We start from the raw sequence: 144,179 nt of genomic DNA, 5'->3' as shown, positions 1-144,179 counted from the left end.
TAATCTGACTGTATTTTAGCAGCAATCTGGCTCTATTTTAGCAGCAATCTGACTCTATTTTAGCAGCAATCTGACTCTCTTTTAGCAGTAATCTGACTATATTTTATCACTAATCTCACTATATTTTAACAGTAATCTGACTCTATTTTAACAGAAATCTCACTCTATTTTAGCAGTTAATCTGACTCTATTTTAACAGTAATCTGACTCTATTTTAACAGTAATCTGACTATATTTTAACAGTAATCTGACTATATTTTAACAGTAATCTGACTATATTTTAACAGTAATCTGACTATATTTTAACAGTAATACGCCTCTGTTTAAGTAGTTATCTGATTACATTTTAGAAGTTATCAATCTAGTAATTGCAGTTATCTTACTCTATTTAAACAGTGTTCTATGTTTTAGTAGTAATATAAGACTATATAAGTAAACAGAATACCCGTCTGCTAGAATGTTTCAGTTTAGTACCATACAATGATAGAGTACTGCAAAAACTTCCTTTTAACGTTTATAAGACGAGTTAAAGAATTATTCGTTGAGACGAGTCAGCGACCATATATTCAATCACACTCTTATCACATTGTAAAAATCATGAAACGAATTATCAGCTAAATTCACCATACTGTATCTATTTTAACATCTTTGTTCACTAGTTTGATTTCCTTCAGTCGCTTCCTATGTTTAAAAAACTTCTTACATGACAGACGAGTGTGCCGGGACAACGAATCAGCTGTATGATACAGTTTAAATAAGCATTTGGCTATATTGTGTCTAATTGTAAATTTAAAACCAGAGATGCTTTTCACTTTTATTTGATTTGTACAACCCATCTCTTATGTTTTCTCTATTTGAAATTTGTTAAATTCAGTAGAATAGAGTGATATGTTCACAGCAAGATCGTCGACGTATAATGGTTGTCATCAACAACGAAATCAACTCAAATTTCCTGAACATTTTATTAAAAAAAAAAAAAAAAAATACAAAAAAAATTTGTCATAACCTTAACGAATTTTAAAAATCACAAAATATTCACATAATATTTTTAGGTTATGATTTAACACATAATTAAAAGTACATATATTTTTAAAACAAAAACTGTAAAGCTGGTAATTTCACGGGTCAAAATTATTTTCGCGATTTCTTTTTCAAACGATCGAATTATATTGTAATGAATAAAAATTTCGTGACCTTGATGTAAAAGGACATCTTTACACATGTGTCTCATTATTTCACGGATTATATTTTCGCGATCGCGTTAATTTACAGCGAAATAGAGAAAACATCATCCCCGCGACAAAAATTAACGGCTTTACAGTATGACATGTTTTATACAAAATGACATATATATGTTGTATCACAGCGGAAAAGAAACTTTGATAATTAATATATATATATATATATATATATATATATATATATATATATATAATATATACATAAAAAGCTAAGGGAAAAATAATATATATTAAATATTGCAAGATTGCAGTGGAAGTTAGCAAAGCAGTTTTTTTTTAATTTCTTGAAATAAGCCGCACGTTTGAAAGTGATTCGAACTAAACTTCAAAATGTCAGAATTTAAAGAAGGTGTGATTTACTTTTTCTCGTATCGAATTTCGAATTTGACTACAGCCTTTCTTGAAACAGACAAGATAAGCAATTTTTTATGTTGAAGTTCTTGGCACGATTAGTCACGAGACCAGGATTCTCTAACTTACAGAGAAATATGTGCAAAATTTCTCGAAAGCATTTACTTTAATTGATTGTTTCCTAATATCGTTCTGGATTCCTTTCTAAAGATAATCATAATGACAATGTTACAATAAAGATGTTTGAGCGATTAAGTCTTGTTAAGAAAAAAAAGTATAAAAATTACTAATTATGGAGTTTCCTTATAACAAATGACACCTGTCGATATCAAAACGTTAGGTATTTTATTTATAGAATTACATATGTTTTCAATATTTGGAAAATCCGGTATGGAATTTGCTTACTTCCGTGTTGTAAATCAGGACGACCTATAACCTTAAATTTTCGACAGAGTAATCATTGGCTGTTTAGATACGAAAATAAACAAATCAATAAGATACCAGCTCTATCTCTTCCGCTGTCACGTACACCAACTCTGGGCAGAGGTAAAATCAACACTTCATTTTCCTGATAAAAGATTATTTATCAACAGCATGTCTGATAATTCCTTGATAACAAAGTCTTAGATGACATGGCAACATTTTTCTATCAAATACCGACATAAAGCATTTCTAATGTTGAAAATTAGATGATTTTAAATGTTTCTACAATTGCAGTTTGTTTATAACCCATATAAGCTAGTTATATATCATCTTCTACATACATACATACATACATACATACATACATACATACATTCATACATACAGTGCACAAAAAGACTCAGAAATAGGATATTGCTGTCCTCTGAACACCTACACATGTACCAAACGATTGATTATATACAAATAATTAATTTACATTTATGATATATTCTGTACATTTCATATATATATATATATACACCACAAATATGTACATTACTTATAAACGTGATTTAACTGGCCTGTTCTACCATGTGAAAGATATACTATAATGCTGTCGTGAGGTCATCGATTTTTTTCTTTTTTTTTTTGCGGATCCGGGGCATAGTTTTTCTGTGCCGTCTGTTTTTATTTTGCCAACTTTAAACCTGCCCATAACTATTACACCGTATATTTCATATTTGGCATGTGTGTTTCTGGTGACAAGATCTTCCGGTGGTACCAAAATTTTTTACCCTTTGACCTTAACCGTGACTTTTGACCTACATTTGAAAGTTTAAAAAAATCTTTACCACACTGAAGACAAGTGTTTCACAAAGAGTGTATGCAATTAGTACATGCCCTACACAGTACAGTTTTAATGTCCCACCTCAGAATTTTGTTGGGGTATTGTGATTTCATAGATACGTCTTGTTTTTTTATGACTTTATTGTCGCCTAAAGCCTTTAAAAAGAATGGTGGTAGTTACGAATACCTGGCATGAAAAACAATAATCTAATCATAACTTTGGAATTTATTTATTTTACAACAACTGTAAAACACATTAATCACTTTTTTTGGACAAGACAGGAAAGCGCAAAGGTTGTTACTGAGGTTGGGTCCAGGACAAGCTGGAGGAAACCCCACAGGAGCCATCAAATGACACCATCCTTTAATTTCCAATCGGGGAATTGAACCCCGGTCACCTTAGTTAAATCCATATCTGTGACAATGATACTTTCTGTAATCACGACTCAGTAAATTGAAGTGAGATTAGTAAAAGCTTTCTTCGTTACTCTATCATCGCGATTTGTCTTGATTTCACGGCAGTGCCAAGATTCATGATCAAAATCATAACAAGATATGAGTCACCATGCTTATAAAGCACTGGCAACTCTTTCGAAGACAACAATGTTTGATGGATTCTCTACACAGTACACACTTTCTATAGATTAAAAAGATGAAAAGTTGACAAGTTTAACAATATATATTACATCACTATATTTTGTTGAACATGATGAGAACGTTAATATGTCATGTTACATTTTGGTGATGTATAACTTCATCAATATTCCCATGTTTGCTAGACAATATAAGTACATATATATTTCAAATCGCTTATATGTTCTTTCAGTGTTAGTTTGTGATGTTTAAATAGCACTTCCGGTTTCGCTCAGATATTTCAGTTTAGCACTGAATGATTACAAGTTCTGTACAAGTATTCAGCAATACCCCACAGCCTTATTATAAAGTTGGAAATGTGTGGTTGGAGTGAGTGGAAAGTTATATCAAGAATGGGTTGTGTAGGTCCGTAGGCCAAACATCCCCAGTGAAAATGGTGATGACCGGTGATGTAGTTTTTGACCCTTTCGGGCTGTGGGGTAAAAACTGTTTATCGCTGTTGCAGTTAGATGTCATTATTCTCACGAATCATCTCTTCTTTTGAAATTCTGATGGGTAGTTCCGATACTTGCACTGCTGATTTGATCTGTTGTAGGCATTTCGTGCAGTGTTGAGCTGAAACAAATTTAACGTGTATTAAAATCCGCTTTGTGACACGCTGTTGTAAACTAGTCTGGCATGTCGTGTCGTAAATCACTTTAGAAGTAGAGGCTTGTCCGCGGCGTATACCAACGGTTGGTTATTTCTTACACCGCCGCATTGGCCAATCAAACGTGACGTAACAATATGACGTCTTTTTGATATCTTTTTATTTCTCACACAGCCGCATTGGCCAATCAAGCATGACGATATCAGTTGACGTCTATTTCGATGCTACGTAATGATAATTAAAAAATGGCGATTGGAAATGCTTGCTTCGTGAAGGATTGAATTATCTACAGTGTATTGATTAATTACCTGGTATATTCGGAGTCTTCCCCTCATTACAATCAAAAACAGTTCAAAGAGGTCATTATAAATCTGTGAAGGCATGAGGTGTTACAGATACAAAACACAATGTAGAAGCTGTAATATTACAAACTACAAAACCTTTGAGCTAGTAAAAATTATTATCTTAAAAGCCCTGTATCTAGGCCGCAATAAGGGCATCTGCATACCACTGGAGTAACTTCCGTGTTAAAATATCCGTTGATCTACACAAACTACAACCAAATAGATTTTTCCAGTCATTCAACTGTTGGTAACCACATCAAATGGACTCCTGTCTTCAGATTTAAAAAAAAAAAAAGAACAAGTTCAATAGACTTCAACGCTTGAGTAGTTCGGTATTTTCAGAATAATAACTTCAAATAATATCAAACGTCATATATATATAAACATAAGTTAATTATATTACCCGTGGCTGGCAAATCATTTTCTTCAACATATAAAGCGTGTCTTCTCTCTGAAACACAGAAACGGATATATGTTAATTACAACCCATAAATACACGTATGTATGTATGTATGTATATATGTATGTGTGTGTGTGTGTGTGTGTGTGTGTGTGTGTGTGTGTGTGTGTATGTATGTATGTATGTATGTATGTATGTATGTATGTATGTATGTATGTATGTATGTATGTATGTTTGTGTGTGTGTGTGTGTGTGTGTGTGTGTGTGTGTGTGTGTGTGTGTGTGTGATTGGTGTGTGTGTGTGTGAGATTGTTGTGTGTGTGTGTGATGTATGTGTGTTTGTGTGTTTGTGTGTGTGTGTGTGTGAGGGTGTGTGTGTGTGTATGTATGTATGTATGTATGTATGTATGTATGTAGAGGTGTGTGTGTGTGTGTGAGGGTGTGTGTGTGTGTGTGTGGATGTGTGTGTGGATGTGTGTTTGTGTGTGTGTATGTATGTATGTATGTATGTATGTATGTATGTAACATTTGTATGTATGTATGTAAATATATGTGTGTTTGTGTGTGTGTGATGTGTGTGTGTATTTGTATGTATGTATGTATGTATGTATGTATGTATGTTTTGTAATGTTTGTATGTGTGTGTTAATGTGTGTGTGTGTGTGTGTGTGTGTGTGTGTGTGTGTGTGTATGTATGTCTGTATGTGTGTTTGTGTTTATGTATGTATGTATATATGTATGTATGTGCGTATGTGTGTGAATGTATGTATGTATGTATGTATGTATGTATGTATGTATGTATGTATGTATGTATGTATGTATGTATGTATGTATGTATGTGCGTTTGTGTGTGAATGTATGTATGTATGATTTTGATATATAAATAACTTCATACCTGAAGACGTTGAATGGTAGGCACTATCATCGTTTGTTGAGGTACATTCTGTAACAAAAACAACATTTTACGGAAAATATACCTGATATTTGTAACATCCAAGATAATTCAGCTGTTTAGCCACATTTTTGTGACAGGGAAATCAACCATATTCATTAAAATGAAACGATATGTTCTTTTATCACAGAAACATCTTCATAGACAAAAATACTCAGAAATTGACGTCATTCTCCAAAATGCAAATTAATCATTCTTATATAATTAAGCATTGCTGGTAGTTGGACCGTTATTCTATCTTACATACATGCGAGAAAAGTATGAACAAATGACATGAAAACTTGCCTCTTCCTTTCGGTCTCCTGACAGTTGCGTCTGTGACTTTTAAGAGAAGTCGATCCAGATTACTTTTCACCAATTCTATCTTATCCGATTTTGCTGATAATTTTTCTCGAAAATCAGGTTTGTTTCGGTGATCACTGTAACACAGTTCATTATCCACGATTTCAATCTGAGTTTTAAGACTCTCCATTAATTCACACAACTTGGTGATAGAGCTGGTTTCTTCCGACATATTTCTTGTTTTCTTCAGTTCATCACCTCGTCATGCGGAAGTCTTTTTACGGTATTTTCCCAGACCTGGGATATTAATGGGAAAAAAACTTGTAAATACTAAATTTAAAGTTATACTTTGCCACTAAGCATGCGTTGTTTGTATTTGAACGAAGAGTAATTGGGTATACTGATTAATGAAAGGAAGAAAACATCACCGACAGAAAGTTTAACACACAAAACTCTACATCAGTTCAAGGAGAGTAATACTACGTGTTTTGATTGTGTTGATAATATGAAAACACCAGGCAACGAGCATCGCAACAAGGAAATATGGTATCCTGATGAAAACCTGGTAATGACTAATTCATAACATTATTAAGAATTCTTTCCGGTTTTTAGTCAAGTTTAGTCAAGTCATGGAACACACATTTCAATTGGTGACACATTATGACCCCGTCATGACCTTTATTTTATAGATTTTACGTTATATGGATGGAAAAGCAATCACAGCTCACAAGTTATCCACCAAATACAAAATAAAAAATGAAAATAAATGGTGTTACGTTAATGGAAATCCCATATCTAAACTTCCTGGTACAATATTAACCTGTTTAAAATTAAATGGAAATAAAGTTAAAACAAAAACAAAAACAAACAAAAAAAAAAAAAAAAAAAAGATTTCATTAGGGTTAAAATCTATGTACAGAATTCACAGGATTTCTTAACCCTTCTTGAAAGATAATATTGATAGGAATCATTTCAATCTCAATGCTCTCTGTTTCCACAATGAATAATATTCAAATAAGCAAAACGTGTTTACGTGATCTGAATATAAATATATAAACACATATTCACCTTTGTTTACAACATGAATGATGATTTTATACGGTTTAAAGCAATCATTTCAAATGGTTAAATGTTATTTTGATAAGATATTTATAATGGCTTGTTTGCTCTATTTTTTTCTGAACAAAAATCAACAAAGAATGTATTTTCTTTGGTTTTGTTAGATATTTTGTAAATTTGATTAATGACTCCAAAGAATATTGTCATTCATATTTCATCTTACATGGTACGTAATCTCTATAACAAAGTGTGTCTGTTTTCTGTAGTCAGAGCATAAAGAATGATATTTTATATTATACAAAACAAGCCAAAAAAGATTCACACGGCTACGATTACACAGAAACAGCACAAGTGAACATAGCCAATTAAGAAATTTAATTGTGTCAGAAATTGCCACACACCTGTTGCGCATATCTAAGATTTGGTAGCAACGTTGGGGACATAACCTGCTGCAAGTGAGGTGGATACAAATGTAATCGGTATCACTGCAATCGGTGTCAAAATATTGGGGAGGGCGGGTGGTGGTTGTGCACATATAATAAAATTCAAAACCGTAACGTTGATGAATTTCAACAAAAGATCATTTCTTCTAAAGAAGAAATATGTTTTTAAAATAGATGGAACATTAAACGACAATCTAGAATTAATTAGATAAAAGTATTATGAGTGCATGAACCATTCATTATCGGAAAGACAGTGTCTCTATAGGTAAGCAAACTAGAGGTCATCCAGAATATCCTTAACAACTTGAAAAAATACTTTTAATTCATTAATGACACTACACATGTTTATGTTGAGTGTTAAACAACAAATTGGGTATAGAATGCTCCAGTATTTGGTGAATAAATGCATATTGTTTCAGCGAAAACCTCTTTTAAAAATTGCTATAATGAATTTACTGGCTCGTTTTGATAGAGAGAATGATGGTTTTCACCAAAATCAGGTTTATTAGTAGAGTAAACAGAAAATGCGTCTCAATGAAACGCACACACACACACATAAGGATGGTATGTAGGTGAAAGGCAACCAGGAAGATGACAAAATGTCTCAAAACAAGATTCATAAATGTTTGCTAGAAAGATTCACTGATATAGTAGAATATATCAACTTTAACTTATATCAACAACCAATTTTAAATGTTTATAAAGTTGTTTTTTGAGTCTGACGACCTATTCAGTACTCACCCCGTACAGCCGTGGAAGTCATATGTGCGGTCCGTTTATCGCTGTATATAAATAGAACATATGTCATTGTAAACAATCCGACACTACACATATTGTTAACTTTCGGTCAAATAAGATATAAATTTGTTATCTAAATTTTTTTTTAAATATTTTGAAAATTTTAGAAAATGAATCAAATAGAGCTGTCCGGATAATTTTGTTTTAGTTATTATTCAGCAAAACGGGTTCTAGATCAGTGGTTGTCGTGTCTTAAAATAACATTGTTTTATTCCGTATGTGGTATCGTCCATAGAAACAGGTGTAAAATTAAATTCATTAAAGGTGATCAAATCAGAATAACAAGCAATATACCAAAAATTGTTATTACACGACAACAACAAAATAATGGGAATCATGTAAACTGCGCTGGGTTGTCAATTTTCAGATATTTTACCCGTCCTTGTCGGTAAGTTTTTAAGTGTTTGTCATTGTTAACCTTCAGGTTTTTCCTGTATATTTCAAACTTCTAAAAACAATTGTCCTTCATAGTGGAAAAAGTGACTTAATCAGACTATAGGAGTGTTTTAACGAATAAATTTCCATAACAATATGCACCTTGCTGGTAACATTAATTAGCATTGTTAAAATTAAGAACTTTGTCAAGTTTGAACACTCTAAAGCAACGTTCTAGTCGTTTTTTATCTATCATGGTCAAGGCTTCAAGGTCATTAAAGTATTGATGTTGTTTTAGCAAATATGCCAATATGGTGATTACTGGTGCCGGAAGTGACGTTGCTATATACCGGAAAGAGTAGCACTTATTCTTTATAATCTCAAAAAATGTTTATGCCAACTTTTCTCTACTGTTAGAACAATCTTAAACCATAACAACAACAACGATGTCAGGATGACAAGGAAGAAATTCAATTCGCACAAACGTTGACACCATCTGGACTTGGATCCAGAAAAAAAGTAATGATGGTTGACAAGGAACTCATGATGTTACATACATCCTTCAGAAGACAGTGACTGGAACAGAAAGATCGTCATATTTTTCCAAAATTACAACACGACTGAATAAGGTCATTTATCAAGATTTTAAAACAATGGATGTTTCTACCTGTCAGCAAGTGTCACGTAAATCATTTAGACACCTTTTACATGAGACAATGTTCGCATTGTAGATTTTGTGATTCATTTTGTCATCCACTGCCTTACTCCAAACGGCATTGTCACTGATAAATGTTCTTAGTATGTTTTATAATGGATTTATATTTAATTTTAAAATATGGGGCGAAATCAACCTCTTTATCTGTTTTTGATACTTCTTTCATCAACTTCGTCCTAGGCATCAGGGTGTATTCCATTAGCAATACTGATGGAATGTAATGAATTTTGATTCCTTATTTTGCTATACTCTGTCTACCTGTAAATTCATACTGAGAGGTGCTAATCATTTGTGTGTTTATTGTACAAAGTTTTAGTGTGCTTCATTTAAAAGATCTATCAAAGAATTTCATAAAGGGGAACAACTTCTTATAAAAATACAGACATAACCTACAGTCACCATTCGACATCGTAATGTAAATTACCTTATTTTGCTTTCTTCAATGATAAACAGGGTGGCTTTCAAGTAAAGGAGATATCTTTAGGTCGGCAAAGAAACAGGAAGGCAAAGACAACGTCCGTGAAAGAAATCTCTAACACGATGTTGTGTATTTATTCGGTTGAATCATGTTTATAGTAATCTTTAGTAGATTGTAGTATGATTTTCTCTCTTTTTGTGTGACTAGTTACAGGTATGACAACATCCTTCCTTTTTGATAAGAGCTCGGTAGAGCGGCCATGACACTGTCTTAATCCCTGTACAGTCTATTTGTTGACACCAAACAAGACATGCCGTACCGCAGGTAAACATTATACATGCAAGTACAAATGTCTTTAGGTTTTTAAATACAGGATACACCTTTGAAGGGCATATCTAAACAGTTTTATGCTCGTTAGATTACATGTTGGTTCCGTTGTTGCATACCTTGTTCTGATTTAAGTACGTTTTTTTTTTAGTTTAAACATATTTTATTGACAATGACATTGACAATAGGATTAGTCAGTAAGTTTTACCAACTTATGAATGACTTCTCCTACAACATACACATAAACATTTACATAAATATGGTCACGTGGTGACATGAAACTATTATAATAGTCATTTTTATGTAAAATGTATAAGTGGACAAAGAATAAAGAAAGAGACAGAGAAATAAGAACAGGGTATGGCATAGGGAAAGAGAAATAGAAAGAGGGATGTAGAATGGGAGAGAGAGAAAAAAAAAAAAAAAAAAAGGGGGGGGGGGGGGGGGGGGAGAGAGAGAGAGAGAGGAGAGAGAATTTAAGTGAATCTTCCTGACCTTCCTAGGAATGTTTGGACCGATTTGGCCATTCTAAGGTTATCATCCACAGAGATATTAGAGTCACCATTGCAAAGAATATTTACATTAACAATACCGTCATACCATATTAATTCTTGGTATAGTGCTCTACGTTGATCAGCATATAAAGGACAATTAAAAAATAGATGATAAGAATCTTCACAGGGGTGCCCACATTGACACTCTGGTGAATTTACAAGATTAGCCCTAAAAAGATCATAATTGAGTGGACTTGCACGGTTTCGGAGACGACAGTGGATGATATTTAATTTTCTGGAGCCATAACTAATAAATTGCTTGTGGAGAGTACTATTCACAGACATAGATTTTTGAAGATTTAGCTTGAAAGAATTTAAAGTGGGTGAATTTCTAATATCGTTGTTCAGGTTGTTCCAAAGATTAGTTGCAGAAGGAAAAAAAGAATTATGAGATATTTGTAAACGGAATTGTTGATCTCTCATTAAATGGGCTCGTCTTAAATTATAGGGGACTAAGTTACCAACAATATCAGGTAATAAATCAATAAGGAAATCAGGTGCCAAGTTGTTAACTATCGAGTAAAAGAGGGAGAGCTTCCTGGCTTCTCTTCTTTTTGAAAGAGGTAACCATCCTGTTTCTCTATATAGAAAATCTATTTTTGTGTAAATAGGTAAACCTGTGACTATTCTGGCAGCTTCTAATTGGATTTTTTCTAATGACAGGGAATTTGTTTCACTACAGTTGCCCCATACCTCACATGCATATTCAAGAAGTGGTCGGATATAAGTTAAGAATAATTTCGTCCACATTTGCCAACTCGGATACAATATCATGGTAAGGGATTATACAGAATGCATCAACTTTCAATCAAGCTGGCGGTAATGAGAATTTTTTTTCAAAAAAAAAATAGAAAAAAATCATGCAGATAATGAAAAAAGGGCGCAATTTATGAAAAATATCGTGGGGGAAATATATTAACTTAGAAATTGGAAATTAAATGATTTTTTCCATAGTGATTTTTGTCAAGTTATTGAGAATATTTGAAAAGAAATACATATTACTTATTAACCAAGAGGCCCAAAGGGCTTGTATTGCTACAGGTACTGTATGTTTTGGCAAACGTCCATACAATGGACTTCCTGACCAAATATCATGACCCAAGGTCTTTTTGGTTATCAGAAGATGTTATTTAAGGGTTTATCCATGACCTTGAATATAATGTCAAAGTAATATTTCATTATCTGCGTGATTTTTTTCTTATTTTTTTTTTGAAAAAAAAAATCTCATTACCGCCAGCTTGATTGAAAGTTGATGCATTCTGTATAATCCCTTACCATGATATTGTATCCGAGTTGGCAAATGTGGACTTTTTTGCCCAGCCATTATTTTTCCATCCCCGCAAATGTATTTGTAGAAATAAAAATATCTATTTTGAAGTTACGCGCGTAATGACATCGGAACCTTTCTTACCTGTTCACTGTTATAGTGCTATCCGGAACTCCTCTCCCAAAAAGTCGGAGTGACCGCCCTTGAAATGGCATGTTACTTCCGTCAAAGATAATTACATGGACGATAAAATCTCCGGTTATTGAGATGTTAATCTCGTGTACGTATTGTGAATTTCTCGTTGCCTGTAATGTTATGCACCAAATAAAAGGTAAATATACACACTACCTACGGATACATATTGTTTTACAAGGAACTTATCATAACTACTTTTTTTGAGCCAGTTTCCAAGCGAGGGGTCGATTTTTTAAAATCTGGAGTTGCTTGCCTTGTGTATTTTTAATGACCGTGGACCTCGGATTTGTCAACCGGCACATAAACTTGAATTCTGCTGATATTTCGTTTAAATAACGTCAGTCATGAGTGCTAAAACAAAAATCAATGTTTAAAAAATAATATCCTGGCCTCGAGTGCCTGTGATTAACACCTAAATTTCGGTCACTGATAACCGATCATTTCATGTGCTGAATGCGTTTTTCCCCCACGGAATATATAAAAGTGATGTCAATGTTAAATCGTCATTTATATATCGAACACTGGATTCGATAAACATACTGTTGCCTAAGCATTTGTAAAGTATTCGAAGCATTTGACCTACTGTACAACTTCGTCACCCATGACAGCACTTCGGTGTGTCAGTTCATGCGATTTTCATTGGCGGATATTCTCTACTGACCTCAGCTGATGCAGTTTCAACCAATCAGATTGTTAGGTCACACACACACACACATACTTGTGTTGCCTCATGAGGACAATAATACATTGAGTCTGTGAAATGTGTTTTGACAAATTTTAAGGGGCGTGATTAGATAAAAATTACTTCCTATTTATGTACAAGGTACATAATGGTCTTATCTGAATAAAATGGTGAGCGTGTTTTTACAATCCAATTTGTTGTTGCTGAACTCGCTTGGGCCGACTGCAACGGAGACTGGGATGTTACACATCTCAATCCCGTTCCATTTTTTGAACGCAAGTGCCAAATGAAAAATATGACTTACCACAACCGACTTCGTCAGCGTGAGTTTCTTGACAGTCATACGTTCCGTCGCATTTCCACTCATTTGAAATACAAATGTTGTTGCCACAGTGAAATCGGTCGTCGGGACATGGATTGCCTGTTAAAAGAACATTATATATATATATCACTGAGCTACATCAAACCTTAAATACAATCCAAAATGATCAATAGAAACTTGAAAATAGAACAGAAATCAGATTTGAAATCTTCAAGAAACATGATCCGACAACATGCCGCACCGGCCGGCGTGTAGCCACATTTACACACAACATGTTTCGTGGTTTATGTGAACTTACCGTTCTCTTGGGCGAATGTTATTCTTGAAATAACAAGGAAAAAGGTTAATAGTCCAACTCGCCAACAGAAATACTTCATTTTGTCACACTTTCAGAGTAATAGCTTATTTTCTAGCGAACCGGTTTCTGAATACACTGGCTCCCTGCTCACACAGTCGGTCACTCCCTTGTCGGATGTGTAGTAACAATTGATGGAATGGCAACGATGTGGGGTGATCTAGAAACTTAATGCGCTGTTGTATCAATTGAACACACCGTTTTCAAAATAGCTACGATCTGGAATTTTCTGTTTATCAGTATCCTTTGGAGTGAAACATCTTTCAAACGTATAAATATAAAATCGCCAATCTTAGCTTACACTCAACCTTCCTTGTCGACTGTTAGCTTTGCTCTATTGGTACAAAACATGGGAAGGTTACCAACTCAGCACCCTCATGAATATTCATTACCTTGGTCAGGCCATACGATGTCACGCAATATCATAGGCTGAGCTGTTACATACGCAAGAGAGGTTCTCATGGGCTGTTAAATTCTATTTTAAGATGCACGGATTTCGAAACATAGAATTTCTGAATGATCGTTTGTTTATTCGTCACAATCCTCAGTTGAAATAAGCACGTGCCAGATGTTTCGGTGGTCATGTTACGTTGGACATCTCGAGTGTCTGTTGCCGGATATCGGTGGTCCTGCATGTCTCCAAGGGTGGGTTCAAGGAGTACATTAAAAAGGGTGACTTGAAAACAACGATGTAACAGTGTTTAACAAAGTAACGGTTCGATTTCTGATAATGTTAGGGACATTTTAAAGCCGATCATTGAGACAGTGCTGCTGAATAGAGATAAGAATATAAAATTATCGAAACTGGTTTTTTAAATACCGAAAACTTTTATTAAATTGTCCTGATCGACTCGTTATGAATATCGGATAAGAATAAGTTTTCTTTAAATGTATATGATGAAAATATCGGTCTCGAAGCGATATCTAATTTGCTCTATACACCTATGGCGAAATTTGTCGGGGTTCCTAAACAAATCAATGAGCAATACGTTTTAAAAGTATACTACATACTTACTTAAATCTGTGTACAATCATGGATTCTAGAGACGAATCTAAAGATCGTTTTCCTTTATTTTTTCACTTTTGTCATTTGCGATTAACTTTATTTCCTTTCTTGTCAGGGTTAAGAAAATAGGATATTTGTATAACTTTCCAATTTTGAAGCACGTTGATATCTACCGCTTGAGCGAAATGGAAGAATGGAACGTTGGGAATTATGACATTACTATGTCAACTAATGCACAATTGATGAAGACTTGTCAAAAAATTTCATGGGAAAGTATATTTAGGTTTATTAACAATGTGGTTTGATAATACAATTGTCAAATCAAAGACATTGCTCTTTTTAACACAAATTCAATATAGATCAATTAGTGATTAAATTTACAGGTACAAATAAAGTAAGTGATAAATGTTTCACATCATTCGTATTTTCAGTGTGTGTGTGTGGTTCTATCTTCAAAATTAACGACTTATGATAATGCGTCCCTGTTGAATTGTTAAATATCTGGCTTTATCAGAAAATACTAAATGAAATCAGAATACATTAGAAGTCTAATAGACTCTATACAATACTTCGTGGCAGGACTATCTGTTAGATGTCATGAATATACGTATCTTGTTTAAACAATATATTTATTCAATATTCAACATTATAGTTGAATCTTAAATTTAAAAAAATGATAAAGCTATTTTAACTATATTTTAGTGGACACATATTTCATGTGATTAAACTTTAAATGAGTAATTATTTTTTAGATACAACAGGATATCAAAAGTAAAAAGAAAGAAAGGAAGAAAGAAAAAAAACTCTTTACCGTAAACACGTAGATAATTATTTTTAGAAGACACAAAAGTAATAATAATGGTTATAAACTTTTTGATCCGATAAATTTCTAACTTTGAAACTGTTTTACTTCACGATTTGATCGTATGTAAATGCATATTTATCAATTTGATGTGCATTTGATAAATTCCTCTTCTGCATACAAAATCGGTGCTTTGTTGTTATTCAAAGCAGTTGTTGCAGGAAAAAAGGAATTTAACCAAAATTTTCACTGTATTCTGTATGGAATGTTGTTACCTAATGTTTGATTTTATTTTATATTCATGCATTATCAGTTACTTTATACACAGTAATTCACCGAAGAAAATCAATCATGCGATTTAATAACAAAAAAAATGTTCCGTGCGAAATTATCGTTATCGTAATAAACGTTTTTAGAAAATACATAATTAACTTAGATCTAACAAAGAAGACAATAAATAAAATATGCTTTTATTCATTTTTATTTTATTCTTTAAAGGGAGTTTCGAACTTTGCGTTATTTATCTAAAAGTCTACCCTGACACCACGTTCTGAAGCATAAGGCACCTGAGAAAAAGGTATTTGACTAATTTGCTTATGACGTTAAATCTTAACCCAGCCCGCCATCTGATGATGGTGGGCTGTCCGAATCGCCCCTCGTCCGTGGTTTACGGACAGTCTGTCCATAAACAATTATTTTCACTATTTCTTGGGATCTGCTGGACGGATATTTTTCAAACTTCATATGTACATTTCCCGCTGTCCCTAGTATGGCCCTTTTCTTTTTGAGTCTGAGCAGTGAAACAAAAAACAACATGCGGCCATCTTGTATTTTGTCAATAAAAGTTCGCGATCGCTATTTCAAGAAAAGTGAAAGGATATTTCACAAAGCTGATGTATATGGTCCCCATGATCACTAATTGTGCAGTCTAAATTTGAGACTCATCGGTGAAGCAAAGTGGCTCACATAAAGCCATATTGGATTTTAACAATGGAAGTTTCTAATCGCAATATCTTGAAAAAGTATGTTCCCTTGGTTCCAAGTGAATATAAACCGATTATATCTTAAAGCTACGAGTTTCTAAGCATATTGCGGATACTTACAGTTCTGAAAATTGCTTAGTAATATTTAAAACTTGCGACACTACAACATCACGATGAGAATTACGAGCACATAACGAGCCACTTTATCAGCTGGAATGTTTAGTCCCAGCAGCCTGCATATCAAGTACAAATGACGTTCTTTTGAAATGATTCATTATTGAAAATTATGAAATTTATTATATTTTGGGGTGTGATCTCCCTGTCTCGTTTTTAACATTTATCTTGGCCGATTTGGATTTTCACCATTTGACTCTTAAGTCTCGATAATTTAAGCCCGTAGCATCACCGACCAGTCATTGGAGGACGAAACAGCTGCTCGGATACTGGCACAGTTCAGACTGGACACAACGAGTCTTGACGACATTAGTGGACGTTGATTGCCGGACCACAATGAAGTCAGAGAAGTTTGGACATCCATTCACTGAGAAAGGGAAAAAGATAAAGAGGTTCATTTTGAATACCAAGTGAAAGGAATACAGTTTACCAGGTATTAAAATGTCGGGGCAAATGCTTCTACTTTACCATTCACGACTGACAAATCATAAAGAACATTGAAGAGCCCCGGCGTATGGAGGTTGGCCTTGCGGAAAAGTTCGAAGCCAGAACCTTCTATTATGGCCCCGACTGACACGGTTTCTTAGCCTCTGTGGAGAAACAATTGTGGCGACTTGTTTTAAAAACTGGAAAATAATTGTCCATTTCATTTCGGGACAATGGCTCGTGATTACCGAGGTTAAAATTTGTTCTAATACCACTAAGAAAGCGAAAGAAGACTGTATAAATGGAATTCAGCAACCTGTGCAATAGAGCAGATGGAAATCAGACACGCATAAAAACATTGAAAGAAACTAGCTTCTGGATAAATGACATAGGAAGCAATCAGAAGAACCTATGTTGGCAATGAACGGATAGCGAAAAGGACAGTGATGGGCTAACAGAAGATCAGAATGGCCGAAGAAAAGTAAGGAAAATTGATCGAAGCACAAGGGTGGCAGAAAGTATGGTTTCAGCAAAGACAAAAGTTTATTGGAATTTTATATGGCGAGTGAAATCATGCCCATTACATTTCCTTTTGAAATTTGTTTACGATCAATTGTCGACAACAGCTATTATCCTGCACGGGGTTTTACAGAGAAACCTATAATCTTGAGTGTCAAGGAATCCAGGAAAAATAAAGCATATTTGGGGTTAACAAATACACCAGGAGCAGTTTGTGGTGTTAGGTGCAGACAGAAAATATCCAAGACATCGAAAATTGTACGCTGGAAGACGACAGGTAGTTCTCTGTACATGCTGTCTTCGTATTGTTACAAACGAGAGAAGAGTGCTCTCTCACATTGTCCTGGATGCAAAGAGACATTGTAATAACGAAAACGATGCGAAGCGCTGAAAGCACGGAGAGGATCAGCAAATATTCCAGAGCCTTCACTCTAAATGTTTATTGTCTTGGATTTCCTGTATGGTGAGTGTCGACAGCACTGGGAATAAGAAATGACAACAGGTGAAAGACATTTAAAAGTTTGTCTGACTTAGATCAGAAGCTACCATCCTCGTTGCGACGGAAAACATTGAAGTGATAGATATATGGTGAATCTTGAATTTGGATATCGAGTTCGTTACTATTAGTGATAAGTCATGTCTTTATTTAGGGTCACAATGAAAAATCAGAACAGATCAGAGCAGATGATTTCAGAAAGTTAAAAAACGCCAGTGTATACTACAAATATCATTTCCAACTTGATTGATGTACATTGAGTTTAAGCATTCTGGAGGATATTGGTGTTATTTGAAGCATTTGAAAAAAAAAATCTTTCACATCTTGAAACATGGTTAATATCCGTTACTGTACAGAACTTATTATCCACTTGGATACATCAGCTATTGAGATAATATCTTTTGTTCTGGATCTTTTAAACGTGACATCATAGAAAATCATGGATGTTTATTCCAACGCATTCGATAATTCTTTTGGAGACGGAACAGGGGTTATGATAATACAGGACATGCATGGTCAAGGTCGGGGGTGCTGTACAAGGACATGTGGTGTCAGAGGGGCTACTGTAAAAACGTGGAGACAAATACAATTTGATATATCATAATTAAACTGTAAATTGAAATCACTTATTGAAAAATTGACAGTTTGTCTACTGAAGTTGCCTGCGGTATTCGGCAGTTAATCCATTTAATTGTCAAAGAAATATTGATATAGTGTTAATGCAGAAATAGTGGTGTTGAACTTCCTGGCATACTCATTTCATCCCATTTGCTAAACAATAGGTCAAAGTCCCATTTGCTAAACGACAGGTCATGAAATAGTGCTTCGAGTGATGGTTATAGAAGGCAAACGAGCATTAAAGAAGTCCAACAGGCCACGACATGCACTATAGAGGATCATGATATCACTAGGTCGACGAGCATGACGACCTAGTCGTGCAATTGTCGCTGATTTATGGTGATTTAACACCATGCTTTCTCACAAAATGGTCAGCAAGGTTTAGGTTAAGGTCATTCTTCCGTTTTATAAATAGTTGATTACTGCACAATAACTTCAAAATTTATTAAACGTGTAAGCCCAGCTTGTGCCTCGTTTGTATTGTTTTTATCCTTAAAGACAACTGTTAATGCCACTGTTTCTATAAATAGAAAACTGCAACCGCAAATCAATTTCATTACTTTCGGTTGAGCAAGCTTATTTTACATTTTATTTCGGATAGCACTTCAAAGTTTGTTAGATTCGGAAAGACTCCTGCATGGTTACTAACTGGGAATCTAAAAATGTATTTTCAATGTGTAACTAGACACATTTGTTAAATCCAGATGAGACGCAGTACTTTCACAAGGTTAAGTGGCCTACGCAGTTTTGTCTACCTATCGATTTTTTTATTCGTCTTGTTGGCGCTCATGTGTATAAACATCTACAGTCCCTCTAATATCACGACTTGTTATTATGGTTCCACTCAATCCGTTTTATATGTTGAGAAATATTGTCTTTCCTTCATGACAAGCACTGTCCTTTCTACGCTAAAAAACGTAATACCCGGCGAAAAAACAATCTCTAACGAAACTACGAACACACGCGTTCACACCCTGTCGCATGTTTTGAGACAAAACGAAGAAAGCTATTATTTTGTAATCGATGGAATAGTTATGATAATCCTGGCAATATTCGATGTTAAACTGAGTATTGTGCCCAAGAAGATGTTCAAGGTAAACAATTAAATACAGACTCTGCACAGTTAACGTTCGCACTCAAACGGAAACGAAACGGAAAACGATCGGGCAAACGATTATAAACGCAAAGGCAAAACGGCCAAGGATAAATGGAAAACGCAAATTAAACGTTAAACAATCGATGGTAAATGCAAACGCAAAACGGAAAACGAAAACGTAAAACAAAATGCGTTAGACCGGAAATAGATAAATTTATGTGTATAAATATGAGCTCGTTATAAAGTAATCCCATCCTTATCCGATGTCTTTATTTATCACGAATCTTAACAGACACTGAAGCATAGACTTCAATAGATTTTTAAAGAAATTCCATCGATTTCAACGTAAATTAAACATCAATTCGTCCTTTTTGGCAATATGATTGCTCATACTTTGTAATAAGATATTCAATTAATGTTCCGTAGGGAATAAAACCTGATAAGATCGGGATACAACACGCATGTCTATCATACACCAGGAGAAACACAATGTGGCAAAAAACATCTACGACCTCAATGCAGCAGCCTGCATACGGATATCTCCAAATGAGAATACGTGGCCTTCAGTTTCTAAATTACAATTAGTTGACATTGGAAATATATAATGAACATGAGATTTTGGCAATTGTTATTATCATATGAATGTGGTAACACAAGTGACGAAGAAAGACAATTCTGGTTTTAATTCGTGTTTCTCCGGGCCTCGAACTCACTATCTACGGCACCAAATCGCTTAGCCAAGAAATTTGATAACTGCCTAACCAACCACATCACCCCGACATCCCAAAAAAAGACTGGTTTGGAAGTTCAAGTGATAGATATCTCAAAATTCTTGAGATGAAAATAGTGGCAAACCATGTATATATAAGATATGTTTTTCCTTCTTTCAAATTTCAAATACACTCTCAATTGTCGATATCATTGGACAATGTTTTTAAATCTAACGGTAATTCTCTTCATTATATAATCGAGGGTTTAGAAATATACAATCTAAGGCACAACTGCTTTTTTCTGTAAATTGCCGATGCTTTGACCCATATAACAGCTTCTAAGTTCATACTCCAAATCTTCATTTCAATTTAATTACATTCTGTTATCATCTTAAGATTTATAATTTATAAGTATGATATAACAGGGACTTTATATGTAAACAGTGTATAAAAACTCAATTCTTGTGTGACACGACGTGTATAAAAAAAATCAAACTGCTGATATATACCAGATTTAACACCAATATTTGAAAAATAAGAAACTGGTTAAAAAACACTGAAACATCGCTAAATTGTTTTGTCCTTTTCATGACCAAGCTTTCGTCCGGCCTGCTCATGCAATGGACAAAGATCGAACTCTGATCATGTTGAGGTTATAAAACTGTTTGTTTAGGCGTGCATACCTATTCGGTGTTTAATAACCTAAACGCAGTTTTTGGATTTAAAAAAATAATTTGAACGTAAAAAGTCGATCTTGAAAATTGGCCCATGTCCATAGAGTAATAGTCGATAAGAAGCCCTTGTGACGTCAATCAGCATCGTTACCGTAAGGTTAGTTATTGCCGTTTTGTGTGTAGACTTGCACATTTGTAGGTACGGATGGCGAGAAATATGAGTTTATTTTCGCGGTTAAAATGATCGAAACTGCACAGATTAGTGTAAGAAATTAAGATAACGTCAGATCCAATCGTATATCATAATTTTACTTCTATTCGATTATGTTGATATCTTCTAAAACTGTTGTAGTACTGTGTAAAATTAAAAATGTACGTTCCGGTCTTAATGGTTCTACAATATTTTTCAAGGCCGCAAAGCCACTCATCATTGATATTCTGGTGGTCTAAGATGGGATATATAATTACTACTGTTTATTATCATATTGTTACATTGTATGATTGGACACAAGCTAGAATTTCTGATTCGTAAAAAACTCACCTCAAGCGACTGAAAGAACGTCAGTTGATTCCAGTTATTGTTACTTTATTTTAATTTTAATTATCTTTTTTTTTTAATAAAACACGACACTTTTCAGTGCAATCAACCGTTTGTTTCCTGAGCAACAAAATGCGTTTCTGCATTCATACGCAAACACAATATGAGTAAAACAGATTTTTATTTTAACAAATGGCTCTGCATTTTGAGCGAAGGGGTTTCCCATCGCAAACTAGCTAGTAACCCCTATTTGTTCGAATTGTTATTGCGATGAAAAAAATATTAAACGGAATGAACTTTAATTTTCTTATCAAATTTAAAATTTCGATTATCTTTTAATGATTCTCTTTAAAACCTAATATACTAATTTATTGTAGATCTAGATGATAAGATCAGAAATTTTGGACTTTTCCAGCTGGTGTATATATCCCCAGACCGATAAGGTGCTGAGTATTATGTCTCGTTTTGTGAATATTGTTGATTTTCTCTTCTGTTAAAGTGATAATACTGATATAACTGAAGCTTATTCGTTTTTCTCGGCGTGAATATTTATTTTTGTTTGAATTTATCCAGACGTTAATTCAATTACAACTTTTCGTGTGCGCTCTCTACATATTTTTCACACATGCATATGGTTCAATACTTGTTTGCTCTTGCACATGCGTATTCATTCTGATATCCCGGTACAGTACATAAATGCAGAGACGTTATATACGTCTCTGATAAATGCAAACGGAAGGAAACGAAATTGGACAGTGATTCTAAACGCAAAAGGGCTTAAACGCGAGCACAAACGGAAAACAATCCGAAGTGTAAATGCAAACGGAAAACAATCGAAGATTCAGAACGCAAACAATGCTAAAAGCATGAAATGCAGACGCATTCGAGACGTTGTTTAGGTCATCTGGCCCGGAGGGTCAAGATGACCTATAGCAATCGCGTTTCGTACGGTGTCGTGAGCCGTTCGCAGTGCGAAAACTTTCCATTTAAACAACTTCTTCTCATACTGGGCGTGTAGCATACTGAGATAAAGAGCTATCAAGTTTGTACAAATGATTGGCATTGACACAATTTCAAGTTCACATGGGTAAGATATGTCAAAATATATAAATGACTTTTTCTCAATAACCAAAATGCCCAGGGTTCTTTTATTAGGCATATTGGGATAAGGAGCTACCAAGTTAGTTAAAATTTACCTTGGCCCACTTTTAAGGTCGTAGGGGTCAGCATCATACGTATACGTATGTATAAGCATGTTGTGTTTATTTTGAACTTTTTGTGTATGTCATCGTGATGGTCAGATGTGGAAGGGCACAAGTTTCAGTGCAACAGACAGCAATCATTTCAGCGCAAAGGTTGTGGCATCTAGATAGTGCGGTCTTCCACATTGTGTATTGATTGCAAAGCGGACACGAGTCTTTGAACCACGTGCACTCATGCGAACTCTTAAATTAGTGTTACGATCGATGTTTGATTGAAAGATTAAAAAAACCCACTGAATATGTGTTTTGATGCGTAGCTTCCCAATAGGAACAATTTCGGTCGAGATTTTAAAAAAAATGTTATTTTGCTGTTTTCAATCCAACATATAGCTTTAGCTTCAATGTTGTTATGCATTTTATATTAAGAAATATTTTGAACGTCTGCCAATAAATGTAAATACTACCCACTAAATCCATTATCGATATTATGTTGGCATATATATAAGTTAAAAGAACGATTTATAAGTGCAGGTCAGTTGACGGTCGTTGTGTATAATGACCGACGTGTCTTCTGATCAGCTTAATTCTAAATACCACGAGGTATAGATAAAATACCTATTTCTGATATTTTATATTAAATATCCACCCTACCTGCTTATATATACAAATGAATAAGTATTTTCTTTACCTCGTAATGTGTTAACGCCCCTACATATAAGATTTATGTTCAACGAACCACTTGTTTTTGTATACGTATCTCACATACATTTACATAAGAATCGTGGAACAGTGACGACACACTTACGTACACAAGCCTGATTCACAGTTGTTTACAAACAAATCATATGTGTCATTACATCATCAACGCCTAGGTCCAAATACACATGAATTATATTTTATGTGTATTATATTATAAGTGTTATGTGTATCCAAATGTGTTCTTTTATTGATAATGTTTGTTGTTTGTTTATACTTTTGTTACCGTGTGTGTTTTGTTACTATGATACTAACGCCCAGATGCTGGTCACATATTGTTACTGTAAACTCCTTGATTTTCACGGAGGATTTTTTTCGTTGATTTCGTTTGTCCACGCAAAGGTAATTTTTTGAAGTGACAATTTATATTTATCTATGAAATTTAGTGTCCACGTCATAGTGTTTTTATTAAAACCACGAAAATTTAACCCTACGAAAAATATTAAACAGTAGCTCGGAAACCAAATTGTGACCGGTATTTATAAATCAACATAAAGACGAGCATAATTTGTGCCAGTAACGAAATATTATATTCTGTTTTTTCATTGTGTTCAGCAGAAAATCGAACCGACATTATTTGAAAGTCGACTTGTCCGTAAAAATTTATTAATCCGGACGCGAATTCACAGAGTAATATATCCGTCGTTTTGTACCTAAAAACCGGTCTTTGAATGTACATTCAGAAATGAATATTCTTGCATTATTTCTATTTTTTATACATATACATCTTCTATGGCAGCAATGTGAATTATAGATAAATTACTCATATTTTTTTCCAACGCCGAGATAATTATACGATTTTTTCTTACCGTTGTTCCGGTCTTCTCGATGTTAATATGCCGTCATTGCTAGCATACTGTATACATATGGTACACATTAATCTCGACATCATACTACACAAGATATTAATAACTTAATGACAACAATGGCGGATCAAGGAACATAAGGAAAATAGGACACCAAGTATACACAGGGAATGGTAGAAATGAGGGGTTGTATCAGTGTGTTAGGCATAGAAGCGACAACATGTTTTTTTTTTTTTTTTTTATAATTTTTTGCATTAGAAAAGAGGGATATGAAAAAAGATTTTAAAAAATAACACTTCTGAGTTCCGCGCAATAAAATTATAGGTAAGATATGTAACATCTATAAGAGAAGGAGTATCGAAAAGAAGGAATATAGATAGTAAGTATAGGAGCCGAGGAACAAAGGAAAATGGGACACCAAGTAAACATAGGTAACGATTGAATTGAGGGATTCATTCTCGGGGGACAATAGATATGGAAGGCGAGTGAAATGTAATGTAGAAGGAGGACAATAAGTATGGAAGGCAAGGGGCATGTAATCTAGACGGAGGGCAATAAGTATGGAAGGCAAGTGAAATGTAATCTAGACGGAGGGCAATAAGTATGGAAGGCGAGTGAAATGTAATCTAGACGGAGGGCAATAAGTATGGAAGGCAAGTGAAATGTAATCTAGACGGAGGGCAATAAGTATGGAAGGCAAGTGAAATGTAATCTAGACGGAGGGCAAATAGTATGGAAGGCGAGGGGCATGTCATCTAGACGGAGGGCAATAAGTATGGAAGGCAAGTGGCATGTAATCTAGACGGAGGGCAATAAGTATGGAAGGCGAGTGAAATATAATCTAGACGGAGGGCAATAAGTATGGAAGGCGAGTGAAATATAATCTAGACGGAGGGCAATACGTATGGAAGGCGAGTGAAATGTAATCTAGACGGAGGGCAATATGTATGGAAGGCAAGTGAAATGTAATCTAAACGGAGGGCAATATGTATGGAAGGCAAGTGAAATGTAATCTAGACGGAGGGCAATACGTATGGAAGACGAGTGAAATGTAATCTGGACGGAGTACAATAAGTATGGAAGGCAAGGGACATATAATTTTCTCGGAGGACGACAAATATAGAAGGCAAGGGACATGTAATATAGACGGAGGACAATAAGTATAGAAGGCAATGGACATATTCTCGGAGGATAACTTGTATAGAAGGCGAGGGCAAAGTGTTATGTTCGGAGGACAATAAGTATAGAATATAATGGACATGTAATCTTCTCGGAGAGCAATAAGTAAACATAGAAAGCGTGGGGCAGCAAGGGCGGTAAAATGTAAGGGGAGGGCAGCGTTTAGGAACCTACGCTGCTTAATTATCCACAGTAGTTTAATCATATGGTCATACATGGTAAACCAGATTCAGATTCTTTATTTGCCGTGAGCCATACGACTCATAGGCACAAAAGCAATACAAATACATAAAAATATGTAATACAATACATATATAAGTACTTCCACTCATTTACACTTACACTCGCACACACCCACACCCACACCCACACACCCACCCTCACACACTGTTTAATTATCCGGAGAAGTTTAATCAGGTGACTCACATACATTACATATATTTTTCTTCGTGAAAACACGCGATACCTTATCAGATACTGTTTTACGGACAAACTTCGCTTGGGTTGAGGTAACACAGAAGGGAGGGAAGGCGATCGTCGAAGTATTGGGTAAAATTGATAAAGGAAGAGAGATCTGATCTGGACGACAAAATTTAGCCAAAACAAGTTTAAATTTAAATGTCGTTTGAAAAGAGGTTTACATCTAAAAAAGAATGGCATAGCAAAGTAAGACATGCTTTGAGCGATATGAAAAGGAATGACACTCCATACAGAATGCTATGGACGCCATTCATGAAATGGAAAACTTGCATTTATTGCAAGTGACAGATTCTAAGATGGGTATATTCTAACATATTTTAGGAACATAAAGTTTCGAAGCATTGAGAAATAAGTTGAGAGAGCATTGAGTTTAGACACTCAGCTTTGAAATAAAAAGTTTTGATATGAGGGAGCATTGAGTTTAGAACTGCATGTCTTTAAAATTAGGATTCATTGAGTTAAGTATTATAGGACATTAGAATGGGCGGGTGTTGAATTTAAAACAGTTAATGTACATAAGAGAGTTTCAAACGTAAATCGTTGTCATCAGAAATAATTTTGTTTAACAATGTAGGGTAGTTACAAGGGGCGTGGTGCTAACTGTGTCTGTTGACATAAAGAGGGCGTTGGGTTTAAGCTCAGATTTATTTACACGAATAAGTATTCGTTGTAGAGAATCTTGCATAAAGAAGAACTGAGCTTAATGCGTTGGTACATGGGGATATTGAGTTGAAAAAAAGAGAGCATTGATTTGAGGGATAACTGATGTTTATAAATCTCTATATATTGCCGTTCTCACTAAAAACTCTCCCCAGTTTAACATCTATACAGCGATGTTACAAGGATTAGGTCTTCCCAATTTAAGCACAATATCATGCCGTTCCTAGTATAAGCTCTTCCAAGTTTAACCTCTGTGTAATGCCGTTTCCAGCATATGTTCTTCCTAAAGTGCCTTAATTATCCAATTAATATATCGGTTTAACATAGGTTACACATGTAGGATTATATATGGGCCTGAATATGTTTTCAAATTCAAATGTGAACAAAGGGGACATGAATGGGAACTCCTGTAGATGCTTCCTGCATATTAATCTGATATTTATTGAAAGGCGAACCGTTCCCTGCTGGCTTATACAGAAATAGAAAGTTGCTGGCACGTTTTCTGCACGGCCTGTTACAAGGACGTAAATACGGCTATTTATATATTTAAGAAAGTGGTGTGATATCGTGTAGGTAGGTGTCTTATATATAAGCATGTATCAAACGTTATCAAACCTCCGATGCCTACATATATATTCTGTATACTGTTCTTTGTTCGTGTTATATTTGTCAGTAAGATGTATTTTACACATAGCCGGGCCTGTTTTACACAAACTCTCAATATACAAAAAATGTGTTAAAGAATTACATCAAATGCAAAATTCATTGTAAACATTACACAGGTATGACTATGTCTGTTCGTATCTAAAAAGTATTCATACTACCCTATAACATAACAATTTGTCCTCTTGGAATAAATCACATGTCTCGGACCTTTGTCTTGGTAATGAGAATATAGCTCTTCATTGCTTGTGCCATTTCGGTATTTTCGTGTCATCAAAAGAACAGGTAAATTCAGAGAGAGATTCGTCACCGTTATTGATATAGAATGTGAATTGAGAGAGTGTTCCTTCCTGTACCTTTGTACACACTGAAATACCAGAGAATGTCTCTACATGTACAGATACCCATTGAGACATCACAGAGTGTTCTTACCTGAAATATCAGAGGGTATCCCTATCAGTAAAGTTACAAATTCAGACATCAGAGAGCGTCCTGCCTTTACAGGTAGACTCTGCGAAATAAAAGAGCGTTCCCATCTGTGCAGGTACATACTTAAATATCAGAGAGTGTCCTTTTCTGTACATGTATACCAGAGTGTTCTTACTGGTAAAGGTACACAAAGATTGTCGTTACAGGTACAAACTAAGGCATCAGATAGTGTCTGACCGTGTGTGAGATATCAGAGTGTTCCCGCCCGTACAGGTACACACGGAGACATCAGAAAATCTCCTGCTTTTACAGGTACACACTGAGACATCAGAAAATTTCCTGCCTTTAAAGGTACACACTGAGACAGCAGATAGTGTTCCCGCCCGTACAGGTACACACTGAGACATCAGAAAACTCCTGCTTTTAAAGGTACACACTGAGACAGCAGATAGTGTTCCAACCTGTACAGGTACACTATGAGACATCAAAGAGTGCCACGCCTTTACAGGTATACACTGAGACATCAGACAGTGCTCTGCCTTAACAGGTAGATATTGATTATTCAGATAGTGTTACCACCTGTACAGGTACATACTGAGATTCAGAGAGTGTTCCATTCTGTACAGGTACATACTGAGATTCAGAGAGTAATCCGTTCTGTACAGGTACATACTTAGAGAATATCTCTACCTGTACAGGTACAAACAGAGACACCACATGGTGTTCCCTTCTCAAAGGTATACATTGAGACATCAGAGAGTGTCCTGGCTTTACAGGAACACATTGAGACATCAGAGAGTGTCCTGTCTTGACGGGTATACATTGAGACATCAGAGAGTGTCCTGTCTTTACGGGTACACATTGAGATATCCGAGAGTGTCCTGTCTTTACGGGTACACATTGAGATATCCGAGAGTGTCCTGTCTTTACAGGTACACATTGAGACATAAGAGAGTGTCCTGTCTTTACAGGTTCATGCTATGGCACCAAATTATTCTTCATATTTCTTAAAGTATAATTAGAAATTTAATATTATGTGAAAAGGAATGGATTTGCTACAGGTGCTCTTTTGAGTGGGTGTTATTTGTGTCGGTCTTTTGACTAATTCTAAATATAATATCTCGTGTTTGTCTGGCTAGTGGTGGTATACACATGATGTGTATATTATAATAGGTGTATAGTTACCTACATTCTGATATAATGTTAACAACTATTCGTGTCCTAGTTGGCACTCATTTGTGTTTTGACAAACCAGCAATGTAAACAACGCTGATGCAACGAAATCACATAAATATGGTACAAGGTTTTGTATTCGTTAAACAAAAAAAAAATAAAATAAAATGAAATGAAAACAAACATGTTTACCCGTTTTGTGTATCAGAATCGCATGTGACTTTCTTTTTCGACATTGATGAATATAGTTACAGTTTACAAAATTGTATATCATGGCCTGGCCTCTCTAAAATATCCATATTATACATACCATTGAGCTTTAAGATTTTTGTATCTTGGGTATGTCCGGTTAAAACTATCAACAGCTTGTGAACAGAACATTTCTACCGGCTATTGTAATTCTAAACGTGCTGTTAATTGCACTATATTGTTCACTTGGGAAAAGGTACGTTACAAATATAATTTTCAAATTATAAATTATTTCATGGACATCTTATTTTGTGGTTTTCGTTTTCACAATGTATCATTGATATATAAAAAAAACATCGAGTATTATGTAATATGCCACGTAACAACCAGGCGTAACATATGGACGCCCACTAAAATATGTTAACGACGGCAAACGTTTATCAAAATTTAACAAAATCATAGTTACTGCTCAGGTTGTTATTTTTGAAGGGGTCTATTTTTTTTAAGATTAAAATCACGGAAATTAGTATGAAAATAAAGTTATCAGAGAAAATCATAGTCCGTTTAATGAATTTCGTAAAACACATAATCTTTTACTTCAATATTTTGGCTGACAACGAAAATTTCAAACATCGAATAAAAATCTTTACCGTATCTTGTCTGAAACACCAAGTTTATCAACATGTGTGTACATGCTAGAAATATCTTGTGAGAGAACAGGTTCGCATAAAAGTTACAAGTGAATCAAAACAAGCTGCAATGTTCATAAGATCAGTTAAAAAAGATTCGTCAGCTTAAATGTTGAATGGTGACAGGTTCACCAGGAAAGGTGTCGAATGGTGACAGGTTCACCAGGAAAGGTGTCGTATGGTGACCGGTTCACCAGGTAAGGTGTCGAATGGTGACCGGTTCACCAGGAAAGGTGTCGTATGGTGACCGGTTCACCAGGTAAGGTGTCGAATGGTGACCGGTTCACCAGGAAAGGTGTCGTATGGTGACAGATTCACCAGGTAAGGTGTCGAATGGTGACCGGTTCACCAGGAAAGGTGTCGTATGGTAACAGTTTCATCAGCAAAGGTATGAAAAGAATGATGACAGGACTCCATTCTATTTTATCAGCAAAAATATTGCCAGCAGTATGGTCAGTTGAGCATCTGTTACTGACCAAAAAAATATGAGCCCCTGTGGCGTCAGTGATGATTGTCAATACCTGCCTATTTCAAAGTTTCTAATACCCAAAATAAACATTCTAAAACAAGGAGAAGAAAAAAAGTCGAATAGAATAGAAGACTATGCCTTAAATCTGATCGAGATACAATTTTATATTATCAAGTAAGCGCGACGAGGGGGTTCCCTTACATAGAAGAAGATAATTGAGCGTGTTCAAATAACTCGGTGCACCGGGCAGCATATATGTCTATAGAAAAGACTTCAATACATTGTCGTTAAAGACTTTATTTCACTGTTCGGGTATTTTTTTTTTTTTTTTGCCTCAAACAGAACTTCTGTTAAGCGTGTATAGATACATGTACATTCTTATGAAAACACACCTTCTTGGCATTATGCCTAGTATATCAAACTTTTTTTTTCTTGAATAGTGTCAAACCAATGTAATTGACGTCATGAAAAGAATTATCGACGAAAAAAATCCCGTTTTGTCCATTTATAATGAAACTGGCACCACACAGAGATCCCAGTATCATACTACAGGACTTTGTACTCATAGTATACACATAATACAAATATTGTAGTATATTCTGCCAGGAAGCTAGCGAGACAGTATGTTTGATCACAGACCGATAACATTATGGGTTTGTGCATTTAATGAACTCATGTACCGAATAATATCGGGCATTGCCTTTTATTTGGTTTTTGTTTTGATTTTTTTCCATTCTATGCCAATTTACCTCGATATTGCATCATACTAATATTGCGCACTTCGTATGCCTTGTATATGTAAACAAATACTGCGTTACATTTTTTTCTTTTTCTTTTCTACCTGTTCTTTCTTCAACATTTTTCATTATGATTAATGATTATCAATCAAACTATTTAATAGGTCAAACTCTTTTCTTTCCTATCCCTTTCCGCTGATAAACTCGAATATCCCATTTCTCTTCTGACCAATACCGAAAAACTACAAAACACGGAAATTTATTGCATTATTAAAGCGACATCACGGTAAAACGATTTTTTATCGGGATTACATAGAAACGTACCCGGATGTGCATAAAACACATGAAATCAGGTTTTATCAAAAATCAATTTTTTACCGTGATATCGCTTAAAGAACAAATAGAAAAACAAACAATAAGTACATAAATAAATATATCGATCACGTTGTCACGGATACAAGCAAACATAAATTTGATGCACATTATCGATAGTGTTTCCTCTGTACTTACATTTAGATGTGTAAATCAGTGACTACATGTAGTGTACTAACATTTAGATGTGTAAATCAGTGACTACAGTTAGTGTACTTACATTTAGATGTGTAAATCAGTAACCACATATAGTGTACTTACATTTAGATGTGTAAATCAGTGACAACAGTTAGTGTACTAACATTTAGATGTGTAAATCAGTGACTACATATAGTGTACTCACATTTAGATATGTAAATCGGTAACTACAGTTAGTGTACTTACATTTAGATGTGTAAATCAGTGACTACATATAGTGTACTTACATTTAGATGTGTAAATCAGTGACTACAGTTAGTGTACTTACATTTAGATGTGTAAATCAGTGACTACAGTTAGTGTACTTACATTTAGATGTGTAAATCAGTAACCACATATAGTGTACTTACATTTAGATGTGTAAATCAGTGACCACATATAGTGTACTTACATTTAGATGTGTAAATCAGTAACTACATGTAGTGTACTTACATTTAGATGTGTAAATCGGTAACTACATATAGTGTACTTACATTTAGATGTGTAAATCAGTAACTACATGTAGTGTACTTACATTTAGATGTGTAAATCAGTGACTACAGTTAGTGTACTTACATTTAGATGTGTAAATCAGTAACCACATATAGTGTACTTACATTTAGATGTGTAAATCAGTAACTACAGTTAGTATACTTACATTTAGATGTGTAAATCAGTAACTACATGTAGTGTACTTACATTTAGATGTGTAAATCAGTAACTACATGTAGTGTACTTACATTTAGATGTGTAAATCAGTGACTACAGTTAGTGTACTTACATTTAGATGTGTAAATCAGTAACCACATATAGTGTACTTACATTTAGATGTGTAAATCAGTAACTACAGTTAGTGTACTTACATTTAGATATGTAAATCAGTAACTACAGTTAGTATACTTACATTTAGATGTGTAAATCAGTGACTACATATAGTGTACTTACATTTAGATGTGTAAATCAGTGACTACAGTTAGTGTACTTACATTTTGATGTGTAAATCAGTGACAACAGTTAGTGTACTCACATTTAGATGTGTAAATCAGTAACCACATATAGTGTACTTACATTTAGATGTGTAAATCAGTGACTACAGTTACTGTACTTACATTTAGATGTGTAAATCAGTGACTACAGTTAGTGTACTTACATTTAGATGTGTAAATCAGTGACTACAGTTAGTGTACTTACATTTAGATGTGTAAATCAGTGACTACAGTTAGTGTACTTACATTTAGATGTGTAAATCAGTGACTACAGTTAGTGTACTAACATTTAGATATGTAAATCGGTAACTACATATAGTATACTTACATTTAGATGTGTAAATCAGTGACAACAGTTACTGTACTTACATTTAGATGTGTAAATCAGTGACTACAGTTAGTGTACTTACATTTAGATGTGTAAATCAGTGACTACAGTTACTGTACTTACATTTAGATGTGTAAATCAGTGACTACATATAGTGTACTTACATTTAGATGTGTAAATCAGTGACTACAGTTACTGTACTTACATTTAGATGTGTAAATCAGTGACAACAGTTAGTGTACTTACATTTAGATGTGTAAATCAGTAACCACATATAGTGTACTTACATTTAGATGTGTAAATCAGTGACTACATATAGTGTACTTACATTTAGATGTGTAAAAGAAATAGAAAACGACTTAATTTCATTTTAATGGTATAATTTCATATTAAATTGAAAAAAAAGATTGATTTTCTTTTGAGAGTTAGAATTCTAAATCTTCAATGTATCTACTATAAACATTGATGCCTTCAATTTGATTGAGTTTGTTAGTCGGCTTAACAAACAAGAAATAGATCAAAATCAGATTGAATTGTGTCTACATAAATTTATAACAATCGTTATTCAAACTTCGAGGTGGAGCACGAGGTCTATGTACCACTAACAGTGGTTAGTGATGTAAAATAATTCACAAAGCAATCTTCCTCTTTGACTTTCAAAACATCCGATAGCCTTCGAGATCTTCAGAAGGTCTGAATGGAAATTTATTTAAAATTGACATAAAACGGCACCTGCTGAATGTTGACCTTGTTGCCTATCACAGGCACTTATTGTACTGATGATTCCACAGGGACGATGAGCAAATCTCTAACCATTTGGTCGAGAATATGCCAGCTGACCCAGTCATCTTTCCGTCAAACTGACCACATATGATGGTAATGGTGTGCTAAATTCTTCAAAATAAAATAACAATTGTGGTATAGTAAAAATGGAGAAAAATATGATAAAATAATAAGATTACCAGTTACTCGTGTTCTCTGTTCACATAAATCTAAACAGTTTAAGAATACGACCAGTCCCTGTTGTGTTCTAACGTCATGGATGAGAACCCACCACCAGCACCAGCACCACCACCGCCACCGCCACCAGCAGCACCACCACCACCGCCACCACCACCACCACCACCATCATCATCATTACCAAAACTAGTATTCTAATTACAGTATGTTAAACATTGCTTATAATTTAATTACCCCACTGTCATTGGATCATGGAGTTAAAACATGTCTTTATGGATTAGAAAGCGTCTCAAATATCACTGATAGCATCGTTCAATCTATGTGAATATGGACCTATCTGGGCCTATCCGAGGCTGTTTAGGTTATTTCATGTAAAAATGACACCATATGCACCCAATTGTTAACCTAACCCTCCAAAACGTGTAATAAACGTAATCCACCTCGACTCTAACTAGTTCTCTGGTCCCTGTGTACACGTAACGTATCTTTAACCGAATATAAACTATTGCCCACTTGTTAAATAGGCAATTGACAACCAAAAAAAAAAAAAAAAAAAAATTAAAACTAGATTTGTCAAATAGAAGGTATATACATCGTCAGATGATGAACGATACTCCGCTATTTTCATATATAAATTATTATCTGTGCATGTTTTCGTATGAGAATGAGAATAAATCATATTTAACTTGTTGGTTTGATCACGATACCACCTCTTAAAACTTTAACGGAAAGGTCACCTTTCTCAGTTTTTGGAAAAAATGTACTTATATGGACACCTATCTGTCATCACATCATCCGACACCTCTCAATGTCACCCGTTGTCACATGACCTTGACATCTGTGTTTTTATTTTTAACACGATCGTGACACCCAATGTTGAATTCGTCTTTAAAAGTCTCTGCACTACAAGTCACGTAATTCAAACCGGTAATGCTAGACTAATGTAAACCCCACTATGTATATTATATTCATGGGACCAAGAATGATCACTCTGATACTCTTTTAACTGTCCCGTTTTCTGACTTCTGGTCCGCCAGTCTGATACCGATCAGCAGAATCGTCTGTAGAGATATTTTTGTAAACAACTAAGTTTTGATGAGAAGTATTAGTCAAACCCATTATCCGTATGTTTTGAGGTATGTATTGGGGACGAGGTGGTTATTTTGTCGAGTTCGGAGTCCTTAATTGTTATTTATGTTGTGTGATAAATGTCGCTTTCTAAGTATACCAAATACAATACAAGCACCTTTTACTGTGTCCAACATTCTGGATATTGGTGCCGAGCGCCATCCACAGGCAATAACCTATATCTAACTTGATTTTTTTCTCTCTATCTCTGTCGATCTTGCGTCTGTGATGAGGTTTAGTCGTACATATTCCAATCACAACTAGTGGTCTAGTTAAGCACGTTACACAATATTTTGGGGAAACACCCAGGGTTTCGCCTCTTTCACCTCGTAAGCAATCACACTGGCCATACAGATACAAAATTGCTGAAATAGCTCTCAATAATTGAGATAACAATTCCTTTTACATAAGTCTGTTATTGATTTTTATCACAAATCTTCAAATAAACAAAAAAAAACCTGTTTAATTCTATTCATTAATCTTGAAACGCCACTTTCCCTTTAATTTTCATTGCTATTGAATGTTAAAAAATGAATGATGATAAAAACTTTATCTCTCTTTCGAAAGAGGAATGTTTGTCTGGTATCTCTCTTAGCTTAGTGACGTAACAGTCTACGCCCATCGCATCCCGGCCACAGTTATTTTTGGAAAGTTTTTGTTGCATGGCAATCGGTAAAAACAACTCGCAAGTTTCCGTTATTTTTATCAGTGACAGTGTTTTGCTGTTTTTCTGAGAATACGTTAAATATTCGAGCGGAATTCCGATTAGTTGAATTGTATCGGGAATTTAATCAAATGGTTAGGTACATACTCGGCAAAAAGGGTCATCGGACTACATGTGCTGTGTCCAATCCTTAAAAAACTTTCTGAATAAGAACTATGCAAACCGGCCTTGAGGATGGAATGATATAATATCATATTTCCACAATGAAACGGGTTGGAATTATCCAGAAATAGTTTATTTGATATACATGTTAAAAAAATATCAATTCAATCTCAAAATCGATGAAATGGGAGCAAAATATGCACAAAACAAATATTAAACAACAAGATCAGGTGTTCTGGAAGGATGAGCACCGACTCCTACACACGGTGACACCAGCCATGTAAATCTTTGTCGGTCCGATTAAGTAAAATGTCACATTCTCAAATGAGATCCAAATTTATACCAACGAAACACCTGTGATACTAACGTACATCGAACACATCTGACTACAAATCGTATTGGGAGATAATTGATCAAATATCGAAAGTAACAGCTAAGCGTACCTCTAAACTACGACTATAACCTAGGACGGGAAAAGATACGGTTTCAAGGTTTACTGTCTTTATATAGAAAAACTGATTTTTCAAAATCGGATTATGAAGCAACTGTTAAATGATCCTGATTAACACGTGTCCGGTACCATGACCTTTGACCTTGTGGGCGATTGACGTCAGCCTGCTCAACGTGGACACTCCGTATTAGCACACAGCTCGTTGAATATATAAAAAGCGATCGAATGCTGTATAAAGCTTCCATATCTCAATCAATTGTCACGACCTTCTGTCGAACAAAAGACTATAAATTTGTTGTCAATTTAGCACTACAACAATAAAACATGTATGTCTTGTTTTCCTGAATGGTTCTATCCATCACTGCTACCTTTCACAGGAATCAACAGCTATATTTGGATATTATTACATGTATATAAAATAGCGATTCAGCAAATATTTTGTTAGTGTGGGTGTAGATATAAAATTATTACTGATGTTTAAAGTAGCAGGGATTTTAAAATTGGGGAAAAATCATTTGTTATTTAACTATACTATAGTACATCTTTGTATTACAATAAACGTAAGTCGATACGTCCATCTGTACACATCCAGAAACTTTCACGTTGGTTCTCGTTGTGATATTAAAGCGTTTCAAATCACGAGGTTCATATAACGGTCTGGAGACAGAAAACAGTACACATTAAGACAAACTATTGTATACGCTGGAAAACCGCCGCCTTCAATAATCGTAAAGGAAGCCAAATTTTTAGTTTGATGTATTCACTGGCAGAGAGAACAACGATCTAAATAAATGGAAGGCGGTATGAAATCTCCCTGTCCAAAAGGCAGCTCAATGATTAATGTACTGAGATCAGTCTCGAGTCTTTCGAGTTAAATGGGGCTCGGTTCGAAACCCACAATGTTATGAAAGAGAGAAGTAGGATCCGATTAAGATGAATTCCCTATATAGAGGCATAGATAGGAAGGGAAATAACTCCGTGCAGTTACTGCAATTTATGAGCTTCGCTTGGGTGCCTCGTCTGAGGAGGCGCCAGGTAGTTCAAGTAGAGAGTAATTCCCACGGGCACCAGAGGTAGTCTCATACAATATGGGGAAGCTGAATATGATTTTTAATTTTTAATTTTTATTAAATTGAATGACGTTTTACTTATGCTGGGCGGATGCGGTCCAACCGACCGTTAGTTACGAGATGAGAAGCTCGTCCATGACTATGGTAAAAGTAATTCACATTTATCTGATTAAAACTACTTGGAATTAAGTTTGGTTTTTATTTTTAGATAGCGGCCTCTCGTTAGTATAATTGTTTGTATGTAATATGGTAATGAAGTACTTATTTACAATTTTAATCTATGCTGGTTTTTCGACTTAGAAATGAAACAAATAAAACAAGACATTTTCATTTATTGACGTACTATTTATCCTGTACAGTACAGCATCAAAATGGAGATAAAGCTCACATAGTATATAATTTTGATTTAAACTATTGATTTTTTAAATGAAAAAAAAATGTATTAAATTGGATTGACACAAGTTTTCCTTGTTGGCTAAAGCCTTTCCCCAACCAATTCTGCAGCAATATATGTTTATATTCATAAAATAGATGGCATGTTAAGATACATTAATTTGAGAGAAACAGAAATGTTCCGTGTGGCGCCACACATACCTGTTAATAACACAATACTAATCGATTTCACACAGGTGAGATGATTCAGACAAAATGCATGGGTGAAATCGATATCACCCATACTTTTTCACATAGTCTCATTGATGATTAAGTGTTCATATCGATCTGTGTAATGAGATACATGACGTAATAGCATTATTGTTTTGTACTGATATCACCAACAACGTTGTCAGTAACCAACACTCAATAACATTTGACTTCAATTAACTCGAACCATATGCGGTTGTGATACAATCTATTAGCATAGAATTTATGAATTTTTCATTACTTCAAATTATTGCTTGTTTTCTAACCAGGTAAAAAAATCGCTCATTCGTAACACGTATATAACAACAGAGGATATATAACACCGATTTTTTTTAGAAAAAGTGTAATGCAACCCGACTATAAAACCCTGGCTGGCCTTCAAAGTGTTAACTTGTAGCCGGGCGATGCACAAAATTCACAATTCAGTACGGGTTGTTGTTTTTAACGATGGATGAATTGATAAAAAGTACACGCGAATTAAAAAGTGGCGGTGTTACAACAAACTGATGGAGAGGAAATAATACACTTCCTGTTAAATTGTGATATTTTTACGAGATTAATGTGTAAACAACGAGGCCATTTCCTCGTCAACATTTAAAAGAATTTGTATAACACAAAAGCGAGGGGAGATAATCTAGTGCTCGCAAAAAGAAGTCGAATGCGGTCTGTGATTATGGGTACTATACTTCATGGTAAATAAAGACAGATTACAAAACCACTTAAAAAATGCTGATCCTTTTTTCAACCCAGACAATGGTTTTATCTTCTTCACATTTGTTTAAATGTCACAGTTACCTTTGTTGTACACTATCCCATTGACGGAAATGCTGACCTTGACATTGCATAAGTTACCCAGAATCCTCACCACACGATACACAACGATGATCGATGTCTTCACGCGCTTTACAAAAGTTCAAGGATGGCACCGCTGCATTCTTGCCACACAAGGTGACGATTGTGTCTGGGGAGTACCCTGTCATAAATTTCAGCAATGACTGTGGACTATCCAAATAGTTATTTTTCTTGCAACTCTTTTTCGATCATCGAACAAAGCAAACTATTAGCATGATGTATATCAATTTTAATGGTTTGAAATGTGGAAAGACATCCTCGATTTGCCTCAGAATCGTCCTTGTTAGATATAAGCTTAATCATATGACATTTTTACTTACATTTCATTTACCGTTTAAGAAACATTATTAATCAAAACGAGAAATGATAAAACAAATGTGAAAATATAATATCAGCTTCTTAAATATTCAAAATTAAAGAGTTGTTTTCAAGAATGAATATTAGGTTCCACTGTAAAAAAGGCTGTATTTAACGATGATGCAAATTTTAGGTAAAAATGTAGCTGATTCGTCAAGTCCTTAGACATGATTAAAGTTGAGTCGGAACAAATGTTTATAAAGTCAACAACAATTAGAGAATTCTTAACTAAACCATGATAGGGTTTTAAAACAGAATCCGTAAACATTTTGAAAAAGTAAGTTTGAATATTTCTAGTATCAAAAATAAATCAATAAACAAATAGAACTAATGTCATTCCGTAGTTTAGACTTGGAAATTAAGTGGTCAAATGCACTTATTTGAAAAAAAAATGTATTTAGAGTTGGGTTGGAGAGTTACACATTTGGAAAATATCAGTTTTGTACCATTTAGTATTTTATACAGGACTTTGAACTCGAAATTCATAGTTCTTTTGAATGTGTATGGAACAAATGTCATTGTCTTTACGTATATATGTAAAGATGTTATCGTTTCTACAAACTAACAAATGATCATTGAATTGTCCAGTATACCTGAATGAACTGTGTACTTTTAAACGGTGTATCCGGATGTTGTCAAATCGTACACCGGATATCAATTAAAATAATACTTGGTATTGTTATCGTTATTCTATGTCAAATTGATAAATGTCATATCAATTAAAATGTTATATCTGCTTCGCTTCTTTCACCTGACAAATACTGGCATTTCAAGACTTTTAAACGATGTTTCGTGTTGGTAGTGACATTTAAATAGCAATAGCTAAAAACCACGATATTTCAAATATGAATGAAAAATTCGTCAAAGGAAGTAATTTCTCATGTCGGTGTTTAATTTATCTTATTGTAGATCTAAAAAAACCAGTTTCATTACCTAAGTTTTTTAATCCTTAATGTGGTGAATCAGTACATATGTATATGTAAAGGTTTGTGTTTTTTTTCTTTCCTGTTTTCTTTTTTTAGAAGCGTTCAACACCATCTTACTTGTGCCCATCTCCCATGCATATCATGCGATTTCAATGCAGAAACGTATTTTGCTGCAGTTACCACACAGGGCTGTGTGAACCAGAAACATGTTTTCATTGGATAAAGTGATGTATTTCCAGCTATGTCAAAAAAAACATGTACGACACAAAATTCAAATGTAGAGATGTATAAAATCGATAAATACGTTACAACAAACTCGGTTAAGGGAGATAGGTCGAACTGAAACACGGATGTTATGAACACGTGGAGAAAGCCATTTTTCTAACGGAACCATCATAGTGTGTACATGCTCCGTGTGGTGAGGATTCTGTCCCACGAATCAATGGTTTGATATATAGCAGCGCCTATATTATTAATCTGTATACATATAAAAATGTGTGTGTGTGTGTGTTTGTGGCTGTGTGTGATGGTGTGTGTGTGTTTGTATGTGGTTGTGTGTGATGGTGTGTGTGTGATGGTGTATGAGGGAGTGTGTGTATGTGTGTGTGTTTATGGCTGTGTGTGATGGTGTGTGTGTGTATGTGGTTGTGTGTGATGGTGTGTGTGTGTGTGTGTGTGTGATGGTGTATGAGGGAGTGTGTGTTTGTGTGTGTGTGTGTGACTAGGCCTATATCCTTGATCGTGTCTTTCAAAAGAGTAAGAGATGTCGTTATTATGAATTCATAATACTAGTTGCTGATGCCATCAATTTATTATAGTGATATCTCTATATAAAAATAAGTATTACAAATTCATATTGAATTACTGACAATACCTGTCACACTGTATACATCGTTCATATGTATACTGATCCTACTACAACGAATTGGTGGTTTCACAACAATGAATTGGTGATGTCACTTTAAAAATCGTTTTTATGATATCACTCAAATGGAACAAAGAGTAAAACAGTGCCGCATATTTGGAGTTCTGCTTGAACTCAAATAAATGAATCTGCTGTTCGAGTTCACAGTAACCTGTGATCTACCTAGTTGAATCGTTGCTGATAAACACTGCATACCTTTACAACTAGCCATAAGACAATTGATTTATGCAAATGAGGTGGTCTGACACTGCTGCTGGAACTGGCGCAGACAGCAGCTACATCGTATGATCTTCCGTCTCCCCGATATCGATCGCCTGCTTGTATCGCGCGAGGCTGCACTCGTTATTGTCGATGAACGTGGAGGCGGGAAATATATAATAAGGATGATGTTCCATTTATACAAAGAGGTATTAACATGTGCTAACTATTTAACTGAATTGGCAAAATATAATTTTCTGTAACGAAAGTTTCATGGTATTGATTTTAATTTCACAGAAGTATGAAATAAATCCATCAATATTACAATCTATGTATTTCTCTGCTTTTTATTGTACTCCACATACACATCAAAAGAACGATAACTGCCACGTATAGGCTTTGCTACACCAGATGTGTGTGGTAGAAATCTGGCACGTGCTAATGAAAGTCGCTATCGATCACAGAGAAAATATTTATCAAATAGTTCTACCTTGATTAAAAAATGTACATCACCTTGATGGTGACAGCAAACTTTATTATTTGTTTTAAATTTGTTATCGAAATAATAATTTCCTTAACTTATCGCACAAACGGGAAACCGGCTGGCTGTATTCAATTTTTCGGTTCCGCATGTTTCAGCCCCTTAATCTTTAAAAAATATGCATTACATGTACACATATAAAAAAAACCGGACATCACTGTCATCTTAAGGCGAATCAAAGGACGAAATCTTGCTACAGATATTGCATACATTTAAACACGGAAATCACTTAAGCTTTTCCAACACGCTCTTAAATCAGAATTTCATTGAATTGAAAATAATTGCATAGATCTAGGGATTTTATAAACGACAGGAACATCGTTTAGCCAAATATTGAATAGTAACTGCAGCGTACCTCCAAAGTTATCGTCTTCTTATCATTTCTATTTCGTGTGAAGAAATAATTCGCGTCTGTGTAAAATGTAACAACAATTTAGTAAGAAAACAGGTTTGAATTTCTAGACACATAAAGCTTTAATATTGTACAACAATCTCCCTGTGTGCTGACATGTTTAAAAATCGCTTTCCCTCGACAACAAAGCATGATCATTAAATTTCCAAAACATATTTTTAAAAGTTTTAAACATACTTTTACACGGCACACTAATTTCAATATTAAAAGAAAGCAAAAAAATAATACAAACATCTTATATAACCTTGTTTAGACACGTGTTTGCTTAGTATCACGTTCCCTCCACGGTCGTATGAAAATTTTGTTCACGAATGATGGAAGCACTCCGGGGACATTTTAGAATATCTAAACACGGAAATATCATAACTTTCATGAGATACCATGATGTCCTCACCAGGATTGCTATGTACCTGTATAGTGTGCTCCCTCGAATTGAATATAGGGATTTGATGTCACAGGAACCTTTTTCAAGTTGTACATGTATTAAAAAATATTATCTCACAATATAAAAATATCGCACCTTTTGCCTGTCATGGTCATTTGAGTTGAGGTTACGACTTTATGTCTCCATTACTTACAGTTTATGTCAATATCATCTTATCTGATACATGGCACTGTCGTTTGTGATGAAGTTAAGCTTTTACAACTTTTACCTGTAACGTAAGCCAGATCTATTTGAACTGATACTTGTCACTTAAGTTTGTGTTAGAGTTAAAGTTTTATGTCTTTACAACTTTTACGTGTAGTTCAGGCCACTGTTATCTCACCTGATACCTGACGCCGTTGTTTGTGTTAAAGTTAACTGCAGATTATGCTAGAGTGGTCTTACCTGAAATCACCGTTACACAGAATAAACATAAGATATATATTTTTTCAACAATTAGTTTGGCCATGAAATATGAATATAATTGGACTTTTTGAACGTTAGAAATCTAGTTGTCTAAATTTGTAAATAAAAATTTTGACAAAGAAATTATAATATCATTACAGGAAATTCGTATTTTACAGGCAGCGCAGGTGATTTCACACGTGTTGACACTCCTTATGGTATACAATCTATATTCGTATGTTCAAATGTGTGGGTGCTGCACGGATTCGATTTTTCATAACCCGATAGGACGTGGCTATACATGTGAATGAAATAACTATCATCTATCTTATACTCGTGGTTTAGCCATACAGTAACATCTGGTGTATAGGCCAGGTTATACAAATTTTTTACTATAATACTCAACAAATTACCACAGTGAAATAAAGCAAATTCATATGATGTATTTCCAACACAAATGATGTGACAGAGGAGAAATATACCATTAAGGAAAGATTTTAATTTTACTGTTTAAAAAAGAAACAAACATAAAAACGAAAAGGTAATTGCCTTGTATATTCACAGCTATCATCAAACGTGTACACAATCCCTCAATATTGTAGTAAACCTGTCAAATTTTCAGGACCCTGAGAGTTATTCTGAAAGGATTTTGTTGAAAGCAATAAATGTATATCAAGATATATCAAGTTTGTTTGTACTCATTATGCAAAAAAATATGTTCCAACACCAGGATGATATTGTCGAATGAGTACTATCTTTAGTCAAAGGGGTTGCGATATAGTTAGCATAAGATTTGTAAATCATTTGTCAATCATAATCTGAAAGGAAAATGTTTGAAAAATAAATAAAAATAAAAAATATGAACGAATTCATTTCATTTCATAGGTGACTTTGTCAAACTTACCTACATTTAAAATGACCTCGATTCGTAACTCCAGAATTTAAAATAAGGCTGGAATCGTAGAATTGGCATTACAATTACATTCTTGTATCTTAATAAATGTAGCTGGTGTTCCAACGAAAATGGTTAGGTAGATTTAGCAGTTCTGCTTTACATCCTGATAAAAGACATCAGTTTTCTATACACCAGCTGAAATTCAAGTGATCAAGGGGAGATAACACCTATGAAAATAAACATTTATTGCAAAAAGATTTTCTCTTTCATTCAAACAAACTAACAATAAAAAAAATAATACTAAGCGAAGAAAAAATACAAACTTTAATGTCACAAAATCAAAACCAATATCATCATTTGAATAACACAACAGAATGATATTATTTGTGTAAATATGATCTATATTTAGAGACAATGTTATTGAGTGTCCTTGTCAATACAAGGCTATTCTCAACGATGAATCGGTAATAGCGGTCGATCTGTAAACATTAGTGGGTTTATTTCAGTTGGTAATTAGAAAGATTATATTGTAGAACGCCTCGCTTCCCCTTCATAATTACACCGTTTGGAAATAAGAGCTACCAATATCTATACGTCGAATTTAGCTATATCGGGCGGGGGGTTAAGTTTATGAATGGATACACAAGGGTCTAAACATTTGGTAATTGCGCGGACAGCGAGAAAAGTACTTTCAGAAACATTCATTTGAAAGTCACCAGAATTTGTCTTTCTATATCGGTGCATGGATGGAAAATATTGTTCCGTTTATCTACAAGTTGACGTCAATGTCATGTTTCAAAGTTCAGTGTGCAAACACATAACTATTAAATACATTTTCTGTCAACGAGATCCTGCGAAACCATGTTCTTAAGTAACATTCAGTATTTATTTTCTAAACCGTTAAAATCTTACTTTTTCTTCGCGGCTAGCTAAAGTCATGGTTTAGATCCCCGCCCTTCCACACTCCACACAGACTTTGTCACGATGGGTTTCCTTGCTCAGGAAACCCCTCGCGTTTTTTCCTTCCGGTTAACGATTTAGTGATTGCTGTAAACGAAAGCTTATATGTCTAGTAATTAATACAGTGTTTTGCTGTAAACGAAAGCTTATATGTCTAGTAATTAATACAGTGTTTTGCTGTAAACGAAAGCTTATATGTCTAGTAAATACTACAGTGTTGAGCGCACATATCTGCCCAGATGCCACGAATCATACATTTCTGAGCGGCGCTTTATATAGATTGCAGAGAGAGTATTTGTCTTGGTTGCGAAAAAGTACATAAGAATGTATACACTTCCACTATACACAGTGTCAGATGCTATTTTTCTCAGTACCAAAGGTGAATACAAGTACTAAGATGCGATCGGGATGGTGTGGAGAAAAAAGGAAAAGCCAGAAAAAATTACGGCATTCGCTACCGGTACAGTTGACACAGTATAACGTTTTTAAAAAAGTATGCAACTTAAAGATCTTTGGATTTGACAAGACGATAGAGTGATATTGTGCATCACCGTTACTTGAGGAAAAATGTTTCATGAAATAATTTTAATTCCCTTATAACTTTGAAAAAAATTTACACACAGCCCTCGGAGACCTTTTCTTCGACATGTCCCGTATATCATTAAAAACAAAATAAATCCTATCATATGAAATAACATATGACTATAATCAATGTCAATGTTGCGTATCATATTGATATGTTATGTAAAGATATTAATTCATCTTGAAATATTTGGCATTATTAAACTGTGTGAAAAGTTAACTTTTTGACAGATATTTAATGACTTAAGCGACCTTACACTATGGCGGCTTCCATGCCACGTAAGTTGACATCTCGTCATTCCACTGAAAAAACGGTGTTATTATCGCATTTCTGAAGTGGTTTGTGTCTTACAACTTTACAAACACGATTGAAACTATGAACTCATTATCAGTATAGACAGGTGAAGGTCAGTTGATACAAGCCTGCAAGAAAATCATGTGTCCTTCTGGTCACACCTACATGAAGTCCTGCAAGGCTAGGGAGGTCAGCTCAAAAAATGAACCACCTAGAAAACATTTTAAAACATGTTTTTTGGACAAAACTCAAAGAAAGAGGAATTTTGGTGCAAAAATTTTGGAAATCGGTTGAGCGGTTCAAAAGTTACATCAATTTTTGTACCTCGAAAAGCGACCCTTTTTCTGTTTTTAGCAAATAGTCCCTAAAAGAGGCATGTTTGAGGCCTTATATCTGAAAATGTGGTTATGATATGTATTGTCTGATTGTTGTAGGGTGCCAAGTTCCCCTTAAGCTTCAAAAAGAAACATTTACTTAGTTTAGGTGGGGACAGATAAAAAAAAATTGGCAGCTGAACATGAGGAATTATTCGTTTGGACTTAGTTTTTTTGAGAAATGTGTCGGCACCCCTCTTTGCTAGACTACCACTTTTGAAGAACTTTATCTTAAAAAGTAATCACCCAATTTATCCAAATCTCCTTATTTTTACAGATCACAATGCATTTTCTTGAAAAAAAATTCCAGTTAGGGTTTAAGATCATTATTTTTTTAAATATTTTGATATCAAATACCCTGCGCAGCCCCTTTTTTTTGAGACGAAATCGAAAATTTCAGAAAAAATGACTTTTTTGATGCAGAAAGCTCAAAAAAAATCTGGAATTTTTTTTATATGGTGTTTCTTGTTGATCTTTGTATGTTTTATCAGAAAATATGTAATATTTCCCCTAAAAAATTTTTTTGAAAGCAACAGCTCCAAAATACAGCTGCCAAAGAGGTATATTTTTAGCCCCGAAAAGACGAAAAATAACATTTTTTCAGGACAAAAAGATCTTCAACTACTCCCAGGTGGTAATAAAATGACAATTTATATAAGAATGCTTATTTCTACATACAAATGATCAAGTTTTAACTCAAAACAACAATTTTTTGCAACATTTAAGGTTGTTTTTCTACGTTTTGAAAATTTTGGATAAAACCTGAAATTTGTGTTTAATCATGAAATGCGAGAAGAATATAAACTATTGTATGGTGTATAAGGTATCATTTTAAAGATAGAAATATGTAGAATGCAACTAGCACATATTTGTACCTCTATCTATTAACAGCACCAAGTATTTCTATAAAAACCTAGCCCTACCCCAAAATCAAACATTCTCAGACGGTGAACCCCCCCCCCCCCCCCACAATTTTTTTTTTACTCCTACAAACAATATCATTTGAGAAAAAATGTTCCTGTTGATATTAGTTCACCTTTTATAAGCCTTAAGAGTTGAAACACGGTTATTCTTGTCTTTATAAGTTTATCCTTAAGATTAAGATAAAAGCACAAAAAATAGGTAAATCTGTCATTATCTAGCATAAGTTATTTTTAACATCAATGTTAAAATTTAACGGTCATAAAAATTGTTATCTAATTAATTCATTGATAGTATTGAAAAAAAAGTAAAAACAATCATCACATACTTATCAAACTGCAAATAAAAAAGTGTATTGGATTGTAAATAAAACTTATCACACTTACCAAAAATAAAATGAAAATCAGTATATCGGAGCGTGTAAAAAAACTAAAAAGAAAATGAATCAAAATAATTTTTTTTTTAGAAAAAGATTTATTTAGATTAAAAATTAAATAAAATAAATCACAATTATTATTCTTCCTCTGAAAAATTTGACAACTTAAAAAGAAACCAAAATAAGGTAAAATAAAACTTAAATAAATAAAAGAGATTTTAAAAAGTGTCATAAATTAGCAAAACAATTAAAAATATAAAGAATTTCAACAAAATAAATAAAACAACTTTCTTTCACTTCAACAATACCCCCTTGCATTGATAAAGAAGGGCAGTTCTTACATTCAGAAGGAATTTAACAACCAAGATATAGACCAAAATCAACTTTCTGAGTTAAGAAGAATGGGCTAGTTGAGAGGGAGTATAATCATGATATTTTACAGAGAAAATTGTTTTCTTATCAAATGTTCATTCATTTATTTCATGGAAAATAATTTGTATTTGTGACTTAAAAGATTAAGAAAAGTAAAGTATGGTTCTGTGTTCAGAAAATGTTTTTGTTATACCCCCAAACATATTTTCTTAACCACAGCAACTATTCCCCCCCCCCCCCCCCCGGCGTTTTTTCTTTTGTTCTAAAACATACTTTTATATAAATCCTAAAGAAAATCGAATGTTTCCTTTGATATTTAACATAAAAACCCCAAAATGTTCCGAATGGACATACTGATGTCCCATTGGTCAATTTTGTTTACCGGGTCGGGAGGATTTGCACCCGGCCTGCAGCAGCAGCAAAGTTCGATAACTCATACGAACAAAACATTGTGGCAAAAGTCATTCAAATATCCAATGATTTCCGCTGGCTGCTCTTGTTATTTTGTTGAAACCTTGGTTACCAATCGCTAGATGAAGGTCCAGGCTACCATAATCCGAGTGATCCCTGTTCGCGGCGAAGTGATATCACGGTAAAAAAACACTGTTTTGCAAATTTATATTTTTTACAGTGTGATCCCTATACTTTTTCAAAAGAGATCACTCAGTTTCAAAAACTAGACTATATTTCCTAAATTTTAAGCCATTAATGGTAAAAATTGGTCCAGTAATAGCCAGCGGATTTAATTCTGAACTTGGCACACTTGTTGACACATAAATCAACATGGCGGCCGAATTTTTGGAAACGACTTCACTTCGAACTCCATGCAATGGTAGGAATTTATATCTTATTACAAAATAATTACCAAAATAAGAAAATAGAAGTCTTAAACTTTATTTTGATATATTTCTATCCCCCAACTACGCTTATTTGATATTTTAATTTTAGTGTGAAAAACCCGAAAAAATGGGGTTTTTTGCTCCAACAGAACGTAATAAGCCTGTAAATGACCGTCGCCGACCTCCCTAGCAAGGCTGGAATCGGTCAATCTTTTTTCATAAAATGAAATCATCGTAAACCAGCGTGGAGAGAAACGTTTATTGATATATGTATGATATTACTAAGATAAGATTAATATGTTGGTTGTTGGTGTAACATTACTTGATATACACTTCTGATGACATTCAGACATTAATCTGTTAACACAAATAATATAATCTGGTCAAAGAATTTACAAATGTTTTTTTTCTTTTGCTCTCCGACGATTTAACAACCGAAGGTTAACTGCCATAATCATTCATGTCAGCCCATTGACGATTATTAAATCGGTTGTAAGCCTATGTCTGATGAAGTGATATCCTTGTGCATCAGGAGAGGGATAATGGAAAGAGCAACACCTAGATATTGGTGCAAACCCATGACCAACAGTAAAACTGAAGTACAAATAATACCAAAGTGCACCAGAGTGAAGACAAGACATATGTCTGTCGAAATGTCTTACCACTGTAAAAAGAAACTGTGGTAACCTTATGACAAATGTTTGATGAAGTTCATGCCAACATGTAGTCTGAAGAATTCCGACTATCAGTCCATGATTTAATTTTTTTCTTGGTCACGGCCTAGAAGGGTTTTGACAATCTGTCTGTGATTTTATTTTTTACTTTTGGCCATGACCAAGACAAAAATAAAATAATGGACTTATTGCAACAATTTGTTTGTCTTATTAAGTCTGGGTATTATTTTTTTTATGAGACAATGTAATTTATTATCTTTGTTTTTGTTACTCATACCTTTTTAGGAGTCGTGTCTATTAGAGACACCATTTTAGTCTGTTTTGTAATTATAACTTGGGATACCCACAATCCCATTGTCTGCATACACACTGCTTTAAACATAGGGTTTGCCAATATAGCTGGAAATAAAGGAAAAATGCAACAGACCTAGCTAGACTCAGATATTGAACCCATGATGTCAAAACCACAAACAGACTATCCCCAAGAGAGTTACATGGCAACAGATAATCACCATTTTCTTGTTCAGAATAGTGAAATAAAAAAATCTAGATTTCTTCAAAGCAAGTCATGTATTGCCATGTTAGTCAAATATATGTGAACATGGATTATTTCGTATGTACTGTGACCTCACCTCACAGTCATGCATTCCTGAAACATGATTACTGCTTATGTAATACTCTTATCCCATCATGACATCACATGTATATACTTCATGCTAAACATCAGTTTGAAAAAGGAATACTTCTGATAAATTTCAGCAAGTTCAAAGGCTAATACATGTTTGTATTCTTTTCACATAAACTGATACTATAGATTATTATGTCAGTATACATGTATGTTCATGTCAAGGTCTCCTATTCATATATAAACACTAATTCCTTTTGTTTTGGTTTTCTTCCACAGGAAGTTTTGTGAATCAGTAGATACAAAAGACATTCATAATGTAATGAGCGATATGATATTTCCTGTTTGATATCTGTCTAAGTTATCTGGGACACAAGAGCCCAGAGAAATGCTGAGCAAAACTTCACAAACTATTGCACTATGCTCCTTCGCCAACTTCATCAACTCGGCTGATCGAGTCATAATGCCAATTGCCATTGTCCCAATGACTGATGAGTATCGCTGGGACCTGCACGGCCAGGGCTGGGTACTCAGTTCATTTGCTGTAGGATATATGAGCAGCCAGGTAAAGATTTTTTTGTAATTTTAATTTTTTGTTTGAAATGCATGTATTGCACTGGTTTTCTGTCATCAATAATGTCTCCATTTCAGTTTAATTTTGGTGTAGGTCTTTCTGAAATTAGCCATATATCAATATACTGAGCAATAGGTTAACATGTTGTGAAAAATTTACCAATCAAAGAAGTTTAAAATTAAGTAGACAAATATACATAGAATCACTTAACAGAATGACATTATGCTTGATTAATAGACATTTGTTTCTTCTATTTTCTTGATACTGTCAGAATATATTAAATAAGAAATGATCCATTGATACTGTATACTCAGCTATTCATTGATACTTTATACAGATAGGTCTTTGTATTTAGATTACAGTTATATCAATGATTTATCTATGTTATTCTGTCACAATTTTCTCAAATATTTTAGATTTCAGTAAAGAGTAAAACATCCATATATAATGCCATGATAAATGATCTCTAACCAAACTTTGTATTGCAGACTAAACTTGCATTACTAAGTTTAATTTTTATATTAATTTTGTTAGCCCAAGATACTTCTAGTCTTCAGTAAAACATAGCGTATTTCATTGTAGTAATCATCATTATTCTGTAACCATCATAAATAGTTTGTATGTATTTAAAACATCTTACAAAGTCTCTAATCAAACTTTGTATTGCAAACTAAACTTGCATTACTTAGTTTATTGAATGTTAATTTTGCTAGACCAAGCTACTTCTGGTCTTCAGTAAAAACTAGCTTATTTCATAATTATCCTATAACAATCTAAAATAGTTTTTTTGTATTTAACACATCTTACAAAGTTTGTTAGGTGTCTTTACTGAATTTTCTTCTGAGGTGATGGACTGTACTGTAATATAACCAGGAGATCTTAAACATTTAAAAATTTGTTTTATCTTCTGGATTATTCTTATGGAGTTTGAAATGAAAGAGACTTACATCTGGATTGGGATGACATCTTTTCGCATTATTTCCATTGTTACAGTATCTATTCACAGAAGAATAATGCATCAACACTCAATTCAAACTATTGATTCCACAGATTGCAAAAAGATGAAAAAAATTCATGCTACTGGCATGACTAAACTTTTTAAAAAATATTGGTTTTGAATCAAACTTAGAAGGCTTCTATTGAACAGTAGATGGTTGAATCAATTTCGCTCATAAAAGAGATGATTTTTTAAAAAGAAGAAATTTTAGCATAGGTTATTTAATATACATACATATGAAGTTAAAATGACAGTCACTTGCAGTTCCTCCATAAAGCAAGATCTGAAACATAGATAGCCCTATTTTTCTGGTATTGGATTATGTAATGAATATTAATGAAGATATCTTTGTTTCTATAGTTCTGCATTTCTATGATGTAGTGCAATGTGCTATTGATATTGTTTCATTATGTCTCAGGTGATTGGTGGAAGTGGGGCAAAGAAATATGGTGGAAAAACTGTCCTCACCATCGCTGTCCTCCTTTGGTCTTTCTCGACATTCCTCGTCCCCTTCTTTGCTCATTCTATCAATGCTCTCATCATGTCTCGAGTCTTACTTGGTTTGGGAGAGGGGCTAGGTAAGAGCAACTGTTAACTGCAGTATTTGCTAAATTTCAGTTTTGATGTAAGATTTTTTTTTTTTCATTTTTTTTTAATTGATATTGTAGAGGTTGTTATTTTCAAGAAGTGCTGTTTTTTGCTCTTTGTGAGGATGAAATTTATTAGTAAGCATTTGGTGCCTTGAATTGATATAGAAAGTGAAAAACATCCCTTTTACTACAAAAATATTCATAAAAGCAGGAACATTGCACATCAGAAAAACACCCTTTATAGTAATAGATTGAACCTTGTAACTGAACATATATCAAAAACAGGAAAAATAATCTTTTCAAAATTTGTGATCCAAGTTGCAATCTTTTGCCTTCAAGTCCATACACATACAAGTTAGTTGTATTCTAACTTTCACAGACAATGTACATATTGATTACTTACTCTTTTTTGAACCGTGATCTTAAATATGCTTATTTCTTTTAGGTTTACCAACAATTTTCCACATATTTTCTCATGCAATACCAAGTGAGGAGCGATCAAGAGCTTTTGCTTATCTTGTGGCATTTGGTTCAATTGGCCAGACGATGGCATCTGTTGTAAGTGCAATTAATGTCATTTTTAAAGTAAGTTTTAAAACTGTTTGTAGAAATATCTGGATTTATCTCCATGTTACAGTTCCCATGTCATGGAATTTGGAAAAGCAAAAATAAAAAGATGAAAGTTTTACAAATGAAGACATGAATTATACTAGACTTTGCTATGTTTTCATTTCAAGATATTGACTAGAAAATCAGTGCTCGACATGAATAAGATTCATGCAAAATGTACTGTTGTTGTTGTGTGATCTACTCACTCTGACTTTGTGTCAGTATTTGCATGTCAGTGCCCTTCCTTGGCTTATTACATGATAGATATGAAACTTAAAAAATGAGTCAGAATCCATTTTGAAAGGATGGGGATTTATATTTGAACTTGTCCCCTATTGGAGTGTACTATTATCTTACAAAGTGTTTTTACACCATGTCGGAATCTGCCCCTCTCTCTGTTTGTACTAATGGATTAGGATGTACCATGCATATGATTAATGAAAGGCCAATTAAAAAGTACATTTTTTTTTTCAGATTTGCCCTCACTTGTCATGGCAGTGGATGTTTTACTTGTTTGGCTCCCTGGGGGTGCTATGGGTGATGCTGTGGACAGTAGCATATAAAGAAGTGAGGGGTCCTTTTGAGGAAGAGTTTGTAGAACCACCAAAGGTATACCAAATAAAATTCTACAAGAAACTAACAACCAATAGGTTTTGGGTGAATATTGTAGTTCATCTGCTAGACTTCAGGAGGTTTTGGATAGAATCAAATGTTGTGTATTTTGTTTTTATTTGAAAATTTGTATAAGATTGTGCCAATAGGAACATTGTCTAAGTGGCATTTCCATGCTGATATTTATTACATAAAAAATATAAGTTTGGACTTTATTAAGCTTTATCATGACGAAAAGGTACTGTAAGCAATTTATAAATATTGTTGCATGATACAGACATCATATGACACATCTGTTTCTCATGTAAAGATTTAGGATATAATTTAAATAATGTTAAACTATTCTCAAGAATAGAAAGCTGATTGCAGTTCAGATGAAATAATTTTTAATGCCTTGATTTGATATTCAGGTAAATAATACAAATGTTTCTTGGGGAGCCTTTCTCTGTCACTGGCCGCTCTGGTCCACATACATTGCACACTTCAGCATGAACTGGTCCAACTATATAATCATGCAATGGCTACCTACCTACATGACCCGCAGTCTCGGGGCTGATCAGAGCCATATCATGTTTACCGCTGTGCCTTACTTAATGAACTCTGTGGTAGGAATGGGTAAGTGTTTGTTGCTTAACTACTAAATTCACTTAATCTGTGCAACTGGAAATCATTTTATTTCATATTATAGCAATTTTGTTTTAAACAAATTATTTACAAGTACAAAAACTGGCTGTTTGAACCTTAGTTCACACATTTGGATACGAAATGCTGGATATTTAAATTAATGATCAAATGCTCTAGGGAAATAATATCAAAATATAGGGATTGAATAGTTTTAATGCATTTACAGTGGTACAGTGTAAGTCTTCGTACCTCATGACTTTGACTCAGAAATTGTACGTTGGCCTTCTTAAGCCTGATAAATGACCATATATTTGTTGGCAACTCTAATAGAATCCTATTGACCATTTTTAGAGGAATCAGTTCTATAGGCTTGTAATAGGTTAAAGTGACAGTCGAGCAGCTGAATAAATATCTCAATCTCTTGCAGTGGCTGGCCATTATGCAGATTCATTAATTACACGTCACAAATGGACAACTCTGTCTGTCCGGCGTCTAATGACCAGTGTTGGACTCCTGGGGCCAGGACTATTTATCTTATTTTTCAGTGCTGTCAATAATTTACCTCTTGCAGTTATGTAAGTACTTAATTCATATCAAAAAATACTTTTGTAATTTGGATCTTTAATGTCTATAGTATTCTGATTTGTTCATGTTTCTCACATGGCATTGAAGGTCATCGACTACAATAGTTTGATGATCTTTATATTTTGACATAGATATCACATGGGTAGTGCCCTTAATCAGTTTTCACCTCTCAATGCAGTTGTAGCTGAGTGTGTTCAGCTACAGGTGAGTTTGATTAACTCCATTTATTTACTCGCAATTTGGAACAATACTGGACACCGTTTTGCTACTCAGAGACTCAAACTGTTAAGGTCAAATAACAGTTTTTACCTCTTAGTCATTTATGATGCTGTATGTTTATTTAATTTAATACAGTCAACAGAATGTATACAGTCAACATAAACACTACAAATGATAATGTGCCAATTAGCAGAATTGAAGTAAAAAATTATCAGTCAGTGAGAATCTTTGATTTTCATAAAGGAAATAACTTGATATTTTAACTGTCTCATGTGTTTACAGGTAAAAATAATACAACCTGTACTTTATGCAATACATCAATGAATTTCTTTAATCATTATCTAATGATGTTACGCTTAACTGAAGTTTTGATTTTCATTGATAGCGACCTTTAGATAAATATTTTTTTGATGCAGCCAAATAAGAAAAATTGATAATTGCCATTGAAATTTAAATCATTCAAGATATAATCTTTGTATTATCGTTTTCAGTTGAAAACTCATCTTATCCAAGTGTGAAATGAAACCTTACATTTGTTCTTATTTCATGTGAGATGTATGAAGTCTTTTGTGAATTTGTCATTTAACCTCACTTGGCAGCCAATGTTAATCTGTAAACTCCATTTCAGATTTGTCTCCATATCACTTGGACTGAGTGCTTGTAACTCCTCGGGTCATCTTAGTAACCACGCTGAGATTGCTCCAAACCATGCTGGCATTACATTTGCCATATCAAACACACTAGTAAGTTTAAAAGCTCTAGTTCTACAAAACAGCTATTGAAGAATTGATTAACAAAGTAATTCAGTGACAATTTTTCATACTGGGCTTTAATCTTTGGGATAAACCATTGAGAAAAGATTCAGAAGACCATATCATTCCTGCAGTAAAGCCATAATTGAGGTGGTTTGAGACTAACTCTATAAATTACCTTTGTAGATTTGTAATCTCATACCTTCATTGATTTGTTAGTATAGTTTTGTTTGCAGATTAATGAAATAAAATAATGTAAATTGATATGGGGATAATAGATTCTAGTGATAACCATCATTTGATTAAATTAAACATGTCTAATCACAAAATAATATTGTGTTGTTTTACAGGCGACCATACCTGGCATTCTTTGTGGCCCTCTCACTGCTGAACTTGTGATGCAGAGCCACGGACGCTGGTTCCCTGTCTTTGTCATTGCAGCAGGTGTCAACTTTGTGGGTGCCATCATTTACTTGAGTCAGAGTGCAGCTAGCCAAATATTATAGCCAAAACTTGTGTTGGTATCTTGGACCAGTAATGCACTTTTTTAAAAGGTCATTGGAGTATGTAGTGTAACAGATAAAAGATCATTGCTAGTCATGTTTCGGATATTTTTTGTGGAAATGAAGACTGATAATATATCAATATCAGCTGCTGTATGTGAATAAACAATTTTTGATTCAAGAGTCTGAAGGGTTGGTAAGCTTATGCCAAGGTCACTTGTCCGTCAGTCATTTAAACATTTTTACTTTTGGTTTAGAGGTACCAAAATTATTTTAACAAAATTTGTTGAAGAAAATAGGACTGAACAGTGCATAAACAAAAGATGCTGCCTTCTCCATTCCCTGGGTTAGGGTCTGTGGGAAATTTGATATATGGTACCAGTATTAAGATTCCTGTGATAATTGAGACACAGAATGTTGTATAGCAAAGGAATGTTGATGCAATGGGGTAAAAGGATGAAGTCCATTTAGGAAATAGAGGCTGATATTTTTTACAGTAGCAAAGATTTTTACAAAGGAGCCTAGGATCAAAGGATCCTAACATAAAACAGGGTGTCCAATGAAAGAAAGTGCATTCACGTTTATGTTAAGACATTTAATGTTGTTTTAGTCTGGTCTTACCCTTTTTTGAAATCATACTTTTCAGCCGGTTTCAACATGATACTTTCGATATACATGAACATGCACTGTATTTGACTTGATAAGCAGGTGAGCTGTTCAGGCCCCAAGGGTCTTTTGTCTCTGAACAATGCGGTATCTTTGTAAGCCGATTGAGTTTTGGCTTTGTGATTTTTACTGTTGCTATCTTAACATTTGTTGACATGTTTTCTGTCCACATACATTTTTTGCCCATCGTCATCAGATGGTTGGCAATTCAAATCACCCTATGTCTGTGGTCTGTCGTCCATCCGAAAACAATTTTTGTATATTTTTTGCATATTTTTTGGGAATGTTTGAAAAAACAAAATAGCCCACAGGTGGCCATCTTGAATTTCATGTGTATGTTTTCCTTGATCCCAAGTTGTGCTTGGTTGATTTTTATACTGATCAGAAAAAGAAAATGGCCTACAGACAGCCATCTTGGAAATGGTAGGTACAGATTATTATGGCTATTTATGCAAAGGAATGTTCAAATTTGTTATCAATTAGAGCAAAAACATAGTAGAAAAGAGAAAAGAAGGAAAAAGACCAACTTTCAAAGGGCAAATAAAGATCAAACAACGGTGGGTGCCAAGATCCCTCTGGGATCTCTTGTTATTAGTGTATTTTGAAAAAAATGGTGTAAACTGTGCTGTACTTATAAAACCTGTAAAATAAATAAATGAGGAAATATTAAGAATGTGTACAGTAGATATATAAACTGTTACTTGTATGCCCAAATGACAATTTCTATATCTTGTAAGGAGTTGAAAGATTGAAGACTCTGGAAGTTTACTGAGCATTTGGTATTGGGGAACAGAAATGAAATATACAGCAGAATACTCTGTTATTTGTATTAGAAGGAAATGAAGCATCTGTGATAATCAGCAACAAGGTTGCATTTCTCTGCCATTTGTCCTCTAGATGAAACGTCAATTATATATTTTTTAATCATTGCATGTGTGTGAGCATTTGAGAATTATTTCTCGGTGTATGAGATTCTCATCATATTTATTTTTTAGTTATTGGACTTCTGATATTTACATGTTGTTTTAAAGACTTAAGTGATTACATATGTTGAAACTTGGTTTGCCTTTTAGTGGTAAGTGTTATGTGCGATACTGAGTACCGATTAGCAATGCTTTATGGAATAAGTAAGAATGTAAATGCTTTGAAAAGCATTTGAAGAAGCCATTTCCTGTTCTTTGGTACTGTTTGAAAATGTTTTTAGCATTATTATTAATGTTTTTTGTTTATAAAATTGCTCAGAAGTGTAACTTACGGTTTTAGTGGGCTAATAGAATCCCTATAAAATATACGGGTAGTTTTATTCAGAAAAAAGTTGTAAAACAGAATTTATGGAATCATGCTATAGAAACACAAGAAAGAATACATTTAATTTGATAAAAATTGGCAAGCAGGGTGAACAGAATAATGAATCTTATATCAATTTTAGGGAAATCATATTTCATAATGTTCGGTGAAAGAATAACTACTAGGGAGGCTTATTTTGACTCTTTTTGTGAATTATCACTACATTTTACACACCTCAGGTTTTTACATAAATATAATGAGTTATTGATAATAAGTATGAAACAAAATCAGATGCACTATATTTCTGATAGATTTGAATTTGACATATATGAACATGTTTGTTTTATACAATTGAAAATTCTAGTGATTATTAAACTGTATCTACTAAGTTTCATGATAAAAAAACTAGTGTGGGCCCAAGCAGAAACCAATCTTTTTCGTAAGCTTGCTTCTTCAGAAAAACATTTTGCATTAAGTTTTGTACTGGGCCCAAAATGTGGAACCTTTCTCTTGAATCAATTAGAAATGACTTTCATATGAGAGAGTTTAAACTGAATTTTGAGAATCATACGTATTTTGCTGAGGCACTGTTTTAGATAAGTCGCGGAGATATAAGTGTTGATAAGTTGATTATTTTCTTAATTCTATGTGTATACTGCCTCTTTGACACCACAAACTTGTAATTCAAAATTGTGCTAATAAAAAAAAAGCACAAAAAAATGTTCACTTTTTCCTGTTGAAAAAAGTTTGCTGTTCATTGTATGTCATAAATGATCACATATATCTATTGTGTTTCAAAATTCACTCCACTTTTCTTCTTTAAAGCTAATCTGTTTTTGCCTTAAGTCCTCAGTTATTTTGACTTGACGCCTCTCTATCTATCTATATATTATCTAGTAAATCACTTTTTTTCTGCATTACCTATTATCACAAATAATTATGGCAATAATTCAAATTCTTCAGATATTTTGTTCACATCTAAGATATATCAAAGTTTGTATATAAAGAAATATCAGTTGATTATGTGAAGAGTTCTTTTGTTATCTAGTGTGATGTACTCTGATTTAGTAGTAAAAAAATAAGACATGGTTAATTTGTAAATTTTGTCAATTTTAATTGATTTTATGACAACATTTTGTTAAGCTCTATCATCTTAACATTCTAGATCAGAAATAGAAATATTGTCTTCCACTTTCTTAAGCCATCCCTATAATCTCATTCTGAATTACCATCAGTAGATTGCACCTAGTTTATAGCATATATAGAAAAAAATACAAATGAATTTTGTTCTTATTCTTAATTGACAATATGAAGCCTTAATAGACAACATGACAATATAAAATCATCTTAATTGGTAAATTTCTATTTATGGAGCAAATTGGAAATGAGTCAATTTCACTGACTTTATAAATTTGAAAGGGAAAGAAAGTGAAAAGCACATGTATATTAAAATTGAATTTAACTGAGTAAAGTTACAAGAAACAAATTGTTTTAGTTCAGCATTGATCAATGTACTGTGGAGCAAATGATGTTAAGTTATAATAGAAAGTGTACATCATACGAGTGTCTGTACAGTATCGGTGTGTGAGGAGGGCTCTGTGTGTCATGGTCTGTGTGTAGTGAGTATATACGGCGGGCCTTACAGAGATTTCTGTAACATTTAGGTAGAAGGGTTAATGATTCGGTATGTCGATTTTGTCTTATCGCCAAAAACCCATTGAAAGCCACTGACATTATGACTAGGATTACTGTAAAGGACACCTTACTGTCTCCACTCTCTCATTGTTTGTACTTAAGCTGACCGTGTGTAAATGTTTTTTTTTAATCAGTTCCTGAAGTGTGAGACAATTTTTTGATCGACACATTAATGAGATCATATTCTGTATACAGTGTTAAGCTACCGTGGCTCAAAATTTAAAATAGGCATGCTGTAATGTAAACCTGCATATATTTGCGGTAGTCTTAGTTTAGCGCTGTGACGCACACGGTATAGCGCTTAGATTTGATAGGGCAATTGTTGTTTCTGTATAGCAAATTCATCAATGCAATTTACCCAGAAAAGTGATAATGCTCTAAAATTTGAAGGTGCCAAATTATGTAGGTTTACAGTATTCCGGACAAAGCTAGCACTCCCTTTAAATTTTGTTTAAAAAGCCTGTTAATGGGGCCAACTCATTTTGTGTTATTTGTGAGGATTAACATATTTAATAATATTCATGGAATAAGGTGCTGGCCCATAAAACTATTAACCCCCTGACAGACAATTCGCGTCTATTAAGACATGGTGTCACAAGATAGGTAAAAAATAATTCGATACGCGTGAGTGATAGTTTTGAATCAGTTTGCAGTCACCGTGATGTTGACCCCTGTACTCTAAAACACGAACATCCGAATTGACTGAATCGGATGTTTTATGCAATCGGGAATGTTTGGCACTTTCTTAAACAAGAAACTACAAAAAGTGTTCCCCATTGCTGGCCAAGTCAAGAGAATACCCATATACTTGGATATCACGTTCTTCAGTGTTATTGAAATAAGATGACTTTTTCGCTCACGAGGTGTCACAATAAAAGGATAATTGTAAATTGACCTATCGTCTAGAATGATCAGTACTACTCTGAACGCCTAGTGGTTTATGTTGTGCCAGATTATAATTGTATGCCAAAGAACAAGCTTATTTCATACTTCTATCAGCCGCCTGTATTACCAGTTAAGTGCAGTAATAAATAGTCATGCTACTACCATTGTTTATCGTACATGTATTTATAACACGAAATGCATCATATCATATTTGAAATATGCGAATGAATTTACCTGTTTTTACACTTCAAAGATATTTTACTATGGAAAACGTGACAAATAGTTTGAAAGGCACGTGTTATCGAATAGGTCCATTGAATACTAATTTCATTACATTTCCTGAATTGAAAAAAAACCGTAGTAAAAAATGGCCTATCGCAGAAATTTTGTGTCCAGCATTTTCATTAGCGTTCACATATTGTTTCCTCACAATCAACTTTCGTATCTTTTATAAACCTGATGGCTATTTCATGGGCTAACTGTGATAACAAGTAGTTATAACACCATACAATGTAAATACAATAAAGTAACTTCGGATGAAAAATGTCTATACAAATTTGAACAAATTGTTGCCGACCATTTCAAAATATTTTTGTGAAAATTAGATCATTCCACGTCCAAGATTTTTCCAGATCCGTTAGTGAACTTGGATGATGGTTTACTGAAGACATTTTCGTTAATCTTTTATTCTGATAGTAAGATATACTACATGCAGTTTGATATATAGTCGAGGCTTTATGACAGTCGGCCAAAATTTTGTATAAATCTTTTGTTAGACCTATTTGATTTGTGCATAAGAAATGGAAGGTATATTTCACCTTGCCAGATTGCTCTTTGTACAGGAATTGTTGCCACTGTTTTGATTTTCGCCGAGATTTGCTCAATATATGTCATTTATAGAATGTATGGTAATTTTGAATGAAATAAATAAACACTTTCCTTTAGTTATGTCTTTATTTCTATGTTTTTCTAACATCGATCTATAGATAGTATAGAACAACAAATTTATAAAGTCGAAAAAGAGATTGTGGGATATTATTATTCCAGATTACTGTAAAATTACTAATTTTCTTGGATACTCTAAAACCCCAAATTCATGATCATATGTCAATGAACTGTTAAAATGTAAATATATAGATATTTATTCACCATATCAAATGTCCACGAAAATGTGAAAAACACAAAACTTGAGCCCCATGAAAATATTTGATTTTTCAGTACCAGATTTATGTTTTTGTGCTTCTACTAGGTATGGCGGAATTTTCATAAACAAATAAGTGTGTCTATTAGTCGTTTTAATTGTCGATAAGTAACAGTTATAAAGATAAGTTAATATATTAATATTGATTACTGTAAATAATTTTAGGTGTAATCCTTACTTACTCTTCGCTAGAGGAGACAGTACTAGTTGTATACCGACAATTTTTAGACATAACATCGACCTTGTAAACTAGGGATTAATATTGAAACAGGTTGAATTGATCTGTAGATTTCGACCATAACTAAATCGCTTTTAGTACGTTTTTAAGGTTTCATTTTAAAGATTGAAGAATTTTCGTAAAGTTCAAAACTTTATTGCTTGTAATAATTTCTCTTGAAAATTGTCACATTTTATAACTTTATTTTTCTCGTCAAATATGATGATTATTATTATCATTATTATTATTATTAATACATTCTTAACGGCCCGTCAACACATAAAGGCCATAAAGGGCCATTAAACGGTAAAACACACAGCGATCCAAAAGGAATTAACATTGAACAAACCAAAAGGTAAAAGACAAATGTTACAAATCTTAAATGGGTATGTTAACACAAAATGTTAAAATGGTGCGTCAAAGTCTATTATAAAGACCAACATCTTTCAGGTAATGAAGAAATTTTCAAAGCCCAACAGTTTCAAAAAGGATTTTAGACATGTATTGTTACGATAAAAACGTTCTCGAGTAGACAGAAGGTCACTGCAGACCAATAAAAAATGTTAAACGGTTTAAACTGAACTGAACTGAACGGTGAATGGCTCATCACATCCTATGCACCAAGGATTGTGTAAGGTATGTATGACCCATCCGAAGACGGGCAAGGATCATACATGAAGAAGTTCTAGTCAGTTTGTTTCAGTGTCAGTTAATACATATGTCAAAGTTATGTCGCGACCTGTGACGTTGGCATGAATTTGTCAGTAATTCGTCAGAGAGGTAGTCAGTTTTATCGAATCAGAGTTACGGTACCCCAACTTGTCAAAAGTGATGCATCGAACGGTAACACGAGGTGACACGAAAATGCGCATGCCCGCGGGAAGAAAGGAAATTATCACTTCCGTGTGTATGTTTACACTCTAACAGGGATATATCGGCATCTGTAATCAGACTTTGCTCGTAAAGCTTGTAATACCTTAAGGCGACTAAGAGTACTGGCTCGCCCATTGATAAAATCAAGGTACAACTGTGACAAGAAGTAGCTTTCACGTAACATCAACATACATGAAATTAATATTACCCTATACTAGTAATTGATTAAATATGAGTGCCCGATGAATTGCTTGACGTTCAAAACGCAATGCATATACTGATATATTTCGGAATTTTTCTTTAGTGCACGCTTACTGCTGTATTTTGACATTTTGACGGTTAAGTCGCCTAGCCGATTTCATAATTAAGAGATTAACATCATTCACTCGTAGTATGCAGTATGATTCCTTGTTTGGCTCTACTGTATCTAACTTCAAGTTTCACCGAAAGGTAAAAATCACCTAAAAGTGAAACACACTTGTGTATCTTCATTTTTGTTGTTGAATGTAGAAGTTGTTACACCCCCTCTCCACACACAACGAAAAACAAATTAAAAAATAATAATAATATCGACTTAGGTACATTACTTGACACCGATGGTCCGTAATTTCTTTCCGTACAGATACATTAAGAAGGATGATAAATTGTCAGTAAAGTACATGTACATGTAGACATACTTTTCTTAGCACTGATCCATCAAAGATCAAAAGTTATGACTAAATTCGGACACATGTCCGGAATTCTGGAATGTATTTACTGTACATCTTAGAATCCACAACGATGAGTCTGTCAGTGAGTTTAAAGTCGACTACACAGAGTTAACTACATTGAACAGGTACAGATATGCTTGGCATTGCCCTTTCTTGATAACATACAGATACTTTTTGTATGGAAAAATTGAATGAGAAGTTGTGACATTGTTATCACAAATGGCAACGGTATAAATTTACTTCATGTTAATTAATTGTTTACTTGTCTTAGTGACAAACATCAACATTATGACATACAATGTAATGATAAAACAGATTCATTGAAACAAAACTCGCATAATGAAATCAAAGTATAAAGAACTTGAAGTAAATAATACTTTATACGAAATACTCTACATTCCAAAATCAAAATTCCACGTGGCCCGGAGCGTGGAGTAAAATGCGGAAGCAGTCAACATACTGACACTTCCTACATAACATACATACGTCATACCATAGTGACGGAGATGAAAAAAACATGTGACAAGAACCGACGTTTTTGATTGGCTCATGCAACCTAATGACGGACGATCTTTCCTTGTATTTCATTACTGGGGGATTGATATTTAACGCAGAGAGGACGTTCTAGAACTGGAACCGATTGTATACGAACTATCCAAAGAAAATTGTGATATACGAAAAAAAACTGAAAATGGAACGAAAAACTGTGATTTACTTTTATCTCTGTCTTGTGTTGATATTGAAATATTCAAATGGACAACAGTTTCCGAATCAACAATTTGGACAACAGAATAATGGCCAGTTTGCACCTGTTGCTGCTGGTCAGTTTGTAGGCAATGGACAACCTTTTGCGGGTAACAATCAAGTGCCTACAAATAATAATCAGGGAACGTTAGCAAACAACCAGACGCCACAAGGAGGAACGCAACAAGGAACGTTTCCAAACAATCAACAAGGAACGTTTCAAAACAATCAACAAGGAACGTTTCCAAACAACCAACAAGGAACGTTCCCTAACAACCAACAAGGAACGTTCCAAAACAATCAACAAGGAACGTTCCCTAACAACCAACAAGGAACGTTCCAAAACAATCAACAAGGAACGTTTCCAAACAACCAACAAGGAACGTTCCCTAACAACCAACAAGGACAATTTCCTAATACATTCCAGGGAAACCAGTTCGGACAACCCGGAGGAATTCCTACTTTCGCTGGACCAAATACACAACCACCGTTTAACTTTCAAAGTAATGTAGTAGGTTTTCAAAACCCAATTGGAGGCTTTAACACACTTGGAAATCAGTTTGGAAATCCTTTCATTCCTGGGAATAATTTTGGAATGGGAGGTCCTTTCGGCATTGGACCAGGGGCTCCGGGACCAGTTCAAGGCCCCGAACAAGGTATTTTCTACCAAACTTCGTTAAGGTATTAAATAGTAAAAAAGTATAATCTAAACATAGTTCATCAAAAAGATATAGAAACAAAATTATGTCTCAAAACCAACTAACATAAACTGTTATAATACATTTTTTTTTATAATTTTGATAATTGTTTGATGACATGCAGGTGGTTGGGTGGCACAGTAATAATACTCTCGCCTTTCACCAAGGCGCCCGGGGATCAATTCCGGGCACGGATGTGAAAAGGTAGGGGTCACCTACCCGACCACTTAGGGTTTCCCTGGGTACTCTGATTTCCTCCCATCCTTCTTGGATTGTATACCAACCTGTTCACCCAGGATCTTAAAAGTAAACAAATGAGGAGTTTGAGTAAATCAAGCGAAAACGTTTCATTGTTGCCTTGCTGTTTCATTCAGATAATATTAGGTTAAATCATATGCTGCCCACTAAATGCAACTTATGATATACAAATTTGTATTCAATTTGAAGTAATTTTACAACTTAATCTATAACATTCGTTTTCACATGGAATTAAATAATCGCTAATAAAGTATGCTTTCAGAAAATGACACAAAATAAACATATCAGCGACGGTAAATTAATCAAATTAATACAATCAGTCAACATAGTTTTGGCATTAAAACAATTACTCTAAAAAGCAGAATATAAGCGGTATAAAACCATCAAATGTGGAGGTAATCAATTTATACTTAACTTGGTTACATAATTGTAAGCTGTATTAACAAAAAACACCATGAAAATCACACGGAATAGCTTTCTATTCAATGAGACGTTTCTAGTCTTCATTTCCAAGTTATCCTAGAAATGTAGTTTGAATATCAATGAGATGTGTTTTCACATATTCCGAAAGAGTAATAAAAAAGATAAGAGACGTGGAAGTGTCAGTATAATTTATGAAAATATACATCGATATGTTTCCGGGAGAACGTTTTCATTGAGCTATCAGTTCTCAGTATAAGGTGACCGTGATGGAGTGTAATAAACGATTAACATTAGTCTCAATTATTTTTTCAGGCGGACCTGGTGGTCAGTTTTCTTTGGGAGGTCAGCTGTTTATGAGTTTATCTCAGAACCCTATGAACTACCGATATGCTACATGTCGGTTTAATTCTTCGGAAACTAAAATTGCTGGTAGAGCTGACTTCAGACAATTTGTAAGTACATTTGGATAACCAAAATATAAATGTGAATTATTTTCCCGGCATCCATTTGACTATCCTTATTTATATGATACGATTATTTGACGTTTCTTTTAAAAACTACAATTTGTTGATATGATACGCAGCAATTTCTTTGTCGGTCATGGTGACACCTTTTTTCTTTATATTTCGCCGATTTTGATGATACATTTTCAAACGGAGTATATATATATATATATATTGTAGGTATTTGGAGATTTCCCAGTGGACATCCGTATCCAGGTTTGGGGTTTGCCTACCTCTCCTGTAGACACACAAAGGGGGATCCATATCCATGAATTTGGAGATACTGGAACTAAATGTTCGCGTGTCGGACCTCATCTTAATCCTGCTCAGACAAGGCATGGCGGAAGGAACACCTTCGCCTTGTAAGTTTTCCTTTCTGTCTCCCCCCCCCCCCCCCCCCGATCGATGCCGTTTATGCTAAACTAAGTGATAACCAAACGTTTAATGGTGCATTACCGACATGTCCTTTCGCCGATTCCGTACCAAACAACTAACGTAATTAATTGATAACAATTACATAACATCATTTATTGATACATTTTTTCACGATTTTGAATTACATGAAACGGCAGCAGTCCAAAGAAACAGAACACATTTTAATTTTATCAGTAGATCCAATCAAATACATACCGTAAACAAACTATTTGTTCACAAATTCGATTTGATTTGTTTGATATTTTCTAGCTTGAGACACGTCGGTGATCTTGGAAACATGCTCCAGTCCCCGCAGGGGGTGACGTCCACCCAGTTCCGTGATGGAGTTATTTCCCTTCAGGGACCAACCAGTGTTGTAGGACGTTCTTTAGTGGTAAGTTTAACGACTAATTCTTCATTTAAAACATATATATATAATCTGTTAATGATATTTTTATTAATATGTTATCAACAAGATGTTATATATAATGAAAAGATACGATATGATATGATAAACTATTTGTCAATCGATCTTAGGATACTCTCTAACTTTTCTATTGGTGTTAACAGATTAAATACGAGCGAGATGATGAGGGTTTCGGTACCAATGTGGACAGCCTACAAAATGGTAACGCCAGGACACCCATCGCCTGCTGTACCATCGCACGCTCGGGACCTGCTAACTGGAACAACCCATACACGGAAGCGGAGTTGATGTCGCTGAACGGTGGAGGGGCAGGTCTACAGTCCAATTTTGGCATGTCTAACGGTGCTGCAGGTATGTAATATGCACCAGAGATAATGAAGTTAAGTAATTCTGAACACCTATTGATAGAAGTTTTAGAGTGGTTTCTCCACCATGCTTTTACATTTGCACTCTGACTTAGAGAATGTAAGGCTCCTAATTTAATGATAATTTGCAAAAGTTCTCCAATTTCATTCTGTAACAGAGTGGGTTTCCGGTATTTGTTTTTATTTGTGCTTATGAAACACAACTGTGCAGGTGGTAAATAGATAATTAATCACCTTTTCACAATTGAATTTTCCCCTTGATTATTTTTAGACGAGTGGCTTTCTGGCTTTCGTGTTCAACTTTGTATCAGTTCACAAAAATATAAAGAATCCTTTTTTCTGAATTTTGTAGGTGCCAATACTTTCGGAAACACGGGGAGTCAAGGATCTGGGTTCAACTTTAACTCACAGAGCGACGCAGGTACTCCCGCTCCTTCTCCAAACCCTCAGGGAACGGGTAACAACGCGTTCGGATTCCTCGGAAATAACGGCAAAAAGTAAATACAGAGGCATTCCGAATTGTGGAAAGCGTGCGTTCAACAATATACCACGTACACAGATGTGTTGATTTGTTCATCTTTATGATGTTTCTGTTGTGTGTATATACATGTGACAACTTAGTAACTGAAATGACAAAATCATGTCATTATTTCAACAAATTGCCAGTTGAAAAAAATCTAGATATTGCATATTTTTTTACATGTGGCCTTGTTTATCAGGAAATATCCATGCTTTACACAATGAATTAAACTTACACATTATGTCTCGACTTGAATAAGGATAAAAGTAACGCTATTTCAATTGATTTAATTTATTTAAATCAGAACCCGCCAAATTTTCGGTTTCTCCAGTTAATATCAGCAATATTCAGTTTTTCAGAACTTTCATTTTCGTGCTTATATGTTAGTGTCGCTTTAATTTTGTACTGATGCTGTGTCGGTAAACTTTGTTGCTTTATTATTGTTCATATAGCAGGTATAAAATGTGTGTTTTGGTTAGGGCTGTTAAATGGTTTGGATAGGTAGGTCGTCATTTAAAAACAAACAAACAAAAATAACCTATAAATTTTATGAAGCAAATCGTGTTAACCAGATGGCAAAAAGCATTTTCGTGGCTTTAAAAGTGCTAGTTTGATATAGGCAGGTAAATAATATTTCAATGGTAGGGCGACAAGTTATCCTATAATATCTCACGAGAAACATCTTTAAAATATGAAATGTACATTAAATAAATTAGGAAGATTCTATGCAGGGTCAAATGAAGACTGTCACAAAGCATCTTAAGAAGATACGTCTTAGGGTAGAACTTTTCAGGGTACGTACGTAGATTGAAAGACTTTCAGAGCAATGTAAGAATCAATATTACAAGGTAGAACGAAAGCTTCAATCAGAGGTAAAGCATGGTATTGGTTTCGATATTTTAAAACTCGACTTGTGAAACCGTATTGGAGGCTTTAGATTATACTACATTGTAGTTTGGCACTGCTAGTTACGGTATCGTGTAACGCCTGGACGTTTTAGAATGATAATGCAACTAGCATGTAAACCGCGTTTGTTATGTTTATAAAAAATATATTACATGCTGAGGTATACTGAATTATAACTATGGATTCTGAAATTGTTCACAGTGAACTTTTCATTTTAGTTTACGGATAAAAAAATGATTGTTTAGAATTTACTCATTAAGTACACTATTATCATATCTAATTTTTTTAAATCCTTCAATATTGTTTTCAGCGAGACAGCTGATTCAGAATCATAGTTTTTACATTTTATTATCTCAGTAGCTTGGAAAAAAACACAAAAAATTCTTGACTGTATATGAAGAAAGATTCAATTCCGTTTCATTTAAGATTTATGATTTTGTTAAGTAAGCTCGATTCAAAAGTGAAATCGTTATAGTGTATTCACAATGTACATGTAATAGGAATTGGAAACTTCTAGGCAAAACATTTTATGTATATCATGTTCACCATTGTCCCTATCGTGTCTAACACAATACATCACCTTCATTTTTTATAATAATAATTTGTGTAAACTACGTTGTTTTTGTGTAAACCTATGTGTATACATCGTAAGTGTTCTTGTATCGTTTTTTTTTACAATTCTAAATTCATGTTAATTACAACAGACTGACAAATATTTCGTGCCTTGATGGTCTGCAATTGCATGACTTACTATATCATTATCTATTAATTTCGGTCACTTTGCATTAAATTACTAGATAATAAATGAATAAAATTACATAATTGTTGCAACTTTTCTTTTTACAATATGTCAAATTTTACTCAAGTTGAAACAATCAAATTTAGCCTGTTTCGCATTGATCTGGACATATCAATACGTCCTTTACATATTTAGTGAAGGGAGAGAACCATTACACGTATTTGTTGCTAAGCTTCAGGCTAAATAAATGTAAAACAATTGCTCCAGATTCGCATATCATAGATTGACGAAGAAAAATAATAGCGCTCATAATCATCAATAGACCAGATATGACACTAAGGTAATTTTTTAGCAGAACCGATTTGTTTTCAATGTTTTGATATCTCCACGAGACCTTGCAAATGTTTGCTACAAAATGGCAAGCAGTAACTTTTTTATCCTTCAACTGTCAGAAAATGAGAATCTCGAACAATAGCGCCCACTAGAAGTATCTGCTACAGAACTGTCTGTGGACTTAATTCTTGAAACCATGGGTACATCAGGAGGATAGCAACAATCTCCGTGGCAATTTAGGAAGGTTGCTTCTGCCCAGTTTGAAATGGAGACAACCGAAATGTTAATTCTTCCGCGGTGCTGCCGAAGAATGTTCTTTATTTCTAAAAAATAGTAACAAAATCAATCATTAAAATCTATTTTTTATGATCCTGAAATTCAAAATGTTGGACAATATTTTTGAACTAAATCCATTCGACTTCCACCAGTTCTAGTAACTTCATAACCGAATTTGTTCGTAATATTTAAACAACATGTCTGATGATAAACCGAATTGTTCTTGAGAAAATGAACAGATATCTCAAGAGCAACTCAACTCATACCTCATCAAATCGACCAAAGTCTATACTCGTATGTATGGGGAAGGCCTTTATAGGCTTTTCCAGTTGTCCTTTATGCTAACGTTTCTAACGTTTAGAAAAAGTCGTGTCTATTAATTTTATGATTATATATTTTTGGACTTATCGTCACTTATCCGGCTTCAGTCCTGTCTCCATGATAACCTAGCAAGGATTATAATAGGATTATTATAAATAATTCTTATTTCCAAGAACAAAACAGATATATGTCATTTTTTCTTTTAAAACTATTCTGAAATCTGACACTTTGAATGTATTCATCAGCGGGTGGTCGGGTGGCGAAGCAGTAACGCACTTGCCTTTCATGTAGGTGTCCGCGGTTTGATTCCCAGAACGGACGTGAAAAGCTAGATGGCATAACCACTACATATATTTTGCAGAGGTGACTGGGAAATATTTTGAAATATCAATCAAGCTAAAGAGAAATTCTTTCTGGTCGAGTGGTATATTGCGGCTAGTATTTACCAGGGTTACAAGTGTTTGCAATATATTTTCAACTTCACGGCTTAAACCAGAACAGTATATATAGTGATCGAGGCCTGCAGCTCCTCAGAATAGAAATTTGGAAGGCGAGTCGACTTCAACTGATTTCGTACAAATGGGTCGTAACAATATCAAAACAGCAGAGTGTGTGAACATAGTCATATCTGCGTGTTAAAGATCACAAATAGTGTGTCACCATATTCTCTATTTAAGGGGTTTGTTGGAGATTATAATGTGAAACGGGACGAGATTAAAATTTTTGGATTTGTCACAGGTTTGTTGAATAAAAGGTCCGGAATAAACATTTAAAGTACAACTTTGTCTTAATAAAGAATGCAGTATAAAAATATACCTTCAGGGTAGATTTTTCCAAACTTGATAATATTTTTATATACATGTATGTACAGTTGGGTTGTAAAGTTGTGTTTTCCTTAAACTGAAGCAACGTTATTAGGAGATCGAGATCATCTAATTTTCATTGTTTATAAGTTTGCTCCCGTAGGAGCTAACAAAAATTGCACTTGCGGCCATATTTCAGGCCACAGTGCGGGGTATTGGGTATAGTTTTCAACTAGCAATAACCACGTCTCGGAAAATCCTCATCGACTATGGTACCGCCACTGCGCAAAGCTAAAGATTACAACACAAGGCTGGCCTATATATATCATGTTATATATATCATCATGGGTGTGTAATGATATGTATAATTGTTTTTTGTCATTTCAGTTTGTCAAAGATATAACCTCTGTTTCAGATTTTTGCTGTAGATTAAATCAGTAATTATATATATATCATATTTATCAAATTTCATTTGAACACGTGTTAAATACAACAACGTTTTAGAATTCATTCAAAACTATAGTCTTCACGATACGTTGTTGGTACGTATACAGATAACTCTTTCTGTCAAAATGATCAGCTGATGTCCCTTTAATTGTATATTTTCTATTCATTTCATGATCGAAAACTTTTTAAAAAAATTATTTTTTTTATGTTTTGATTAAAGTGCAAGATATATAAAACACAAACAGGTCATGAGAAATCAAATTAAAAAGATGAAAGGGAGATAATTGGAATGATATTTTTTAATTTCTGAAAATAAGGGCGACGCTCTAAAAAGAACTTCAAATGCAGTAATAGCAGGTGAGTCTCTAGAGTCCGACAATCACCTTGGAGCAGTGAAATCCGTCCGCAAATGTAGCAACCTACTTATATATAAATGCCTTAGATACAGAAAGAAAACATATTTTGATAACCCTATATGTGAGGTGCAAGACATTTTAAGATAGTTTTTTTAATTAACATAAATAGCAGATATATGAACACTGAGGCATTAATTTTCTGCGTAATTCAACTTACTTAACTGTTGTTAAGATTATGTCATTCAAATTTAACGACACTGCAAGTCAATTACCATGTGAAAATGTGAAAAAAATACTCTAAAACACGCCACTGTTTGTAGAGGAAACGATAATAATGTGTGACTAAAAGGAATATATATCTAGTACAGGAATGATGTTTCGTTTCATTTACATATGAGATTTTAAGAAACGAGTTTCATGTTTTGCAACCTGGCGAGCAAACATTTAAAGTTCGTGACTAGTTTCCTAAATTCTCACATCAAAGGAAAACTTATTTACGATTATTCTTATCACATAACTCAGAACGTTAATTTCTTGACATTTTTAAAATTGTGGAGGACATAATCTAACAGAGGTAGCCATTTTGTTGCGTCATTGTCCATATCATAACATCGCCATCAATTTCTGGCCGATGAAAACAGCGTTCTAGTGTTTATTACACTAGTGAGATATACGTAAAATTATTACATTGGCGGGTTAACTAAATATGATATATCCAAAGTAACATATATGCTCTGTTTTCATATCTTATATCATTTTATGATGTAAACTATACTTCAATTGTGCAAGATATTAATTGTACATTGGTAAAAAATGGAATGAAAAAAAACCACTCTTGAATAAATTTTAGTTCTAGAAGCTTCTGTATATAACTTTAATTTTCTATCAAAATGTGCAATTCACTTGTGTGTCTTTTGTACAACCTTCGAGATTGTAGGTGGACTCCTACATGCCACGTTTTAATTCATTCGCATTGTGTCATTGTTCAGAATATACATGATGTACTTGAGTTGTTCTATAATTATCTATTAAATGGAAATATTTTTTTTAAATGGTAGTCAGCTACTGGGCTTTAAAATTTAGGCCCTTAGCATCACTGACGAATAAAAAGACGAAACAGCTGCAGATGCAGTTTAATTCAATCTCTAAGATTGCAAACTGTCAAATTAAAAATAACAATTTCAATGCGAGTTACTTCCCCTACCCCACTGGATCTCGTGCTAACGCCTAATCGAAGAAAAATGATTTGTTCTGTGAGTGGTGTCACTGTCTAATAATGCAAAAGAAATTGGTGAAATAAAAATATATGGGAATTGTTAGTCGATGAATCCTTCCTAGGAGAAGGATTTTGGAGTGTTGAAGTATCATTTATCAGTGCACAAATGTAATTTCAAGAAATTTTGAATGACTTAGTAAGCTTTCAAGGGTCCATATGTATAGAATTAGTTTTTAGTATTAAGAGTACGTCTGCATAGATATTTCTGGCCGTGTCTTTATTTTCATATTTCAAATCTTCATTGAAAAGGTTAGGATTAAAGTAATATACTGAGTAAGGTATCGATATGTATTTCAAACACAAAGTTATTATATATATATTTTTAAAACCAGCATGTTGTGTGGTAAATGTGTTTAAATTGTTTAAAAATGGACCAAGCCAATTGAACTCCGAAAAATTCCAATTCAAAGTGAGATTGATTTTCTTTTAAATCTTCTTTAAATGTATGTAAGCTAAAAATGGCAATTTGAAGCATCTGATCTTGGCTAATTGATTGAACGCAGCCGAAGTCCTTAAAAGTGGAAAAAAAAGCGCGGGATGGTAGATTCAGGATGATGCCATGCAACTAATAGATAAAAAGTAACAAAGGGAAGTAACTATGGGGTCAAAATTGTGCTTTGAAAATCAATCAGAATATGTTCTCAGTCTTTAAATGATTTCTATGCAAGTCGAAAAACATCAAGTCTTGTTGAATCATATAAACTAGTAAGATATATATAGTACATGGTTGTATTGGATGCAAGTGTAAAAATCGCCGGGAGAGATTTGTTACCTTTCTGAAAAGGCAATACGGATTACCCTCATACAACAAGATAACAATTGTTTGTAACTGACACCAGCGGTACATCTTACACCATGGGTTCATAGACCATCGGCCAACTTGTGCCTTCGGTTGATAGCTTTGGTTGTTACATCCAGATATCAACATTAGGCAAAGGCGGAATCATCAATTTTAAAATCGAACTGTCTGACTTTTTCTTCGCAGGCACTTAAATCCTGGATCTCACGAAATATCTATTAATAGGAAATTATTGAAACGAAACGAGTCTTGGATTTTCTCCATTTTCTCTCTTATCTTTTATCTGGCGAGATGTAATGAAAATGAAAAAAAAACCGAGTCAAGTTTCATGTATCTCCTATGAAGTAAAAGGAAAGTAAGATGTTTCTACATGTACCTGATTACACTGATCGATAGATTAGATACCTAGTGATTACACTGATCGATAGATCAGATACCTAGTGATTACACTGATCGATAGATTAGCTACCTAGTGATTACACTGATCGATAGATGAGATACCTAGTGATTACACTGATCGATAGATTAGATACCTAGTGATTACCTAGTGATTACACTGATCGATAGATTAGATACGTAGTGATTACACCGATCGATAGATTAGATACCTAGTGATCACACTGATCGATAGATCAGATACCTAGTGATTACACTGATCAATAGATTAGATACCTAGTGATTACCTAGTGATTACACTGATCGATAGATTAGATGCCTAGTGATTACACTGATCGATAGATTAGATACCTAGTGATTACACTGATCGATAGATTAGATACCTAGTGATTACACTGATCGATAGATTAGATACCTAGTGATTACCTAGTGATTACACTGATCGATAGATTAGATACCCAGTGATTACCTAGTGATTACACTGATCGATAGATAAGATACCTAGTGATTACACTGATCGATAGATTAGATACCTAGTGATCACTCTGATCGATAGATTAGATTCCTAGTGATTACACTGATCGATAGATTAGATACCTAGTGATTACACTGATCGATAGATTAGATACCTAGTGATTACACTAGTGATTACATACACTGATCGATAGATTAGATACCTAGTGATTACACTGGTCGATAGATTAGATACCTAGTGATTACCTAGTGATTACACTGATCGATAGATTAGATACCTAGTGATTACACTGATCGATAGATAAGATACCTAGTGATCACACTGATCGATAGATTAGATACCTAGTGATTACACTGGTGATTACACACTGATCGATAGATTAGATACCTAGTGATTACACTGATCGATAGATTAGATACCTAGTGATTACACTGATCGATAGATTAGATACCTAGTGATTACACTGATCGATAGATTAGATATCTGGTGATTACACCCATCGATAGATTAGATACCTAGTGATTACACTGATCGATAGCTTAGCGACCTAGTGATTACCTAGTGATTACACTGATCGATAGATTAGATACCTAGTGATTACACTGATCGATAGATTAGATACCTAGTGATCACACTGATCGATAGATTAGATACCTAGTGATTACACTGGTCGATAGATTAGATACCTAGTGATTACCTAGTGATTACACTGATCGATAGATTAGATACCTAGTGATTACACTGATCGATAGATTAGATACCTAGTGATTACACTGATCGATAGATTAGATATCTGGTGATTACACCCATCGATAGATTAGATACCTAGTGATTACCTAGTGATTACACTGATCGATAGATGAGATACCTAGTGATTACACTGATCGATAGATTAGATACCTAGTGATTACCTAGTGATTACACTGATCGATAGATTAGATACCTAGTGATTACACTGATCGATAGATGAGATATCTAGTGATTACACCGATCGATAGATTAGATACCTAGTGATTACCTAGTGATTACACTGATCGATAGATTAGATACCTAGTGATTACACTGATCGATAGATTAGATACCTAGTGATTACACTGATCGATAGCTTAGCTACCTAGTGATTACACTGATCGATAGATTAGATACCTAGTGATTACACCGATCGATAGATTAGATACCTAGTGATTACACTGATCGATAGATTAGATACCTAGTGATTACACTGATCGATAGATTAGATACCTAGTGATTACACTGATCGATAGATTAGATACCTAGTGATTACACCGATCGATAGATTAGATACCTAGTGATTACACTGGTCGATAGATAAGATATCTAGTGATTACACTGATCGATAGATAAGATACCAAGTGATTACCTAGTGATTACACCGATCGATAGATTAGATACCTAGTGATTACACCGATCGATAGATTAGATACCTAGTGATTACACTGATCGATAGATTAGATACCTAGTGATTACACTGATCGATAGATTAGATTACACCGATCGATAGATTAGATACCTAGTGATCACACTGATCGATAGATTAGATACCTAGTGATTACACTGATCGATAAATTAGATACCTAGTGATTACACTGATCGATAGATTAGATACCTAGTGATTACACTGATCGATAGATTAGATATCTGGTGATTACACCCATCGATAGATTAGATACCTAGTGATTACCTAGTGATTACACTGATCGATAGATGAGATACCTAGTGATTACACTGATCGATAGATTAGATACCTAGTGATTACACCGATCGATAGATTAGATACCTAGTGATTACCTAGTGATTACACTGATCGATAGATTAGATACCTAGTGATTACACTGATCGATAGATTAGATACCTAGTGATTACACTGATCGATAGATTAGATACCTAGTGATTACACTGATCGATAGATTAGATACCTAGTGATTACACTGATCGATAGATTAGATACCTAGTGATTACACTGATCGATAGATTAGATACCTAGTGATTACATAGTGATTACACTGATCGATAGATTAGATACCTAGTGATTACACTGATCGATAGATTAGATACCTAGTGATTACACTGATCGATAGATTAGATACCTAGTGATTACACTGATCGATAGATTAGATGCCTAGTGATTACACTGATCGATAGATTAGATACCTAGTGATTACACTGATCAATAGATTAGATGCCTAGTGATTACACTGATCGATAGATTAGATACCTAGTGATTACACTGATCGATAGATTAGATGCCTAGTGATTACACTGATCGATAGATTAGATACCTAGTGATTACACTGATCGATAGATTAGATACCTAGTGATTACACTGATCCCTAGTGATTACACTGATCGATAGATTAGATACCTAGTGATTACACTGATCGATAGATTAGATGCCTAGTGATTACACTGATCGATAGATTAGATACCTAGTGATTACACTGATCAATAGATTAGATGCCTAGTGATTACACTGATCGATAGATTAGATACCTAGTGATTACGCTGATCGATAGATTAGATGCCTAGTGATTACACTGATCGATAGATTAGATACCTAGTGATTACACTGATCGATAGATTAGATACCTAGTGATTACACTGATCGATAGATTAGATGCCAAGAGTATTTTCTTATTAAACTGATCGATACAAAATCTGAAAATCTGTTTCTCTCTTTGGCTTTCTTTAATTAAACCACAGTGTCTGTAGCGTCATGAATTGATATAAAGCATTGAGCTGATCACATTCTGATGATGTGATATGCGTCTTATAGTGAACGGGTCATTTCCAGTCCCTTTAATGTGTAAAATTAACTTATTTATATTATTATCTAAAGCATCTAATTTTCATTGTTTATAAGTTTGCTCCCGTAGGAGCTAACAAAAATTGCACTTGCGGCCATTTTCAGGCCACAGTGCGGGGTATTGGGTATAGTTTTCAACTAGCAATAACCACGTCTCGGAAAATCCTCATCGACTATGGTACCGCCACTGCGCAAAGCTAAAGATTACAACACAAGGCTGGTCTATATATATCATGTTATATATATTATCATGGGTGTGTTATTATATGATAAATATTTTTTTTACCAATATTCCTATGTCAAAAATATGGCCAATGTTTCAGTATTTTATCTGTTAATTAAGACTGTAATGATAGCTTTTTAATAATTATCAAATTTATTTTAAACGCGTGCTAAATATAACAATATTTTAGAATTCATTCAAAATTTCAGTTTTCACAATACGTTGTTGGTACGTATACAGATAACTCTTTCCGACAAAATTATCAGCTGATGTCCCTTTAATTGTATACTTTCTATTCAGTTTGTTTTGTCGAAAATTCTATTTTCGATTTTCCACTTTGTTTTGCTAGAAGTGCAAGGTATCTAAAAACAGAAACTGGTCATGAGAAATCAAATCAGGTCTGAATGGGAGATAATTTCATTTTTATTATTAATTCTAAAAATAAATGTGACGGAATTTATAAAAAAATATATTTGAAAAGGACAGTTTCTGTGAAGAAATAAATCGATCACATTGAGAGGAGATGAAACAACTGAAGAATCCCTAAATGGAGACAACAATCACCATGGTCAGTAAAATCCATCAACGAATGCGGTCAAGAACTGCATTGGTTTGGAATGAAAAATACTGTAGATATAGAAAGAAAAATGAGATATTCAATAGCCAATACTTTAGGTGTGTGACTGTTTAATACACGATAAAATAATTTCTATTTTAAACATGGCAATATTTTGGGTTATTTCTCTCATGTAATAGCCGATACTTTGTGACAGCAAACAAACAACCATCTTAAGCAAGAACTGACATAAAGTTGTACATACAGCATCATTAAGATATTTTTAAAAAATATGCTTAAATAAGATATTCTTTTTGAAGTTGTACTGCTAAAGTCAGGGAAGTATTGAAATTTGCTTTGGGGAATGGGTTCCACATTCGTCCAGATGCTGTTGGGATAAAAGGCCTAGAACCATCATGTACAGTAACATCTATACTTTATAAAGAAAAGAATGCAAGAAGGATTTCTTTTGGGGAGTTACAATAAGTGGTATTATTCTTATAAACAGACAGTTGGGTTGTTAATTCGTTCAAGGTTCCAGACGTGAAGAAATTTATTAGGAGATCGAGATCATCTAATTTTCATTGTTTTATGTTTGCTCCCGTGGGAGCTAACAAAAATTGCACTTGCGGCCATATTTCAGGCCACAGTGCGGGGTATTGGGTATAGTTTTCAACTAGCAATAACCACGTCTCGGAAAATCCTCATCGACTATGGTACCGCCACTGCGCAAAGCTAAAGATTACAACACAAGGCTGGTCTATATATATCATGTTATATATATTATCATGGGTGTGTAATGATATGTTTAATTGTTTTCTGTCATTTCAATTTGTCAAAGATATGACCAATGGTTAAGAATATTTTTCTGTAGATTAAATCAGTAATTATATATATTTCATGATTATCAAATTTCATTTGAACACGTGTTAAATACAACAATGTTATAGAATTCATTCAAAACTTTAGTGTTTACAATACGTTGTTAGTACGTATACAGATAACTCTTTCCGACAAAATTATCAGCTGATGTCCCTTTAATTGTATATTTTCTATTCAGTTTGTTTTGGCGAAAATTCTATTTTTCGATTTTCCACTTTGTTTTGCTAGAAGTGCAAGGTATCTAAAACACAAACTGGTCATGAGAAATCAAATCAGGTCTGAAAGGGAGATAATTTCATTTTTATTATTAACTCTAAAAATAAATGTGACGGAATTTATAAAAAAATATATTTGAAAAGGACAGTTTCTGTGAAGAAATAAATCGATCACATTGAGAGGAGATGAAACAACTGACGAATCCCTAAATGGAGACAACAATCACCATGGTCAGTAAAATCAATCAACGAATGCGGTCAAGAACTGCATTGGTTCGGAATGAAAAATACTGTAGATATAGAAAGAAAAATGAGATATTCAATAGCCAATACACAAAGTGTATGACTGTTTAATACACGATAAAATAATTTCTATTTTAGAAATGACAAAATTATTTCTCTCGTGATACTTTGTGACGGCAAATAAACAACAATCTAAACCAAGAACTGAGAACCAAGAACCAAGTTCTTTAAAACGGCGACGTAAGGCTAAGTTCATCTGAAAACTCGCTTTTAGCTAGAGCTGTTAAAAAATTATTAATGCATGTGAACGAGTTAACCGCATTCCCCACCTTTCCTCCTTTGTACTATATACTCCCTTATTCCCTCCTTACCTACCCTCCTTCCTTCTCTTCAGTCATTCCCTTCTGTTTCAATCAAAAATAATTATATATATACATGCATATTGTTACAATGCTTGTTGTTTAAGTATCGGTGCATAAACTATGTAATGGAGAGGGCTTTATAAGTTGGTAAAACTTGTGCCCAACCCTATTGTACTAATTTTCTGCAATACAGTGATTATTAAATCAAAATCAAGAAGTGACTTAAAGTTGTTAAAGTTACATAAAATGATATCATTCTTATAAACAGGCTGTTTAGTTGAAAATTCATTAAGAAACGTACGTGAACACACATGTTTTAGGAGATCGAGATCATCTAATTTTCATTGTTTATAAGTTTGCTCCCGTAGGAGCTAACAAAAATTGCACTTGCGGCCATATTTCAGGCCACAGTGCGGGGTATTGGGTATAGTTTTCAACTAGCAATAACCACGTCTCGGAAAATCCTCATCGACTATGGTACCGCCACTGCGCAAAGCTGAAGACAGTGAATGAGGGCTGGCCTATATATATTAGGTGTGATATATTATAATGGGTGTGTTACAATATGATAAAAGAATTTTAAATCGAAATCACTTTTTTTTTAAAGAATATTTTTATATCAGAATTGTTTCTATTTATTTCATGAATAATTACAAGCATTTGTTTTTGTTACTTATTTAAAGATAAATGCTTTCTGAATGAAATATTGTTTTAGAATTCCAAAACCGGCACATTCACATACGTTTACAATACGTTTATTTGAGTAAGGGTAGATAAATCTTTTCAACATCATTTTCATTGACTTATTTCCCTTTAACTGTCGTTCCAGTAAATAGTTACACGGGTTGCAGTATATACATATCATTAATAATTCTTCCGAAACAAACTTAAGTTGTTGAATTATTAAAGTATAGGTGAATACACCCCTAAATATTTTTTAACATTTCTTTTGATTTACCAATTTAATAATAATAATAATAATACGCGCCTGCTAGATTTAAACAGTTTAGGGAACGAACATCACTGGCGAGTCGTATAACACGCTTAGCTAAAACAAAAACACTACAACCATGTCATTCTAGATTTATATTAAATGTGCTGTATACTCCTGTATCTTTTTCAGAAGCACTTAACAAATATTAGATAAAAGAAATAATGGAATTTAATGATGTGCTGAAGTATTTAACAATACTATTTTTTAAATTCGGACACTCGTGATGGAAACATTAGTTAAAAAAACAATGACGTCTGCAATAGTAACGGATATCTTTATTGGGTCATGTTGCAATATTTCTTAAATTACAGAAATTTACATTAATCCCTTATAATCCATCAGATACTATCGCTGACTTAGATATATCCGTGTTATTACTAAAGATACGAGTCATCACATACACTGTAATTATTTCGTGTAATTCTTAACTTTTATTCTTAGACATTTATTTTTTTCAAATTGTTATTACTATGACCAGCACAATGTTGACTCTAAAAATAACTCAATTGTGAGCTATTTAGAAAATAAAAAACACAAAACATGCCACGCCCACTTTCGAAATACTTTAAAGATACGTAATTAACATATGTAGTTCCTATAATAAATATATTTAATAAACATGTTCTTAATGAATATATATTTCATAGCACTGTTGGTCCAATGCTAAATAATGATCGCATTTATATCTTTGCATTTTATATAAACGGTATCCGAAGGTTGATATAAAGTAGACGCTCACAAAATACGAGTGATGTCATTCCATTAGTACGAGTTACCTCCCCTCTTTTCATTTTAATCTACCTTATATCCACACGACCGAATGTTGCAGTTAAAAAATATATACTCGATATCCCTATGAACACGGGCTAAGTATGTCCTTCTTGTTATCATTCATGACTCGTAGATATGTTTACCGATGAATGACAGCTCTAAATTGACAATTCGTGTACCGGTATACGCAATGAACTTCGATTTCTGACCGATATGTATCCGACATCATTTGCGATTGAGGTAAACCTGTTTGGAAGCCATATTGGCCCGGACACTAATGGCGGTTGAAACTGTAGACAGGTGCTTCATTCTTTCCAGGTTACATTTTTGCCGGGGAAGGTGTTTAAACGTAAAGCAAAGGTCACGTGTAACTTTGCACTAAATTGTGTTCATAGAGAGGGTTACTGTTGTGTTGCAGTAGATACACATATATACGGAAGTGAAAAATTCGTTGGATGTTGACAGTTGAAGTTGTAACCCCATGTCCGAGAGAATTTGGATTGTATAGAGTTTCTAAACCCGATAATTGTTGTGACAACAAGTTAAGCCAGACAAGATCAATTGGAATAGTGAATGTAGAGGTTTAATTAATATGCATCCGTTGAACATTGGATAATGTCGCGATGCGGATAGGACAAAATGACAACTTGGACAGTCAAAATATCAGGGATAAGTTGATTGAATCCTGAATACAAAACCAGGACATCCGGTCAGCATCTCTCGTACACGGACAGGTCAGAGAGATGGCATCGTTTGACCCAGAATATAGAATTAGGCTTCAAAAGGTGGAGGAAAAGCTGGTGGACTCAAATTCCGAGTTAAATGTGAACGGGCTATTGGTAAGTTGTCTGTGGTCACGGTTGGCTAGACGTCAAACCAACATTTTTGTCAAGTTTGTCATCACCATAGACTAATATGCTGATGCTGTCTGGCATAACTGTGACTACTTTATGTATAGTTATTTAATAACAAAATTAGTTGCAACATGTATACATAAAGTACAACAACCTGCTGTATCAATGACCCTTAACATGCATAGCATTTAATTACTATTTTTGTTTGCTGGCATTTGAAATAAAGCTACAGGTTGTACCAACTAATTGTATCACACAATTGTTTTCACCATTTAATTTATCAGTTATGTTATAACAGTTATTAGTCGGTGAAGTCCTTACTATAAATATATTTTCCATAATCCTATATAATGCCACCCCATGCTACTGTAACGTCATCCTCATATGAATTAAGTTATGAAATAACATATAATGCATGCAACAGGAATCTCACATGTGAAAATGTGATCTTTGTCTTCATAGGACCATAAATCTACAAAAAAAAACCAAAAAAAAACTTGACAGTTAATGGGGGCAGAGAATGCTGGATACAGGTTGAATTGAAAAGGTTCAAGCATAAAATATGAAAATGTACCCATCATGATATTAAAGTTTCCTGTCTGAGATTCATGGTTCTCCCTTGCCATGCTTGACTGCAGATTGGACTGTTGGTCCTGTGGTGACATAAACATCAGTTCCTTTTTTTCCCAAGTAATTTTGTTGAAATCAAACTTCTTAAAGACATGTGGTACTGCATTAATAATTGGCCTAGAGTTAGCTGCAGAACCATGGTGGAATTGATAACCTGCAGATAGTATATTTTGAAGTAAGTTATCCTTCATAAAACCAACATCAGATTCTGGATTTTGATGGAGCCAGAAGCCATTCAAATTAAATATACAATTTACATTGTTATTACCAGATATATTAAGGAAATTATATTTTGTTCTTGTTTGAATGTATTATGATGTAAGTCATATTTTGGTTTATTTTTTAATATATTTAACTGAACCTTACACAGAAGTATGTCTTTTTCCTGGAAGCATCAATATCATGGAGTTAAGTCCTACAGTAAATATCTGCAGTGCATATATATCAAACAAAACACAGAAGTTGGCAGTTTTAAATTTTCTGGTTGAGAATTTTAAGATATGAAACATGACTTTTAAAACTAGTGTAGAGGTTCTAGTATTATGGATGGACAAAGTAGAATAGTTAGGATAAAAATATAAAGTAATATAATGAGTCAACAATCCATATTTACACCAGGATTGGTAATATATTGATTTTGGTATGGAGGTTCCTAACATGTGATAATATACAAAACAGTGTGCAGCTTTAATAAGTTTTGGAAGAAGAAAGTAAAATATATATATATCCTTCCATATTTACCTAAGGAAGGAGCAGAAAGAAACCCTTGTGTTTGTTTTAATTAGATTACATATGTAATTATAAAGAATATTAAAAATTACCATTTTTTCTGCAGAAATAAATTCATGGTGGTGAGGAAATATTTCAGTACAAATAAATTTGGTTTATAAGACTGTATCTACTTGAAAATGCCAGATTATTATAAACATCTCTGTCATTTGCCTGTTGAATTATGACCTGGATCTGCCATCTGCCTGTGTAGACCTTTAAACTGAATTACTAAATATAAATATATCCTGGTTCAGATAAGCTATTTATATATCACTGCTTGCTACACTTATGTGCCCTTATGTTTCATATCATCATTACAAGAGGCCTGGTGTGGAATTTAGTAATTCAATAGCTTTATAATTAAGTCATAGTTGATGAACAGCAATTAAATAGTGAATATCAAATTTCCTTTCTTCAAAACATTTTATTTTGGTTTTCAGTGGTACATTGGTGATTCTTTCTGATAACAGATTGTACCTGTTGATGTTCTCAGTTTTTGCATTTAGTATCAAGCTTGCAAGACTTTATACAAAGTGGATTCATTGCTTTAAAAACAAATTCATCTGACCTTCTCTTCATTATTGCATTCTTGAAGTGAATGTATAATGGCCACAGGGAAAAAGTTATGAATTTATTTATAAAACAATACCTACAAGTACCAGCTGTGGTTTAGTCTGAAGGACTGAAGCAGCTTCTGCTCTATAGATGTAAGACAAACCAGTAAACAATAAAGATACTTAACCTACGAAATGTATCTGTTATATATACGTGTGTGGCTGTGTGTTCTGTAGCCTGTACTGGTGTAAGGTTCAAATTCATTGAACATTTTGCCTTAACATTAAAAGTTGTTTAGCATTGAGCCTGAATGAAGGTAAATGCTCATATTGGTTTGAACAATCTTCCTAGTATTTATTATTATAGTTTTTGTAATGTTATCAAATCTGTTGATTACTGTTTACGCAGACAACGTCTGGTTAAGTTATGTCGGAATACAATCAATCCTTATAACGTTTCAAACTTGCGGATTATTATAGTACCTGTACACAAGATGTCTACAGATCAGTGGGGAAGTGTGTTCCATGGGTCAAGTTCTCAAGAGAACCTTATATTAGATAGAGACTGAACTATCATAATGTATGTAGGTCAAGCCAAAGGTCACATTTTAAGTGAACTTAAACACAAGGTCATAATTTATGTAGGTTAAGTCAAGTTAAAAAAAATACTCATGTCTCAGAGGTCAGGTTATAACATACATAGATTAGTTTGATCTCAAGCTCCGAACATGAAGGTAGAGAAACATGTATGTATTTGAAGGTCAAGTCCAAATGAGACCTCAAATAAAGACTAGAGAATTTATGTATGTAGGTAAAGGATCAAGTCCCCAATAGATTTCAGAGAAGTGCTAGAATATGTATTAATTTTTGGCTGCGATCAAGTTATCAAAAGACTTTAGATAGAAACAAGAACATTGTGTAAATTTCTCGGAGGATATTACATACTGGAGCATTATGTATGCAAAACTTAAAATGTTTACAGTTTTCGAATGAATATGAAAAACACTGATGTTTTTCTCGATATCATTTTACCATCAAAAGAAATGCGGTAAACCTGCGGTCAGTTCGAACAGGCAGGTAGTTTGAACATGTGATTTTTTCAATAAAAACAGTAATTTTGTGTCTGGTGATAGTTTGAATCCTTTCTAACAGGGTAGTTCGTTTTACTTATATTTTGAATTGTTAGAATATATCATGAGACTGCATGTATTTCTAATAATAAATGCATTGGCGTCGCAATAATCGCTCTGTGTGGTCACAATACACATCAATGTAAAACACTGTGGGTAGCAGGCTGTAAATGACCATGGTAAGCAGTTGATAGGATAGATTATACACGTACATGTCATTTAATTAGCACTGATTTAGTGTGATTAATTTCACATCTTGCTGTAACATTGTGTGTTCGCCAGCTGACACAACTCGAAGCCCCAATGTTGTATTACAAGCTAAATGATTGGTAAAGGACCATGGGATGTCAGCATGTGTTTTGTCAAAGAACAACATTGTTTCACTTCACATTTTGATAAGACAATCACGTCAAAACTGTCTCAATAATTGTAAGATTCAAAATATTTAACAAACATTAATAATCTGTAGTCATAGTAAGTCTCAATCCTCACTCTGCATACCGATATGTCAACGCTAACATCCGCCAATATACAAACAGAAATGTGCATTTTACAGACTGGATTCTCTGTCACGGTATCCAAAGTTATAAAGATCAAAATGAAACCTGTGATTTCTTTACAGGCGGTTAATATGTATTGCAGTACAGTGTTTAAAGAGATAATAATGTCAAAATTGATCCCCCAGAAATTGTAATTTCCGACCGGTAGTTTCCTGTCCTGCTAGGATGCTTTTAGATGCTTCGTCATAATTTTGGGCAATGTCGACCTTGAGAGTTCAAACTCTAATTCATTTTCATGAGCATAATTTCGTATAAATCGAACAGGTTCAATAATATTTTATTAATTTTGTTCAAACTGACAGAAGGTTTACCATAACTTGTGTCAGATTCGTTCATAAGACAATTTCCTTTAGTAAAACAGTAGATGAAGGACAACCACTTTCGTTGAATCATGGAATATGTTGGCATTTTGTTGTCAGACACTACATAAGTTAAAAGTTAAATCTGTTTGGCAGTCATTAGCACTAGCTGTGGAGGTGGTCTGAGGTTAATAATGTTTGCTAGTCATAATTACCTGAGTGTGTCACTCTGGTGGCGATTAATTGCACACTTACACTGAGATACAGTAAGTTATATACATGTATGACTCATGAATGTTTGTTATATTTCTCAATTAGTGGATATTTGACATGTATGCTTTCTTCATATTTGCTACATGGATTTATGATTATCTTTATTATGGTTATATAATTTATTTTATACTCAGGTTCTGGAAGAAACACATTTTCTATCTTGTGATTATTAATCATACATATTTTGGGGAGTTGATCATCAAAAATAGGCTAGTCTATTTGAGAATGTACAAAATGGAGATATACTTAACCATGATGTCACCTCTAGAAAAGAATAACCTTTCACTCAATAACATTGTGGCAATACCACCCTCGGAAATAGGTTTCTCTTTCCCCTAGCCAAAAAGGTTATTTTTGATGCCCCTCGATTGTAGGATTGGGGACATATTGTTTTTGTGCTGTTCTCAACTTTAACCTTGCCCATTACCATTGCACCGGATTAGTTAGGGCTTTTATATTTGACATGTTTGTTCCTTAGCTTGTGACAAGACCTTTCTGATGGTACGAAATGTTTTGACCCTGTGATCTTGACCGTGACCTCTGACCTACATTTGAAAATTTATAACCTTGGCCATAACCATTGCACCATAGGAGGTAGGGCTTTCATATCTGGCATGTGTTTTCCTTGTGACAAGACCTTTCTAGTGGTATGTGACCTTGTTTGTGACCTTTGCCCTACATTTGAAAGTTGTATGTTTGTACATGTAATTGGACATGCATTACAGTTTTATTGTCCCACTTCAGAATTTTGTTGAGACCAGGGCCCTAGTGTTTCATAAACAGATCCTGTTTTTTCTCAAAATTTAGGAAAAATCAGGAATGAGCAGCTTTCAAATTCTGGTAGAGAAAACACTACATAGTCCAGTCATGATAAGTTTACCTGTACTTGTAAACATTTTAATAACATTTATGGGAAAAGGTGTCTGTTACAATTATGGTCCTCACTTTTTTATCTGGTATCTCATTTTAGGAAGAAATTATTAATGAAGAACTTAAATTTAAACTTTATATTCATTCCCGCTTGGCCTTCAGAAATAGCATTGGTTTTTATTGAAAATTTTGTCTGTAGATGTTTCCAACATTTCATAGAATCAAAAGAAAAGAACAAACAAGATTGAATGTAATGAATAAATCAAATATGAAAATGTCTGCTGTGGTGATATGACAAATATGGATCAAATGTGTGTAAGTTGTCTGTAGGTAGCCTCCAATCTGGCCTTAGAAAACAGATGTAATACATGCGTATGCTGTTAGAGACACTGCAGAGCTGTAGTTGTTAACTGAACATTCCAGTCTTCTCTAGCAGTTTATTTTGAATTCATATAGACAATTATGATATATTCAAAGAAATAACAGTCAAGTTGAATTTTTTCAAAATCACAGAGTGGCCATTGATGTGAAATGTGTGTAGGGATATGAAATGATAATGTATCAGTTATGGTCCTCACTTTAGCCTTGGTTTTTATTGAAAATTTTGTCTGTAGATGTTTCCAACATTTCATTTATGTTAGTCAAAATAATACAGCAGCTGGAAGAAATTTAACAGAACTCTATCAGATTTTTAAAATATGAATTGACAGTCGAACAAAATATTTTAAAATATTTCTGTTACTTGTATTTTTTCAGAGATCTAGATGTAGTTTTCTTTTTCTAATTTCTGCATATTTCTTAACTTCACCTTGTCAGCATGTGTTAGTCCTGGTCTTGATAAAGTGCGTAGTTGTCTGGTGCATCAGAAGTGTTAAGCTAACCAGTCTTGGTACATGAGAACAAATGTTCAGACATTTGGAGACATGCAGGGAGACAGAGAAGCAGGATCACATTCCTGACATTCCACTACCTTGTCAGCCATTCATTTCTTACAAATGTATCGGTCATATGAAATATATCTCTTTTTCTGGGATACAGCTTAATCTTTCAACAGCAGTACATGGAAGTATTGGCCTGTAAAGTCAGGTGAACACAACAGAATTTGCCCAGTTTCCACACAGCTGGTCATCCCCAGCAACACATTAATGCAGCTATACTGTGGTCAGATCTGATAATGGTCATTGATACTGAGCTGGATTGGAGTACTGAATATTTAATTGCTCGAACTCCAGTCTAGTAATTAGGAATATAAACAGAGATCCATGGCTTTAATCAGGCACCCATATTCAAGAATGTTCTAATGTTAGCTCTGGTTGTTGGTTCTGAATTATGGCCAATAATTTGGAAAAATTAATAGATAAAGATATATTATTTTCATATCTAACCGAGTTAAGATTTTCAGAATTACTTTGTATAATGTCAAAATTTAAAAAAGATATAGAGCTGTTAAGTAGGGATTTTTATCAACGTATACTAAACATAGCTTATTAAGGTTCTAGCTGATTTATATGATAGTGTTAATGGATTTTAAGTACAAGGAAATAATTCATATACATTTAAACAATTCAAGAGTGGTTATGTATACACTCAGAAATTAAGAAATAGACACATAGATCATCTGTTATATCAAGTATTCATGCAAAATGAATCATTTATGACAAAATACACTGACACTTGTCCACAGAGGCCACTTGAAACAGCAGAGAGAAGTGGCCTTTATACACAGGTGGTCTTTATGTAAAAGTTCAGTTACTATGAATTACATCTCAAAGGGAACCGAAAAAGTGGCTATTTTATAAAGATGGCCTTTAAAACACAGGTAGCTTTTAAGACAGGTTTGACTGTATATGTAACAAGGGACAATTTGTATCTAGATTTGAAAAGTGAAAAAAAAAACCAGAACCTTTCCCCATCATGTGACAGTAGTATTATATAATTTTACAGTTTAAGCCTATCTATGTATAACTGTTTAGCTATTGTGAGATTCTTTAACTCGGAAAGTATGTGAAATACTCCTGTTTATGTTGAGAATGGTAATAACTGACCACGGAAATGTGTCCATGTTTGGCCGGGTATACAAGTAGATAACACCCAGAGTGATTATACCCAAGTTTTAGCATGGTATGTACGTAGATCTGTTTGACATTTGTGACCCACACCCTGATCTTCTTCCAGAACAAGTGACAGTGTTGTTAGTGTAAATGCCATAAACACCTGAATAGTGATTATCAGCGGAGTGATTATACGCGACTTGAGCACTAAGGGTATACCTGTGGGCCTGGAGTGGTCAGTCCTGATAACACTGGACATCAGCCTGGTGTGTGCCATTACTCAAAGGACGTGGTTAGCTTGGTACCCAATGTGGAACTCTTGTCAAGAATTTTAGATCATGATTATTAGGAGCTGTGATTCATTATTAGGTTGACGGTTCTTCTGACTGTTGACGTTTTTACAGGGTGTTTCCTGAATTTGTCATGCCATTGTTTTCTGTTTACAAATTAAATACCTGGAATGTCATATTTGACAAATTTTCTGAAAAACATTATAGATTTAAAAAAATTGAATTCTTTTCTGAATCTGTCTTCCTTTCCTCCCCTAATAACCATCTTGCATTGAAAGTCATTTGAAAAACAGAAATGAAAATTTGATTTTTTTTAATAGATTTGATATTTTGTTCAACATATATCTTCAGGCATTAATGATTAAAAATGAAAACTTCAAACCAATTTTTGGGAGGGTGTCTATAAAATAATACATTAAGCATGCTTTTGAATTTGAAGTATTGAAAAATTCAAATCATCTGATTTTTACTTCAATTCATGCATGGTTAAAATGCACCTGTAAATGAAATTTCATGTTTCAAATCCATGGTATTTGTGATTTATAAAGACATAGTAGATATATAGAAATAGTGTATATATACATTTCAGATCTGTTAGAAACACAAAACATATGTATGTGTCACCCTCCAGTGAATTCCAACGCCACAGACAGTAACCAAATTTCTCCTATAGCTATACACTCTCACCATATGCATGTTTTTTTTTCTGACTCCTTAAAATTTTACTGCCAGTGTTTATTTTTATGCACATTGATAGATAAAGGAGACTGGGCAGGTATCTCCAGTTTACATCAGACTGCCTGTAAAATTGTGTTGTTCTGGTGGTTGTGTTATAGATTGCCCTGATCTGCATCACTATGATTTTTGCTGTAGCACATTATATACGTACAGATGTTACCAAGTTCTGATTGGATCAGTTGTTTCACACCTGTTTAGGCCTATACCTCTATACCTGTTTGGAGTCTTTTCATCCATATACACCTTCTCACACAAGTGATCATGGGTTAGGAAATTCAATTCATAACGAATAATGATTATACAATCTTTACTGTCTGTGTGTTGTTTCGGTTGGAGGAGGTAAACAAAATTTTTTTTATGGGGAGGATGGGGGTATCATGTGATATACCCTTCTTTAATGTCTTTGCCGGTTTTGTTTACAGGATGGATGGGTGGGGTTTGGGGAAACCTTTTATATGGCTATTCCTGAAATCTACTAACAAATTCTATTTCATTGCCTTGTGTGACAGGAAAGCACATAGTATGACTTTGCCAGTAATCAAACTTTGGATCCCCAGCTTATTAGTCTGCCATTCTACATATTGAGTTAAAGGGTAATTCCTTCAAATATTAAGCTAAAACATGACCACATTCATGTCTACAATCCAAACCTGCTACACCATATAATAAGCCCACCTATCCCCCCTGACATAGAGTAAGAAATGTCAAATGAGATGTTAGCTCCCTTTCTAAATTCAACAAATGTCAACTTTTTCTACAAATTACTATTAGTCATCGACGACTGAGTGGATTTTTACCAAATTTTGCATAAAGCATCCTTTGGGGAAGGGAACATATTTTATACAGATGTTGGGACCCAGTAGGGGAAATGGAGCAATTTATTTAAAATCCTACTCCTCTTGTAGGAATGATTTGATTTTGGCCAAATTCAGTCTGAAGTATTTTTGAGGAAGGGGAATCAATTTTGTATAAATGGTGGGTCTTGGTCCCCTGGGGCAGAAAGGTTGGGTCCCATTGGGGAAAGAGAGTAAATTAGTTAAAATTCTTCTCCTGTAGAAATGAATGGATATTACCAAAATTTGGTCTGAAGTATTCTTAAGTAAAGGGGAACCATTTCTGTATAAACGGTTTATCACAGCACCCTTGAGCGGGAGGGATGGGGGCTCAATTGGGGAAAGGTAAGTTCCTAAAAATTCCTTCTTTCGTACAAAGATATTATCCAACTTTCCTCTGAAGCAATTTTCATTAAGAGTAAATCTGACTTTTGTATGACCACAAGACTGAGACCTAATAGGGAAATTATATCAGAAATTATTGATGATATTTGAATTTTTTTATTGAATGGCTGAATAGCTAAATAAACCCTGTTATTGATGTAGGAACTTGATAGCCTCTTGTTTTTTGTTTATTGATAAAAGCAATTTATGTACCTATATTCTTCACCACAGTGAGCAGGGGCACACACACACACACACACACACACACACACACACACACACACACACACACACACACACACACACACACACACACAGAGAGAGAGAGAGTAAATTTTACTTTGGAAAGACACATTGATGTTGTAGTTCAACTGTAAATCTATAAATATTGATTTGTACAGTTTTAAAGTGCAGTTCATTTTTTTGGTGTCAATTTCTGAACATTTTCTCCAGTACTCAGTTAAAAAATGTTGTTTTCATCTACTGATGAAATCATTTCAATTTCAGGATGGCTTATCCTCGCTTATTGCAGACTTGGACTATCCAGCCATCCGGAGAAACAAGAGTGTCGACCAGTTTGTGGGCAAATGTAAGTACTCTTAGTCTTCAGGGTAGATAAAATATGTTAAAGTATCTTGAAGGGACCATGCTTAAAATCATTCATGTAGAAAAAAGGTTGCTAGTACCTGGTATTTCAAAATAAATATTCAAAATCTAGTAATACATGTGATTTGAAAAGATACATTTAAAAACCTAATGAAAATTAGTCATGTATTTGTCCAGATAGTGAGAACTTAAGATTAACTGTTATAGGATACTAAGTAATTTGGCTCAAGTTTAAGATAAGAATACCTCATGAGATGATAAACATAGGTTGCATGAAAAGTTCTGCATCCTATTATTAAATATCTTTGTGACAGTTTATTATATATTATCATTATTTCTTTTTTATATACAGATGGAAAGGCAGTGGAGTTTGTCAACAGCTGTCGTATGCGACATTCTGACTTTGAAGTTGTCAAAGTCATTGGGAGGGGTGCATTCGGGGAAGTTCAGCTAGTAAGTTTGAATTGTCTGAATTCACATTTGTCATAGTCTTACCTTATTCTGTTCTATGATTAATAGATAAACTATATATATATAGAGAGAACTGATTTTGACTTTGTATTGCCAAGGTTGTGAAATTTTTGTGTCATCTTTTTATTCTAGATTTAAAATTTACATAAAAATGTTTTGGTAAATATCAGGTATTTGAATATAAAAGAAAAAAAATGGATGTGAATTTCAAGAAGGTGTATTTAATTTTTAGGATATCTGTACTATAAATGTTACAGATATTTGTGTCATAGTTTCAGAATTTTGTCATTTTTCACTTTAGATGTTAAATGAAAAGAGAGATAAGAGTTACAGGTAACTCAGGTTTGGTAGTCCTATTGCTGCAGAGCACAAAGCAGTAAAGGAAAAATAAAGTTGTTTTCTTTTCAAGCTGTTATAGTGAGTAAAAGAAGCCTTATTTGTTTATATTACAGGTGAGGCACAAATCAACGCGGAAAGTGTATGCCATGAAACTGCTAAGCAAATACGAAATGGTGAGTGTTTTGATTCATCTTAAGTACAAATCACCGGTACAGATTCAATTCTTGATGTGGGCATGAACAATGTTAACACAGTGTGCCTCTGTAGGATTAGCCTTAATCTTCACTTCCTCTTTGTAGGAAATTCCTCAACAGACCTCCAATCTGTTTCATCTTGTTTTGCTAATGACCCATTCTCACCACCGTTTAGGATATGATATATAGCTGAGTTTAAGCTTCATTTGGTCAAGGCACCTGTTGTGTTTGTTTACCCTATATATGAAAAGGAGAGTTAGGACTCCTTATCTTAAAGAGCTCTACTATATACTATTTACAGAGAAGAAAAGAGATATTGATGTTCTGAATGAAGGGTTTCTTTTTGTTTTTTTTTTAAGTCCACCATCATCAGATGGTCAGCTATTAAAATTGCCCTATGTCTTTGGTCCATCCATTTGTTAGTATACAATTTTTAGGTCACCTGAAACAAAGTTTTAGGGTGATCTATTGCAATCCCCTTTTGTCCAGCATTGTGCGTCGTAAACTTTTAACATTTATGACTTCTTCTGAAAAACTCCTGAACCAATTTCATTGAAATTTTACAAAACCTAGGGGCCTGAGAGGCTGGACTAAAAAGGGTCGAATTGATTGAAGTTGCAAAACCCTTCTCAAATTGCTGTATGGTAGAATCAATAACTCTTCATAGACAGAAAGGCCTTCACATGGTATACCAAAATTTTATCATGACCCCAGCCCTCGCATTTGCCCCTGGGGAGGGGGTAAAGTTTACTAAGCTGATAGTTAGATGTGGTGCACATATTGACCTCAAATGACCTTCAAGGGCTTTTGGGCGGGGTCAAAAACGTGTCATATTGACTGAAGTTTCAAAAATCTTCTTCTCAATACCGAGATAATGTAAAACCAAGTACACTGTATGGATGGAAGTGCTTGGCCAAAATTGTAAATTTCATGACTCCAGGGTCTCACATTTTACCTTGGGGAGGGGGTAAAATTTACTATAGTTTGTATAGGAAAATTATGTTTTTAGCTCACTTGACCGGAAGATTTCTTCAAAACTTCTTCTCAATAATGAATGGACCAAATGCTTTGATATTTGGCTGGTATGTTCCTAGGATGAAGCCCAAAAAGTTTGTGAAAAGAAACAACCTTGATATATATTCAAGATCACACGGTCAGATTTGTTAAAACCTTTAAATGATTTCTTCTCATAAACTTAAAAACCCAGAGGTGTGATATTTGAGTGGTAAGTTCCTAGGATGAAGTCCGCCAGCAACCTTGACCTATATTTAAGGTCACAAGTGTCAGATTTCTTAAAAACTGCAAATGACTCCCTTCATGAACTAAAAGATGCTCAGAGGCATGATATTTGGCTGTGATGTTTCTTGGATGAATTCCAAAATCGTTTGTGAAAAAAAAAACTTTGAGCTATATTCAAGGTCACAGTGGTCAGATTTGTGTAAACATTTAAATAACTTAAATGAAAGATTTTATGTAGGAAAATTCAAATCTTGAGTGTAAATTTTTTATTCAAACTTGGTTAGAAGGCTTAGCATGGGACAGCAATGGATGTGTACACAATTTACATTTGTTTTATGTGCACAGTATAGTTAAAGATTGATTAATTTTTTAACTAATTTATTCTATGTAACAAGAAGCAATGTGACTCCGGTGACCATGGCCAGTGGGCCTCTTGTTTCACAGATTTTCCTTTTTTTCCTGCCATAATGATGGATTATTTACAACTAAAAAGGGTCCATTTTGAAAATTCATGGTTTGGGATGATAAACAAAAAAGATTCTTGTTTTAGTTGTCAAGATAACAGTAGAAGAATGGGTAATGGTAAATCAAAGTTTGGGAATTGTGGGTAATCACCTCTTTCATTTATGTATGTTATGATTTCTTTAGAAGTGAAAGATAACGCAGATTTACATAAATGTAATTACCACCACAGAGAAGTTGAAGTGGAGTTAGGGCCCAAAATAGCCCACACTATAATAGCCTGGAGCAGCCTAATGGTGTTTGCAGGGACACCGCTGGGGAATTCATTACTGTCCTGTCTCACTCCCCCACAAATAGAAACTTACTCTCTAAATGATGTGCAAATTGATTTCTATTGCAATAGTACACTGGAATGTACATATTTGTTCAGCCCCAACTATCCCGAGTTCCAAATCCATGTCCAATGAACTATTCCTAGGCAGGTAGTTTCTTGCAAGTTAACATATCATCCTTTTATCTGAAGAAAATGCTGATATTTAATTCCTTTTACAACAATATGTTCATTTCTTATCAATATGATCAGGGTTAAAATTTTTAGGAGTTTACTAAGGAATCATAAAAATGTGTATTTCTCATTTGAGTCATGAATCAGACTGTCATTTTCTCTGATAGTTTCATTTTCCAGGTAACATTTTCCATCATTTTAAATAGAATTTACAGTACTTTATAGGTATAAAGGCACTCTTTCCTCACCTGTAACTTTGGATTAGTCAAAGAGAAGTCTGTACCAACTTAATTTCAGTTGGGGTCGGCAGCTCATTAAGATAAAATCTCAATGTACATTTAGTGCTATCCAGAAGCATCTCTGGCAGGACACCAAATGATCTGTGTCAAATGATGCTGCAGATGTTGATTGATATACTATGTGTACTTTGAAGACAAGAATGTTTAAACCAATTTTTAGCAAATTCCTGTGTAGTTATTTCTATAAATTTTTAATTGGTGATGTTTCTGAAAGTGTAATTGAGGGAAGATTGATAAAAATTGGCTGTTTATGATGCTAAGAGACGTAACTCATATTGGCGGTTACTTAGTCTCTTCAGATGCAGACCTGTTGTTAGTTTTTGAGTCTCTCTGAATCCAGACAATAAAGTCCTGATGGTAGTTTTTGAGTCTCTGAATCCAGACAATAATTCATATTGGTAGTTTCTAATTCTCCCTGAATCTAGACAGAAACTTCTTGTGACTAGACTTATTCATAATAATACTTTCTGTGTCTATCTTGTTTCCTTTTGGAGTTTTTGACATCTGTAGAAAATTCTTTGAATATTTGTAAGTTTGATATCTACTGCTAAACATTTACAAATAACACATGTTTCTGGTACAGATAGCAATATCAAATACATACATAGACAATAACTGATACTAAGTATATACATTTTGAATATTATACAATACACATAGACCAAACTATCACACCTCTGCAACAAAATTTGGCAGGGAGGTGGTGTTCTCATTAAATCAAGGAGGCTGTCTGGATTTGGACAGGAGTTTTCAGTTGTAATTATTCAAAACTAATTCAATATTGATGCACCTAATGGGAATCTACTGGCAGTTATGGATTCGGAATTTTATTTTTCATTTCCAAGATTATTTTTGGACTTAATCCTTTTCAGAACCCTTCTCTCAACATTGTCTTCGTTATAATGCTTTCTTTTAATCAGTTTTTATCAAATTTGTAACACATTATCAGCAGCTAAGGTTTTTATATATTGTTTTACTGATTGTTTTCTGTCTTTTGTGATAACATTCCTCTGTTAATATAAATGTCTGTATTGAAGGAGGAGATATTAGTTGGCCTGTGGTTTGAAGATCCAGTTCAAATTGAGTGTATATGAATATACCTAGCTAGAAGGATGAATACGTCCCTGATATCACTGAGACCTGGAGATAATTATCATTATTTGTAGGAACAGTATACACCGTCCTAATGCTTCAACAAACACTTCTACTACAGACTGTTTGCAAACATCATACCTTTGGACATTGCTTCACTTACAGAGCAGCAATACACATCTGACAAAGTACAGACAAAAACAATGAGATTTACTTTTTGTCCTAATCAGCAATAATTGGGCCCAGCAGTCTGTGCTTAGATGTTTTCATCCGGTGCCAGGATACAAGTGTAATGCTCTGCAATGAAATGATGAATCTACCTATTGATGATGTTCAAGACTATTACTGACTGTGATTAATCTGATTCTGGTAGAAACTTGCACCAGAATAATATCAAAACCATCAGAAGTTCGGCCATTAGGCCAAACCAAATTAAGGAAGTGTTTTTTTGCCTGCACCTATATGTATGATAGAAATTTTCATGAAACTGTGAAAGTCATGTATTTTTAGAGTGTTTTTTGTTTGTATCATGTTTATAAGTGATAAGAAAAAATATTAAGAAAACAGAAACCATGTATTGAGAATCAGTCTTGTTGGAACCTCTTGTATCTGCTCTATTACTGGTATATTGGTAGAGTTGACTTTGTGATTGATGAAGTTGAATACTGATCCTTCCATCCTTAGGGAAATCTCGGTTCTGTGATGGTTTTGTACTGTATGGTCTTATCCAATAGAAAAGAGGGGGATTTGTACTTAGTGTTTTCTTTAGAGGCTATTTTCATTTCCTTTCAGAGTGATCTAAAAATTCAAAATACTTTCTTCAATGTTAAAATACAATGGGAAGAATGGGGTTGTGTTTCTGAGTTTTGACTCCAAAACTTGGATATATGAGAGTAACAAACTGTTTTAAAACCATCACACAGTAATGATTGTTGAAATATTGATTTTTTGAGACTACATCTTACACTTATAAAAATATTTTGATTTCAAACAAAATATGAAAAATTAATATTAAATAGTTGCTTCAAATCTGTTACATCTTATGAAATATTTTTTGTTCTAGGAAATCTATGAGCTGTTCCTTTACTCCTCGAATGCCAAACCTTTAAACAATTTTCAGTGTTTTGAAGGATCATGATTCATTTGGTGTCCCATTTTCCCATGGTGATTTTTGAAGGTGATAGGAATTCTTTTGTCACACAGAGTTTGTGTGTGCAATTTAATCAGTAGTCTCGTCAACTCTTAAGTTAATAAGGGGTTTCTGGTTTAGGCATGATGTTCTCTCACTAAAAGTAATTTGCAGCAATTCCTAGACACAAACTGAAACTCTGTCAGAATATTAAATGAAATGTTTGAATTTAACTGGGGAAATGAGTCATCTTTAGCAAATACATATAGTTGATGGAGCAGAGAGCAAATTTAACATGAGAAAATGGGTTAACAGTTAGATACCAACTTCTTATTCCAACTCATCTCCATTGCTGTTTAGTTCTGTCTACTGAATGTCATAGAAATTGATTGATCACTGACTTAAGTTTTAAGTTTATTTATTGAAAATCAAACACCTGGATACAAATACCATATAGCTAGTAATATTCGCAAAAATTCAATCCTTGACATAATAATACATGTGTATTACATGTCCTTTTACATCCAGGTAATTTTAATTTAATTTTTTAATTTTAAGATATAATTACTTCATTTTAAAAGAATATCACAAAAAATTTGACTCTTGAAAATGACCAGCTATACAGTATTCTATATTTTAGACATAATATGATTCATTGCAGTTTTAATATAGTAGCATGATTTCCTTAGATTGGTCAGTTTGGAAACAATATACAAAGTAAATTGGTCATGACAGATTACATTTGAGTCTCCTCAAAAAGTCAAGTTTACTCATCGTGGGTAAATATAGATAAATGGAAAACATTTCTTTATCCTCTAGGAAATGCATTTCCAGGGAATATTAATTTTGGGCTCTGTCTGTGCTTCCATCCATCTGTCCGTCCAAGGGCTTTAGCAGACTATAACTTCAAAACCGCTCAACTCAACTTCACAAAACTTGCTGTAGATATTAAGTTAGTGCCTTAGATATGCCTTTTGCCATTGACTACATTTCATTTAAAAGAAGTTTTGCATGTTACCATGGAAAGCTAGCTAAAAAACACAAAATTAGTGTTGACTTTCGTTTCTGGGCTATAACTTCCAAAACTGTTCAACTCAAATCAACAAAACTTTCTGTGTGTATTAGGTTAGTGCCCTAGTTTTACCATTTGCTATTGATGACACTTCTTTTTTTTTATATATACATTTCTGTTAACAACTTATCATGGAAACATAGCCTAAAAACACTTAATTAGTGATAAATTCCTTTCTGGGCTACAACTTCCAAACCATTCCACTCAACTCCACAGAACTTTCTCTATATATTCAGTGAGTGCCTGAGTTGTGCTTTTTTTTATTGAGTACATTTCATTATCTATCTTTTTTCTGTTACCATCAAATTTTTCGATTTGTTTTGATGTCTTGTATAACTCCAGAGCTTATATAATGTTTGTTCATGGACAATTCAGATATCAACAGTCAAACACACAAGATCTTACATTGAAATATAAACTCAAACTGTAAGGTATATGGTATATAAATGTTAAAGTTGAGGAGTTGCAAGGAAATTTAATTGATAATTGACAAAAGAAGATGTTACATTTTGCACTAATGCTTTCACTTTATTAGATCTTCAGAGGATACTAGCGGTACATAATTGAGTGACATTACAAATTGTTATACTGGTATATATATATATATATATATCATATTTGGATTTTACACCAACAGCTGGGTGCTGGAGATAATACCATGCTTTGGGGCTCCTTGCTTTCTTTTCTTATTTGTCCCACTTTTTTTTCATAATAGGATTTCAGTGTTGCATTTTTTTCTTCTTCTGTCTTATAAAGGACAATTTAAATGAATGACCTTGATCGAAAATAACTTCTTCTCAAATACTAGAAGGCCTAGGGGGCTACATAGTTTACCATATTTTGAATAAACTTGTATTGATTTATTATATGGTATGTACGATAAGTTCTTGCTTCAAAACAATGTTTTTTATGATAGATGTATTGTACGATTTAATAATATCATTTCTGTTATGTTTCAGATAAAGAGATCAGAATCTGCATTTTACTGGGAAGAAAGAGAAATAATGGCAAATGCTAACAGTTTATGGATTGTACAGGTTTGTGTTTCTGTCTGAATCCAGCCGATCGTCAAAAATAGATCGTTATGTTAGATATAAGATATGTCTGAATTCAGCATTGTCAAAAACAGATCATTGTGTTAGATATAAGATCTGTATAGAATTCAGCTGATCGTCAAAAACAGATCATTGTGTTAGATATAAGATCTGTATAGAATTCAGCTGATCGTCAAAAACAGATCATTGGGTTTATTATATGGTATGTACGATATATAAAACAATGTTTTTTATGATAGATGTATTGTAGAATTCAGCTGATCGTCAAAAACAGATCATTGTGTTAGATAGAGAGATCTGTAAATAACAGTTTATGGATTGTACAGGTTTGTGTTTCTGTCTGAATTGTGTTAGATATAAGATCTGTATAGAATTCAGCTGATCGTCAAAAACAGATCATTGTGTTAGATATAAGATCTGTATAGAATTCAGCTGATCGTCAAAAACAGATCATTGTGTTAGATATAAGATCTGTCTGAATTCAGCTGATAGTCAAAAACAGATCATTGTGTTAGATATAAGATCTGAAGTATACATATGTTGTCATTGGTACATTTTACCTATCTAGTTACAATATAATAATGTAATAAACATTCTTGGTAGATGAATCTTACTATAATCAAGCCAACTGTGTGAAAATTTTCCTTTCCATTGAAAATATTTGAGAGGAAATTTTGTTCTTTTAGCTACACTTCGCATTTCAAGACTCCAAATTTCTGTACATGGTAATGGACTACATGCCAGGTGGTGATCTAGTCAACCTCATGAGTAACTACGACGTTCCTGAGAAGTGGGCCAAGTTCTACTGTGCAGAAGTGGTTCTTGCTCTCAATGCAATTCATTCTATGGGATTCGTACACAGGTAGTCAGATTTAAAATCCTCATAAATAGAGTTAGACATGCTTTAGGGGTCAAGATGATATATGTTGTAACAGAATTTGGTTAGGGGGAAAAGTCTTTGCCAATTATTGTTATGATGTATATTAAAAAAAATAAAAAAATTATCACATTAATGGCTCTTTTCATGTCATACGGCCATGTCATCAATATCATGAGACGTGTAATAACATTATTGTGACCTCATAATTATAAGTGAGTCACAACTTAATAACATCACATGATTGCCATATTAGTGAAAATAATTTGAAATAAGTTGTTTAAAGAGATGTTACCTCTAGGGTTTTAACTTATATTTCAGAAATGCAGGTTATATGATAAATAAAATCTTACACTTGTGCTGATGTATTATGGAATTTACCAGACTTGTTAGATAAATTGATAAGTCATTCAATTAAAGGCTCTTCATATATCAAGTTATTGAATTAATTTCATAAACATCATATTACATTGACAGTCACATAAGATCCTCTCTACATTATTTTATTATACTTATTTTGCAATCAGCCCTAGAGCCTAGCTTAGTAATTATAACTCTAAAGAGTTGGGGAAAGGCTTATTGCATGACATTGAAATAGCATTTGTTTGCAATTGTACTTAGCAGCATTAGAGGTATAGATGGGCTTATTACCAGACATGGGCTTATTGCTGGATAAAGGTGGTTGTACATGTGTATAATCCTGTCACACAAGGAATGTACCTTTAATTAAATCATTAAATTTTTTCTTTCCTAAAGATTATGTTGAAAATGAAATAATTAATTGTGAAAAAATGACAGGATCAATGAAAATAGGGTAAACGGTGTCTATTGTTTAGCTCCCATGAACAGCTACAGACTATTTTATAAGCTTATGATAACCAATAAAATTATGTAAATGAACTGAATATAAGGTTTCTTCTTCTTTAGGGATGTTAAACCAGACAACATGTTACTGGACTCATGTGGACATTTAAAGCTAGCTGACTTTGGAACTTGTATGAGGATGGACAAGGTATGCCAGATGACCACTGGTCAAGCTTATGGTTACTGACAATCTTAATTTTAAAAATCTTTTAAACAAAAAAAATCAGCCTTAAAAATATTTGATTTGAATAGTCATGGTGAACCATTCTGAAGTTATAGATTAGAAACATGAAATCCCTCAGACTGTAATGTTTTGTTGTGTCATTAGGATGGAATGGTTCGATCAGATACAGCAGTAGGCACGCCTGATTACATATCTCCGGAGGTACTCCAGTCTCAGGGTCGGCCTGGTTATTATGGTCGCGAGTGTGATTGGTGGTCAGTCGGTGTCTTCCTTTATGAAATGTTGGTTGGTAAGTTTATATGAAATATTAATTGGTAAGTTTATATATAATGTTGCAGGGTGAGTTTATACATATATTAATCTCAAGTTTATATGAACTGTTGATATTTAAGTTTATACTTCTTATTGAATTGAAAATGTGTATGAAATATGAATTACGTATTAATAGTCAAAGAAGTTCCTATGAAATATTGATGGGTTATTCCATGAAGTATTAAAAGTCTTATTAGCAAGATTATGTGAATTTTTTATTGTTAAGTTTAAATGAAATTTTGGTTGGTAGGTTTGGAAAAAATCCTGTTTTTGCTGTTAACATGTAATTCTGACTTTCATTTTCAGGTGACACACCCTTTTATGCAGACTCTTTAGTTGGAACTTACGGGAAAATTATGGATCACAGAAACTGTCTCAACTTTCCATCAGAAGTGGAAATGTCTAACGAAGCTAAGAGCCTTATTTGTGCCTTCCTAACGGACAGGTAAAATCAGTGTAATGGTTCATACTAGTGAGGCAAACTGATAACACAAGGAAGAATGCTCTAATATTTTTGAATTTTTGGTGGTATTAAATGTTTCAAAAATGTGATTCAAAGGATTTATTACTTTACCTGAGTCCTCTTGGCTAACTTGTTTAATAAAACTTTGTGTTTGCAAGATTCTCCTTGTAAATTTCCTAGAAAATAAGTATTTGTCTTAAAGACATTTTTACTATGATGATATTTAAAGGTTTTTAAAAAGTTATTTGGGAGCTAATGTTCTGAAATTTCCAATCTGTTGACAGGAATGAGCGGTTAGGAAGGAATGGTATTGAGGAGATACAATCACACAAATTTTTTGCCAATGATCAGTGGTCTTGGGACAACATCAGAGAATGTAAGTTCAGAAGTAAAATGTGTTATGTAAACAGGATAAAATCACTCCTAGTGTAAAGACAGCATCAGAGAATTTTAGTTCACAGATAAAATAAATGATACACATGTGTGACATAACCAAAAAAACCATGCCCAGTGTAAGATTTTTATTCTGATAGCATCAGACTGATCCTTGAAAACTTTTTAAACACAAGTTTATAGTCTCTGTCTCCTTCACACAGGAGTGGTGTATTTAATATTTTCCTCACCTGAAGCTATTCGTGAACCACTGTGCTCTGATCACACCATTGCAAATAAAAGTTACAAGCATTAAGTAATTAGAATTATTGCCATTATAAACCTAGTGGGAAATGATAATCCAAAAATAAAGACGTATATCCGATTTCAAAGAAAGTAAAAGCAGAAAAGTAATTTTAGACTAGATCATACATGTAGGTTACTACTGTTCACCTTGTACTACAACTGTTAATGGAGTTACATGAAGGCTATACATCTTCACCACAGATCAAGTAAGCAACCCAGGACTTCGTAGTCAGATAATAGAATACTGAGCTCAAGCAAAAGCCTCCTTGTTGAAATCCTTAAGACAACTTTGATTTTATGTACAAAGTCTTTCTGTATTGATAACATGTATTTTGTCTTTGTTAAACTAGATGTACCACCAGTCGTGCCAGAGCTCGTCAGTGATGTTGATACAAGTAACTTCGAGGACATAGAAAAAGACGATTCCCCAGATGAGACTTTTGCGATTCCGAAAGCTTTTTCTGGGAACCACTTACCATTTATAGGTTTTACTTACAGTAGAAGTTATCAGTAAGTGTTAGAAGTATGCATGTACAGGTTATAACTATGTATGAGTGAGCTAAGAGGCTATCAGTAAGTGTTAGAAGTATGTATGTACAGGTTATAACTATGTATCAGTCAGCTAAGAGGCTATCAGTAAGTGTTAGAAGTATGTATGTACAGGTTATAACTATGTATGAGTGAGCTAAGAGGCTATCAGTAAGTGTTAGAAGTATGTATGTACAGGTTATAACTATGTATGAGTGAGCTAAGAGGCTATCAGTAAGTGTTAGAAGTATGTATGTACAGGTTATAACTATGTATCAGTGAGTGTAATGCATTATAAGTATGTGTATACCGTTATCAGTGAGTGTATAGGGTTATCAGTGAGTGTATAGGGTTATCAATGTGTATCATTATCAGTAAGTATGGGCAATCAGTAAGTGTGTTGGGTTCTAGATATGTGTATATGGTTAATAATCAGTGCATAGGGTTATAAGTCAGTTATTGGGCTATCAGGAAGTGTATAGGGTTACCAGTAAGATACGAGGCTATTTGTAAATGTAAAGGGTTATCAGAAGATATAGGGTTATCTGTAAGTTTATAGGGTTATCAGTAATTGCAAAAGATTATCATTAAGTTATGGGGCTATCAGTAAGGGTATAGTGTTATCAATATGGGTATAGGGTTATCAGTTTGGGTGTATTGTTATCAATATGGGTATAGGAATATTAGTAAGGGTATAGTGTTATTGGTATGGGTAAAGGGTTATCAGTAAGGGTGTATTGTGATCATTTAGTGTATATGGTGTCTTTAGTGTGATTGTCTTTCTTTGTTGTATTTTGCCAATTTGTTGGATGTCACTTTATCAGAAACTTTTAAGATATTTGGTAAAATTGAAGCTTTTCCAGTGAAATATCCTGAGGTTTCTGGTATTAGATCCAAGCTATTCCAGTGAAATATCCTGAGGTTTCTGGTATTAGATCCAGGCTATTCCAGTGAAATATCCTGAGGTTTCTGGTATTAGATCCAGGCTATTCCAGTGAAATATCCTGAGGTTTCTGGTATTAGATCCAAGCTATTCCAGTGAAATATCCTGAGGTTTCTGGTATTAGATCCAGGCTATTCCACTGAAATATCCTGAGGTTTCTGGTATTAGATCCAAGCTATTCCAGTGAAATATCCTGAGGTTTCTGGTATTAGATCCAGGCTATTCCAGTGAAATATCCTGAGGTTTCTGGTATTAGATATCCAGGTTTCTGGTATTAGATCCAGGCTATTCCAGTGAAATATCCTGAGGTTTCTGGTATTAGATCCAAGCTATTCCAGTGAAATATCCTGAGATGTCTGGTATTAGATCCAGGCTATTCCATTGCAATATCCTGAGGTTTCTGGTATTAGATCCAAGCTATTCCAGTGAAATATCCTGAGGTTTCTGGTATTAGATCCAAGCTATTCCAGTGAAATATCCTGAGGTTTCTGGTATTAGATCCAGGCTGTTCCAGTGAAATATCCTGAGGTTTCTGGTATTAGATCCAGGCTATTCCAGTGAAATATCCTGAGGTTTCTGGTATTAGATCCAGGCTATTCCAGTGAAATATCCTGAGGTTTCTGGTATTAGATCCAGGCTATTCCAGTGAAATATCCTGAGGTTTCTGGTATTAGATCCAAGCTATTCCAGTGAAATATCCTGAGGTTTCTGGTATTAGATCCAAGCTATTCCAGTGAAATATCCTGAGGTTTCTGGTATTAGATCCAAGCTATTCCAGTGAAATATCCTGAGGTTTCTGGTATTAGATCCAGGCTATTCCACTGAAATATCCTGAGGTTTCTGGTATTAGATCCAAGCTATTCCAGTGAAATATCCTGAGGTTTCTGGTATTAGATCCAGGCTATTCCAGTGAAATATCCTGAGGTTTCTGGTATTAGATCCAGGCTATTCCAGTGAAATATCCTTAGGTTTCTGGTATTAGATCCAGGCTATTCCAGTGAAATATCCTGAGGTTTCTGGTATTAGATCCAGGCTATTCCAGTGAAATATCCTGAGGTTTCTGGTATTAGATCCAGGCTATTCCAGTGAAATATCCTGAGGTTTCTGGTATTAGATCCAGGCTATTCCAGTGAAATATCCTGAGGTTTCTGGTATTAGATCCAAGCTATTCCAGTGAAATATCCTGAGGTTTCTGGTATTAGATCCAGGCTGTTCCAGTGAAATATCCTGAGGTTTCTGGTATTAGATCCAGGCTATTCCAGTGAAATATCCTGAGGTTTCTGGTATTAGATCCAAGCTATTCCAGTGAAATATCCTGAGGTTTCTGGTATTAGATCCAGGCTATTCCAGTGAAATATCCTGAGGTTTCTGGTATTAGATCCAGGCTATTCCAGTGAAATATCCTGAGGTTTCTGGTATTAGATCAAGGCTATTCCAGTGAAATATCCTGAGGTTTCTGGTATTAGATCCAAGCAATTCCAGTGAAATATCCAGAGATGATTGGTATTTGATCAGAGGTGTTCCAGTGAAATTTAGGAGGAAACTTGTTTTGGAGTTAATGTAGACTTACGTGATATTTGGTATTACTTCAATTCTTTTGATATCCCTTGCTTGGAAAAGTCTGAAATGCTTCTGTTTAGGTGTATATTTTCATTGCCGTGAAACATGTACAGTATTAAATAAATGTGAGCATGTTTTCTGTATAGCTTTACTTGTTCAAGATTACATCATCAAAATCATTGGGACTATCTGCTGTTATGTGAAGGTTCAGCAAGTTTAGAATAAAAACATAGTTCAGGATATTTTTTTCATGTTGTGAATAATCAAAATAAGAACAAAAGTAATCTTATGCACATATTGATGTAGGTTGTCGGGAAGAATTTTTTTGTCCTTTCTGTTTCGGTCTTTTCTTTACTTGGTCTCTAAGTTGACAGAATGCATCACTTTAATCATCTTACAACCTTTTTTCAGATTACTACAAGAGGGCATAGGAGGACAGGCACAAAAGCGGGGTGGGGTAAGTTTTGCTAAATGTATTAAAAAGGTTTGCTGATAATGTTTTGCTGATTACTGAAGTAATAAAATCCATGCGATAAGATTTACTTGAAGATTCATTTAAAGAATAAAATGAAGTTTGCTTGGTCATTTCTGCAGATTGAAGATCATATAACTTTGGTATAATACTTTGAGTTCATTACACTGAACATTTTTGATATTTTAACCTGTCCTGGTTTTTAGCAATCCACAATTGATGTAAGTATATTCATACACTGTAGGCCTTCTTTGTATTGTTACCCTATGTAGTGTCATGCTGTATCCCATGCAAGGCCTGGTGTAAGGGAATAAGTAGTTATATCGCAAAATTTAATATAAACCAGAAACCAAGATCATGAAGAAGGAATAAGGAAGCATTATATTTGTTATTGCCCTATTGCTTGAAAGCCCAATACCATGCATCAGTATGTATCATTGCACTTGTCAAATTTACCATTTCTTCAAGATCACAACAGACTTTGCACACTATATAAGATAATCATGTGAAAATCAGAGAATCTAGGTTTTATATAATATATATAGATTGATACAAAACTACTTGAAAAGTCTTTTGTAGACTTCAGAATTTTCACAAGTTTGCTTTATTTACTTTTCTTTTTTTTTCTTTTGTTTTTTAAGGAAATATTAGATAAAAAAAGTTAAATTTTGATTTCTGTGGAATTCTTGAAACATACCAAGTTGTCTGCTCTTATTCATTATAAGATGCATGTACAATTTGGGATTCTTGAAAAGCAAGATATTCTGAATTAATCAGAAATTTAGTTGTTATGTGGTGTACACTAAATCCTTGTATTTGAACTTGTGTGCTACTAAAACTTTTGATTAATGCAGGGAATTTCCTAGAAATAAATTTTGCACCTTCTTCAACTTAACTGAATGACATAGTCAGTATTGTGTATCACATTTATCCTTGTGTTTTTTTCTTAATGACTCATATTCATCAGGTTTCCCTTCATGTAAAATGTAAGTTAGTAAAATCTGAGACAAAAATTAATTTCAGCTAGAAGGGGAATCATTGAAAAAGCTAGTGTTTGTTTTCATTTCGGGATTTTTCATTGGTCAGATTTGAAAGAAATATTTTTGTCTTTCTTTTTTTTATAATGAAACTGAATTTCATTAAAAAATAGATTCACAGGAAAAACCCTGCAATGTGTGTTTTGAGGTTGAGTTTGACTGGTTTTACAGTAGAATAAGTTTGCATCATGCATCAAGTGTAGATCCTCACAAAATAAAATTTTCTTCAGATATTAACTGAAAAACTAAACCAAGCTTCTAGCAGTCCTTCTTGTGTGCCTCATGTGGGAAAAGGCACCATATAAACAACTAAGGATTGTGATAATTGTTGACTGCTATTCTGTCCATTTAAAATATGCTTGAATCAAACTACAGCCAAACTTAATAATCTCAATGTTAGCAAGATGTCTGAAAGAGGATACATTTATAAGATGTAACGTCATAAAAGCAGAAATTAGCATGCATGCACAGTATTAGCATACAAATATTGAAATAAATGGAATTGACTTTTCCTTGTATTGAAAAGTGATTCGTACCATATGTTTCAAAGAAACACCATTTGGTTTTGAATATCTGATAGTTGTGTATATAATTATGGAGATGCTGTGATATGTTATCTCTGTAGAATATCTCGCATCTTGTTTGTGAATTTGAGATCTTGTATCTTGTAGATTTTCTTGCACACTTGTTAACATTCACCCTCATTTTACAGAGCCTATCCCTTAAAGTCATAATTCTTGATGTTGTAAATATGGAAAATTTAATTTGAGTATCAATGATATGTTGATCCAGCTTTAAATTTTTGACTTGATTCTGTGATGCATGATAGAGTTTACTATGAATCATTAATTTTTGTGGGTGATTAATTTTCATTGATTTCAGGAGTACTCTTGATCCAAAAATCCCTATGTCCATGAACTTTTGAAATTAGTATAAGTAAATCTATTGAGCTATAATAATTCATGATATCATGTGACCATGTTTTTTTTTTTTTTTTTTGTGAAAATTGAAAACCACAAAAATACAATATTTCACAGTAGATCATTTGTTTGAGCATGTTTTGAATGTAAGTCTGCATGTTCCCTTTTCCGTGTGTTTCAGTCTGCTGGAGTGCGTAGGATGGTAAGTTAAGATTTCGGCATAAACAATCTGGCATGACCTGTCTCTGTTACGGACATTGAAGTATAAGTGGCAATGTTATAACCTGTATACTGTTAAGGACATGAGTATAGGTTTGGACAGAACATAATCTGTTCAATTTAGATGAAGATATGAACTTATTGTGATTCCATTGTGATCCCATTGAATTCTATTATTAATATTTTCCAAATAAAAATATCTTTTTTTTCACACTTCAATTCAGAGATATTTTAGATGTGATATAAATTCAAATTTTGAATTAGTTTTTGAGAATGAATAACCTTAGGTACATGTATTAGATTGTTTTTATCATGCCGTGAAAATTGATTTTGATAAATATTAAAAAGATAATTGCTGTGTTGGGTTGAAACTGTCACAGTTCCTTCAAATAGAGAGTGAACAGCTTGTGTTGACATGTTATACAGAATGTCTACATTCCTGGATATAATCCATGATGTTGCTTGTCATTACTCCTCTGGTTATTCTGATTGACAGGAAGGTGACGAAAAACAGCTTCAGGACCAGGTTCGATCCCTCAGAACATCTAAAGACGAAGTTGAAAAGAAATTCTCGTAAGTCTTGTATGTCGACAGTGTTTATTTTCATTTTTATGTACTTGTTTTCTTCTACACTTTGAGACAGGGTTTCCAGAGGATGTTGTACATCTATGCCTGTTCTCATTTAAATATAAAAGTTTTTGAACATTTTTGACGCAGATATCTCGGGTATAGCTTGAGATTGTGGCATAGCATGTAGTTGTATGTTATCTAAGGAATTACTCCTGCGACTTTTCTAACAGGATGCTGAAGCTAGATTTGGATAGAATTTCGACAGAGGAGTCCAGATTACGACGGGAGTGTAGTGAATTTGAGAAGAAAATGGCCTTGTTGAAGCATGACCAGAAAGAGGTAGGTTGCTGTTTATCTCAGAGGATAGAATACCTTATTTATCCAGTAGTAAACCCAAGCCTGATGATAGGCCCATAATTAGATTAAAGATTCCCGAAGCCCTTTCAGCTTTTTCAGGATAAATACAGTAGTATGGATACCCAGAGTGTTACGTCAGGATAAATACAGTAGTATGGATACCCAGAGTGATATTTCAGGATAAATACAGTAGTATGGATACCAAGGGTGTTATTTCAGGATAAATACAGTAGTATGGATACCCAGAGTGTTATTTCAGGATAAATACAGTAGTATGGATACCCAGAGTGATATTTCAGGATAAATACAGTAGTATGGATACCCAGAGTGTTATGTCAGGATAAATACAGTAGTATGGATACCCAAAGTGTTATGTCAGGATAAATACAGTAGTATGGATACCCAGAGTGATATTTCAGGATAAATACAGTAGTATGGATACCCAGAGTATTATGTCAGAATAAATACAGTAGTATGGATACCCAGAGTATTATGTCAGGATAAATACAGTAGTATGGATACCCAGAGTGATATTTCAGGATAGATACAGTAGTATGGATACTCAGAGTGATATTTCAGGATAAATACAGTAGTATGGATACCCAAGGTGTTATTTCAGGATAAATACAGTAGTATGGATACCCAGGGTGTTATTTCATCTTCTTTTCTTCTCTTCAGTTCCTGAAGGTGATCAGATGTAAAAGCTTGAAATTTTTCAGCATTGGTACACTGAAGTAGATAGTATATTGCAGCTTAGCATTACTGAGAATCAAACTGTATTATGAATACTTTTAAATGTCATAGTTCAGCTTGTTACTAAGTGGTCAGTTCTGTTTGATTGAGTTAGTTTGATGTTAATTTTAAGACTTAGTAGATGTGTAGTATTTTATAAAATGGTGTTGCGTTCACCATAGCTCAAAATTTGAGATGACCATCTTCCATTGATTGTCAAAGACATATCCTGACTACTGGATATTTTATTCAAATGAGATGACTTTATTTAGATTTAGTGGTAAACAGTATTTGATTGATATAATACACAGTGAACAAAACTTGTAATTCTGATTCCATAATCCAATATGGCTATCACAAATTTTGATTGGCAGATATACTTCATACAAATTTCTAGCTTGTGTAGAAGTCACCTTTGATAAAAAAATTTTGCATCACCAGAGTCAGAGGAAGGCAGACATTGAGGCAGAGAACAGAAGGAAGCTGGAGGTGTTACTAAAAGAGAAAGATCAGCTACTGGCTGAAGAGGTCAATTTACGCAAGCGAGAACAGAATAGCAAAAACAGTACCAGTGATCGGCTAGCAGGACTAGAAAAAATGGTTAGTATACTATACATTAGAATTCTCACACAAAAGACATACAATAGACAGTTTAAGTGAGCAATTTTGTAAAAGAATTCATGTGCTAGAAAGAAAAAAAAAAACTTTAACGTATGTAGCTGAGATTGAAGGACAAAAGAAAGATAGTATGATTAAGAGTTGGATTTAAGTAACTGTAATATAAAAATTAAGGGAGAATTCCCAGAGCTCTTCAACTCTGGCTTTCATTTTTGTCTGAAGTGTGCTGAGGGATTTTGATAGAAAGAAAAAAAAAAGATAAATTTTAGTATGGCTCTAAAACATTTTCAATAAATCAACAAGTTTGAATGATGTAATTGTTCGTCCATAGTCAACCTAACTTGATTTTTTTATTTGCACCATCTAGAAAACATTACATTTTACATTCAAAAATTCAAATTTTATTGATCAATACATGTATCTTGAAAGTAATTAAAAGTTTATTTAAACTAAAATTTGAAAATACGTTTAATGTGAGAAAAATATGTCATGTTTGTAGGGCTTATTTGTCCTTGGATAAAACCCAATTTAATCATTTCCTCTGAGCACATCTCAAGAGATTTGAAGAGCATGAATGTTTACTCTCAATTTTCAAATTATTTGTGTCAAGAGGTTTTTAGACTTTCTGTAATTTATGTTTGTCTGCTTGGTTCTGCTAAATCCATTGGTGTATTGAAAATGGAGCCCCATCAGCACACAGCAAGTAGTAAATAGAAAGAAAGCATTATCTTTTGAAGGAAGTGCACTATTTCAGAATGGTAGGGGTTTTCCTGTAAAGTATCCATGTCATAGGAATACATATACTCATGAAATAAATTCTGATAAGGTTTTGTGCAGGAGATACACACTTTACCACATAGGACTGTTAGAATAATCAACTTCTCTAGATAGTTACTGTTTAACAGACCTGCAGTCTGGCCATTGGGTATTTTCTGTTATGTTGGGAATAGTCCAAAACAAAAGTGTCTAAATGAAGTACATTACTCATCATGTGTGATATCTTAAAAGGGTCAGATATGGTACATCAAATCTGTTGACTTCTAGAATATGATTGAAAATGTTTTTACAGATGTTGAAGTGAAATGTAATAGTACCAACAGATTTGGTTGTAGTTGGTATTTTCAGTGTCAAACTAAATGGAATAATTCTTCTGGATTCTTACAGATCGCAGACCTGAATGAAAGATTAAAAATAGAATCCGATAATGCAGCTAAGTTCAAGAAAAATTGCTCAGAACTACAACAGGTAAGTCTATTGCTCATGTGCCAAATATGTCTTACATTTCCACTAGGGAGTACTATTTCTTGTCTGAAAAGGTGAATTACAAGGAGCCAACATGTGGGTGCTAATCTGTTGTCCCACTTAAGGGTTTTTCATACAATGTCTTGAGTTTTCATTTGCTGAGGAAATAAAACAAATCTACAAATTATTTCATTCAACAGTGTTTGTTTGCAATAGCTGTGAGGAAATAAAACAAATCACCAAATTATTCCATACAACAGTGTTTGGGTTTCATGGGTAAGAAAATACCAGAACCTGTATTGTATTACTGTAAAAGTAATGGAGCTTGAACTGAAGCTCCAGCATTTGTGGCTTGACTGAAGGTCAAAGCCTCAGTATCACAAATCTTCACCTTTCAATAACCAATCATTGTCATAGCTTATGGAATTTGATAGTGGTGCCTTACCAATAATGGATTGAATAGAAGGAAAAGTTCAAAATACTTATAAACATTGTCAGTTGTCTTTCTTCTTAAAATAAGATAGCCTCAGTAGTTGAAAGCAGAAAATACTTTTTGAAATTAGTTTTAAGTTTTAGTCAAATAATCTGTATGTAAACAACAAACTTATTAAATTGATATTGTTTTCTAGCGATATTCAATCCTGGAGTCCAACTACACAGACCTCAACACGAAACACACAGAAGTAGTTAGTATCCGACAGTCATTACAGAAGGAGCTTATCGATTTCCAGGCTATCCTAGATCAGGAACGCAACTCCCATAGCCAGAGCTCGGCTCATACACAAGAACTCAACGGTACAGAGCATTAATATCAAAATGTTTACGTTTGATTCTCTATAGAATTTGAAGAAATACAACACAATCGTTGTAATTTCTTGAAATAAACTTGAATTCACATAGTATAGCATCACTTAATTTATTTATTTATTTTATGGAAATATTTTATAAGATGTATTAAGTGGAAGTATTTTACAAGAAATATCTCTAAGAAATATTTTTGTAGATTTAATAGAAGTATTTTATGAGTACTAGATGAAGAACTGTTTTACCTAGTGGCTTTCTTGCCATTGGTTTTTAACATATTTAGATATATTTAAATAATTAATTAGATTAAATAATTCATTGGATGTTTTGGATGTTTCATTTTTCAGAAAGAATAGCTAAACTTCAGGAAGAAAAGGAAAGAGCAATTGAAAAAGAACATAATCTCAATGAAGAAATACAACGCCTTAATGAATCTATTGGCCGACTAGAAAAGGTAAAAAAAACAAGGATGAAATCCCAGACTTTAGAAAAAATTGCTTAAGTAACATAGAAGATTCATAGCAATGTGACTTGTAATGAGATGCACTTAATGTCTTCTCCTTAACATATGTTAGATAAGTAATACACTGTCATCAGATATTGGTTTGATAAAGCCACCTATCGTCTGGGATTAATTAATAGTCCATCAATCCAAAAACAGTTACTGTTAAGGCAGTTTTTTCGATAATGTTTATTGGAATCTTTCTCATATTTCAATACTTCATTTCATTTTGTGAGTGATATTTTTTTTTTAATGCCTGACAAAAATGTTATGTGCAAGTTATGCTTGAAACATTCAAAGCATGATATATTTCCTGGAGTTGAAGGAAATTTCTGATTTTTGTTTCCTTACCTATGTTATTAGGACAAGAAATATATGGAGATAGAACTGGAGGCCTACAGGAGGAAGCTAGACACTGAAGTTGGCTCACATAAAGACACTGTTGCTAAATTCAATGCTGACAAGAGGACTCTACTCATATCGTCTGAGGAGGCAAACATGGAGGCTGTGAAAGGTCAGTTTTTACTGCATGCTAAAAAAATAGATTCATGGAAAGACAAAACTTTCTTTTAGAGCTGTTCATGAAAAAACATACATTTGACCCGAGGACTCAAAATAGATCACTTCTATCCATGATTTCCTGCCTGTTATTTCTGAGCAACATATAATGAAATTCTATGGGTGGTGCCCCCATACACAAACCCTGGTTGCCTGAGGGAGATGATTTAGCCCAATGATAACATAAATCATTTTCTATAGATATCAGAGAGAAAGGGGGAAAATTAAACAAGAAAACAAAGAAATATCAAAATTAATTTATCTTACACTAGTGTCAATTTGGTGATATGTTGACACCTGGTATATAGTTTTAATTTGTACAGCTGTTCATAAAAAATTGAAACTTCAAATCTTTTGCTAATTGTGATGTGTGATTATTTGCAGAGATCCAAAATAAGTATGACCAGGAGCACAGGACACGGATGATGTCAGAATCACGACTTATGGATATTGAAAAGAAAAACTCAGAACTTTTAGTAGATATTTCTCAGTTCAAACAGCAGGTGTCTTCATTGCAAAGTTCACTAAGTTCTGAACAAGAAAAGGTATGTTGTGACAAGGGTTTTAAATGAATTTGTTTAACGATATCTTAGATGAAAATTTTACAAATTAAACTTAAAGAAAAGCAATATTATCATTAAGAACCTACCCATATACTATAGAATGATCTCTTTCATTATATGAGAGTAGTTTTTTGTGTTCAGAATCAAATTTTCTGTAAATATTTTGGCGTAATTTTCCACAAAGGTAAAGAAATCAGAAATGAAAATTGAAAAAAAATCCTTCAAATTGTTCATAATTTATCTAAATTTCCTTTTTTTCTCTTCAGTCAAGAAATTTATCATTACAAGTTGAACAGGAGATTCAGCGAAGGAATTTAATGCAGGGTGATTTCAAAGTGCAGGCTCAAGATTTGACAAAAGCAAAGAGCCTAGAAAGACATATTCAGAAGGTAATATTGTCATTGTAAGATGTAAGGTTTACATTTTTTAATTCAGTGCTACTGATAAAGTGATTAGAGCATGTATAACATCATAACAATATAACTTCTGTAAATCAAAAAAAATTTGTTTAAAAACTTGAAATTTTGAGAATAAATTATTGTAGAGCATTTTGAACTGAAAGATGTTCCATATAAGTTTTTTTCTTTTTCAAATACATGGTTTTATTCTTTTTGGAAACTTGTCATCATTGTTGGGATATAATTTACCTTGTTGCTTTCAATTTTGTTTCAGGAACTTGATGATGCCAAAGAGGAAAAGCACTATTTGGAGGAAGAATTACGGAGACTGAAAGAGTGAGTCGTCATGTTTTGGCATAAATATAGCTGATGAAACTTGTTGAATATTTTGAAGCAAAATGAAAATTTTTTTTTTTGATAAAATCACTTTTATTGTTATCAAACTTATTAAATGCATGTGGAACATTATTTACAATATTAGAAAATCTTGACAAAAAATGTTTCCATCACAGAGATATGTCAGTCACAGATTTACAAATGAAGGAACTTCAGGACCAACTGGAGGCAGAACAGTATTTCTCAGTAAGTACCAACCATGGATGTGGTGAAAAACACCTTTAAACAAAGTCTAGTATATAATAAGGTTTATCGGTAATTTTCATTTTATAGTGACTTGTTATCATTTTCATTATCAAAATTTGGATATGTAAACATCTTCGCAAGGAACCATCATCTTTTTATGACTCAATATTGACCCTCAGATCACTCTCAGAAAGGAATAAGATTTCATTGTTTTCCTGAATCTTTCTGTACCCCCTTTCACTCAGTTACCCAAAGGCCACTTGCAAAGATATAGGAATTATTGGTGAAAGTTAAAAAAAAAAAGATAGAAGATCCTGATTAGATGTCATATTGGACTTTTCCAGTGAAAGATTTATCCCACCAAATGACTCGGGTATTGTTAAGGGTTACCACAAATACAAGTTAATTGTTGATTTGCTTAGAAGAAGTAATAGGCTGTTAACTGAACCATGGATAAAAATATTTCATTTTGGAGTCATGGGGTCAAGTTTTACTGGAATATATCCCTCAGTAGTAGTATTTATGATAAAATTGGGTTTGTATTGTAGTCACTATACAGGACGCAGGTGAAGGAGCTTAAAGAAGATGTGGAAGAGAAGAGTAAACAGCACCAGGATGCGGTCATGGACCTAAAGAGTGTAGAAAAGGAAAAGTAAGCACATAAATATCTGTTAATATTGATAGCTTTTCATATTAACTAATGATTCTGATACAAGATTGAAAAGACCAATTAAATTTTTAGGTCATCTGACTGAAGGGTCGTAAACATTTTCAACTTCTTCTCAAGTTCTACATGTCTCATTGAGCTGAAACTTACCTGAAATGATCATGACATGATCCTGACCAAAGTTTGTTAATTTTGGGTTGGTCCGAAATCCAACATGGCCATTATGGCCACCATCTTGAAAACACATTTTCGACATCTTCTTAAGCCCATGGGCCTCTTGTTAAATGTATAATCATTTTAATTCTGAGTTTTACCTGTGATTTAGCAAGTCATAACTTGACTTGTCTACTCCATTTTTAGAATGCCTTGAAGTTTAAACTTTACTGTTGCTGTGATTCATCTCCAATGTTGAGTACACTTTTCCTCCCAAAATTCTGCACTTCAGGATATTTTTTTTTATATTTTGTGGTGATGAATGTCAGCAAATATTTATTGAAACCAATGAATTTCTGCACCTTCAAAGCCACTGGGATCAGTTGTAGCTGATGAATTCAATGATCTTTTGCTAAAGATTGTGACGGGTTTGGAAATGTTTGTGTTGATATTTGATCAGAATCATTGTTAAGCATGAAAGTTGATTTAAAATGACTGTATGATATGCTGACCTCTTATTTGCTTAGTGTGATGTGTACACTCCAGACATGTTGACCTTTCTCCTAGTGATTGCTTCCCATATGATATGAATATAACTTAATATGATAATGAAAGATGAACATATAATGAATATGACAATGAAAGGTGAACGTGACCCGTCATTCTAGGATGTTTATACCAAAATGGATATTCCTACTGATATGTGTGTTTTTCAGAGACTCCATGGCTGTTCAGTTAGAGATTGCATTGTCCAAAGCAGACTCTGAGCAGCTGGCCAGATCTATCGCAGAGGAACAGCTATCTGATGTGGAAAAAGAAAAAACAGTTTTAGAATTAGAAATTAAGGAACTAATGGGTCGACACAAGAGTGAGACTAGCAAAAAGGAATACCAGTATCAGGTGGTAAGGATCAACTGGGTATTGATGTGCAAGTGTCTAATAGTTGGAAATTGATTGCAAAAGTAGTGAGGATAAAAATAAAAATTAATAAACTTAATTCTGTTCATTATCAATTTTCTGAAGTTAGGTGATTCAGCCATTTTCACTTATCAGAAGTTTAGATTTCTGTTTCAAAAATCCGAGTCCCTGTTGGAAAATTTCTTGACTGATTGACTATTTATCTAAAATTGATAAGAATCTCAGAAACATTTAACTTTCATCTTGTTGCATTCAATAATGCATTGGTATGGTTGTAGTCATTCCTGTCCTAAATTTCTGCATTTGCTAGAAACATATCTTCCCAATTAACCTGATTTTGTCAGGTTAGTCTAATAAAAGAGGTTGGTAACACTGGCCCTAGGTGCCAATATGATACTTACTCCTGTCAGGGGTTGGCTTATTACCAGGTATAGACTCATTACCACCAATCAGCTCGTTGCTGGATAAAGAAAGATAGAATATTTGATACATGCAGAATTCCATGAAATAATACTTACTTTGGTAAAAAGTAATAAAATACATATATCCAACAAGGGACATAGAAACAGCAACTTAATATCTGAATTCAATCACCTCTTTGGTCGATTCTTATTTGACTTACCTAGAGTCCTCTCATTTGGTAGATATTTTTACTGGAATAGTTCTTAGGGCTAGATTTCTGCCACCTACATCGTTAAACTTTGATAATTTGTTTAATGAAATGAAATAAAAACCTTAACTTAAAGTGGAACGTATTATTCATTTGATGTTAAAAAATTTGTTTACATTAATCAAGTGAAATAATTTCTTGTCATTTTGTCACAGCTGGAAGAGTCAAAGCGTGACCTTGTAAAACGAAACCAAGAGATTCAAGCAGAATGTGATGAACTTAGTAAGCAAATGAAGAAAAAGGCAGAAGGTGAGAGTTATTGTAGCATTGATACTTTATTTTAGCTGACTGCAGTGATGTAGTAAAACATGTCTATTTTTAGAATTTTTTATTTTAACTGTTTAGCCTAACTATGAGGTCCACAAAAGGGTGCAGAGAAAAATGACCTTTATAGATTTATGGGCTTTATACAGAGGTGCAATTTATATCAATTGTATGACATTTAGAATGGACACCAGTGACTTGTATAGACAAGCATTTGTTATATTAGAGATGGTATTTATAGATGAGTATATGTTACATAGAAGTGACCTTTATAGACAGGTATTTGTTATATATTGGTGACCTTGATAGACAGGTATTTGTTGTATAGAGGTGACCTTTATGGACAGGTATATGTCGTATAGAGGTGATCTTGATAGACGGGTATATGTTGTATAAAGGTGACCTTTATAGAAAAAAATTGTTATACAGAGGTGGTCTTTATAGACAGGTTTATGTCATATAGAGGTGGCCTTTAAATTCAGGAATTTGACATAGTTACACACTGTTGTATATATATTAACTAAGGATTTTTCATGTTCCTATGGTAACTGATCACTTGTTCAAAAAATGTAATTAAGATTTTTTGAATACTTCGTCTTAGACATGTGTGTCTTATATGACTTAATAATAAATTCAGTTCCAGTTTTTGTATGTGTGTGTGTCTTATTTATGAATCTTTTATGATACAATGTTTTTATTTCTTCAGAGTTACGTAGTGCACAAACACATAATGCAGAGGGTGCTGGAAGTGAATTAGAAAAATTACGAAAGAATTTTGAAGAGGAGAGGATTAAAAAGATTCAGGTGAATATTATGTATATGATATATGTAATACTTATTTGAGAGATAGTTATTGTTTGTCTGAAATTTCAGCAGTTTGTTAATGTATTTATATTGTATTCATAATGGGAAGTTTTGCTCATTTATGGTTGTACAACTCCAGTTTCTGTAGTAAATAACTAAATTAAGTGCTCTTTTTTGTGTCAATTTCAAGTATTTCAAGCTGAAAAAGATGTAAGTAATATGTTGACTTTGATTTTGATGTTTGATAGGCTGTGAATAAGTTAGCAGAGATAATGAATAGGAAGGAGTTCAAGGGAAAGAACAAGAAGAGCACTCCTGATGCAGATATGAAGAAAAAGGAACGGGAATTACGCAAAGCTCAACAGGAACTTCAAATGGTATGTCAATGCCTTATGGGGCCTGAGTGATAGCTTCTAAACAACTAGCTTAATCAGTGGTGTAGCCAGTGTTGTGATTTAATGGGACTCCGTGATTGTTTCTATACTGTAAGGTTGATAAGTGGGGTAACCAATTTAATGATTAAAAGGAACTCTTGTCAAAAAATAAATGTAAATGGAATTCTTTCAGACATTTAGACTGATTTGAAGACAACTTGGGGAAGGGGTGGGGGATGAGTTGGGATTGATTATACACAAAAAACTTCAATTCTTTGCACTCTTTTGTGAATTTCAACTGAAAGAGAGAGTTATTTCAGATAAAAATTAAAAATTAGGACACACATCTTTCATGATGGGATTTAACTTCGGAAATATGTATCAAAAAAATTACTTCAACATTTTGAAAATGACAGTTATAGCTGATTTGGCTACCATCTGAATTTGATATTGTATATAGTGGTATAATTTGATATTGTATATAGTGGTATAATTTGATATTGTATATAGTGGTATAATTTGATATTGTATATAGTGGTATAATTTGATATTGTATATAGTGGTATAATTTGATATTGTATATAGTGGTATTGTTTCAATGTTTAAAAGTATGACAGAGAATTAAATAGTTTTGTTGTGTACTCTAGGAAAGAGAGAAGTACAATAAGATGATTGAGAAGTACTCAAGGGACCTGAGCGAGACACAGGCTGCATTATATGAGGAAGGCCAGCAACGTTCCAAGTTACAGATGGAACTGGATGCGAAAGACAGTGAAATTGAGTTATTGAGACAAAAGCTTACTTTCCTTAATGTGGACACTGCATCAGTGAATAGTGGTAATGGTGAAAATGACGGAGACCTTAGTATCACAGGTATATCTCCAGTAACCTCGGACACGCTCATGGAGGGTTGGCTAGCTGTACCCAACAAGTCCAATATTAAAAAGTATGGCTGGAAGAAACAGTATGTGGTTGTTAGTAGTCGCAAGGTGCTGTTCTACAACTCCGAGAATGATAAACAGAACGCAGACCCTGTATTGGTGCTAGATATTGAGTGAGTATATTCTGAGAGGAATAGTATGTTCATACATATATGATTTAAATATCTTTTTACAGAGATACAATACTGCAAGAAATATGCTGTACATGTTTGTATCGGTACTGCAAAATTGTGTATAGCAGCAACTGTTGTCAAGTTTGATATTTAGTAACTCCTCAAAGTGACTTTTATATTCAATGATTATAACATGTATTCAAAACCCTTAAACAATAAAAGTTAGAAAGAAAATTTCTGTTTATGGGTTACCTTATAAAGACTCTTAATTAGGGTTTACACGGTGTTTGTCAACAATTTGTGTTTTAAGATAAAATTTTATATTTTTCTCAGTAACAAAATGACCTAGCTTCGTGGTAATAAGCCTGTAGCATGCTGGGATAAAGGGATACCAAGTTTGTTTGAATGAATGACCTTGACCATTTTTCAAGGTCACAGGTGTCAAATATGCTAAACTACAACAGGCAGTGTTATCTTTTCTGTTTCATTGAAAATTAAGCCCTCAAACTAGAAACAATAAAATCTTGTAAATATGCCTATATCAGTTCTGTTCTGTTTGCCCCAAAACTGGTACTGATAGACAGGTTCTAAAACTGTTCAAAGACCTGTAGACCTCAGGTAACCTTTAAGGCCCATTGGCCTCTTGTCTTATTTATATGTAAAGAATAAAATAAATGATGCATGAAAGAATGGAGATTTTGAAGGTATTTTTCATAAGACATTCTATGATTGAAATGCAGAAGAAGAAAAAAACAAAGTATTTAGTGACTATACATCACAATGTCTTCCAATAGAGAAAAACAGTAATGCCTGGCAAGTAGATCGTTTTGTTTTCCATTTCACAGAAAACTATTCCATGTACGACCGGTGAGCCAGGGTGATGTATACAGAGCAGATGCCAAAGATATCCCCCGGATATTCCAGGTAGGACTGAGTCAGATAATTACTATCTTAGTTAATGTAGTAAAAACAGCTGTAAGCTTATCTAAGTAACAAAGTTCTTCCCAGAGTTGTGCCTTATTGACGTGTTGTTTTATGACTACTTAATCCATTGTTCAGACATTTTTTGTACAGGTGCATGTAGAAAAATGATTGAAACACATATTTTGAAGACTTACGAGCATCTTGGAAGTAAATGTATGGGGGGAGGGAGATACAGAAACAGAATGAAATGATTGCCTTCTGATAATGTAAATTACTTTTTGAATGTACAGTGGAGAAACATGACGTGGTAATCCAATATATTTCAGGTCCTGTATGCTACTGAAGGAGAGAATAGACGTCCCGATGAAATTACTCATGATTTGAATCAGGTAGATGTAAATTAATTTTTTACCCCACAGTCCGAAAGTGTTATCTGTTTTGAGACAGCTATGTTGTAGTGATAAAGTATTATATCAAACCTCTTATAATTATTATGGAGTAAACCAGAGAATTTGGGCCAAAATCACTGAGATACTTTAATGGAAATTAGATTATTCGAAGGAGTTATCTTTGTTTCTTTTGTTTTGGGTAAATTATGAGAAAATAAAAAGTTAAAAAGAAAAACATATCTAAGTATTCATTAAATGTATAAAACAGAGAGTTAAAAAAAAGGTTGGAAGCTATAAACATGGATTCACTCGACGTAGAATTAATTGACTGCACAAAAGGGCTATTTTCACACATATGAAGAGAGGTTTATTTGCCAGTTGTCAGACAAGCATAATCATTGTATTTTCATTCTTATGTATGTATTATGGTATAATTTTGTCCGTCCATCGTCAATTTTGATCTGTTCAGATATCTCCATCCACAATTTTCCATGACATAAAGTTCTGTTTTTTTTTTATGGTAATTTGATTCAACTGCACCAGTTCAATTTTATTTGATGTAATTGATATATTTCACCGTAAAGTATAACTATGTATATCTTATTTTCCTACACAGGACAAATCTGCAATGGTTCAGCACAAAGGACATGAGTTTATACCCTTACATTTCCGTACCCCAACAAATTGTGATGCTTGCAACAAGGCAGTGTGGCATGTTCTTCATCCTCCACAGGCTCTCGAGTGTAAACGTTAGTAAACGCTAGTAAAAGACAGTAAAAATCCATAACTTAAGCAGAGAATTTTAATCAGAACTCTACAACACTTAATCCAAAAAGCCTGTAACTTTATACTACTTTTATGATTGCTAGTTTGACAATGTTTTCAGAATGTTTGATTCAGAGTTGGGACTTAATTTAGCAAAAGTCTTTTATAACATTTGTATTGGTTATATTCATGATAGATTTAAGCCAGTAGTATTGACATGAACTTGTTATATCCACACAACAAATTTGAACATTGATAGACATAGATTGTTATCTGATAAATTTTGTGATTGTTATGGTCTACCAATATCAAACAGGTTAAATTAGCTGTTCTGTTTCGCCTTTAATTCAAGCTTTACTGACAAAATTTGATGTCAGACCAAATATTTCTATTTTAAATTCTTTATGACACACAACATATCAGATAGTTACTATGATGTGGTAAGCTTAATTTGGAATTGAATACTATTGAAATTTTCAGGAAGTATTGTGAATTTCTGCCAACAGTAGAATTCCAGTTACTTTTATTCTGGCAAATGTAGTTAGATTGTGGGACAACTAGACAAGTGTGATGATAGATTGTGAGACAACTAGACAAGTGTGATGATGTAGGTTATGAAACATGAAAAACTGATTCTAAAAGACAACTCAGAAAGTGGAACAACTAGATCAGTAATTGCTGTAGTAACAAGACTAGTAAATAGATAAAAATTTTGAAAGGAAAGCATGTCCATGATGCTCATGACCTTTACCATCGGTAATATTTACTCTCCTTGATTCCAGGATGTCACATCAAAGTACACAAAGACCACTATGACAAAAATGAGGAATTTGTAGGATATTGTAAAGGTAAGTTAAGATGTATATAATTGAAAAAATATGTTTATGTAAAAACATAAGCCATTAGCGAGTGCTGGTTAGAAATTCTTGTTCTAACAACTGTTGCAGTTAATCAGTAAAAGTTTTTTTTAGCTCATCTTGTCCAAAGAAATTTTGAAAGTTCTTCAAAATCTCACTTCTTCTGTAGAAATGAAAGGATATTGCCTGAATTTGATCAATTCTGAAGGGGAATCAATTTTGTATAGATGTTAGGTCTTGGCCCCCTGGGTTGGGAGGGATGAGGGCCTAATTGGGAAATGTTAGTTCTTAAAATTCCTCCTTCTGTACAAAGACATCATCCAAGTTTGGTCTGAAGCAATTTTTTATGAAAAGTGTATCTAACTTTTGTTTGACCACAAGGCTGGGACCCAAAAGGGAAATTATATCAGAAATCACTAATCATATTTGAAATTCTTTATTAAATGACTGGATTGCTAAATTTGCCGAGTGAGCAATACGGGCCCCTTGAGCCTCTTGTTTATCCGATGGTCCAAATTTCATGACTTCATCAAAAGTTTGAAGGCAAAATGATTTTCTCTTTATTTCCTTTTCATGTTGTTTGTTTTTCATTGTTGTATAATTGTTTCTTCCTATCTGCAGTGAACTATGACCAGAACATCCAGGCTAAAGAGATGTTGTTACTAGCAGAGTCTATCGACAAACAGAAACACTGGGTTACACACCTGAGTAAGAAGATTACCAAGAAGGGAATAGTCAGTTCTGGAAATCTTGGGTAATTGTTTACCTATTCTTGTACACATTTTTTACTAAAATAAAGACTTGCTCTGATCGTAATTCACACATACTGTATTTATCCAGCAGTAGGTTTATGCCTTATAACTAGCCCATGGATATATTATGTTCTGCTGTAAAATTATATACCAGACACTATCCATTGGCTTAAGGAATAATATACAGTTTCATCCTCATTGTTATGGATTATAGTACATGTTAATTGGTATCAAGATTTATCTATGAAATCAAGTGCCAATGAAAATATATATTTTTTGACAACAACAAAATTTGAGCCCCATAAAAACAATGATATGTCATTTAAAACTCATTTCATTACTAAAATTGAATTTTGTTTTTCATAGTACTTCTCGTGGCACAAGACAGTACTCCTCGTTTGGTATGCAACGCCAAATTGGAAATCAGAGATCGGCATCCACACTTCCTCCGAACACACGGCCAGTGTGATCCAACATCATCAGAATAATCATTTCATCATCATTTTTAGCAAAATTATAATTAAAAAGTATGGTGACTTTGACTGATATGTTTTCTAAATCATTCATCTGTCGAGGTATTGGATCACGAGCTGCCAATGAAATATGAAGGAACATATCTGGCTATTCAATAGACAAATTTCGCTACATTTTCCAACGAAATAATGGCCACTGTTCTTGCTCTTGCAGAATCATGCAGAGTTTGAATAGTTTCTTTTGTGAATTGTCATAATTGTACACTAATTATCTTAGCACAAAGTGAGGATCTTTATCATATTTCTGTTACTGTGAGATACAGATATGTAGTTCCAGGATAAAACTAAAGTTTATATACATATATGTTGTCAGAGTGATAAATCCAAGAATATGCAATACTGATACAATAATCATAAAATCAAGATCATTTTAGACTTTTTTTTGTCATATGTATGGAAAAAAACCCACAAACAAAAAGAGCCTGATTTTACTGTTTATACTTCATCTTCATTAAGAAAATTTGCTAGAAAACCTCATGAGGTTTAAAATGCCAGTGTGGTTGGGCTAATCCCGTCTTTAGATACTGCCTCGATCATTGCCATTGGAGGTACACTTGGAGTAAAACTCCAGAAAAGTATATTTACCTTCAGCCTAGATTTATTCTTGGCACTTCAGATTAAATATCTCATTAATGCAGGCCATGTTTTGCAGTAAGATGTACGTGTAGTAAGATATTGTGTAAATACCAGCTATTTCTCTCTCCTGATACACACCAGGTTCCATCTAACCTTATTGTAAAGGTCATAGTATTTCTGTGGATCCAATTTGGCTGTATTTGCAGTAATAATTTTTCATTGAAACAAATCCATGCAAAAGGAACAGAAATGCAAGCATTGTTGCGATGCGTTACCTTCAATTTTTGCTTTCTTATACTGCAAAACCACACAAATTTGGACTCACAAAAATAAAAGTTATTTTTTGTGTAGCTATTATCCCATTAAGTCAGTGTAAATGCATACATTTAAATGTACTAACCAGTTTGTGCATGGTTAAAGGAATATATAAGAATGGACGAGCAAATATGAGATACGAACAATTTTGATGTAAATATTTCTGTGTTTTTGTATTTGTTAATGTTACCACAGTATGTATGTGTTATATATGTTGTATAAAGTCTTCATTCAATGTACTTACTGTCGAGAGAGTCTGGCTGTAGTGCTAGTCTGATACTTTGTCTCTGTACACAGTTCTTGTAAAAGGAAAGACACTTTTAATGGATCGATATGACAGAAATTATTCTGTACAAGTGTCTGGAATGTAAATTTCGTGTGTTCCTGATTGGAGGATAATGAGTTTACAGTATGTTTTGATATCATCTATATTCAAAACCATGTAATTTATTGAAAATATAGCAATACACAGTCCAGTTTATTTAAGGTGAAAGAACCCATCTTTTTACATCAGGTTATTTTAAAATCATATTTTGAGTAAGTCTTGGATAGCAATCCTTCAGCTGAAGTAATGATCATTTTGATTATGAGATTTGTTAAAAAATTGATGTCCAGGATTATTTCTGATCTTCAATTAAAAGCATGAGATGAAAATTTATAATGTAAAAGACCAGATGATATATTTCGTTTTTTCTTAGGTCATTGAATTTCTACATGTGATTTCATTGAAATTCCTTGAATCAAAATTAATCAGTTGGAAAGATTTTCCATACTTTTGAAATATGCTGGCTGAGACATTGGTCTTCTATGGATCTACTCCAGTATCAATACAGATGAATCTCCCCAATATTGTTGGAATGATAAAAAGTGCAATATTTTCATAGGAATTTTTCCAATCTACACTGGAACTAATGCTGCTGAAATTGAGAATATTGGTTGTATTAAGACAAACTAATTATTTTGTCAAATTTTTAATTTTTTCTCCAGCTCATTCAAACAGTGAATGATTGAATTTCTTTCAAAACACACGAAAACATTTTGTGCGACTTTTGTTTTTGTTTTTTTTTTTAATGAGAATCACATTTTTCCTTATAATGTTGTAATTGTCTTTCAAGATTTGTTTGTTTATTCGGGTTTTTTTTCTCTCTTCTACTTTTATACTTTTACTCATAAACATATTCAACCAAAATTAAATTTGATCTATTCAGATACAACTGAGTCTTTCTGTTGTACGAATTAACAATACCAATTTGCTTGACTCCTTTTCTATACTGTTTGCTCCTATGTAAGGCCTTGGTGTTTGTCCGTTCAGTGTTTCCGTGTAAAAAAATCAGGCGTCACTTGTATGATATACCCCCTAGTAAGCTCACATATAAATATACTCATGAAAAGCACTTCCCTGTTAAGTTTGAAATAAAATTCAAAAGAGTGTTTTTTAATTATTAGAATTATTAATGCATTCCATGATGTCATTTGTTAATGACCTATTTTTTAACCCTCCCATTTGATTAGTTTATAGATCAAACTTCTTAACTTACTACTAAAGTGCTAGCAGAGAAAATATTTATATTTTGGTTAATGTCAATGGTGTTGTAAACCTGTGTTTGTGTAATATTTCTGTGAAATTTGTTGGACTTTAGATATATGAGTTTAATATTATGCAGTGGCTTTGCTTGTTTAGGCATTTCATAAATTGAGCAGAGCTATTTTTTCCCCCAAACCTTTATACACACTATGTTACGACTATGCTAGCTGATGGTGTAAAGTTTACATTTAACTACAAGGTAAAGACAGTTCAATAGCTCAATATGTATGATTACTTAGTTCAGGAAATGGAAGATAACAAAGCAATTTTAAGTCATTACATTTATTTTGTCATCGCTGCTCTAGGTTTCATCGCTCCCGTCTGGTGAGTCATGTGTTTCGTAACATTTTTGTGAAACTATGAAATCTTAGATGCCACACTTCATGTTTTCACTGTGAGAAGTTTCATTCAGAAAGAAATTGATTTCCTTAAATAGAGATTTGAAGGAATATTCTGTATTTATGAATTGTGAGAACAGATTTTGTTTTAATATTGGATATTGTCAAAGCACAAGATAACATTCAAGTATAAATTCATTTTGGTTTATGTAATTCTATACTCGATAGAAATCTGTCGGAATACGTAAGCTTTCTCTGTTGATTATATAAGCTCCTGATATTAAGAATTGAGGGATGTAAGAAAAGACTTCATACCATTTCTTGTTGATACAAAAGAAAGAAGTTTGCAAATAGATCTACTCTTGAATTAGTGCAAGTGAAGTTAACATGTCAATTAATAAGTTTCTCTTTAAGCTATAATTATATGCAAATTGTCTTAAAGTAGTCATCTTTGTGATTTCAGACCTCAATCTCTGCAATTTTTATTGATGATAGTATCATATATTTGCAGTCACACAGAGACTTTACATCTGGAACATGTCTCAAAATCACACATACATATGTGTAGGAGCCTGCTGAGCACAAGAGTAGTGCTGGTATATGGATGTAACTAGACTGGGTAGTTATATATATAATTTAATGTCACAGCAGTTCAGAGGCTGGGCTAGCTTGACTAATGTGTTCACTTGAACTTGTTGTGTTACATTGTTGATAAATTATGGTGCTGCCACTGTTTGCATAACTGTTGATATTATGTTTAACAGTTTTTTTTTTGTTAAAGACACAATAGTTGAGTTATATCAGTCATGTTCCAATATTGTATGTCAGCAAAATTGATAAATCTTTGTGAAAATCTACCTTGCTGTAAAATATTGATAAAGAATAATTATTACAAAATGTACAATAGTTGTCAACCCAGACTTACAGCATTTTAAGCTGATATGGGATAATGAAAGTGTGTAAATATGTATGTATGTGCATGTATGTATGTAATGTGTGGAATTTTACATGAATGGAAGCTGGTATTAATGAATATCCCCACTTTAGGCATTTTCCATATATGGTATATAGGTTTAAGTTGATTAAGAACACAAATCCTGATTGAGACCCTTTACCACTGCTTTTAAAAAAGTTGCTTCAGTTCTAGGCTTTGCATTTATAGGATCTTATATCTATTGTTATATATCAGACTAAAACATGGACAAGGATAGATCTCCAAGGAAATGCATCATTATTGTTATTTTATTTTCTTTGTTTTGTTGCTGTATAGCAAACTTTTCCGATCTCTTCATCGAATGATAGGAAGTTGAAAGTTTTTGCTTTCTGAATATTTCAGTGTGCATGGTTGTGACTATTCTTTATTTTTTCTTTCTTCTTCTTTTTTTTTTTTTAGAGCTGATTACTTTATATGAGAATATATTCAAAATGATCAGAAATGTAGATAATACCAAACCACTTCCATTGCATAAAACCTGTTACATATTGCTTCACAGTGATTCTCAAATGTGTTGGAATAGGACATGTATTTCCCCAATTTTGTTGAATTTTACGCAAGTTCTCCTTTTTTTTTTTTTGAGTTAAATCATTGAACTCTAAAAATAATAAAAGTATTTGTAGGATGTCTCAAAAATAATGCTAAAAGTGTGGACACAGACTAGTCGTTTCCCTTGTGGAACTCGAATCATTCCAATTTCCAAATTGGGCATTCTGCTTCAGAATATGAGATGACCTTGACTGCTCTACTTGCCCCAGTAATCCTTGCTATCACGTTTGTTTCAGGTTACATCTCAGAGAAATCCACTGCTATTATTTCACTGCCCAATTTCGATGTTTAGACATAGAATATTTGCAGTTCTTCATCATCAATTATAGTTAGATAGAATTTAGAAAACAAATGTTCTAGAATCATCTCTTCTCGTTGGTATGTTTAATCTCTAAAATCTTTACACGTAATGTTTCTTATCTTCAAGATTACTGATTAGCCATCAATGTATACGGTACTGTAAATGTACTTAATTTGTCGCATTGAAAATTCAGCACATATCATTTTTGGGCATATTAGCACCATCGTAAATTCAAGCATCCATAAAAATTGCTATTTAAGCAGCATAAATAAACTAGCTCTATCATTATTTTAGTACAATACACTCGGTGCGAAATGCACTAAAGTGAGATTTAACACTGAAATATGTATGTTTACATCACCTAATTTCATCAAAATTTTCAATCAAGAGTAGATCTCTGAACTGGGAGAAGGGAGATCATTATTAACTTCAAATGTACCTTATATCAAAATGTAAATATAATCATTTCTGTTATACAAGATAGAAAAAATACCTTCTGACATCATGATAACCTTATATGGGGAAAGCAGAAGTGGGGTCAAAGGTCACATCTTAGATGTGTATGTCTCATCATCAAATACACCTGCAGTTTAAACTAGATAGGTGATATGTATATAAATAAGTTATTTACCAGTACTAGTTACACTTAAGCATACCAATGCTTCTTCTAATGTATTATCAATACAATTGTTTATCTAATTTACTCTTGTATATTATATACATGCCTTGTATCAGTTCTGTTTCTTCAACAACAACAACAACAACAACAATTATGTGATATAAACTTAATTAAAACCAATTTAACAATACATGTCATATTGTGCTAATAACATGTATGGTTGCTGAAGCAAAAAGTGCCTAATTTTAGTGCACCATTTATATTAAAATATTAATGATATATTCCAGTGTTTGTTATAAATTACTTGGCAATTTGAATAATTTCTTGAGGTCAGCAGACAGAAATGGCATTCGTGGAACTATGTTCAAGTAAATGTTAGTTTATTGCTTTAATGCAAGGATTTTATTTGCATTACATGAACAGTTTTATTGACAGGTGTAGTCATTGTATGAAAGACTTTAGTACCATAAGAAAAAGAAAAATTATCTGATTATGACAAGTTATGTTATCTGGTCATTGTGAGTTAAGTTATCTTGTTATTAAGACTTATGTTATCTCGTTATTATCTCCTGCCCAACAAAATGGTGGGGATATTAAAATGGGTTCCATCCATCCGTTCATCCGGATGCTTCTTTCTGCACAACAACTTTAGAAGGACTGGTTTGATTTTTAGCTTACCTGCCCCAAAGGGCCAAGTGAGCTTATGCCAAAATGTGGGGTCTGTCGTCATCCGTCAACTTTTCATTTAAACAACTACTTCTGAAATACCGAAAGGTGTAGAGTTATCATATTTGGCTGGAAGCTTCCTTTGATGAAGCCCAACAAAGTGACCCATATTCAAGGTCACAGAGGTCAAATGTGTTTAAACCTTTAAACGACTTCATCCAAAATACCTGAAGGCCTAGAATCATTATATATGGTGAAGGTTCCTTTGATGAAGCCCAACAAAGTTTACGAATAGAAATGACCTTGTCCCATATTCAAGGTCACAAAGGTCAAATGTGTTAAAACCTTTAAACGACTTCTTCCAAAATACTGGACATCCTAGAATCATTTTATTTGGCTGGACGGTTCCTTTGATAAAGCACAACAAAGTTTGCGAATAGAAATGACCTTGTTCCATATTCTAGGTCACAGAGGTCAAATATGGTAAAACCTTTAAACAACATTTTTTATAATAATAATAACCTTTATTTATCGTCGTGTACAGGTTAACAACAAACATAAGCTCTGTAGAGCTTTTATTATGACGCCGCTGAGGGAACAAATGTTGTTTCAACGGTGGAGGAAAATCCACGGGGGGGAAACCACCGTGCCATCTTAGGGATAACAACTTACCCTATAAAACATCACTCTCTTTTTCCACCACTGCTGGGGATCGAACCGAAATTCTTGGGAGAGTGAGTGGTCTGAAGCTCATGCCTCATTGCAGACAGTATTAATGACTGTGCGCATTAGCGATCACGGCTACCGAGATGATTATGCAAAAGATCTAGGATAGTGATATTATTCTAAAATAGGTTCTCAATGATGCCCGGTAATATTTGAGAACAGAAATGACCTTGACCCTGGAGGGCTTGGGAAAAGTAATGTTATGCTTGGGATAAGTAATGTTACACAGTGAAAAAAATACATGTGAGCCAGTTACATATGTTCTATTCACAGCATTAAAATAAAGAAAACATGATCGGAAAGGGAATTGCAAGAGCCTCATTTTGATGTAAGATTCTTCATAATTATAGTATAAATAAATAAGAAATTCTAAGTTGAAGCCATTTGCTATGCACTGTTTATAGGTCTACAGTAAACTGTTATCAGTAAATCTTAAGTGGGCGGGGCTTAACTGACTAATGATATGCATGAAAGGTCTTATTATTGGTTTTGAGTTAGGATTATGGTTTATAATCCCATGTAGTTAATTTTTTCCTGTCTTTATATTTAATTGGTGCTATATATTGTTGACTTATGCAAGTCTCAAATACATATGTGTTTGTAAACAATGATCTAAAGAGCAAGTAAGCTTCTGCTGTCCTGGGTCATCCGTCCAGCTATAACTAAGAGTTTTTCTGCTATATTGTTTGACCATCTTCTTTCCTTAATTTAAAAAAAGCTATCAATTATATTTAACTGGAAACATCACAAGAAAGTCTCAATTCAACATTGCACAGATGAGGGGGCTGACTACTAAGGGACAGAACCCGTATGGAGTAATTTGTCATATTGCTTAAAGCATCTACCTTGGAACATATGCACAGATATAGTACTGTTGGTCATAAAGATCCAGGTGAGCGGGGGGTCGCGGGTCCATTTTTCAGTTTTCTGCATCAGTATTTTTCATATCTATATTTCAGTGATTTTATCGATTCTACTTGCATTCTGTCAAAACTGACACCACACAAACTTTTATTTCAATCAGAGACGTGTATATATATATATATATATATATATATATATATAGAGAGAGAGAGAGAGAGAGAGAGAGAGAGAGAGAGAGAGAGAGAGAGAGAATTTAATTAATTTCTTGTACATCGGTCTCTCCTACAAGGAACAACACTAGTAAAAATAATAAAAAAAAAAAAATCAAAACTTTCAAACTTTTATCCGGAAGTCGGCTCATTCGAAATGTATAGATGACGTTGACGGTATCAGTTGCTGACGTGCACAATATCCTTCATGACCAAGCACAAATTCTTCATATACTTTACGGAGTTACAATAAAACGAAACTAAATGTTGCTTTTGATACGCTACAAGAAACGATGTATGAAGCTACAGATCATATCAATTTGACTTTCTTATGAATAAATAAACATATAGAAAATTGCCTGTGACAGAAAATATCAGTATTAAACTAGACAAATCACACACAGATATAGACTTTTCAATGAAAAAACTTTTAGCACTTCATTGTCTAAACACTAAATCTGACAAAGTGCCCGATCACAGTCCTTTAGTAAACAGTAATTAGCTTATCTTGGAATTGTGGGGATTTGATTTAGTCAAAATGTTCGTACTGGTTTGACTGTTTCGTTTTTATCGTTCCTAAAAATGCCTGCAACCAAGCTTAATGTTTTCATTTGTTTGTGTAAACACTAACACGATCTTTGACGTCATAACTATATGTGGAGAACTGAAGCTCGCCATTTTCTTACATTGCAGAAATGTGGCGGGATTGCTCCTCTTCTTCTAAATCAAGGAGTTCCTACAGTAGGGGAGCTATGCACAAACGCACGCCAACTCATTTTATAGCATTCCAAATCATAAATCCGGAGGTAATTTTAAAGTATAGTAACCGAAACAAGTAGGATTAGGAGAATGACTTGCGTTTGTGAACTTTGTGAATTAAGTACACTTGGTTGATTCCCTATTCCCTATTCGTTATTCCATTACTTATTCGACGGTGCAGTTGATTACGTATTCCTTATTCCTTATTCAATTACCTACTCGAAATTTTCATTCCTAATTCAATACCTATTATTTATTCATTTAAAAATTATGAAATAACAATAAATGTTTCTAAATAATTATTAAACGTGCTCATTCTATTATTCCTCTTTTCTATTACAGTGTACATATTCAGTACACTTTTCTTAATCCGTCATTTCTTATTCGATATTCCCATTACTTATAAACAATAAAAAATAGTTTTAAATGAATGAATAAACGTTTTAATTGCATTTTCCATTTTTCATTACTTATTCCAATCCTTCGTTACTTATTCGATTTTCTCATTACTTATTCGATGTATTATCATTTATAAACAATATACATAGCTTTAAATGAATGAATAAACGTTTTGATTCAATTTTCGACCAATACGACACATGTTAAGTGTTCATTACTTATTCCAATCTTTCATTACTTATTCGATTTTCTCATTACTTATTCGATTTATTATCATTTATAAATAATGTAGATAGTTTTAAATGAAGAATTAGACGATTTCATTCTATTTTCGACCTGTTTATCGGAGATACTGTACTCATTATGTATTAGAATCTGATATTTCTTTAGAATCTATTGTCAAAATGAACGGTGAAATACGTATCAATTATTATATCCATAACTTATTCATACTTTCATTTCTTATTCTGAAACTGGTATTACTGAATTGAATTCTCACTTTTCTTACTCTTTACCCTTTGTCCACTTTCCTGTCCATACTTGGTTAAAAAAAATCGAAATCAATGTTCACTTCCTGCTCGAATCCTTTACAATGAATAATTTTCTTATTTTCTTTTATTTTAATATATCAGTTTGCTGTATCTTGTACGTTTATTTTGACTGTAATCCAAAGTTTATTTACCGACTGGCATTACTGACAATATAGATGAAAACGTTAATCAATTATTAGTAATCCTAATAATCCTATTAGTCTATGTTTCTATCATTTCGCAGCCATTTAGCTACAAAAAACATGATGGAAGATTAAATGGAAACTTTAGAAAATCTCGTCAGGTTATGTGAATACGGTCCATACAAAATGGCTGCAAGATGATTGGCAAATATATAATTGAATTATGAAATGTTTTAATGAGTAACGTCCTTCTGTATTGTCCGGTATGTAGAAAAAAATGTTGTTTTTCCCCTCCACTCGGGTGTACCAATTTAAAGAAGATTTCAATTCGATACCATTGTGATTTTTATGTGTTTAAATGCATACAGCTGTCTATCCTATGCAAATCTAAGCTTAAACGGTATGAAAAGTGACACTAGTTAATATAAAACGACATTTACCTATGTCTACATGGCGGTGTCATCGATGAAGCATAAGACGCTTACTTTTCCGGAACACCTTATCTGATTTGCCGTTTTATTTTTCCACGGAGTGCCAAGTTTATCTTGCATTTGGTTCAATTTTGCCATTGTTTGAGTGTTTGTATTACGAATTTTTTTCAGCTCGACAGCCCTTACAGCAGTCAGCGTTAGACAATGACAACAAAGAAGGGGAATTCCGTCATTGATCGATTTTGTTTACTTTTGCACCTCGAATATCGATGATCGTGGTATATTTTTCAGTAAAATTAGTTTGGTTTGTAATAGAAACTATATTATTATTTAAAAGGGGCATGTGATGAAACTGTAAAATGAGTTCGTTATGATACAAACATTCATTATAAAAAATCGTAATACTTGAGGATTTTTGGTGGGTCTATCCAAGGAAAAAGTCCAGTATATTATTGATATTTGTATCATGGACCGCGGTCCATTCCAAATATCGATACCAGACTGGACTTTATCCTTGGATAGACCCACCAAAAGAAACTGTAATCCTTAATTACACCTACTAATGATATATAATGATGCACGTGGGTAATCATCTCCAGTACGTTAACCAAGTACGTTATATCAAAAATTTTACTGTAATTACAATTTTATTTGCAACGTTCGTTTGTCTACGTTAAGAACGATAAGGGCTGAAAAGTTGACATTTTCAGAGGGAAAAATGGCCGCAAATCAATAAATGTCGTTCTCACGACATTTGTAGGTGGAAAGAACGAAAGTTCTAGGTCGCTAATTTGCCGATTTTAATTTCGTTTTTTTCCATTCTACTTTTGCCGTTTTTTCGTGGCGGGATAAAGAAATGGCACAAATCATAGAGGCATAAAAAGAAAGACCAATCAAATTGAAGCATTTTGTAGGAAAAGAGACAAACATAAACACCATTGTGAACATAGACATTATGGCTTCTCTCGTAAATTTCCTAACTCATTCATATTAAAATACAAAATGTCAGATAACAACACATTTTTAACTCAACATACACAATTTAGGTACCATTGTCATCGTTAAAATATAAAAACAACACATATAGAAATCCAGTTCATTTACATTAATTAAATTCGTAACAAAAATCAAAGTAAAGGTAAGAAAAAATGTACTCCAAATGTTTCTCCTACGATACATGCAGATATTGCTATACTCAGTTTTTTTTATCTGACCCGTTAGATCCGAATGATATATACTTACCGGGATTCGTCAGTTAAGGGGTATGGGTTAGGGTACACATTAACGTTAGGAAAATCCTAAGTAACGAGGAAATCGAATAAGTAATAAAGGTTTCGAATAAGTAATCAGCATTCTACATGTGTTGTATATGTCGAATAAAGGAATTAAAACGTTTATTCATTCGTTTAAAAATACTTTTATTGTGTGTAGGTAATGTAAAATTCGAATAAGTAACGAGGAAATCGAATAAGTAATAAAGGTTTCGAATAAGTAATCAGCATTCTACATGTATTGTATAGGTCGAAGAAAGGAATTAAAACATTTATGCATTCATTTGAAATGATCTTTATTGTCTATAAGTAATGAGGGGAGGAATAACGAAAAGGAACTGAATACATAACAGAAAGGAGGAACAATAGAATGGGCACGTTTGATAATTATTCAGAAGCATTTATAGTGTTATTACATAATGATTACATGAATAAATAATAGGTATAATAGGTATTGAAATAGGAATGAAAGTGTCGAATTGGTAATTGAATAAGGAATAAGTAATCAACTGCTACGTCGAACAAGTAATGGAATAAGGAATAGGGAATCAACTTCACGGAGGTGGTTAATACATGGTTCGTCACAGATTGAAACCGTGACAATTTTGTTGTGTTTAGATGTCCGCGAATAATTGTGTTGTCAAAACATCCCTGTGGACCGTGATGTATGAGGAATGTCAGGAAGTCGACTTTTCGTGATAGAAATTATCTTAATATGGGTTACAATATTCTATTTTATTTAGCTTACGATATAAATCCAATATACACATATAATAGAGAACTGAAAAACGTTCTCCGTTGGTGTTATTTAATTCCTGTTCTATCTGGTGTATTGATCAGATTATTGAATCAATTCTAAAACAGATAAGTTCAAGTGACACACACATCTACCTAATATTAGAACTAAAGAAATTGGAAATTATTATTATATTTGTCTCCCTTACGCTTACTTTGTCTCTCCTTATAGGGCATTTCTATTGTTTAGCTATATGATGTGTATATACATAATGTTAGATATGTATTTGGTGAGGAGACCATCCCGGCCCCCATACAATATGGTGAAACAAAGGTATGTGCCAAATCCTCTAGCATAAGTTTTGGAAATAATAACATATTTCAACCAAGTTAGTATTAATGGGTGTGTCATGATGAAATATTAGTGAATAATATGTTATATTTATTGAGGATATTTTGATTGAATATAAGATTATAAAAAATATCGACTAAAAAATGAAGAAAATGGTTAAATACATGAAAATAATCCTTTGCGCTTTAAACTTTAAGGAAATTTAAACTATCAAACAATTACTGTATAATAATTCTTCAAAACCGCTAAAGGACCATATTTCTTCAGTTCTTAAAGAAGTTATTACTTAATAAATCACTTTCGTAATTGTCGGAATCAATCATAATTATTTTTCATGTACAGGGGCGTAGCTAACCCAGCAGAAATGTGTAAGCCCATGCGAGGGGTCTGGGGCCGCCTAGGCTCCCAACGGGTCGAGGGCAAGGCCCTGATGGGGGATCAGGGGGGCAAAGCCCCCCGACGGAAAATGAATTTCATGATGTCAGATATGTTTTTAATCGTTTTCTGAGACAGTTTTATTTTTATTTATTAACAGCAAACTTCAACTCTTGACTAAATAAAAGCTAACTTTTTGTTCTTTTGATTCGCGAAGATGTCCCTGACAATTTCCGTATCTTGGTTACATGCACCTTCGGTCTTTGATGTGTCACTTTTAGTGTGGTCATTCGATTTGACTTTATTTTGTTTGAAAAACTTGTCGATCGACGTCTGTAATCCAGAAGCCTTCTTCATTTTGAAAATTTGCACTTTAACAACATTATAATCGGAAACGTTGAAATGATAGTAAGAAGTAGAATAGTATGACGTGTATAAAGTTCTGGAAAGCAATGCACTAGGACTATTTATTCAACAATTTTCTATTTATATTTTTTATTTATCAAAATTTTAGATATTTATTTTCAACCTTAATTTGGTAATTTTGTCCGGCATACTCTATGCACGGATTTTTAATGTGTAAGCGCGGGCTTTTTCTTTCTATGGAAGCTATGCCCCTGATGTACTTTTTATTCGTGAACAATTATGACATTTGTCCCAAAGTTGGTATCTTGTCGATAAAGATAAAGCTGTATTACATCAACATCACATAAATAAAACCTATATGTGTTTCAGATATTGGAAGAGATAAAAGATGTCCAGAGGTCCATGTTGTCCAACAATCCATCCCTAATTGATGTTATGGTACCTGGACGATTAGCCCATATTACATTGATGGTCGTGAACCTACAAAACTATCATTATAGACAAAGGTAATTATGTTTAACCTGAACCAAGGTAGAACCTTTCTATAATTGTATTGGTGTATTTGGTTTGCGAGAGGGTAACAAATATTGACGATGATACACTAGTATGCGTGGCGGTTTCAGTTTTTTAAACCTTGTTTTCATTTAAATATTGAACACATGAAAGTACTACTTGGTGTGACCGAGATTTACATTTGCGCTATACCCTTCTGGAACTCCTGGTTTGGTTTTATTTGTATATTTTATATGGCCTCCGTGTTATTCTTTCATAAACTTCGAGTTTGAATTTTGATTTGATTAACACATTACTTGATATTTACGTTTAGCGAGATAGATGAAGGAAATATGATGAATATTCCACTATCGAAATTGATGTAGTAAGCGGAGATATTAACCACGTGATAGACATGTGATTGTTATGAAATACATAGTTGTTTGACATGTGGTATATGTATTCACAAATGAAAAGTGCCAGTAAAAATTTCCAGCTCCCGAAAGGATAAAAACAAACTGATATCGTAATTACACTCTGATTAAAGAACGTGAGAAAAAATATGATTTTATAAATTCCACATGAAAAGGTTACCGATATAAGATTCTGTTTATCACACAACAAAGACACTATTGGAAACATTTACGGAAACATTTGTTTGACTGACAGTTACTGCTATTTCACTCATTGCAAATACCTGTCCCTCTCTCTCTTTGATGAAGTAAACAATGCATATGATGCCATGCAGTTACGAAGTTTGAAACAACCTACAGACAATCCGCTAGGTGTTATTACACACGTGGTCATAACAAAACTAATAACAATACGTATCTATGTTTTAGAGCAAAAGATGCATTGAATTTATGTGCATCAAGACTGAAAACAGAGTACAGGAACGAACCGATAGTTTTAGACCTAGCAGGAATTGGAAACTTCCGTAATAAAGTGGTATTCGCCAAAATACATGATGCGGATAAAACATCAGATGATATTCTCCAACATGTTCATGGTAAATGATATCGGACTGGATATATGGCATGAGATTTTGGTATCTTGAATTTGCAAGTCATCATTATGTTAAAATCACATTTCTATTTCTACGTAGTTTCGTTTTTACCTGCTTGTTGCTTTTAGATGTAACTCGGATCATCGGAAATATAAAAATACTACTATAATACAGTAAGTCATAAATAGTAAATAATTATTGTTTTCATCCTTCTATCGCCCAAATTCAGGGAAAAGTTTTATTGTATGACATATATAAGCCAGTGTGAAATGTTATTCGATAACATCTATCGTTATTGTAACGTCACAATTATTGTTCTTCTTTGTGGCTCTCAAAACCTGTCGGATGACCAAAATGCAATCCGTTCAGACTTTTATTAAACACACCAATTGGTTTTAAGGTCATCTGTAACTATCATTACTTCAGGACATGTCTCACTCTCTCCTCTTCCTTACTTCTCCCTTGGCATTACTCCATCCCTGTTGCTTTTATCTCTCCTATCCGTAAATATATGCATGTAGCAAACATGGTTTGATGAACGTGTTTACTATTGAAGATATGTTAGATCTATGTGAAATGTAATTTTTGGTAGAAAGGCGTTTCTAAGTTGTGATAACATGTGCCTAATCCCATTTGTTAGTTTGAACAAATAAAGAACGTTAAGATCAAGCTGAAATAAGTATTTTTGTGCTCAGGTACAAATACTTTTGGTGATAAATCTGATATATGTGTATTAATATTTCTTTTTAATGATTTAAAGGATTTTCTTTAAGTGAGATATTATTTTCAATATGCAAGTTTCACTCTTAAACTGCTATTTCATGATTTAAGTGAGTTAAAAGAAAGTTAGATTGAGCACAGAATTCATGCTTCAGGTGTTGTAAAGAGCTCGTTTGAAGAGTATGGTATTTATACCACGGATACAAGAGCCGACTTCAATCCGCACCTGACACTGGCCAAGACCCAAAATGGTAAACCGAAATAATAACTACAGTATACTGATTAAATTAAAAAAAACAACATTTGAATGTCTTTTTCTCTTGTTATGGCAAGTGATTTGTATGTCCTTATGTTATATGTGACTCATCACTATGTTTTATTGTACAAGTAGATATGGACATATCAGAATATGTTTACAAAGACAGGATTGATAATTTCTTTGGGCGAGAACTGGTCAACAGGATCCAGCTTTGCGCAATGGGAGTGGACGGTGAAAGCTCTTACTACGACGTGCTGCACCAAGTTAAGTTTGGTATGTACTTACATATTGTGTTTCACATTTAAGTTTGGTAGGATCACTAATTCTTCGTCTTTGAAGCAATAAATCCAAAGCCTGAGTGGTTAGACTATCCTTTATTTATTTCGCACTGCTTTCCTACTGTGGTAAAGATTCTTAAATGTTAGGGGATTTATTTTGCGCTATTTTCATTGACGGGACAAAGTCACGAAAAAAAAAATACACGGAAAAGTGATAATTTCCGTGAAATATGCATCTTTTCTGATTTACTGCGAAAATTTGAACCATTTAAAAGCAGTTTTAAAGGATATTGTAATATACATCATAGGTAGATAATGAAACTATTAAAACCCGGTTGTGATTTTCAGGTTCACGCGTTCCGTCCAGTTCCCACTGTGAGAAGTACTATACTAGACCTGCTGCTGGAGCGGATGGTGGAGCATTTGTTTAAATCATGTTTCTGTAGACTTGGATATATATTCCATTACAAAAGACTTGGAGAGCTTAAGTTGCCGATCAAATAATCACCTGTGCGATAAACTATGGCAGCACACTGTTTGATGACGTCAATTCAGATCGATTTGTGTTGCCAACGAAAGAAAAACTGATCCAATTTAAATAGCAAGCATGAAATTGTACATAAGAATATTTTTTTAAAAGTCTATTTTGTACATTTGAATTAACAATTTTGATAAGACAAAGAACAGGTAATGAACCTGTACCAAGTTGGGTCTAAATTCCTATTCTATTTGTAAGTATTTTATGCAATTTATGATGAAATTGATCATCCTTATTGATAAAATAATGATTTAATAAAATTTTAATTTATCAATATGAGTCTTATTTTTTGCTTTGGGAATAAGCTTAGAATTTGTTAAAATGGCAGACATACTTGTAACTACCGTGTTAAGACTATTGCATTGAATATTTTGAGAAATTCCTATATCAGAGGATTGATTAAAATGCGAAAAGTATAGTTACCTTGAAAACAAAATGTATAAACGAAATTGTAGTCCGTTTTTTAATTCCATCCAATACACTCTTTTAATTTCAATTGTTTTTTTACATGATAAAATTTGAACCGTCGGATTTTTCCCACTTTCTTTTTTGTTAACAGCTGTATTTACCAAATGAAATGTTAATCAATGCCTGCTTTTGATTCTAAAGAAATTTAATTAATAGCCCTGACAATGTCCGATGCGAGACCTTCCGATGTTGCTGGGTAATGTATTCACCAATCTTACCGGTATCAGTGGGATTGTGACCATAATACCTTCTTGAAGACTGATTCATTTACTGAGGCAGGTGACAATAAAAATATACGGGTCGGAGACTAGGTGTATATGGTGTGGGTGAAATAGGCTGTTTCATGTGAATACTAGGTGTTATATCATTACATTCTTGAAGACTGTTTCAAGTGAGTATTTGGAATTGTGACAACAGTGCCAGTGAGACTGCTTCATGTGAGTATAGAATTTTGATATTGTTGCCTGGGAGACCATTTCATGCAAACATTAGGGGTTTTGACAAATACCTCTTGAAGACTGTTCCATGTGAATATAGCAGTGACAACGTCGTATGAGAAACCATGCCGTGACTGGGTTAACTTATCCTTCAATAATAATGGCAGAGGATGTAGCATTATCTTTTGAAAGAAAACTCAATTTCTTCAGTCCTTTCCTAGATCAGGTGTCTTACTGGCAGTAACTCTGCGACGGCGCCCTATAAATTGCTGGAAAATTTGAAACGTTTTCACTAAGTTCATATTTGCCTTGAACAGAAAAAACCATTAAGTAGACATGTTTAATATCCTATCAAACTTTGACCTTTTTATCTCTTGTTCTTTGCTTTCCTCTTGTTATTCTCTTCATCAAATGAAATTAGAAAACATCTTCTAAAAATAGGTACGATATATTTTTAACTGTTAAATTCGGGATGGTCGCCGCTGTTGGCCATTTTGTTTTTCTGATCTGTCCTAAAATCAAAATGAAACTAGGGAGAGAGGGAAACCTACGTATGAAATTTAAGAAAGATCAATCTCGTATTTCTCAATAAATAGTGATAACAAACTTTCATCGAGAAAATCCACGACTACCGCTTATCGGCCATATTGCTTTTCTGATCAGTTCCAAAATCAAAAGAGCACAATTATAGACCGAAAATTTATGTCTCTATATTAATATCCACATTTATCATGCCATTTTTAATGTTAATATTCTTAGTGACTATGCTCATTGTCAGGGGAGTAGCTTTCATAGCAAGAAAAAGCCCGGGCTTACACATAAAAAAAATCCGTGCTTAGAGTATGTCGGACAAAATTACAAAACTAAGGTTGAAAATAAGTATCAGGGGTTGAAGTTTTTTGTTAAATAAATAAAAAAAGCTGTCTCAGAAAACGACCAAAAACATCGTTGAAATCATGAAATTCAGACCCCTCGCCTGGGCT

General features: G+C 33.7%; 5 protein-coding genes and 4 non-coding genes across 9 annotated transcripts; 4 read left to right on the top strand and 5 right to left on the bottom strand.

Moving 5' to 3' along the window:
* Positions 1–3,942: 3,942 nt before the first annotated feature.
* Positions 3,943–8,323, bottom strand: LOC132547163 (uncharacterized). Its single transcript, XM_060210917.1, has 5 exons — positions 8,307–8,323; positions 6,067–6,360; positions 5,725–5,772; positions 4,834–4,881; positions 3,943–4,052 (listed from the first exon to the last, which is right to left on the bottom strand). Exons 2-5 carry the CDS (start codon positions 6,293–6,295, stop codon positions 3,943–3,945), a joined length of 435 nt encoding a protein of 144 aa, XP_060066900.1. The 5' UTR covers positions 6,296–6,360; positions 8,307–8,323.
* A 41,919-nt stretch (positions 8,324–50,242) lies between these two features.
* LOC132547147 (sialin-like) lies at positions 50,243–58,896 on the top strand. The gene is made up of 8 exons (XM_060210903.1): positions 50,243–50,505; positions 51,930–52,089; positions 52,547–52,659; positions 53,185–53,319; positions 53,733–53,937; positions 54,374–54,521; positions 55,379–55,493; positions 55,853–58,896. The coding sequence occupies exons 1-8, from the start codon at positions 50,329–50,331 to the stop codon at positions 56,006–56,008; spliced, it is 1,209 nt and encodes a 402-aa protein (XP_060066886.1). The 5' UTR covers positions 50,243–50,328; the 3' UTR covers positions 56,009–58,896.
* Positions 58,897–64,230: 5,334 nt separating this feature from the next.
* Positions 64,231–67,872, top strand: LOC132547180 (uncharacterized). The gene is made up of 6 exons (XM_060210941.1): positions 64,231–64,939; positions 65,975–66,114; positions 66,346–66,527; positions 66,850–66,973; positions 67,150–67,357; positions 67,724–67,872. The coding sequence occupies exons 1-6, from the start codon at positions 64,231–64,233 to the stop codon at positions 67,870–67,872; spliced, it is 1,512 nt and encodes a 503-aa protein (XP_060066924.1).
* A 3,551-nt stretch (positions 67,873–71,423) lies between these two features.
* On the bottom strand, positions 71,424–71,562 carry LOC132547182 (U4 spliceosomal RNA). The gene has a single exon (XR_009554096.1). It is a non-coding gene; the product is annotated as a U4 spliceosomal RNA (small nuclear RNA).
* Positions 71,563–77,903: 6,341 nt separating this feature from the next.
* On the bottom strand, positions 77,904–78,041 carry LOC132547184 (U4 spliceosomal RNA). The gene has a single exon (XR_009554098.1). It is a non-coding gene; the product is annotated as a U4 spliceosomal RNA (small nuclear RNA).
* A 1,178-nt stretch (positions 78,042–79,219) lies between these two features.
* Positions 79,220–79,358, bottom strand: LOC132547183 (U4 spliceosomal RNA). The gene has a single exon (XR_009554097.1). It is a non-coding gene; the product is annotated as a U4 spliceosomal RNA (small nuclear RNA).
* Positions 79,359–80,682: 1,324 nt separating this feature from the next.
* LOC132547181 (U4 spliceosomal RNA) lies at positions 80,683–80,821 on the bottom strand. The gene has a single exon (XR_009554095.1). It is a non-coding gene; the product is annotated as a U4 spliceosomal RNA (small nuclear RNA).
* Positions 80,822–82,477: 1,656 nt separating this feature from the next.
* On the top strand, positions 82,478–131,451 carry LOC132547136 (rho-associated protein kinase 2-like). The gene is made up of 36 exons (XM_060210891.1): positions 82,478–82,927; positions 92,833–92,914; positions 93,284–93,384; positions 93,855–93,914; positions 100,693–100,770; positions 101,475–101,650; positions 102,593–102,677; positions 102,858–103,002; positions 103,332–103,470; positions 103,773–103,864; positions 104,517–104,676; positions 107,609–107,654; positions 107,876–107,890; positions 110,342–110,418; positions 110,646–110,754; positions 111,946–112,104; positions 113,287–113,367; positions 113,994–114,159; positions 114,516–114,622; positions 115,034–115,184; positions 115,613–115,773; positions 116,058–116,180; positions 116,464–116,525; positions 116,702–116,771; positions 117,320–117,423; positions 118,308–118,494; positions 119,335–119,428; positions 120,150–120,247; positions 120,496–120,624; positions 121,269–121,675; positions 122,521–122,599; positions 122,926–122,988; positions 123,605–123,737; positions 124,536–124,601; positions 125,232–125,364; positions 125,729–131,451. Exons 1-36 carry the CDS (start codon positions 82,832–82,834, stop codon positions 125,829–125,831), a joined length of 4,137 nt encoding a protein of 1,378 aa, XP_060066874.1. The 5' UTR covers positions 82,478–82,831; the 3' UTR covers positions 125,832–131,451.
* A 2,845-nt stretch (positions 131,452–134,296) lies between these two features.
* Positions 134,297–142,565, top strand: LOC132547140 (uncharacterized). Its single transcript, XM_060210894.1, has 6 exons — positions 134,297–134,443; positions 139,368–139,504; positions 140,333–140,499; positions 141,372–141,467; positions 141,608–141,748; positions 142,102–142,565. Exons 1-6 carry the CDS (start codon positions 134,333–134,335, stop codon positions 142,182–142,184), a joined length of 735 nt encoding a protein of 244 aa, XP_060066877.1. The 5' UTR covers positions 134,297–134,332; the 3' UTR covers positions 142,185–142,565.
* Positions 142,566–144,179: the final 1,614 nt, after the last annotated feature.

This window comes from Ylistrum balloti, unplaced genomic scaffold (genome assembly GCF_031769215.1).
Source record: "Ylistrum balloti isolate Yb309-2 unplaced genomic scaffold, AGI_CSIRO_Ybal_v1 Utg369936, whole genome shotgun sequence".
In the NCBI taxonomy this organism is placed as follows: Eukaryota; Metazoa; Mollusca; class Bivalvia; order Pectinida; family Pectinidae; genus Ylistrum; species Ylistrum balloti.
This window is presented reverse-complemented; position numbering and strand designations above follow the sequence as displayed.

Coding starts and splice junctions, on each gene's coding strand:
- LOC132547140 (XM_060210894.1), top strand. CDS start 134,333: ATGTGGCGGGATTGCTCCTCTTCTTCTAAATCAAGGAGTTCCTACAGT. Junction 134,444..139,367: donor TCCAAATCATAAATCCGGAG/GTAATTTTAAAG, acceptor TATGTGTTTCAG/ATATTGGAAGAGATAAAAGA. Junction 141,468..141,607: donor ACTGGCCAAGACCCAAAATG/GTAAACCGAAAT, acceptor TTGTACAAGTAG/ATATGGACATATCAGAATAT.
- LOC132547163 (XM_060210917.1), bottom strand. CDS start 6,295: ATGTCGGAAGAAACCAGCTCTATCACCAAGTTGTGTGAATTAATGGAG. Junction 5,773..6,066: donor CAGGAGACCGAAAGGAAGAG/GCAAGTTTTCAT, acceptor TTTTTGTTACAG/AATGTACCTCAACAAACGAT. Junction 4,053..4,833: donor AAATGATTTGCCAGCCACGG/GTAATATAATTA, acceptor AATTTGTTTCAG/CTCAACACTGCACGAAATGC.
- LOC132547147 (XM_060210903.1), top strand. CDS start 50,329: ATGCTGAGCAAAACTTCACAAACTATTGCACTATGCTCCTTCGCCAAC. Junction 52,660..53,184: donor GCCAGACGATGGCATCTGTT/GTAAGTGCAATT, acceptor TTTTTTTTTCAG/ATTTGCCCTCACTTGTCATG. Junction 54,522..55,378: donor AATTTACCTCTTGCAGTTAT/GTAAGTACTTAA, acceptor ACTCCATTTCAG/ATTTGTCTCCATATCACTTG.
- LOC132547180 (XM_060210941.1), top strand. CDS start 64,231: ATGGAACGAAAAACTGTGATTTACTTTTATCTCTGTCTTGTGTTGATA. Junction 66,528..66,849: donor GGAAGGAACACCTTCGCCTT/GTAAGTTTTCCT, acceptor GATATTTTCTAG/CTTGAGACACGTCGGTGATC. Junction 66,974..67,149: donor TTGTAGGACGTTCTTTAGTG/GTAAGTTTAACG, acceptor TGGTGTTAACAG/ATTAAATACGAGCGAGATGA.
- LOC132547136 (XM_060210891.1), top strand. CDS start 82,832: ATGGCATCGTTTGACCCAGAATATAGAATTAGGCTTCAAAAGGTGGAG. Junction 100,771..101,474: donor ACAGTTTATGGATTGTACAG/GTTTGTGTTTCT, acceptor TTGTTCTTTTAG/CTACACTTCGCATTTCAAGA. Junction 101,651..102,592: donor TCTATGGGATTCGTACACAG/GTAGTCAGATTT, acceptor CTTCTTCTTTAG/GGATGTTAAACCAGACAACA.